Source organism: Leptodactylus fuscus, chromosome 4 (assembly GCF_031893055.1).
Source record: "Leptodactylus fuscus isolate aLepFus1 chromosome 4, aLepFus1.hap2, whole genome shotgun sequence".
Lineage (NCBI taxonomy): Eukaryota > Metazoa > Chordata > Amphibia > Anura > Leptodactylidae > Leptodactylus > Leptodactylus fuscus.
In genome coordinates, this window is record NC_134268.1 from 151,097,926 (window position 1) to 151,242,104 (window position 144,179).

General features: G+C 44.4%; 2 protein-coding genes across 2 annotated transcripts; one reads left to right on the top strand and one right to left on the bottom strand.

Moving 5' to 3' along the window:
* Positions 1–4,227: 4,227 nt before the first annotated feature.
* Positions 4,228–70,680, bottom strand: COA1 (cytochrome c oxidase assembly factor 1). Its single transcript, XM_075271231.1, has 6 exons — positions 70,540–70,680; positions 70,195–70,309; positions 8,719–8,817; positions 7,634–7,785; positions 6,999–7,075; positions 4,228–4,353 (listed from the first exon to the last, which is right to left on the bottom strand). Exons 3-6 carry the CDS (start codon positions 8,810–8,812, stop codon positions 4,266–4,268), a joined length of 411 nt encoding a protein of 136 aa, XP_075127332.1. The 5' UTR covers positions 8,813–8,817; positions 70,195–70,309; positions 70,540–70,680; the 3' UTR covers positions 4,228–4,265.
* A 7,767-nt stretch (positions 70,681–78,447) lies between these two features.
* Positions 78,448–98,778, top strand: BLVRA (biliverdin reductase A). Its single transcript, XM_075271227.1, has 7 exons — positions 78,448–78,527; positions 89,778–89,904; positions 90,249–90,368; positions 90,831–90,928; positions 91,802–91,909; positions 94,103–94,274; positions 96,556–98,778. Exons 2-7 carry the CDS (start codon positions 89,786–89,788, stop codon positions 96,809–96,811), a joined length of 873 nt encoding a protein of 290 aa, XP_075127328.1. The 5' UTR covers positions 78,448–78,527; positions 89,778–89,785; the 3' UTR covers positions 96,812–98,778.
* The last annotated feature ends 45,401 nt before the right edge of the window (positions 98,779–144,179 follow it).

Genomic DNA, 144,179 nt, shown 5'->3' on the forward strand with positions numbered 1-144,179 from the left:
ACAGCCTTGCCGGAGGATTCTTTGGAGGGTTACAGTGGCGATTTGGGGTGAGTGACCCACATTTAAAGTAGCCTATTACCTTTTCCTGGGCAATGTGTGTGTGAAATTTCCCCCAAAATCCATTCAGCCGTTTGTGTGTTTGTTCCTCAATCACAGCCAAACTTTCACCTTTATGTATACTGGTAATCCTATTAATATTATAGTGTGACAGGTATTGTATATAAAGGGACTGGGTGATGTGTTGCAGGATATACATGCTCTTCAACACTTTGGCCTGTACACAGGTACAGCCAGGTAGTTGCCTGCTTTGTGGCATTATGTCCCTCTCCAAGTTGCCTGATATTTGGGTGTTACTGGGATGCTGTAGTTCTTCAGAAACTGTCAACCTTTGCATCCATAATGCTATCCATAATATATCCACTTGTCCCTATATACTGTCAGTTTAAACCTAGAAGTATTACTTCACAGCAGGGGTACAGTACTACATTACTAAAGTATTAAAATCCAATATGAGATCAATAAAACACATCTGTTCACTCCCCCCCCCCCCCGTTTAACCCTTTCATCGCCAGGCATGTATGCTATACGTGCTCCCAAGGTGGCACTTCAGTAGCGGAGGACGTAGTTACTACATCCTCCCTACTAATGCCGATATCTCTGGACTGCATCAACATATCTTGATGCTTTAAAATGCATTTTAAAGAAGAGACTCTCACCTTTAAAATGATACCAGGAACTTGATGATTTTACTTACAGTTTTGTAGTGATTCACTGTTGAAAACACTATTTGGCATTGAGATCCAACTACAGATCTCAATTCCCGACAGCGTTTCAACAGTGAATCGCTCCAAAACTGTACATCCAATAATCGAGTTCTTGATTGCATTTTAAAGATGGGATTCTACTCTTTAAAATGCAATTGAAAGCATCAAGATATAGAGCTCCAAAGTGTCCCCCCCCCCTCCTGTCTAAGCAAGCAATTTGCGATCTCTAACAAAAAAGGGAGAGGGACACGAGCAGTTCAGCAGAGAGAGAGAGAGAGAGACAGAGAAACAATTAGACTCTCTGCATAACTTGTATGTGACAGCAGGAGGGGGGTGGCAGGGAGTCTATTGTCCCTATTAACCCTTCTCCTGCCAATCAGAGCGTATACTATACATTTGTCTCTGATTATAACTGTATGTGACAATGTAATTCCCCCCTGAGCTTTACTAGTGGGGTATTCTTATGTTATACCTCCTGAACATAACCAGGAAGTTTGTTGGCACTGTGACCCAGACGTTTACCATTGTCCAGGTCGCAGCGGCAAAAAAAAAAGTCGCACCAAACACTTACACAACATATACATAAAGTCGCAAATAAAGTTTACATTTCACCCAATCCCTGTCCTGTCTATACCTGAGCTTTCTACAGTAAAATACGTCTATTTAATTTGCATGCACAAAATGGGATGGCGCATTTCTGCGATTTTGGCGATTCTTTAACACCCGCCCCTGTAAATATATACATGTGTGGTATGTATGAACTCCTCACATATTGCAGTTTTATGTACAGTACATTATGTTTGCAGAAAGGGATTTCTTGAGCCGCATTTTAGTGGCAAATTTGAATTTTTGCGCAATTTTTGCTAGCAATCTCTGTTTGCCGCAAAGTTGAATGAAGGTGCTTGTATATATAAACTATTAAATTGTGTTTTTATATATGGTATGCTGTGTACTCTGAAAAAAGTTAGATTTTGGTATCACAGTCACAGTTTGGTAGGTGCAGTATAGCTTTTTAACATATTAGTCAACAACAGCAAAATCCTGCTTGTCTTCTGTATTCGTGTTTTAGGGAGTCTGAGCTCTTGTTGTAGTTGATGTTTGCGGTACATATAGTATATTTACACATTGTATACACCTTAAGCTATTATTTTAAAAGTATTTTGTATATGAATGTGAGATTGAACATGAGTTTTAGGTGCAAATATGTGTTTTAGCGTATTTTTTCAAAAAATTATTTGTGTTGGTTGCAAAGTTGCATGAAGGTGGATGTGGCTATCGATGACCCATTAAGACATTTGTAATCTTCAGGTTGTCTACTTTCAAAAAATATATAGGGTTTAGGGGTTCACTTACTTTTCATGGTGTGTAATCCCTACATTTTATAGGATGATACTTTTTTTTTAACATTTCCAGCTTCAAAGCAGAATTTTGTTCCTTCCAGTTCTAGCGATTTTCTGAAGACACGTACGTGGGTTCAGGCCATAGTGATATGTATGAACTCTGCACGTTGAACTCTTATTTTTAGGAGGTTTGGTGCATTTAATTTTTTGTTTGGTTTCCGCTTTTAACAACTAATATACATTTATTTGCATTTTTTCATAAAACATTCACTTTAAATCAAAATTGCATGAAGGTGCCTGTTCGTATACAGTACCAAGTGGCATTCTGACAATGCTGCAGGTGTCTACTTTAAGAAAATATATAGGTATGGGGGGGTTGGTGCTTTTTTAATGTTGCAATTTAGGTTTGATTTGTCCATCTCAAAACTGTGAAAATTGCTCTGGCTACTGGAGGTGCAAAATTTCCAGAGACCCTTGGCAGCGAAAAGGTTAACAGAGATTAGTAAACCCGCTGTCATGAAAACTCAGATTAGGATTGTATGTATTAGAACCCTTTATCCCTCTGAGCAAAAGCAAAATTACCACCCATAAATTCAGTGCGCCAGAGAGGTATGTCCTATATTGGTCATGACAACGTCCAACTTCTACCTGGTACTTCAGGGATAGAGCTGGCCTCCCATATACCACTGTATTGGCAGGGACTTTAACTTTGTGAAAATCTAGCAGTATAGCCCACCATCGGTTTGGTTCTAGTAAACCACTTAAAAATGACTTTTCCCAATGATAGAGCCCCTTTAACTAAGCACATCCTTGCATAGCCTTTAGAAAGGCTATTCCACACCCACCTTTTGTATGTAATTTGCCTCAGTGGCTTTTGAATGAGCCCGTTTTTATTCATATGCTAATTTGCTTCCAGCCAGCACAGGAAGTTCCCAGCAGCACTCATCTCTCATTATCTCCTATCTGTGTGTGCAAACAGGAAGCTGAGTCATCATCAGCAGCAGCCTGTGCTGTACACACCCATAGGAAACAATAGATAGAGGGTGCACGAGAGGCTAGTTAGCATATGGATAAAAATGGGCTCATTGAAAAACCACAGAGGCGATTTACATACAAAAGGTGGGTGTGGAATAGCCTTTCTAAAGGCTATGCAAGGATGTGCTTAGTTAAAAATGACTTTTCCCAATGATACAGCCCCTTTTATAGAAGTGATCTGACTTCATTTGAACCCTAGAAGGACTGGGGTCTCATGTCTGCATAAATGGGCCCTGAGAACATTTTCTTTTAGGAATTTTACCTATAAACAACTTGCCTACACTCACAAATGTCCATCGCCAATCTGTCTGTAATGTTATAGCCATTAAAAGGAAAATGAAGACGTCTCTGTATAGTATACAGATGGTATTCTGTGAATTCTGAGTCAGGATGTTCTGATCATACAACAGACGCTTTATAGTCAAAGGAAACAATAAAGTGGTAATTGCTGGATGGCACAGCACCCGGGCACACGCAGTACCTCTAGCATTAAACCTGAGGAAAGGAAGGAAGCAGAGTGGTAATTATTGGTTTGGTGGATGGCACGGCACCAGGGAGACATAAATCTAGAATTAAACCTGAGTATAGAATGGAGAAGTGACGCCACTTGTTACATAAAAGACTGGGGTCTGTAGAAGTCTCTCCATCTGTCTTAGAAGAAAGCCCACTGTCTAAAACCTTTGTCTGTGGCTTATTTTTGTTTCTAATATACAGATATAGTGGGGATATAGAAAATACACAATGGAGAATCCCATCTCAATGCAGATGACGCCTACATAGAACCCCTGGCCAGAGACCTGTAGTACAGGCAATGACCACCACTAGGGCACAGTCATCAAAACTATTTGTCCATAGCAACCAAGCAAGGTAAGACTTTAATTTCTCATAGGCCTCTTGAAACATAAAAGAAAGATGTGTGGTTGGCTATTATGGGCAAAAGACTTATTTTGGCCCATTTTTGCAATTCTGTCCCAATTGCATTTACTTTATTGGGGAAAGAGTGAGCATGAACGTTTTCTCCAAAATGTTGGTTTTGCCCTCTTCTCAAAACTATACAAGTCCTTTGAAGAGATCTAAAACACATTAGATGGTATTTGGGATTTTAATAAAAACATTTGATACTCGACTAGTTTTCTTCCACCTGATTATTAGAGTGGTAAATAGGGACACTTTCGCCATTATTCAGTTTTAAAATGACATCTTGAAGGTTCCACCTAAGGAGAAAAAAAAGTATAGTAAATATCTTGATTAGACACTGAGGAGAAGGTTCTAATTGTTCAGGTTAAAGAAGCACTCCTAGAAGAATGTTATGCTGTGGGCTCTTAGAATGGTACACAATGTAAATTGTAATGGAGGTAATATTCTCATCAGTGACTATTAGTGTATCATCCACTTCATTCTAGTCCTCAGCTGTGTCACATGACCAATAATAAGAATCTGTAACTGATGCAGAAGTTTATTTTTTTTTTTCTTAAATGTAGATTAAATGTAGAGGAAATAACAGAACCCCTTGCTATAATCTTCGGTAAGTCATGGGAAACAGGAGTGGTCCCTTTAGATTGGAAAAGGGCAAATGTTGTCCCCATCTACAAAAAGGGGAAAAGGGACGATCCAGGAAATTACAGGCCGGTAAGTCTGACCTCGATAGCAGGAAAAATCTTTGAGCAAATTGTCAAGGAACATTTACTTCGGTACCTGGATGGGAAGGCATTAATTAACCAGAGCCAGCACGGCTTTATGACCAATAAATCTTGTCAGACTAACCTGATTTCCTTCTACAACAAAATCACTGAATGGTTGGACCAAGGGAATGCCGTGGACATAGTATATCTTGACTTCAGTAAGGCATTTGATAAAGTATCACATAACCTTCTTATTGAAAAAATGATTAAGTATGGCTTTGACAAAAAATCAGTTAGGTGGATTCACAACTGGCTTAATGATCGGGCACAACGAGTAATACGAAATGGCTACACATCGAACTGGAAGAAAGTCAAAAGCGGGGTGCCGCAGGGCTCTGTTCTGGGCCCAGTACTTTTTAATATCTTTATAAATGATCTGGATGATGGAATTATTGGGGAACTCATAAAATTTGCAGATGATACGAAGATAGGAGGAATAGCCAACACTAGAGAGGAGAGAGTGTATTCAAAAGGACTTAGGCACACTGGAACAATGGGCTGAGGCCAACAAAATGGTATTTAACAGGGACAAATGCAAAGTTCTACATCTGGGTAACAGAAATGTAAAAAACATATATAGTATGGGAGGAATAGAACTAAGTGATAGCATAGGGGAAAAGGACTTGGGCATAATAGTAGATCACAAATTCAACATGAGCCAACAGTGCGGTGCTGCTGCAAAAAAGGCGAATAAAATTCTGGGATGTATTAAGACAAGCATTGAATCTAGATCGAGAGGTCATTATTCCGCTGTACTCTTCCCTGGTCAGACCACACCTGGAATACTGTGTACAGTTCTGGGCGCCTCAATTCAAGAAAGACATCGATATATTGGAGCAAGTCCAGAGAAGAGCAACCAAAATGGTGGAAGGTCTGCAAACCATGTCCTATGAGGAGCGGCTAAAAGAACTGGGATTGTTTAGTTTGCAGAAGAGAAGGCTGAGGGGAGATTTAATAGCAGTCTACAAATATCTGAAAGGTAGTCACAGTGCAGAGGGATCTACCCTATTCTCATTAGCACAAGGAAGTACAAGAAGCAATGGGATGAAACTAAAGGGAAAGAGATACAGATTAGACATTAGGAAAAACTTTCTGACAGTGAGGGTAGTGAGAGAGTGGAATAGGCTGCCACGGGAGGTGGTGGGCGCTCCATCAATGGAAATCTTCAAGAGGAATCTGGATAAACATATAGCTGGGATGATTTAGGAAAACCTGCACTCGCAGGGGGTTGGACCTGATGGCCCTTGAGGTCCCTTCCAACTCTACCAAAAAAGTAAAAAAGTAAAAGCAAAAGATTGTAAGCCCCACATAGAGCTCACAATGTACATTTTTCCCTATCAGTATGTCTTTGGAATATGGGATGGAAATCCATGCAAACACGGGGAGAACATACAAACTCCTTGTAGATGGTTTTATGCCCTTGGCGGGATTTGAACACCAGGACTCCAGTGCTGCAAGGCTGCAGTGCTAACCACTGAGCCACCGTGTGGCCCCTGACGCAGAAGTTTAGGCGTGGACAAGAAATCAGTTTCTCTATTCACCCCTATGAGATTGACATTAAGGTTCTCCTAGAAGTGAATAAAGTGAGTCTGTCAAACTAATAACAGTGTCCTGTAGAGCAGCTTCTACATTTTCCAAAGATACCTTTCTTATTCTGCATTATAGCTCCATTTTTATAAAAATCTGAATTTTATTCTTATGAAAATGAACTGAAAAGGGCTTTCTAGGTATTTCTTATCCTGCCAGGGCTTCGCTCTCCACTCCAGATAACTGACTGCACACAAAATGTGGAAGATGTCACTCAAGTAATGGGGTAGGTGGAGCTGGGCAGCAGTTAGGGGCAATTATCTAGAGCAGACAGTGAAGGGGCAGAAGAAGAATTGTCCCTAATGCCCTTCTCATCTAATTTGCATAATACAAAAATCCTGGTTTTCATGAGAATGGAGACTTTTTTTTAGCTTGATACTGATTTTCCTACTGACAGACTCCTTTAAAGATATGTGAGAACAGTAAGTCAGTCCACAAAAGACACTATGTTAGAAGGAAGTGGATAACTCACACATTCAGCCATCATGTATCTTTCTGACAGGCCAGAGAATAGTATTTTGTCTTGGAGCCTCCTTCACACTAGTAAACACAAGATGTAAGTAATCATAGTCTTTGCTGTCCATACACACCTTCGGCTGAACTGGTCTTTGACAGCTGAGCTGTAGAGATACCCGGCCATTAAGGTTCCTGACACTGGTATCTTGATCTGGAAGTGCATGAAACACATTAGTACAAAACAAGTGTTATATATAAAGGTTCCTTAAATTCCCAATATATGACATCACCTAATAATGTCATAGCTGCCTGTAAGGAAGTGAGGAGAGTTTCATATGTATATGTACTTAAGGTGAGTCACCACACTACATGAGAACACTGAAGTAATATCCTAATGTATAGAACTTAGAAGAAAGCTCCCATTAAAATGTGATGTCCCTGTCATTTCCACACCATAGGGGAAAAGCTGCAGATTGAATTGGGCATGCTGGAACACCCCTCCCCCCCCCCCAATCTGTGGGGGGGGAGGGAAATTATATCTACAGTCACTTCCCCATTCGGGTGTATAGCTTATCTGGCTACACAGGGGATGTGCTCCCAATACTCTGTATCTATTATCCTCCATAAAACATGTGATCATCCAACCAGCTAACGGAAGGCCTAACTGTAGGGCCGGGGGCCCCATATATGTTGCCGTGACCCAGATCATCATAATATGTATGGCATTTTGCCATCGCCATAGTCATTATGGATTCTGTATGAAACCCACCTGGGCCGTTGTCTTGTCAACACGGTTGTATCTGTCAGTCAGTCGAAGATTGTGGACCTTAAGTGGTGGAGCTCCTAACCTCTCTAAGACATTAGACTGAGACTCAAGCTTCTGCAACGCATCCAAGTAATATTCTTTCTGGGCAAAGGACTCTAAAATGTTGAGAAACATAATACATATTATTACATAAACAGAATGGGTCTGAAATAGAAGTTTTCACACGGACTAACATCTGATGTTTTTTCAGAAACCAAAGCCAAAACCACAAGAATAGATAGTGTAGGCATGCTTTTATACAAGTTTTAAATACTAAGTATAGGTGAGTATGCTCACAATAGTTGCTCCAAGTCCTGGATAACCCATATAACAAGCATATAGTAGGTTCACACTAGGATCGCCTCTCCATTGTACGGGTCCATCCTTGGTATCCCACCTAGACAGGTCAGAGTGAAGCGTGTGTAGGATCGGGAGTAATGGTGGTTGTGTATCACTGTAATGTGATCTGTAACTTGACGGTGATGGTGGAATATGCTTGGAGAGGTGGTAGACTCTCTTTAGCAGAAATGTAAAGGACTGAGATCAAATTATTGCAATGGTACAAGTGCAAATATTGCTTGGAATGGAGGCACAACCACTTAATCATCAATACAACCCCTGTACATATGTCCTAAAAATATACCCTGTGACATTACATAAAGATTGCCAAATAGGTCCTGTCTTAAAGGAACCATTACTTTTGCACACGTTTGTTGGATAACAGTCTTACGTTACCTAAATAAATCAAGTATCCTTCAGAGTGTAGTTTATGTTTTCCATTGTCTCAATCATGTAATATTAGGAAGCAGCAGGAAGAGAGGGGTGTAAATATTTTTTCACATGGCTATAAGCTATGCCGCAGCCTAACAGCCTTCTGTACCATTGTGTTTTATCATGTACTAAGCAGTAACATAGCAGCTTCCCGGGAGGAAATACACATTTATCCTATGAATTGTTCATTGCGTCTTTACATACGCAGACAATGTAAGAATCTGGAGTATGTGAGAAAGGAAGAGAACCATAGAATCTAAGTTACCCTCTCCACTTACTCTGAATTAAATAATACATCATGGCACATCCTCCTCCTGACACTACCCCCACATATAGGGCCAACTGCTGAAGGTTCTTCAAAGGCACGGGCATCCTTCCTGTAGAAACAAACACAGATATTCAGCTGTCTACCATAATGTCTGGGGAGGAAATACGAGCCACTTAAGAATTTTGCTTTGTTATTTTTGTATTTTTTACAGTCACCCGGCTGGCCCAGAGAAATGACATGTTAAAGGATCATTATTCCACCTGCAATACACCATACAAAGACACCTGTGTGTAGGTAGAACAGAGTTTGTTTAGTCCTCTGTTTTCTTCTATATTTATAGCTTCACCAACCTTTTACATTGTTTGCATCTCGAACTTCTGATTCTAAGATGCCAAACAATAAAAAAGATCCTGCGGCACCTACCACAAGGGATAGGTGCTAGTGCCTTACACGCTACGAGAAGTCATAGGTCTACTAGGATTTCTTCATCTTTCATTTCATTGCGTTCTTTCTATATAGTACAGTATATATGTATTATACAGCTATGTACACCCTCTTTTACAGTTACCAGCAATGCCCCATTGACATAGACGAGCATCTTTGTAGGATTTTCTCTCCAGCACAAGTTGGTTTCCAGAGTCTTTAAGCCACTTGATAGGATTAGAAAAATCTTCACTAATTTACACGTCTTCAAGAGTAATTGCACTAAAAGATAAAGCGCTGACCTTTCTAGAGCCCGTAGCTTTGTAGTCTCAGTATAGAACACATATAGATTTTGTTTACGTTCCTTACTGTCCAAGATTAACCTGTTACGTCCCATATCACAAGACAAAATTCTATTTAATTACATTTTTTGACTTTATTTTTCCCCAGATTGCTTAAATATCTATTGCATCATATGATGGACAATTGACGTTTTGTAAAATCTTCATAACAGGCCTCAGCAATGACGAAAATATCTCTTTGCTTAAGCAAGGCTACTGTATCTTAAAGAGTTTATTGTGTATAGTATCAAAGATCACAAGAGATAAAGGGAACCTGACCTGAGGTCCTAAGCGGTCCCTCCTTAAATACCTTCATGCACAATTCTTCTACAGCTAAGATCTAGATTTGACAACAATCCACCACTTTCTATGAAACTTTTTTTTCCATTTTTAACACTGTGACGTAGCGAAACCATGAGATTTCTAATGTGATAAAGTCAACAGAGAGCGCCTGAAGTATACATGGTACAATAAGGTGAAACTGGGAAATGTAAGATATAATACAGTCAGGGAGAACGATCAGATAACAGCAAAGACCCACCCAAGACTGCATTTATTTAGGGGAGTAAGAAAAAAAAAAGGAATTTAAAGTTGTCATTTACTTAGAAGTTCTGGAGATGTTGGTACTATTAGGTCAATGGGGCAAATAACCCTTTCATATCAGTCAATATTACCATATAATGTTTTCATTCATTTTCATTAAAGAGTGGCGTTCTGCTGTCAGCTTTGTCAAAACGGCCTCCCTCCTCCAATAATGCAAGCATGCTACCAATATCGCGTCTTGATGAACCTTGGGAAAAGGGGTGAAAACCCCAGGCCGGGGCAATGTTTCTCAACATGTGACCCAGGCCAGAACCCCAGGTCCATCACTATTATCTGCTGGATCAGGTAAGTAAATTTAATCTCCCTGAACAAGCCCTTGAATTACCTTGACACTCACTCATCCTCTCTTTTCTACCATTTTTGTTATATCTTCAATTTATCGCCACACCAACCCGCCAAAAAAACTGAGGTAAGCTTTAAGAATCGCAGAATGTCTCTAGAAGAAAAGTTACTCTAAAGATAACTTCTTTAGGCTGCGGTCACACTCGAATTGATTGACCATCTAGAGACTTCATCCTCCCCTCTGCTTAAACTATGCAAGCAGGACTATTCTCTTTGCCGATTTTGGGTGGAAATCCGGCAGTTCCTATTATAGTCTAGTTTCCGTGCGTAAGCGATTTTTAAGCAAATAGGCCATAAAGAACACAAATCAACATAAAATGGGAACCCTATGACCTCTGGTTTGTTCCCTAGAAGTCATTGTGGTTTCTCCTATGGTAGGTTTCATTCCATATACTTGAAGCACAGATCTTCCAGTATAATTGGCGTATAAGATATACATTCAGGAGACTGTTACAGATCACTACAAGAAACTAATTATCATTCATCATATTTAATTAACCCAAGAAAGTCAGCATGCAAGTGGGTGGGGTGTACACAATACAAGTTTCTCCACATGAAGGACACAGTTTCAGCCTCATGTTGATGCCATCTCTATATTAAAATCTGTTCTTATTTTACCCAGTGGGTGAGAAGGTTACAATAACATTATAATGCACAGTCATCAGGGTGTGCAGCTCTATCGATGACTAATTATAGGAAACCAAGCCAGTTTAACTCCTGCAATCCCCAAACTTCCCTGCATACATTATTATTGGATGGAAGCCATTTTATCATCCTCCAGTATAATCAGGGCTACAAAGTAATATAGCCCTGACTGTATAAACACAGAAGAACTACATATGTTGGACATTTCTGTACTAGCATAATGGCAACCAGGACAAAAACAGAAGTAGGGCTAGAATAGCCTTTCTAAAGCCTATTCCTATGTGTGTTTAGTGAAAAATCAATATCCCCATAGAGACTTCCTTTAAACTGCAGTCTAAAGATGCACCAGTGCACCAGATTTATCCACATGGCTGATGTTGGATGATAAATCTGCCACATCTGCTTTAGCCTAAAAAAAATTGCCAAAATTGTGATTTATTTATTTTTTTAACACCCAATATCGCATCTTAAAGGGGTATTCCCATAACTCTTGTTCTGCAGCCTGCAGGGATCTGTGCTCTCTTCACTTCCTGGATTTCTCGGCACATTGGTGGGCGGGGTTTCACTTGCTCTGTTATCTGCTATGTTTGCAGTCAGTAATGAGGGATTGGTTGTAAATGCATTACCACAGTATGAAGCTGATGTGGAAACTGATGTAGCAGAGCTGGATTTGAGTCAGGTTGCATTACATACAGAGGTACTGGACTCCTTATCTCAGCACTTATCAGCCAAATTCAGTTAAATCGGCTGATAAGTGGAAAAGCTGAAGATAGAATTCACAGTAATCCCGGAGCTCCGTTGCTTGTCAGACACCCTCAGCTCAGAGCTGCTGCCAGCACTCAGCCCCTCCCTCCCCTCTGAGAGCAGGGAGCTACATCACTTGGGAACTGAGCAGATAAGCCCAGTTGCCATAGAAACACAGTGTCAACAATGAAGTGAATACATTAAGATAGCGGCCAAACAAAGCAGTTTTGATAAAGCAATGCATTTAGGAAAAGTCTTAAATCCACATAAACTAGCAGTATAGATAGGATGGGACAACCCCTTTAAGCCTTGCCCCGTTCCCAATAAACTAGTCACCTTGTGTCTAAAACAAATAATAAATTTGGTTGAAAGCATGAATAGTCTTCTGGCCTAAATATATCGTACTGCTGAGTATTTAGGACATTGCCGCAATTAATTTATCTATCTACATTATCTACGTATTGCACATGAATCTAGATATATGAATCCAACTCTGTACAAGCATATTTATGAACATATAAATATATATTTCATGTGTTTGGCTCCATCAAATAATCATGAACATATAATTGTAGCTGTTATTTCTAAAAGCTGGATGATTTTGTTAAAGAGGTTCTCCCATGTCAGTGTATCAACCAGGCTGTATGCAGTGTCTGCTTCTCACTTCCTGTATTTCTCCTCCCTTCACATCTCTTCTGAATGGGACACAGAACACTTAAGCAGAGCAGATAATCTGCAGATTCTTGTACAGAATGGACTCCGTGTTATCTGTGTGTTTACATAGAGAGATAACAGGCTTGGCTTTATCAGCAAAGTGCAATTAATTGAATGGATTGTCCTGTCGGCACGCACGGAGTAAGTGATGTCACTTGTCCTATCTCCAAGGTCCGTTATAGCAACACCTTGTAAACAATGGGAGGAATAAGGTCACATTGCAGGCAAAGAAAGCAGAATTTCTAAAGCAATATATTTAGGAAAAGGCTTCAATTTACATAAACTACCAGTATAGATAGGATCTTTGAGATGGGACAACCCATTTAAAGGGTTTTTCCAGACAAAAATATTGAGGTCCTGTCCTAAGCATATTCAATATCAGTGACACCAGACAACCCTACTGACCAGCTGTGCTAAGCAGCTCATACACAGAGAACTAAGCTGACTGCTTCCTGCTCCATTCTCTGAGTAGTGACCAAATCAGGATACTGCAATTTAGCTCTGATTAATGTAACTGGGAGCTGATCTGCAGTAACCTGGTCTGGTCACGGACTGTGATTAAGCTTCTTGACAATAGCTGACTGCCGTCTATCCTTGGTGTTGCACCCTCACCTTGGAAATGTAATCAATATTTTAGAACAGAAAACCCCTTTAAGAAACCATTAAAAATTTAATAAGCATGCAGAATTTGAAAGAAACAGACTTTTCTATATTTCACGTGCCAAATATCTGTGAAAAACAAAAAAAGTCAGTTGTTTTTAATGACTTTCTAAATAGATTGTTAGCTGAGTAACGTCCATTAAAATAGGATCCATTGACTTCTATTGAGTCCGTGTAGCTATCAAAATGGACAAATATAGGACATGTAAGTTCTTTGATGGACAGTTTTTATAGTTGGCTAAAAAAAACTGACTTATGCTTGGTTCACATCTGCGTCTGGTAATCTGCTTGGGTAGTCCGCATTGGGACCCCCCAGAATGGAATACCGAACGCATTGGCAAGCGGTGTGCAGTGAAAGCACATGGACCCGGGGTGCTTTCCGTGCGCTGCCCACACGAGTCATGCAGACATGAAAGTAGATCACAAAGTACTTTTCTGTCCGCATGTTCCGTGCGGGCAGCATGCAGAAAGCATACGGACTCCATTATAGTGTGTGGCAGGGGTAGGGAACGTACAGCTCTCCAGCTGTTGTAAAACTACAACTCCTAGCATGCATACTTGCTCTGCTGTTCTTGGGACTCCCATATAAGTGAATGGAGCATGTTGGGAGTTGTAGTTTTACAGCAGCTGGAGAGCCGAAGGTTCCCTACTAGAGATGAGCGAGTACTGTTCGGATCAGCCGATCTGAATAGCACGCACGCATTGAAATGAATGGACGTAGCTGGCACGCGGGGGGTTAAGTGGCCGGCCAGCGTCAAAGCGGAAGTACCAGGTGCTTCCATTCATTTCAATGCGTGCGTGCTGTTCAGATCGGCTGATTCGAACAGTACTCGCTCATCTCTATTCCCTACCCCTGGTCTATGGGGTCTGTGTGCTCTCATAAGCTCTCCACTTGGTTTGGTATTGAACGGATTACCAAATGCAACAAGTATTAGACTTTCACAGTTTATAAAACGGCTGTGTGAAAGACCTTTAAAAAAACCCCAAAAGGACGATACAGCCATTTTTCACTTTTACGTGAATAGGGTCTAAGTTGCATATAATGCTATCTCATTGCTGTTAGTGATGCTAAACATCTATAATGTTAAAGAGAACATACCAGATAATGAAACCTGCAAACCTGCATCTATTAATAAAACAACAACCATGCACCAACACACAGTACACCATACAAAAGTCTACTAAAGCCAACTAAGTATCAATGAATAAATCAAAGCCCAAACCCCACAACATAGGGAACCATGTAAAAAGTCATTCTTAATGAGAAAATGAAGCAAATGACATGATTTGAGCCCTTGCCGCTTACATGAATGAGTTCAGCAGTAATGTTACACTACACTTAGACCATGAAGAAGTTAATCTGTTACAGACATTTTCGTTTTTTTCCAACTTGGAAAGAACTGCACACCGCATGCCCCATTACTAAATTACAGCATTTCTTACACAGAGGCTTCCTGTGTAGAGATACATTCAAGAACAAACATTATCTATTCCAGCCTCTGATCATGTGCACAACCATTCGTTACGCTTCATGCCCACAGGCCCTAAGTGACTGTAGCCGGTTGTTATAAGTGGGTACAGGAGGCAACGCAATAAGCAGGCACATGGAATTCTGAATTATGGCACAGGCACTGCCATGTGAATAACTTCTATAACTGGCTCCACTTAAAGGGCTTTTCCGGTTTTATGTAAACAAAGCTTAATCCTTGTATAATGAAAAGTTCTGCTACTAATATACTTTGTGTTTCATTTCCACAACTATTTCAGGAATTGTACCTTGCTGTCATTGTATGGGCACGTTGTTTACTTATAAAGGCTACAAACCTCTACAGACCTAATACTTGTCACAGCTGAGGATTTGCTACAGTTATATCCAGTCTAGATTAGACACAGACTAGACTCCAGACTGATACATTTTACATTTACTCACACATTGAGGCAGATTTTTGCTCTGTGATAGCAAACTCATACAGGGAGGGCTGTAAATCAGTGAGTGAGCTGCTCACTGACCTAAACCCATAATAAATAGGGATTAAATGGGCACTTGAATTTTCATCAAAAGTTGAAATCTCTGCATGGTCTTGCTGGGCAGTAAGCCTCCAGTGTGGTGCTCTATCAGTTTTTCTACTACCAATAGCCCCATCATTTTGCATTTCTGACTGAGAAAGGGGGAATGCACAATACAGTCTCCCCCCTCCCCCTCGATTACTACTACTACTGGATTCTTTACATGAAATTCTGCCAGAAGTAAGTGTAAAGAGAGAAAAGGGAGGATACTACAGGACATCCAGGAACACTAGAGTCCAAATCCAGATTATGATGCTGCAAAAAAAATCCCTGACACAGAAAGAGTGAACCAAGTACAGGAATGCTGCTTGCAAATAACATAAGCACCTAGTTAAAGGGGCTCTATCAGCATAATTATGCTGTATGAGCCCCACATATGCGTGAACAGCCTTTAAAAAGGCTATTCAAGCACCGCTAATCTTATTTTAAACCCCCCGTCCGTTTTCAAATAAAACTATAAAAACAATAAAAACATATATGTAAATCATACCTTTGCATGCACGCTGGGCGGTCGTGCACAATCCGATGTCATCTTCGGTCCCTCCTTCCTCTTCTTTCTTCTTCCAGCTACATCCTCCTGTCCTGGCTCTTCTCCACCTTCATCTTCTGTTCTTCCGGCAGGTTGTCTTCAAATCCTGTGCGGGCGCAGTAGCGCTCCCTCTGGAGCGCTACTGCGCACGCGCTGACGATATTTTTGTTGTAGTTCTATGTATCCCTTAGAACTACGCGAGCATGCGCGGTACTCTCGCAAACTTCTTCACTCCGGAAGAAAAGAAGATGAAGGAGGAGAAGAGCCAGGACAGGAAGACGTCGCTGGAAGAAGAAAGAAGAGGAAGGCGGGACCAAAGATGACGTAGGATCGACCGCTCAGCGTGCATGCAAAGGTATGATTTACATATATGATTTTATAGTTTTATTTTAAAACGGGCGGGGGGTGTAAAATAGCTTTGTGATAGAGCCCCTTTAAAAGTAGAAAAACTCTACTTACATGTACTTTGAGCTGTGGCCCCAATGAGAGATGAAGGAACCGATTTGTTATGAGCCATCTTTGACCTGTATATTCCAAATTGTTAGCTTTTTTATGAAACCAAACAACTGACTATTTGTATCGGAAGAAGTAAAATGACGGCAGCAAGAATTGTTCAGGAAAAACACAGAAGAGACACATGTCTTAAGTCACTGTGACAACTTCTTAGCCAATAGACAGACACTTTACGGTGCTCATCTCATATACACTGTATAAAAGGTGATGTAAGCATGAAGACAAGGCTTTACTGTAATGGTGGATATATGGAAGGATCTGTGATTCATCTCACTGAATCACACAGAGCATTCAGTTCTGAAAAGCTCACAGTTGCAAGAAATAAAGCTAGAGCAACTTAGGAAAAGGAGAATGTAGTCAGATTTAATGAAATACAGGCAGATTAGTGATAGAATCATAGATGTTAGGAGTGAGGGATAATATCTGTGCTGAGTGAGTCTGATAGCAGCATTCCTGCACTAATACAGAGAACTGTTATCCCTTTCATTGCCAATGATCAAGTCTGTTGGGCAACAGAGCAGTTTCATTTGTACACAGAGAGTTTAAAGAGGACCTTTCATCAGATCGGGCACATGCAGTTTTATTTACTGCTGGAAAGCTGACAGTGCGCTGAATTCAGCACACTGTTGGCTTTCCCGATCTGTGCCCGGTGTAAAGCGCTATCGTTCCTGGGACCGTATCGCTTTAGTGTCAGAAGGGCGTTTCTGACAGTTAGCCAGGGACGCCCTTCTGCCCAGCAGCGCCTATCGCGCTGTACAGTGTGAGCTCACACAGCTCGTCCATAGACGAGTATTATCAGAAGGGGAGGGGGCGTTCCTCCCCGCTCCACAGTACAGCGAGATAGGCGCTGCTGGGCAGAAGGGCGTCCCTGGCTAAGTATCAGAAACGCCCTTCTGACTGTAAAGCGCTACGGTACCGGGACCGATAGCGCTTTACACCGGGCACAGATCAGGAAAGCCGACAGTGCGCTGAATCCAGCGCACTGTCAGCTTTCCAGCAATATATAGAACTGCCTGTGTCCAATCTGATGAAAGGTCCTCTTTAAACATTTTTACTGACACCTATTCCTTTTTCTTAAAAAACTTTTGTTTTAAAGGTCAAGAGTTTCATTACATAGAAACAGCAAAAGTTCTAACAGCAAAACACTGACTCAGCCTGCGATAGCCTGAAGAAAATCTATTATTTACCGTTTTTTTGTTGTTCACCCAATACAGTCTCACATTCTACACTAATCTGCAGGAACGTTTCTGATCTGCTCACCTAATACAGTGTGCTAATCTGAAAAAATATTCCTTAAATATTTCTTTTGCTCATTTTTTTTTTTTTTGCTCCCATATACAGTCTTATATAGAGCCTGCGCTAAAGTGAAAAAAAAAATCTTTTTTTACTTAAGGATTGTTAGTACTTGCAGAAGTTTTTCCTCCTTCCCCTCCTTTTGCCTGTCCCTTAATTATAATACTGATTGGTAACAATTCTGACACTGTGTGTGTATGTTTGCCATTTTTATTTGTTTTTACAAAAAATATTTAAAGCACTGAAGGGTTACTTGGTCAGTAACTATTAGGGCTCGTTCACACGGGGACAGAGGGGACGGATTTTGGCGCAGAATCCACGTCATAATCCGCCCCCTCACAATGGTGGTCTATGGTGACCGCTAGTGATCTTTTTTCTGTGAGCGGAAAAAAGAAGCGAGCTGCCCTTTCTTTAGGCAGAACGGTTCATTGACCATTCATTTTGGGCCTACTCCGGAGCGGAAAGCGGCTTCCCTCATCAAAATCAGGACCAAAATACACTATTCCGTGCCCGTGTGAACTAGGCCTTTGACTAGAATTGTGTCAGTAAGCTTGCATTTTTTTTTGCCTTCAAAATGGCGACTGTGTTTATATTGGTTACCAAAAAACAAACAAACCAGAACAAGCAGAATTTTCTTTTCAAATGAGCAAGCTGCGTCACACTGTTTATTGGCCGAGCAAAAAAAAAACAATATTCATGAATAATGATGATGCGACAATAGTGACAATGAATAATTTCTTCCTTATTTTAAAGACCTGCAATTACTTTTTCTAGATAAATTGACAGGGATAACAAAATCCTAGACAAGTATTTGCAAAGTCTTGGGAGTGTCATCTATGACTTTGTCTTCTTTGTCTATTTTGTATTGTGTAAAGGATTAGTGTATTAATCACTTCTTATTTTTTTGTATATGGATAAAATGGCGAATGGGTGTAAAACACACTAGCTAGTTGCTGTGTAAGGATAATTCCAGTGAGAGTAACTGGGCCTACCACTTCATATGGGCCAAAGGGGCTAACTAATAGCAGAATGTAATTTGTCCAACTTTTTGCTGCGATTATTGAAATTGTCAGACTGTAAGTTGTCTTTCCTTGTCTGTCTTGCCCCTGTAAACAAACCCTGAGACTTGTTATCCTGAAGCCTGGTCGGGGGCCCAGCTCTTAGGGCTAGTTCACACGTGAGTTTTTTGGACCGGAATTTGTCGCGGAGGCCGCCTCAGACTCTGGTCCAAAAAACGGCTAGCCACGACTGGATGCTGGTGCAGTGCATCGGCATCTAGTCGCAGCATTCCACTCCGGATTAGGCCCAAATGAATGGGCCTAGTCGTGAGGGAGGTGTTGTGAGGCAGATGTACGCATCTGAATGAACTGCAGAATCCGCTTGAAGAAAGGAAATGACCAGCTCCCATTGATTTCAATGGGAGGCGTTTTTTTGAGCCGGATTCTGACGCGGATTCCGCGTCAAAATTCGGTCCAAATAACCCCGTGTGAACTAGCCCTTACATCCCTACAGGTTTCACTACAAAATGTTCTCTGATTTGGACAATCCCTTCTTATTGCTACTGACAGCTTTATGCCGATTTAGGACTGTAACTGTATCATAAGTGACTATGATGCAGGGAGTTCTATGTACACTGCTGTAGTCGGCCCAGGAAATACAGCCCATATGGACCACTAAGGCAGTGGTGTAACTAGCAAAGACTGGGCCTCCCAGCAAACACTCCATTTACACAAACTATAATGTCCCAAAGTGGCCTCCAGACAGTATAATGGTCCATAGCGGCCCCTCCAAACAGTAAAATGTCCCACCGTGTCCCCTGCACACACAGTATTATGCCCCATAGTGGCCCACCCACAATTACCATTGGAGACCCAGGGACGTGACATCACCAAATAGGCCCGAAGACTCCTGGAATGCAGGAGGGGTAGTGTTTTTAGGTTTCCTCACCTCCTCTGGCCTTTCAATCTTTATACTCCGGGGTCTGAAAAGCAGTCTGAAAAGACCCTGGAGTATAATGATAGCAGTGTTTGTTGGTGTGCGTGGGCCCGCGACCTTACTTACAATCCCTGCTCCTGCTTACAGCACCGGGGATTGGTAAGTAAATAAGGCCCATTATCTGGGGGGTTACTCCAGCAGGTAATGGCCTATTAAAAAAAAAAATAAGAAAAAACTCCCGAGCCCCGTGGCAGCCACTACTGCGGCCACCCCGGTATTTATGCCACTGCACTAAGGGTGCGTTGACATGGAGGAACTTGACGCAGATTTAGAGGCCATTTGTTTTTAACATTAAAAGTTTTATTGAAAGTTTTACAAATTTTTACAAAGCCAGGGGAGGGGGAGGGGGGGGGGGGGGGGTTGGGGGGGGAATAACGAACAAAGGAGTCAAATAAAGGCAAAACTTGGGGGAGAAAGGAGGGGGGGCGAGGAAAAGGGGGGGTTACAAGGTGGAAAATGAACAAAAAACGGGCAAACGCTCTGGCGCAGCAGAGCTGAGAAACAAAGCATATGCAAAAACCTCAGAACAAATGGAAATCAATTATCAGAGGAAATAGGGACATGTTGAGCAGACAAAACACACAGGGGGACACTACACGGGGGACACAGAAGGGAAGAGGGAATGGAAGTCGGCAGAATAGTAAAAATGGTTCCAAAGGAGCCAAGTCTGTCGATGCTTGGTATCATCTTGGCGGAGCTCAGCAACCAGGGTCTCCATCATTCGAAGAGCTAGAATTCAACCAGCAAATGAGCGAGGGAGGGGTTGTGGACTTCCATAACCTGGGAATGACAGAGCGAGCTGCCACCAACAAAAATCCAAGAAGTCTATGGGTAGGTTTAGAAAACGTCCGGGAGAACAGGGAAAGAAGAAGCAGGGCCGGGTCGTCCTCTAAGTCAATCCCCGTCACCTGCCGAATAACCTGCCTGACCCCAGTCCAAAAGGGGCGTAGGAGAGGACACCCCCACCAAACGTGGGCCATCGTGCCGCGGTCAGATAGACATCTCCAGCACCTATCAGAGGTGGAGGGGTAAATATCATGCAGGTGGGCTGGAACCCGATACCATCTGGAAAGTATCTTGAAATTGGTCTCCTGCGCCCTGCATGATATGGAGAAAGTATGACACGCACGAAATGCCGAAGACCACACATCAGGAGGGAATGAGACCCCCAATTCCCTCTCCCACCCGCCAGTAAATGACGGAAGCGAATCCTCAGCCCCGTCCATCATAAGGCCATACAGAAGGGAGACAGTGTGGGAGGGAGGGGAGGAAGAGATACAGAGACGTTCGAACAGCGACAAGGATCTATGAAGGTCCCGAGAGGGCCGTAAAAAGGAGTAGAAATGAGAAAGCTGGGAGTATTGCCAAGAGGAGAGAAGTGTATCTGAACCAGAGGATTGGATCAAAATCTCAGAGTGGGAAAGAAGTGAGGAGGTTGAAGTGACCTGCTTAAAGCGAAGGGTGGGAGAAGTGACGTGATAAGATAAGAAGGAAGAGCCCAACGCTGCAGGAAAGTCCGGGTTACCCGATATGGGAGTCATGGGGCCATCGTTCGTGTAGAGGAGACGCATGGCACTATATCTGCGGCACACTCCCATAGTCTGGCGCGCTATATAGGGAAGCGAATACCGTTTATCATCGGTCCAATATTTCTCATGGAGCCAGGGAAGTGCAGTGAGGGGGACAGGGCTCAACGAGTCCTCGAGGGAAACCCAGAGCTTAGTCTTAGCCGAGTGATGCCAGTCAAGAATGCGCGTAGCAACCGCCGCTAAATAGTATTTCACACAGTCTGGAGCCGCCAGGCCTCCTCTTCGTTTGGAACGAGCTAGCGTACTGCGAGCAATACGGGGGGGTTTTGAGGCCCAGACAAATTTGGTACAGGTTTTGTTAATCACCGAGAAAAAACACGAAGGCAGGATCACCGGGACAGTCTGAAAGAGATACAGCAACCGAGGGAGGACATTCATTTTCAATAAATTGATGCGTCCCAGCCACGAGAGGCCCTTGGTGTCCCAGCGCTCAAGATCAGACCGCAAATTGCGGAGTATGGGAAGAAAACTCAGCGTGTAGGTATCTCCCAAATTACGGGGCAGCTGCACTCCCAGATACTTAATGGATCTGGGGGACCACGAAAATGGAAAGGAAGAACGCAAGGCACCAAGGGTCGACGGAAGCAGTGAGACATCTAAGGCTGTGCTTTTTGTCAAATTGATCTTATAATTACTAAAAAAGCTATAAGTGCTAATCTCTTTAATAATGGACGGGAGTGAAGTAAGCGGGCTGGTGATGAACAGGAGAACGTCATCTGCAAAAGCAGACACCTTAAGATGACAGTTACGAATCTGCAGGCCTCGGATATCAGGGTTGTTCCTAATAGCGACTAAGAGATGCTCCAGTACTAGTGCATATAAGAGAGGGGAGAGCAGGCAGCCCTGCCTAGTACCATTATAAATAGCAAAGGGGGAGGAAAGTGAGCCATTAACCCGAACCCGGGCCATAGGAGAGCTGTAGAGAGCCTGAATGCGCGCAAGCATGGCTGGACCAAGACCTATTTGAGTCAAGGTAGCCTCTAAGAACCTCCAGTCCACTCTGTCAAAAGCCTTCTCCGCATCAAGAGATAACAGCATCACGGGGGCTCGAGAGCGCTGTGCATGATGAATCGCAGAGAAGGCCCGCAGGGTGTTGTCCCGGGCCTCCCTACAAGGGATAAACCCCACCTGATCAGGATGTACAAGCTCTCCCATGAACGGGCTCAGGCGATTGGCAATCAATTTGGCATAAAGCTTAGCGTCAGTATTCAGGAGCGAGATTGGCCTATAATTAGCACAGAGCAAATGGTCCCTGCCTTCTTTAGGTATTACAGTAATATGAGCTTGGAGGAAAGCAGGGGGGGTGGAAGAGCCCCGGAGGTGGAAGAGTTAAACGCGCGGAAGAGCGGCTGCGCCAAATCAGCCTTAAGCACCTTAAAAAACCGTGCCGTATAACCATCAGGGCCCGGACTCTTGCCCCCGGGGAGGGAGGCAATACCCAATTCTAGCTCACTTGCAGAAAAGGGAGTTTCCAGTACAGCCACATCCTCTGGGCGCAGAGACGGAAGGGCAGTACTAGCGACATATTGAGGGAGAGAGGTTCCAGCGGCAGGAGCCGGATGAACCAGACCTGGCGGGGGTAAATGATAGAGGGAACTGTAATAGTCCTGAAAGGCCGAGGCAATGGCAGATGTGGTATGAGTGATCGAGCCCGAGGGCGTTTTGAGAGCCATGACATGTTGGGCTGCATGGCGCTCCCGAACTGCCCGTGCTAGCAGGCGGCCCGCTTTGTTACCCCATTCATAGACGAAGCCGCTGATGTTTCCGTTCAAGAAGAGACCTAATCTCTTGACGAGTAGCAGTCAGAGATGCCAGAGATGCCTGCTGGAGCGTACGCTTGTGCTGAGCTTCTAAAATCGCCAGATCGCTCAAGAGGGAGCGAAGTTTCAGACCTGCCTCTCTCTTTAGACGCGCACCGTGTTTCATCAGCACTCCGCGGAGAACGCACTTCAGAGCCTCCCACTGCATTGATGGAGTGGTGACGTCACTAGAGTGATCCTGCACAAAGAGAGAGACAGAGAGTTTCAGCTCCTCCAAACACTGCGGATCAAGAAGGAGCGATTCATTCAATCTCCAAGTATTAGACCGCATGCTGGCAACAGGCGAACGAAAAACACAGGAGACTGGAGAATGATCAGAGAGGAAGGCAACACCAATTGAGGCCGCCGAAACAGAGGGAAGAAGATTATGAGAAAAGAAAATATAATCAATCCTACTGTACGAACCATGGGGATGGGAGAAAAAGGAATAGTCCTTGTCGGTCGGGTGGAGGATTCGCCAAACATCACATAACAGCAAGGCGTTTAACGCCTTCCGGACCTTATTTAGAGCGCCATAAGAAATCTGGGATCTACCCGTGGAGGTATCCAGCAGAGGGTTAAGTGGGAGATTAAGATCACCGCAAACAATCATGTGACCCCTAGCAAAGGACTGGAGCGCAGAGAGGGCAGACAGCAGAAAAGGAACCTGATCAACATTGGGAGCATATATATTAGCAATTGTATAAACAACACCTGAAATTTCACAGATAAGAAATAAGTACCTCGCCTCGCTATCCACTAAAGAATCTAGGATTTTCACTGGGAGATTTTTATGGAAAAAGACGGCCACCCCTTTAACCTTACCCATTGCGCTACTACTATGGAACCACTGCGTATAGTACCTATTCTTAATCGTGGGTGTACAGGCAGCCAGGAAGTGAGTTTCTTGCAAACATAAAATTTGCACTCTACGTTTATGGGCATCATACAGTACTTGCGAACGCTTTTCAGGGACATTGAGCCCCTTAACATTGAAAGAGGAGACGGATATATCCGACATTAGTAGGGAACAAAGAACAAATAAGACACAAAAGGGAAGAACAGAAGGGAGGGGAGGAAGACCACACTACACAAGCAACACACGAGAACTGAAGACTAGAGACTAGAGACCTCAAGAGAACCAGAGGCCTCACACAAAACACTAAACAAAAACACAAAAAGAGGGCTTACGGGGTACCCTCAGGGGAAAGCTAAGCAACAGGAGCACAAGTCTCCAGATGACCCCGCACTGCAGGGACACAGCTATGTGGGGACAAAGAAGGCAAGCCACGCGGCCAAATACAGAGCACCAGAAGAGAAACACACAAAGAAGAGTGGAAGGAACAATCAGGAGAGAAAGCAGCTCCGACTCCGACACACGGGCATCTTAACAGACCAGTAACATAAAGAAAATAGAAAGCGGCTAGAGGACTAGGGCAAGTAAAATATAAATGTGGGCAAAAAAATATATAAAGGGCAAAGCTAGAAAAAGTCATCACGATTAGACAGGGCATGGAACAAACTCACAAAGTCCGGTCACAGACATCCAAAGTGCAACGGAAACAGTCACTTCTGGGACCCCCGGACAGAGGAGGGTCTACGCTGACGTTGAGGCCTTTGAGGACGCAGGGGGCCTGAGTCACCTAAGTCGTCTGCAGCATCCCATTGCAGGAGAAAAGGGCCGGACCGATTAGGATCAGCAAGCAGAGAAGACCAGTCAGGAAGTTGCAAAGGTGGCAAACCCAGGGATCGCAGAAAGTTTGGAAGATCATCTGGATGGGCAAGAGAGCGCAGTCGGTCACCCCAGCGGACTTGCAATGAAAATGGAAAACCCCAGCGGTAAGGAATTTTGCCTTCCCGGAGGAGGGAAAGGAGAGGCTTCAGGACTGCTCGTTGCCGAAGAGTGTATCTGGATAGATCCGGGTAAATCGATAGGGAGGTTCCCTCAAAGTCCACTGTGCCAACATCTCTAATCTTGTGCATGATAGCTTCCTTGGTTGCATAGAAATGAATCCGGCAAATGACATCTCTTGGTTTACTGGGGTCCTCACTGCGGGGGCGGAGAGCCCGGTGAGCATGGTCCATCTCAATGTGTGAGTCAGGAGGGCGCCCCAACAGCGAATTAAAGATGCCAGACAGAACCGGAACCAGGTCCGCAGTTTGAACTGATTCTGGGAGACCCCGAATACGGATATTGTTGCGGCGGTTGCGATTCTCGATATCATCCATGTGAGAGACCAAATTACAAATTTGCGCGGAGTGAACCGCCATTTGCTGCTGGATGGAGTCGAGAGAGGAGGATGTGGCAGATCGTGATTCCTCCAGGACCTGTACTCGTTGTTGTAAATCAGAAATGTCCGTTTGGACCACACGCAGGTCCTGGCGCCAGGCGCTCTTTAAATCAGAAGCAAGACTGTCCATGTCCCTCCAACTTAGGGCTAGTAAGGCCTGCAGTTCTGGAAACTTCTGCAGGGTAAGAGCAGCCTCCTCAGGTGGAGGAAGATGAGATACAAAAGCAGGGGCCTCCGCACGGAGGGTCACAGCGGGAGTTGTAGATCCAGGTGCCCTTTCACCAGTGGCCGAGGGGAGCGAACCCGCCACAGAGGAAAAGTCAGGGCCAGGAGCAGGGGATACCAGGTCCTGGCCGGCAGGTGGAGAGAGGTGATGTCCAGGCGGGGGGCTGGCACCCCATTCAGATGCTACCTCCAGGGACCCCTGAGGCCATGTGGAGCGGTGGAGATGTGGGGGTGATGACTGGAGGGTCCTAGGAGTGGACCTGGGGTCAAATGGCGGGGAAGCAGGAGCAGAGAGCAGTGGTGCTGCTGACGCCGCTGCTCCCTGTGGAGCATCATGCATATGGAGCACGGGGGAATCGGAGGAGGAGCAGGCCAGATCCAGAGCAGGAGGATCAGCATTCGATACCTGAGATCCTGCTGCAGGCAGCGTGGAAGGCCCCGGAACGGTCGAGTCCCGGCAGCGGAGATCCGGCATAGAGGAGGAGAGGGCGCCAGACAGCTCGCGCAGGCGCCCACGCGCTGATGAAGAAGATGGCGCCGGCGGCGGACAGTAGGCCGCATCCTGTATGGGCTCCTGACGCCCCGACCGCGGGGTGAAGAAGGCCGGAATCTTCCTAGCAGGTGGAGGAAGGGCAGAAGGGTCCCCCTTGGTGCGCTGCGACCGGGATTTGCCCATTTCGCCGCCGAAAGCAGCCCGAGTCCCGGAGCCTAGAGCGGAGCTCTTAAGGTAAGCTGCCGCCCGCGTGCATGCCAAGCCACGCCCCCAGAGGCCATTTGTTTTCAATGGGAGGCAGAGATCGCAACAGGACTCTGAGAAAATAAATATCTTGCTCAACCCTGCTGTGAATTCCGTGGCTTGAGACTCCCTGTGATTAGGCCCATTTGTCTTTTATTAACTGGGGAGAACACTATTATTGTAATAGTGCCCCCCTCACACACACAGTTAATATTGCCTTTGGGGGGCACTACGGCACTCTTACAATTGTGACCAATCCCCCCCTCCAAGTTATTAATATTGTATGTGTGTGGTGTGTATTACGGTTATAGTGCCACCATGGTTGATAACAATCTCCCCCCACACAGGTAATTTGATTAACTGTGGGGGAGGGGCACTATTACTGTAATAGTGTCCTAGTAGTGCCAGCCAAAGGTAATAGCCTCCCCCACACACAGATAATATTGCCAGTGGGGGAGGGACACTATAACAGTAATACAGTCTCCCTGCCCTACCCATACTTTTATTGGTGTTACAGACAGCTCCCTATATAATGTTATATATGATATGGAGAGAGATCTCCCTTCATAAAGTACAGGTAAATGTATAAGTGTTCATTTTGTTTCCTTATGAGCCATCCAATTTCCCCAACCCTTTAGCTCAAAAAACCGCAACAAATTCTGCAACAAAAAAAAGCTGCGTTTCCGCAATGTGGGGCCTTAGCCTTAGAATTACAGAGACGCTCTTTGTAGCGGCTGTGGCTAGGAGATCAGGATCCCGAGCAAGGGACCTACTTAAAATTCCCAAATGTATATAAAAATGCATTTTTAAAACTCGACAATCACTTTAACCCCTTCCTGATACTCACTACACATGTATGTCAGGTTTGTAAAGATGGTCCCACTCAGTATTTAGCCATATATTCATAAAACACAACATGACAGTCCCTATTTCATTACTAGGTTGTTTCGCTGCTATGTGACAACAAAAAACAGTGACAGGTGTAAACTCTATTATATAAGCAGTAGAATAGACGTCACCATGCATGGCATCTAAGTGTGAGAGAAACAGACTGAGGATTAAAGCTAAGGATTAGGAATTACCCACACCCCAGACATAACACCGCCAGCGACTTAAAAAACACACACCATGCACAGGTGTCATTGTGCAGCAGCCAGTGAGTGGGACAGGCCCGTGAAATCCGTCCGCAATACAAAGGATGATCACAGTTATCCGGTCTACATCGCACCAGCCTAATAATTTGGTTAATTCTTTTTGTCTTTTGTGAAGACAGAGCTGTAGCAGTGGTGAAGGAAGGCATAAAACATAATCCTGAATAATAACCCAGCATGCCAGAAGTATATTATTTATATGGAATTTTATATGTATTATTAGCATCTAGTAAAATGAGTCTCTATCATTTATAAATGTGTCATATAAAATATATTTTATATACGCCCCTGGTCAGAAATTGAAATTAAATTTCTAAAATTTGGTATCTGATAACTTGGAAAGTCTCATAATCCAATTTATTGTTTGTTTGTTTGTTTTATTTTAGTAATATACTGTAGAATTTAATGGATAAGCATACAGATAAAATGTAAAAACAGCACCATTTAAAGGGATTGTTTGGCCCCATATCTTTTTTTTCACCTGGTAATCACTATGGAAGACCCTCAGAGGTCACATACTGATAACCTGTACTGTAGCCCATCAGTATGAAAAATCTATTTGGGTCGAACAACTTCTTTAAATATAAGCATGTAAAAGACAGCATGCATAAAAAAAAGTCAAGATACGCATCTTCTACAATTGATATAGCACCCCCCAAGACATGAATATTAGTAATACTACTATATGCTTAAGGCCCGGGCTCCACAGGGCGTAAACACCGCTATTTACCCACAGCATTTTACAGTCAGGGCAAAGTGGATGGGATTCTAGCAAATACCATGCCCACTTTGCGGTAATAACCACAGTGTGGACACATGGCAATTTCCAAAATTGGCGCGGTTTTTGAAATAGCAACATGTCAATTATACCTACAGAAATGCCAGCGGTTTCCCTATAGGCATAAATGAAACAAAGTCCGCAGAAGAAACTTCTGCAAACTTACTGTCTAAAGCGCCGCAGTAAGAACCGCGAAGTGTTGCCGCCCCATGGGGCCTCACACAGTCATGGATCATGGAGTGCACACAGTCATGAATGGGGAATCCTGAAATCTATACCAATTTATAGCTGGCATAGATTTGTTGCATCATATACGCCAAAAAACTTAGTAAATGATCAAAAATGTGAGGGGGCCAGTAACCCCACCCACACCATTCCTTTCGCAACCACTCCTTTCACAAAAGAACTTTGTAAAATAAAAACAATAGTGACTTTTTCATGCCAGAAAACTGGAATACCAAGCATGGTAAACTTCATCCGGTGGAGAATCTCCATTCAGATCACACTACATGTCGGGTTTTGCTGTCCGCGTGAAAAGTCGGACATCTTTGGGAACGGACAGTTAAGGACAGACACGGACAGTAAAAGAATGCACCCGATGTCCATTTAAATCAATGCAAAATGTCACGGACACAGCTAGTGTCCGATGCTAATGTCCGCACAAGATTTTGCACGGACATTAGCAGCGGACACTAGCTGTCGGACACCGATGGTAGTGTGAACGCTCCCTTACCATTTAGTTACATGATTCACGTGTGGGCAGAATGGAAGTAAAGACTGGGGACTCAAACTGATCCCTGACCGAACACAAAGGCAAATATATATTATTTTAAGGCTCTGCAGTGGTTAAAATATGAACTACACCACCATTTTAATACTACTATATATTATGTCATCTTTCTTCACATTTTCATTCCTATATTATTGCAGCACAGACCAGTCTCAGATTGTCTGTCATGATGTTGCAATGGATTTTTATAGGAGTTTCACAACAAGGTCTCCATAGTGAATATATAATACCAGCACGTAGCTTTGTCTCTGTTTATGATGCTTATGCTGATCATGCAGCTTAGATAGTGGTGAGGTATCTTAGACAGTACAATTAGGCCTTATTCACACAGCAGTGACGTTTTTCCGGACTTCTCAGTGAAAAAGGAGGTGTCAGTCCGTTAAACCCATGAATGAGTATGGGACATGGTTCTATCTAAGTCTATCAAAATGGACAAAAATTTTTTTTTTTTTTGACAGCTGTGAATAGACTCAGACTTAAATGGTTTTAAGGATTTAGAGGATGACACATACACTTTAGGGTTTTTTTTTTTATTGAAAAATCATGTTTACTTTCTTTTTAAATAAAGTAAGGGCGACATTAAACCTTAACACAAACCTTCGGATCAGTTCACATGGGGTATTTTGGTCAGGATTTTGAGGCGGAATCCGCCTCAAAATCCTGACCAAATAAAGTTTTTTTTTCCGGGGAGTGGTTTGTTCCGTCTTCCAGAAAGAAGAAGCGACATGCTCATTCTTCCAAGCGAATTTGCCTCGCGACATCCACCTGAAGACACCTCCCTCCCGACTAGGCCTATTGATTTGGGCCTAATCCGGAGTGGAGTATCGCGACTGGATGCCGCTGCACGGCACCAGCATCCAGCCGCAGCTACTCGTATTTTGGACAGGAATCTGAGGTGGCTTCCGCATCAAATTCCAGTTCAAAATACCCCGTGTGAACCCGGCCTAAGTAAGAGCATATATAGTATCCATTAGAGATGAGCGAGTAGTATTCAATCGAATACCTCGCTCCCATAGGAATGCGTGTAAGCGGCTGAACACCAAGGGGTTAAGCGCAGTGAATATTTGATGCGCTTAACCCCTTGGTGTTCGGCCGCTTACACGCATTCCTATGGGAGCGAGGTATTCGATTGAATACTACTCGCTCATCTCTTGTATCCATACTTCCTTAATATACATCACCACCCTTTTGGCCAGACTCTATAGTAACCAATAAGAGCCTCAGTAGTAAGCTTTGTTAAAATGTTGCTATAGTTTATCTGAATTTGTCATTTGTGTACATAATAAATGACACTAGATTTGGCCACTGTATGGCTTGTATTATCCAGTTTTTGTCTCCACACGCTCTAATTGTCAGTTTTCCCTTACCGTAGTTAGGGCAGACACAGACAGAAATGAATGTATCCATATATTTTCTGAAATTACAGACCAGTAATTGCAATTAGTATACAGCAACAAAGTACAGTAGTGTGCATGGGGCCTATTGAATTTTAGCATTTAATTCATACAATGATCAGAGCATGAGGAGGAAAGAGAGTATTTTCTGTAAAGCTCTGCTATACTAAATTTCCTTACCTTTGCTAGTACTACTGATTTACAGAAGGTTCTTTATATTTACATTTAGAATATCTTTAGGTTTTTGATTTCCCATCCCAAGGTGATAAAGAAGTTAGATACATATATGACGTAAAATGCTAGAAATAATGATATTGTGGCTCACATGAATTAATAAGCCATATGAACACTAATGTATCTAGCAGGATTTTCCCTCATTTCAGCAAAGTCTGGAAGAAAGTTTCCACCGTGTTCTGTATTTTGATATCTTTTACAAATGCCCTTCATTTATATATACAGTATATGTGTTCCAAAAAAGTACAGTAGTCTCTCTGTACAGCACTATCAAAGCCAAAAATAACCATGGACGGGTATATACAGCTGCACTGCAACTTATCAGCAAGGATCAGTCTGGATATAATGGAGCAGTGAACACTATGAAAATCATTACACTGTTATCAGTTATTCTAACAGATAGTTAAAGGGGTCACATTACTAAAGAATGGGCTGCCTTGTGTGTTCAGCACCTGGACAAGATACAGTATGTTCGAGTTCCCCCAAATCCATGACAAATGTTCTACTGTTAATAACTATTAATGTAGCAAATCAGATATCATCAGACGTCAGAAAGTCGCTCTCAAAGCCTAAAGACTGAAAAATGCCCAGTGATAAAGGTAGTAAAAAAGGTTGGATCGAGGTTACAAATTCTTTGAATTAAAAAAAAACACATCACTTAAATGTTAAGGTTTATGTCAATATGTTCCATGTGTTTTTAGACGTGACTAACTGGTTAGTGTTATGCCACAAAGAGTCGGAAAACCAGTCAGTAGAAACATTAAGATCAGGGGCATAACTACCGGGGTAGCAGGGGTACCGGCTGCCACAGGGCCCGGGACATTAAGCCACTGCCATTCCGTCAAATTTTTTTTTTTTTAATAGGCCGTTACAGACTGGAGTAACGGGCCCTACTTACTTATCAATCCTGGTAGGGGCCGGGATGGGTAAGTGAAGCCACAGGCCCCACAAACACTATTATTATACTCAGGGGTCTTTTGAGACCCCCGAGTATAATGATCGGAGGCCCGGGAGAGGTAAGGGAACATAAAAAACAATGTCACTTACCTCTCCGGGCAGGCTTCGGGCCCAAGTCATGTGACGTCCCGCACGTCATTGAAGATGGCCGACACCATCGAGGAGTGCAGCGGAGCTGGGGATAGGTAAGTGACTGGTTTTTTATGTTGGTAACTTTCTTAGACAACGCAAAGAAGCGAAGAGAGGCGCAGGGAGGGTAGGAATAGATGGTACAAACAGGATCAAAAGCCTTGCATAATATAGTAGGCATCCCAGTACTGCCATAATAGAGTTAAAGGCCTCCAGTGTGTGATTCAGTGTGGCAGTGAAAAATTTCAGGCTGCGAATATCCTTCATGTGAGCTATCACTTCTGACCTCGTGGGGGGGAACACATCTCTCCAGTGGCAGGCAATGAGAGTCTTCGTTGCAGTATATAAATACAAAAACAAGAGAGACGTCTTTTTGCCCAAGTACCTGGGGTGCAGGTTAAGCAGGTAAATCATGGGGTCCAGCGGAACCATCTGCACAAAAAGACCCTTCATGAGGAGTTGTACCTCCTCCCAAAGGGAACGGATGAGAGAGCAATCCCAGAAGAGATGGTACACCGTGCCCAATGAGGACTGACAATGCCAGCACAAGGAAGAAATGGTGGGATTGAGAAAATGAAGCAGTGCTGGCATAAGATACCAGTACATGAGGATTTTGTACTGAGTCTCATGAAATGTAATGCAAGACGAGGACTTAGCAGCACAAGACCATATGACCTGTCATTGATTGGGTGAGATCCATCCCCCCCCACCCGAGCCTCCTCCTACCTAGACATATATTTATGAGTTGGAGGGGAGCGAACCCCCAGGGAAGACAGATGCCTATAAATATTGGTAATAAGGCCCCTGGTGGAGGTGCCAGCCCCACACAGTCTTTCAAACACTGTGGGAGGCAAAACCACTGTAGATCCCAATTGTGTTCTAGCAAAGTAAGATATCTGTTGATAATGCAACCACTCAGTGGCCGGTATACCCAAGGCTGAAGTAAAGTACTCAAATGGCCTGAGCCCCAAGGACAAGGGTTCCAAATCAACAATATGAAACAGGCCAAGCCTGTCCCAAGGGTGCACCATAGCGGAGGAGAGTCTCCCCGGGAGGAGCGGGTTGTAAAGAAACGAGATCATGGAGGACGAGCGAGAGGCTACAGCAAACTGTTTAGAGCACGTGGTCCAGATCTCCCTTGTGAATTTGATGGGTCCCAGGAGTGGAGTGGCAAGTGAAGGGGGTAAGTGTGACCACAAAGTTTTTCTATCTCAACCCACTTGGTGAGAAATCGCGAATTTAATGTTCGATAATGTGACAAATGTTAGTTTGGCAACAGGTATATCTGTATCTCAAACTACTGTATATAGTCAGTTTAGAAGGCAGTGTAGCAGAAGAGTCAGGTAAGTAAGAATAGAGGCATTTTTTCTCTGATAATATATACTACAAAGCTTCTGATATTCATTTTTACTAAAGACTTTTTGCACTACCTGTTGCCAAAAAGGTTGATGGAAATTTGTAACCTGGAATGTGCCATTCACTAGTCAGCTCTGGTTATGTAGTAGAGGACGCTATGAGCAAATTATTCTTTAATATGTATCGCATATAACTGGAAAATAAATAAGAGAAAATGCTATAACGCTAGAAAATATAATGGCAAAAACAAATTTTGCAATATATGGAAGCAAATATTATTGGGATCCATTCAGAGATATCAACCAATATAGACAGAATACTAACTGAATCATAGAGAAAAAATAAAGATCTTAGGCAGCCGGATGAAATCTTTGCTCCGGTCTCTCTTTGCAGACATATTTTATGACAATTTGATTTGGCAGACGTAGTAAACAAGTAAAATCTTATCACATAAATCACATTGAGAAGTTTTACTTCCGCTTCATTATGGATTCACACAAAAGCTTATTTGATAGTAAAATATCAATGTTTTTCATTGTCTGATACATGATATAATGCACATTCATTTACAAACCACTGCATCATGTTATGTAGCATTCAATTATGTATTGTTATTAGGTTATGTAAAGCACTTTGTTATGTAAAGCATTTCCTGCCACAGAAACTTATGGTAGACAATCTGACTTACTCCAGACGCATTTCAGAGGCTACGTCAATGAGCTGGATTCGTCTTTCAATTACACACCAGAAACATGCGGTTACCTATATGATCAGTGACACAAAGTCTACTAACAAGTTAGCCTGTCAAACTCTTCCACTCATATTAGCACCGATTTATCACTATTGTACAGCACAATATATCGTATATACTCGAGTATAAGCCTAGTTTTTCAGCACGGTTTTTGTGCTGAAAAAGCCCCCTTCAGCTTATACTCGAGTCAAGCAAAAAAAAAAAGAATCTCCCATAAAATAGTGAAAAATAAGAAGCTTAAAAAATATATAAAAAATAAAATAAGTAAAAGTTCTAAATCCCTCCTTTCCCTAGAATACATCTAAAAGTACAAAATGACTGTGAAACACATACACCTTAGGTATCCCTGTGTCTGAAAGTGCCCCGTCTACTGAATATAGGGTATCTGCAGTGCTCCTGTTCCGTCAGGAAGGGGTTAATAGGAGCACTGTAGATACCCTATATTCAGCCAGGCTGAATTCCAAGTGGGGGGAAAGAAAACCCAGTCCTCAAGCTCAGGGAAGGGGCAGACAGACAACCAAAACACCCCCTTCCCTTCCCCAGCACCTACTGCACCCAAAAACTCCAACCATTTTAACTTTTGAAATTTTCCAGTACCTGCTGCATTGACATTGGCTTTCGGGAGGACATAGGAGGGCATGCGGTGTATATTCAGTACTACACTTACCAAACCTCTTGAAAAGGTCTTTGAACACGCTTTTGAAAAGGGCTTTAGGGGTGTTTATTCTACAGCACATACAGAAGAAGCTCACACTGCAAAGTAAACACCCCTAAAGCCCTTTTTAAGTCAATAGAATAATAGCAGTCCAATATAACACAGATATATTTGGAAACCGTGTCAGAAGCCTTAGAAGGTGAGCAGATTAATGATGATTTTCTTGCTGACACAGACTCTCTATAAGAATCTTTTATGGTAAGAATACTTATGGCAACAATATAATTGCATACAAACACGAGAATATTTCCATGGTCGGGGACAAGGAAATGAAACAACACAGTAGAATGGAATGTCCTGAGTGACTTTACCCTTGTGCTGGTACATTTTCTACTTTACGATAGTCATTTTTAAAAGTCACCAAAACAAAAAAGTTGAAAGGCCAGACAAAGTAATTTAATAAAATATTCTAGCTATCACAATAATAGCAATAATAATCATTATAATAGCAATAACTTTTTTATTATGAAAACTTCCATTAGCTCCCAGAGAATGGACCTCCTCCATTTAGTGTCTCACTGCAACTCACTTATGTATCCATGCCACTGCCATACAAGTAGCCCTTCCTTGTCCAAATAGGCCCATGACTCATGACACATGACTCATTTCAAATGGCAGAACTGTCAGCAGATGCGTCTGGTCCTTATAATAGGTTTCTTGTGCTGTGACAGTTATGGTTCTTCTTCAGAGACACCCCAGAGTTTAGGAACCTGTCAGTGGGCATTGAGGGCTCATTCCCTTCTTCCTTCCCCATTCTCTTTTTTAATCCTTTTTCCCACTTTCTCCTCCTAGCTTGCAGCCTAATATATCCCACTTCTTGACAGATGCTATTGTAGCCTCAGTGGTACTGAAGAAGAATCCCCCAGTATATAGATACTATACTGAGTTATTTTATAGTAACGCCTTTGGTGGAACTACTATTGTAGCAGCTATACTATATGGGCTCCATGCATAATAACTAATAACTGCTCTGTACGTAAAAATTTGTGATTATGAAACAATTACAGTACATCTGATGATTCATTTCATAAGGCTATAGTCTATCTGCTGTAATAAGACTGTACTAAGATATGTAAGAAAATCCAAGTTCAAACAATGTCTTGGTGTTCCACCAGCGTCTGGCAGTGACCACTGTATATCACATCTCTGGCTCTCCCTGATACATTAGTAAAACAAATTATGACCACTTAAATATAATATGTGACTTACTGTGACTATTACATATAAACAATATCAAAAAGTCTTGGGTTTCTTATTCTCAGTCAATGACATTAAGGTATAAAGTGAATCCCTGATATGATTAACTGCATTGGATCTGCTTCCTCAAGTCTGTGAATGGCTTCTTTGTCCATAAATCTGTATTTCATAAGGTTCAGAACAACAGCTAAATGAATGAATATAATAACAATGATGTGGTTTGAGACTGACAAAAATTTGCATGTGTATGTTCAACCTTCTAAACCTATATTGTTCCCATATGGAAAATAGTCAGAAGTTCTGGAAGATGCCTCTAAATATGACTTGACAAGCGTTTCTACAGCTCATTGCATCTCTTGTTTTCCAACCATAAGTATGGAACTCTATGAATACCGATATTCTATGGAGCAAAAGGTGAAACATACACTAGTTCTCACACAGGTCCCATATTAATATCTATCCTATATGGTAACACTAATACATTTCTGGTAGACCTCATCTACCCTTTTGTCTTGATATATTGATATCTGAGTTATATTCACTAAAAATAGATCAAAGGCTTGGTTTTAACAGTTGATTAAAAACTGATGCAAAACGGATGACACTTGGCTATCAAAAATTAAACTAATCCAAAACAGGTATCAAAAAAGAACATTCACAGTTGTTTTTATCTGATGTTGGATTCATCAAAATTTACACAACAGTGCTGTTTTTGATAGATCCAACATCAGATAAAAACCTGTTTTGGATTCATTTAATTTTTGATGGGCGAGTGTCATCCATTTTGCATCAGTTTTTAATGGACTCTTAAAACCAACCCACTGATCTGTTTTTAGTCAATATACCGCATATACTCGAGTATAAGCCAAATTTTTCAGCACAGTTTTTGTGCTGAAAAAGCCCCCCTCGGCTTATACTCGAGTCAGCAAAAAAGAAAAAAAATATTTTTTTTTTCTTTTGGGGAAGGGGGGGGGGAGCCGCAATATCAATGTATAGAATTTCCCATAAAATAGAGAAAAAAAAAGAAGCTTTAATAAAAATAAAATAAAAGTTCTAAATCCCTCCTTTCCCTAGAATACATACAAAAGAAAATGACTGTGAAACACATACACATTAGGTATCCCTGTGTCTGAAAGTGCCCGGTCTACTGAATATAGGGTATCTGCAGTGCTCCTGTTCCATTGGGAAGGGATTAATAGGAGCACTGCAGATACCCTATATTCAGCCAGACTGAATTCCAAGTGGGGGGGAAAAAACCCAGTCCTCAAGCTCAGGGAAGGGGCAGACAGACAACCAAAACACCCCCTCCCCTTCCCCAGCAACTACTGCACCCAAAAACTCCGACTATTTTAATTTTTGAAATTTTCCAGCAGCTGATGCATTCCCCCCCCCCCCCCCCCCCCCCCCCCCCTCAGCTTATACTCCAGTCAATAAGTTTTCCCATTTTTTTGTGGTAAAATTAGGGGCCTCTGCTTATATTCGGGTCGGCTTACACTCGAGTATATACGGTAACTCAGATGTCAATCTGTTTGACAGCTGTTTAAAAAAAAAAGGAAAAAAAAAGGATCCCTTCATTTTAGTGTATTCACTCTCATCATTTTTAAAATAGCCATGTGACGGCCAATAAAAAAAATGGACTTTGCAAGGCCATTTTTTACTGTTGTGTGATTCACACGGGGACATGGACGCTGATTTTGACAGCTGATTTCGCGGCCAAATCAGCTTCCATAAAATGTAGCCCTATGTGAATTGCTAGCTTTTTTTTTCTGCTAGCTTTTTTTATTGCTAGCTTTTTTTGCTAGCAGAAAAAGAAGCGACATGACCTTTCTTCAGGCGTTTAACGCCTGAAAAAATGAATTGGAGTCTATGGGGCACTGAAAAAACCGCTAGCGGTTTTTGGTCCCTTATTTTTGCAGCTGTTTTGGCAAAAACAGCGACTGAAACCGCTAGCGTTTTTTTATCATGTACTTTTTTGTAGTGCAAAAAAAAAAAAAGCTTAAAAAAAACAGCGACTGAAAAAGCGTCAAAAACAGTGTCAAAAACAGCGTCCAATGCAAAAAACAGTGTCCAAAAAAAGCGACGCTGAAAAATCAGTGACAAAATCAGCTAGGCTTTTTTCACGTGTGAACTAAGGGCTAGTTCACACGGGGACATGGACGCTGATTTTGACAGCAGATTTTGCGGCCAAATCAGCGTCCATACAATGTCCACACTATGTGAACTGCTCCCGCCGCGACCATCGTGGTCGCGGCTTTCACCTCCGCTGTCGGCTCAAATGAATGAGCCGACATGGAGGGCGCTGCGGTTGGACGGAAGCCGCGGCTCATCGCGAGCGGCTTCCGCCCGAAAGATAGGTCATGTCGCTTCTTTTTCTGCTAGCGAGCTAGCAGAAAAAAAAAAGCGAGCAGTTCACATAGGGATACATTGTATGGACGCTGATTTGGCCGCGAAATCCGCTGTCAAAATCAGCGTCCATGTCCCCGTGTGAACTAGCCCTAACAGTTTTCCCCCTGTATGTACTTTGACTTCTAATTGTGAATTCTCTTTCTGCTTCTTTGTTTTTTTATCTTGCTTGTCCCGATGTGAAATGTGTATGACACCATGAATTTAGCACCAGCCAAATATACAACATGGCTTATTTAATGCTGACATTATTTCTGTCAACTATTCCCCAGTGTTTTGATGTTATTTACATGAAAAGAGATTTTCTGCATTGGGTATTAGTTTGGATGGTCTGAATGTTTCTTATACCAGCTCTAAAAATTCTTCACAATTTTCTGTTCATACTGAGAAAACAAATGGGGCTCTCCATCACCAGAGTACTGTATATTGTAGATGATATTTTTTCTTGGCTTAGGGTGTGGGTAATAGTGGTGGAAGGGGTTTTTGAGATCTTGTTTTAAACTGCAGTTTTGGGGGAAATGTGAAGGTGAGAGTGCTGAGGGGAAAACCACATTTGTGACTGACAGGGAAGGATTATAGCAATGGTGCCAAAGAGTCGCTGCTAAAGGGGCTGCACCACCACACACAACCATCTCACAAACACCATATAAATACATCACACAGACAGCACACATACACCAACCCACAAGCACAACACCACACAAATACCACAACACACCACACAAACACCAAACCACTCTAGACACACACACAACACAAATACTACCCCATAAATACCACAACACTACCCTATAAATACCACATGCACACCACACACAAGGACCACACATACACGCAAACACACTCAGATGGATGCACCTTATGCACATGGACAAACAGAGCACATAACGCACTCACACACAACTACTGAACGCATGGACACTTGCACTGCGCACGCACAAACACATGGATCACTTGTGCACATACATGCATACATATACACGGACCACACACGTGCATGCACAGGTGCATACATACACATGGATCACACGCGTGCACATATATATACATACACACACACATACACACACATATGCACTGACAAAACACGTCTGGTATCCTTACTGGCTGCTTGCACACTACAGTGTTTTTCACGGGCCTCCGGGACAAGGATTTGGCGGTTCCATAGACTTCTATGTGCACAAAGCTGTGAATTTTGCAGGCTCCATAGAAGTCTAGTTTAACCCCTTCCCGACATGCGCCGTAATAGTACGGCGCATGTCGGGTCTGTAACTATGGCGACCGCCCGGGAGCCGGGCGGCGGCCATAGCCGCCGGGTGTCTACTGCTTTAAGCAGTAGACAACCGGCTCTAATGCCTCCGATCGGTCCCCGGACCGATCGGAGGCATTAACCCCTCCGGCGCCGCGGTCAAAGGCGCCGGAGGCGCCATTTTCCCGGCGGCGCATGGGCGCCGCCATTTTGGCAGGGATCGCCGGCTCCTGGAGCATGCTCCAGGGCTGACGTCCCGTTGCCATGACAGCCGGGAGCCTTGTACAGGCTCCCAGGCTTGTCTGCAAAGCCTCTCTTTTGCAGGCTGGTCTATGCAGCCTGCAAAAGAAAGGATGCTTTTTTGCAATGCATTGCAATGCATTAGCATTGTAATGCATTGCATTAGTGATCAGACCCCCTGGGGTTCAACACCCCTAGGGGGTCTAATAAATGCAAAAAAAAAAAAAAAGTTAAAAAAAATATAAAAAAATATAAAAAGAATTAAAAGTTCAAATCACCCCCCTATCCCTAGAACACAAATAAAAGTAGTTAAAAACTGTGAAACACATACATGTTAGGTATCCCTGCGTCCGAAATCGCCCGCTCTACAAATCTATAAAAATATTTTTCCTGTTCGGTAAACGCCGTAGCGGTAAAAATAGTCGAAAGTGCCAAACCGCCGTTTTTTCACTGTTTTGATTCTGATAAAAATTTGAATAAAAAGTGATCAAAGCAGTAACATTTCCTGAAAATGGTAGAACTAAAAAGTACACCCGACCCCGCAAAAAATGCATCCCCGTACACTTACGTATAAAAAAGTTACGGCCGTCGGAATATGGCAACTTTTAGCAAAAAATTTTTTTAACACAGTTTTGGAATTTTTTTTAGGGGTCAAAATTTAAATAAAACCATATAAATTTGGTATCCCTGGAACCGTAACGAAACACAGAATACAGGGGACATGTCATTTTGGCTGCACAGTGAACGCCGTAAAACCAAAGCCCATAAGAAAGTCGCAGAAATGCATTTTTTCTTCAAATCCACCCCATTCTGAATTTTTTTCCTGCTTCCCAGTACATTATATAGAATAATTAATGGTAGCATCATGAAGAAAAATTTGTCCCGCAAAAATTAAGACCTCATATGGCTCTGGGAGCGGAGAAATAAAAAAGTTATGGGGTTTAGAAGGAGGGGAGTCAAAAACGAAAAATGAAAATCAAAAAATGCCATCGGCGGGAAGGGGTTAATATATATTTGAAAATAAAAAGCTTGATATGAAGGAGTACAGGTTATTCTGCTTAGTTACAAGAAACATGAGGCCGTGGCAGACTTCCTGTTGTGTGTTCTCTACTTGTATTTCAACCTGTAAGCTAAGGAGATCACAAGTAATACAGTCTGGAATGTGGAGTAAAATAAACACATTAATAAAACTAATGAATGTCACTCCTACACATGCACTATGAAAGTGGCTGCAATAAACAAGGAATATGCTTGTAATGAGCCAGGATCAAAGCACTCCTATAAAGCCATGTAACCTAATTTTAGTCTTCTAAGGGAGAACAATATAATGAATAATATTACAAATTTGCTTTATGACAGGGTTGGTCGGCATAGTTCATACTTAGACATATGATCATGACAATAACAATAAAATTGTGGCATCATGAAAGTGTGTGCACTATATATGGGCAGCTGTATAACCTTGACGCTAATTAACAAATGCTAAATATTTTGCTTCTAGACATTAGGCCAGATTGACATCTGCGCATGGGTTTGCATTCCCCCAAATGGAAACCTAATATGCATAAAAAAGCAACCGCGAACCCCATAGATTATAATGGGGTCCGTGTGGTTTCTGCACGATAAATGCAGCGAGAAAAGTGCTGTTTGCAAAATTTGTGAATTTTTTTATTTATTTTTTTCCACCTCCCTCAGCCTTATTAAAAAAATAAAGATTTTAACCCGGACAACCCTTTTAAGTTGCTTCAGAATGGTAAGGAACTTGTGGACGATATAGCCCTATCATATCAAGAGGTACTTCTGATACAACCAAATATCCTAGCCCAGATGAGCACCGTACTATCCAGGAAATATTACTTGGACGATGCAGATCCTGCATTTAGTTCCTCTAGGGCTGGTTATAAATAATATAAGAGGTTTCCTGATTCTCTTTAAATATTGCAGAATTCCAATTACTAAAGTGCAGCTAAAAGAAGCATTAAAGGTACATCTGAATAATGTTTCTAGATAACACAATATTGAGACAATGCAATGCAAGACCGGTGGCAATCTACATCTGTACAGAACATTAAGACACACAAAGTCTATATTACTTGCAGGTTTCACTTAGATGTATTACAGTGAATTAAATGTATTCACTGTATTCCAAGGAATACGCTAGAATGGATGGTAGAGTATGTTCAATATAAGCTAGGGGGGATTTTCAGTAGATTTAGAAGATTCACTTGTCAGCTGTTATATCTGCCAATAAGCCTCTTAGATGCTGCTCACAAATGCAGATAACAGGCAAATGTCCCAGTTTTTTACACGCGAGGATAAGAAATGCATTATGATATGCCTGGAAATAAAGTCTGAGATATGAAGATAGTTTTGTAAAATACTGGGATTTAACCCACCTGTGGTTAGATGCAAAGCCAGAGTTTCCAATACATTTCCAAAGTTGTTTGCCATGTCTTATAAAAACATTAAACCAAATGAAATCTAGTAAAGACCTCCTGACTAAAGCCTTTAGCGGAGACCTAATGTACATGACCCTATAGTGTACAGAAAAGTGAAAACAATTATAATAACTTGCTTCAGTTCAGGCTACGTTCACATCTGCGCTGGATTCTTCAACTCAATCACAATATCCGCCTGAAGTCAATTTTGATAAAAGGGTGTAGCGGTGGGTTTAAATGGTACAGTGGTGCACATGGCTCCCGACATGCTATTACCTGTAGCTGCACTTTCTCGGTACAGCTAATCTACATGGGTCCTGGATATGGCGGCGGTCCCCTAGAAAGTATTGCACTGGTGGGCCCTAGACATCCCAGTCCAACACGGCCCATGTACCATTACTTATTTCACAGAACATTTCATATTAATCATTTTCACCTTTAAAGTGATTCTACCATTAAAAAACTTTTTTTTCTAGGTAACACGTCGGAATAGCCTTTAGAAAGACTATTCGTCTCCTACCTTTAGAAGTGCTCTCCGCCGCGCCGTTCGTTCGAAATACCGGTTTGTACCGGTATGCTAATTAGTTCTCTCGCAGCGATGGGGACGTCCCCCAGCGCAGGAAATGCAATGGGGGCGTCCCCATTGCTGCTCGAAAACCGACTCCAGCGCCGCCTCTGTCTTCTTCTGCATCCGCAGACGCCTGCGCAGTACGCTCTGTTCGGCGAACTTCGCCGAATGTACTGCGCATGCCCGCGGCCATAGTGCCAACACCGCAAGTTCGCTGAACAGAGTGTACTGCGCAGGCGTCAGACGTCCAGCCAAAGAAGGAAGGGGAGGATGCAGAAGAAGACAGAGGCGGCGCTGGAGTCTGTTTTCGAGCAGCAATGGGGACGCCCCCATCGCATCTCCTGCGCTAGGGGACGCCCCCATCGCTGCGAAAGAACTAATTAGCATACCGGTACAAACCGGTATTTCGAAAGAACGGCGCGGCGGAGATCACTTCCAAAGGTAGGAGACGAATAGCCTTTCTAAAGGCTATTCCGACGTGTTACCTAGAAAAAAAAGTTTTTTAATGGTAGAATCCCTTTAAATACAGTTTGGTGCTCAGAACTAAGTGCTTAAAAACAATGATGGACTATTTTTTTACCAACTTCTCATTAAACTTAAAGAAACATTGCACAATGGATGGCACTGAACCTCCATAAAACTTGTAGGAAGGCGGCATGTGAGGAGCCTTGTAAGCAATAAACCATTGCTGGCAACGAGGACATCAGATCAGCTCTTTTAATGAGGATAAGAAGTGCAAATGATGCTTGTTCTAGTGTCTCTGGGAAAGAGAAGAAACTTGCTCTTACAAATAAGAAAAGTAGGCTTATGTAAGAGAAAAGAACATTGGTAAATAACCTTAGCAAGCTCCGAAGAAGGAATCTGGCTGCTCAAGTGCTGAACAAGGTTTATGTCAAGTAAACTGACATTGTCTGTTTCATTACCATGTTGGTAACAGAATGTACCAAAAATTAGGTTCTGCATTTGTAATCTCATGACTCTTTCAGATGCTTTGAAATCAATGTCTATTCTTTCTGTCTTCTCATTAGCTTGCCCTGGTTTCTGCTTTCATCCTGCGCTTAGTTCACTAGCGAGCGGAAATAACCTTTAAAAACACAGTCATGTGAAAAAGTAAAAAGACACTCTTCCATTAAGAGGTACCTTAAAGGGGTATTCCTATATTCTAATCTTTTGGCATATTATGATATTCCATAATCATACAAGGTAACATTCTCAGAACTCCACAATCTATAACGTGAATGGGGAGATATCCTTCAGTGAAGGACTCCTCTCTAAAATGGCCCTACACCCTAATAATGAACTTGATCAGGTGTTGTCTTCATGAGACAATCCCTTCATATATCACTGTACCTGTTCATTCTAAGGATCATACGGTCAGGGCAGTTATACACCCATCAACTAGGTTGCAATGGTATATCCTGGTATATATAATTTCTACAGTGGAAGAGCGACACCATGGTGTACTATGTGCTTACTATACTTCATATAGGCAGTGAAGACAAAAAAAAAAAAAATGCACCCAGACAGACATTTGGGATTGCTGCAGAATGACTACAGGTGTGGTTTGAATAGACACTAGGTCTTACCATAAGAGGGTGTAAGAATGCTTCCCTCACTGTAAAATGGCTTCCAGAGGCTACTTTGGGGTAGCGTACCTCTTGATAAGAGATGACTGCTAAACATGCTGCTGTGATGATCTTTAAGACATTTTGCCCAGTTGACAACACCTTGCAAAGGGGGCACATCATTGGCCTGAGAGGAGCAGGATGGTCATTTTGACCATCATTAGGTGCCGTTCTGATCTAGTTGTTAGGAGGTATTGGGAGAAGTGGTTATGTTAGGAAAAGTGCTCACAGCAAACAGGCACCAGACGGCCTAGGCAGACCACCAGTAGATAGGATTGCTTAATCCTCCAAGCACGAGCATCTCCCACAGTTTCTTTCTCCAACATCCATACACAGATAGCACTCTCATTACACCCCCTGTCTCTGTCTGGGCCATTTCCAGATGCTAAGCAGCAGGAAATCTGGAGTCACTGCACCATTGCATGTCCTTCCAATGACAGCCACCCATCATCACTTTTGTTTGCAGTGGTGTTGTGAAGGAGAAACCTGGATTGCTATGGACAGAAACTGGACCATTTTTAGCACCAAATCCAGGCTCTGTTTGGGATCCTGTAATGGTCACGTCCAAGTATGGAGGCCTCATGGTGGCCATTTCAATCCTGCTTTGCTATAGAAAAACATACTGCTCTAAATGCTGTTGTGAAGATCTGGGTAGCCATCGCATACGCCAATCATATACCCCTAGTAGTGGCATGAGGGACACCAACAGCTCATCAATATGTGCAGGACATCTGGTATTTGTTGTCTCTCATGGTAGGCTTTCTAACTGGCAATTTTTCAGCAGGATAATGCTCACCCACACAACAAGGTTTTCCCAGGAAGGTCTCTGCCAGTTTGCAAAACTTCCTTGGCTTATCTTGTTGCCAAATGTATTGCCAATCGAGTATTTATGGGCTCACCTGCTTCAGCCACCTGTGAGTGTGCAGGATCTACAAGTCCAGCTGCTACATCTGTGGGCAAATGTGTTACAGGATTCAATATTGAACGTGTATGCTTCCATGTCCAACCATATCTCATCTATTCAGGCTAAAGGTGGAGCAACAGAATACTAGAACCTCCTTTTAGTTGTACAGTTTTCCCCAATAAAGATATCCATTCACTCTAATACTGTAAGCACTTACATATAGCATTACATTCACACATATGGTTTCACCCCATTCCAACGACTCCTTATTGATGTGTTATTTTGTTTGCAATGAATGTACTGCATGTTCTGTATTATATAGTTCTGTGTGTACATGACAGTATGTGCTTTCTCAGTCTTTTCGGAGCACTTCATCTGAGTCTGCATGGTGTCACTTCCTGTAAGAACAGTTTTAAGGAACTTGTGGTTATAGTGCTTGCATGCATTTCCTGTTTATGTGCAGTCATCTATACCGGGGTCTATTAGTAATGCAAACTTCAGATATTACAAAATGGTATAAACAAAATATAATGATGGAATCATATAGATATTTACAGTCTTGTACAAAGAAGCAATTGAGATTTTCACGAAAGGCTTGCAAAAGCACTTGATATCTCGCACAGTGCATGGCCAGCTTTACTTTGCAATATTGTACATATGACACTTCCCCTATATGTCAATAATGCATTATCTTAACAGGAGCTTCTACAAATACAAATCGACAAAACATTGTCTGGCCATGTATTACATCATGTAGTGACCTCTGCAGGGAAAACTTAGTGTTACACCGCTAGGCCCCTCATGCATATTAGATGTAAGGCAGACCATAAATTGTGAATACTGTCACCTAAGCTCCGGTACCCTGTGTATGGCCAGCCTCAGTCTGGTAAGGCTGTTACCATAAGGCTAGGATGCAATTAATGAATAGCTTCAATGGCTAATTAATGAATAATTTGTTTATGCCCCAAATTAGCTAGATGAGTTACCCAATTTCCGAAAATTAAATAAATCCACAGCAGTGCAAAATACTAATACCCTTGTGCAGCCTTTGCTTGGCTTTATTTTATTTGCTGCTCCTTGTATCACTGTCATTTACATGCAGTAAATCTGTAGACAAACTACATTCTCCATGACTCTTCTAACTTCTCTCACTCTCAGTGTTTGCTGCTCACAAAGAGGGGGATGGGGAAGTGAGCTTGAAAAGGAAACATCACAGCAGCATCATGTGACCTCATATGTGGGAGTGGTTTATTACCTGTGATTTCAATAGCAGGGAAGAGTGGAGAAGGGAGGAGTACACAGAGAGTGAGAACAGGGAGATGAAGCATTAGAAATGTAGTCTGTCTACAGATTTACTGCATGTAAATAACAGGTATAATAAGGAGCAGCAAACAAAATAAAGCCAAGCAAAGGGTGCACAAGAGAATAGAGAGTATTTAGCACTACTGTGGATGTATTTGCAGATAATTTTTGGAAGCTGGATACCCCTTTAATGCGGTTCCTTAGCAACTAAACGAACTGCCAAAGACAGATATGCTGATCTGCATGATCTTGAGACACCAGAGGTTACCTTACTATTCTAAAATGCATGTGCTACCAGTATTTCTACTCTCTGCACTTTTCAGTGGACGATAGTGCAGGGCTAGAGCATTAGTTAGATAGTGTAAGTGTGCCGTGTGCAAGAGGACAGAGGGAGACTGGCGGCAGAAATTGCCACTGCCAAAAGTGAAATAAAATTATATCACCCTGCAAAACTCTAAATATATTTTAACACTTACACCATCGCTGTTAGGAAATGCACGATGACAGTTTAGGCTAATGGCTAAATTAATGTTTCTAGGTGGAAACACTGAACAGCTTTTTGTTCTTAGCTGCGGTCTACGGGTTTTCAGCTATTCTCAATATGATTGCTGTGTCAAACAGAACTTAAACCACAGCATAGTTTCACATTCCAAGCACAAGTTAACAAGTACTTATGCAAAAATATAGATGCCCAAATATACAGATTTATGTGATATTTGGCATAAAGTATGTGAGTCATGAAAAGCAGTGGTGAGTCACAAGAGACCACTTCCTTTGCTTGGCTGAAGTATATGGTTCCACTACAATATGGCTCAGGATACATAGCTGATTTATCTCTCGATAATACAGCATATCAGTTACCCTGACAGTCTGTCTTACTTCCTTCTAAAAATAGTCAGAATTAGATCTATGCACGCAAAAGTAAATTAAAGCCTGTAGGCACATAAAGCTAAAGATACAACATCAAATACTATCACATTTAAGCTGTAATATTGTCGTTTAACTACAATGATATATATAATTCACCAGTCGTTTAACTACAATGATATATATATATATATATATATATATATATATATATATATATATATATATATATATCGTATTTTTCGGACTATAAGACGCACTTTTTTCCCCCCAAATTTGTGGCCTTGCAGCTGTTGCAAAACTACAACTCCCATATATTAAATATTTTACCAGTTTTTGCTTCAAAATTTTTTTTCCCTATTTTCCTCCTCTAAAACCTGGGTGCGTCTTATAGTCCAGTGCGTCTTATAGTCCGAAAATTATTATGTCATTATTCATTATGACAAAAAATATAAAATGTGTAAATACTGTATAACCTTATGTATAAGTGCATGCTGCAAGATGGATCATACAGCATATCTGTGTACAAAATCTAGGAGTTGTTAAGGAGGAGTTTGTAAGGGTTCCATCAATATAGTATTTAAAGGGGTTTTCGGGGCAAAAAAAAATCATTTTACAAAAATCACCTGTTAGTGCTATTAATGGGTTAATAAATGCCACCAAATACCCTTAGCAGTGTTCTCAGTGATTTCTGGGGTTCTCAGTGAGCACATTGCATCCTCTGCATTTGTTTACATCCATAACTTCCTCTTCTGTGTTTCCTACAAGTTCCAGGATGCCTCACTTCTCCTCCCTCTCTCACTAACTGACCCCCTCCCTTTCTCACACACTCCCCCCTCCCCGTTCCCTTAGCTAGCCCATCCACTACACCCTCAGCAACCATCATTAGAATATTAGATCTCCAACACGACACCTTTCTCTCACACTCACTGTCCCCCTCCCCATTTCCCTAGCTAGCCGGCCTACTTCACCACCAGCAGCCATCTTTGTGACGGCGCCAGGTGGCTCACGCATGCGCAATAGTTCACTGCGTGCATCACTAATGAAACAACCTGTCAGGAGACGGCAGGAAGGAAAGGTAAGTATGCCGGCTGGAGTGTAGTGAGGGGAAAGGATCGGAAGTGAAGGGCCAGGAGGGGAGGGCTGGGGAGAGAGGAGGGATATAGTATGTGACCCCCATCTCCGGAAGCGGCGAGACGGAGAGTCACAGGATACTATAAATATGTGCCAGAGGTGGTCATGTGCCCCAGCGATCACAGTAAATATTCACTTTTGATAATAAAAGTGACTTATCAAGTAGATGGGTGGGGGGTTTAGTTTAATGTAAAAATGTCTTTATCCCAGACAACCCCTTTAATCTGGTTTACACTATAGTAGGAAATCAAGCAAACCAATCCCTTAAAGTATGCACCATTAACTACCCACCTGGTGAAATGAGCGTATGCTACAATAATAGCTCCTCTTTATTTTTTGAGCATATACCCCCTATTACAAATATAATAGATATATAATACAGCTCAATACAATCTGCTCATTTTACATCATGACACTGTGAGGGTCTGAACCTAGAGGGCGCTGTAGAGCGACCAAAAACAGGGTTGAAAAGGATCTTGACCACACCCATACCAGAGAAAGGGGCCCAATTTCAGAAGGAGTGCACACTGCAGGAGAGTGCTGCTGGTGACCCGCAGGAGCAGGTGGTCTGTGGACCACTTGGAGACACGACACAGTCTGTCCCAAGAAGACTGGATTCCAAGTTTAAGCTCAGTATGACAGACTATCAGGAGGGGTGTTCCCAGTTACACTGTCAGGAAGGCCCTTCTGACAGTGAAGAGCTCTCGGTAAATTCACCGAAAGCAAACAGCACACTGTCGGCTTACTAGCGGTATATAAAACTGCATGTGCCCTGAGGACATGAAAGGTCCTCTTTAAATTCTTCAGAATCTCTGCAACTAAGGACTCTTGCATATGACCATGGGCTAGGTCAGTGTGCTATTCAAGTTTTTCCAGGATAGTACACCAACCCATTCATTTCTGTCGGCACACGCCCATGACTGTATATTACACAGATCAGTGTGCGGGCCAGCAGTCCGGCCCAGAAAACTCAGGACAGGTCCTATTCCTGTTCAGTTTTGTGGCTGTGCTTCACCACCCCCTTTCAATGAAAGGATGGGGCCTCCGAAACAGGGTCGTCACAGGGGGACATCCATGTCAATCGATTACGGCCAGCGGCCTGCATACGGACATGTGCAATGGGCCTTAATACTACAAAATACAATCATAAAGCCCCATAATAATACCGTATTACACTGCCTAGTTATTATTTATTTCACATACTTGTATAGTGCCAACATATTTGGCAGCGCTTTACATGCACATTGTCAGTCACTGTCCCTTACAGGGCTCACAATATAAATTCTCTATCAGTAAGCCTTTGAATGGATGCCCAGGTAGGCAGGTGCTATGGGTGTCATGATCCAAAGAAAGCAGGTCAAGAGACTGCCGTAGATTTAGATTTCAGTACAATGGTAACCCAGGCAATAGACATAAACTACATTTCGCAGTTTGTAAAGTGTGTTAATGAGTCCGGCAGTCTGGGTTGAAATCCACTAAGCAGGAGCATGCACAGAACAGAATTTTACTAACCAGACATGGGATCAGCAGCTGTAATGAGGATTAGGAAGTATAATATATTTCTGTACTTTGCTCAATTGACTTTGTATTTTCTGTTCCCAGAACAAAGCCTTGTAATTCTGTCTGGTTGGATAAGGGAAATCTCCAAGCATGATTTCCCAAGCAAAAAAGTGAATGTGTCCACATAACTGTATGGAAGAGCCCTGAGAAAGTGATGCACACTTAATTTAGTGAAAAAAATATCCAAATCAGGTATTATTTTTAACAAAAAGGCCAAGGTGCGTGGCTGTATAGGTGTTAGGAGTATTTAGGTTCTTTACTTTCTATTTTTCTTACCTAGGGAGTTTTTGGCTGCGCAGTGTCTGGGGTGGCATCCTGGCGCTGCGGGGTTGTCCTGTCGTGGGTATTGGTGCACACCTTCTGACTTGCACGCGCGCACTGTTGGTAGGCAGCTTTATTTCCTAGTTGATTAGTCTGTCCTCCCATTTGCACCTGGGAGGAGTGGTCTCTACTCTGTATTTAAACCCATGCCTCCCATGGTTCTGTGCTGAGTGTCGCTTTTACAGAGCTAGGCCTTAGCAGGAGGAGTAGGTGGTTATCTTGGATAGAGGAAGTTCCGTGGTTGGTTTTTGGGAGGTTTGGGTGAACGAGTTGGTTTGTGTGTTTTCCCTTCTGTGTTCACCAATCCTCCCTCTGTGTATAACTGACTGTGTGAGTGAATTGCCTTATCCTTTGATTTCTACTCAGTTTCCCTGTGTTTGTTTCCTAGTGTAAGGTTCCTTCCCATATTGGTTTGGGGGGAATCCTTTCCCACATTTTTCCTGTGTGCTGCTTGTGTTGTTAGTCAGCGCACACCCTTGTCAGTCCCTGTCAGTAGCAGCTTCACTTGTTCGTTAGGGGTGACCCCCTTTAGTCTCCAGTCCCTAGAGGTCTTATAGGGCATTCCTTCTCCCACTTCCCTCTAGGCCTACGGAATCAGTGAGAGAGGAGCTGTCGGGGTCAGGCTTAGCCTGAGTACAGCCGACCCACACCCGTGAGGCAGGGACCGGGATAGCTAGTGGGAGTAGTGCAGGGCGAGATTCCCTACTGCTACTCCTTAGCCCCGTTGCAGCTACCTGGACTGACATAACAGTACACTCAGCCGGTAAAAAAAAAAAAAAAAAGGTTTGTTTGCATTATGACGGACCTGAAACAGTTGTACCAGGCGGTGCAGCAGATTTCCACTGAGATGGAGGGGATCAAGCTACGAATGGATGCCATCCAAGCTTCTGGCGTATCTCAAGTACAGCAGTTGGCTCAACACACAGCCTCTCAGGTGGAGGGCATACAGAGGCAGGTGAGTAGCGCCCCTGTGGGTCGGCCTCTGGAGCCAAAAGTCAGCTTACCTGAACCCTTCCGAGGTAAGAGGTCAGATTTTTTCCGATTTCAAAAGGACTGTCTTTTGTATTTCCGGCTACGGCCGTTTTCCTCCGGTTCTGAGGTACAAAGAGTTGGGATTATTATTACTTTATTGAGAGATGATCCCCTCATCTGGGCACATTCGTTACCAGCCGACTCAGCTTGCTTACTAACTGTAGAGGCGTTTTTCTCCACAATGGGGTTACTGTATGACGACCCAGACAGGGTACGCACGGCTGAGTATAACCTACGACGTGTGGTGCAAGGGGATCACGCTATAGAGAAATATTGCACAGAGTTTCGTAGGTGGGCAGCAGAAGTACACTGGAATGACCCCGCTCTACTTAGTCAGTTTGAGACAGGGCTCTCGGACCAGGTTAAAGACCATCTAGTTTCTCACCCTGTTCCGGGAGATCTAGATGAGGCCATGCAGCTGGCAATTAGAGTTGGACGGCGCCTCCGGGAGCGTGGAGACAAGAGTCCTGGGGGGCTTAGCCCTCCTCAATTCTCTGTTTTTAGAGAGGACCCGGGGGACCAACCCATGCAGATTGGGGCCACTGTGCGAAGTGCAAGACCCAAGAGTGAAGGGTCCCGCACAGTACGCTGTTTTGTGTGTGGAGGGATGGGACATGTAGCAAGGGTATGCCCCTCCAGAGAATGGTTCGCCAAGGAGAGTAATAACCCCAGGTCTATTGAGGGTAAAGGGAGAAAACCTACTAAGGAGGGAGGTGTGCATATTTCCTGTACTCAGACTGCCGGGTTGACCCTTGAAGGATGGGTAAATGGGCAGAAGTGCCGGATTTTGGTTGATTGTGGTTCGGCAGTCAACCTTATTGACTCAGAGTTTTGTGAGCAATTAAGGGTGAGTCCTTTGGTCTTGGAGTCTCAGATACCGGTGTGGGCTATTGATAAGACCCCTCTACAGCAAGCTGTCATCTCCAAACAGGTGGAGGGTTTGGAGTTTATTGTGGGTGGCCACAGGGAAGAGATTGACTTGTTCTTGTTGTCAAAGTTACCAGCACAAGTAGTTTTGGGGTGGCCCTGGCTGAAGCAGCATAACCCTATTATCAACTGGGAGACCGAGTCAGTAGTTTCTTGGGGGCAGGGGTGTAATGGTCGATGTCTGCCCATATCCGTTATGTCTTTGTCTATAGACAATTTGCCTCAAGAAATATGTGAGTTCAGGGAGGTCTTTGAGGAAAGGGCAGCCAAGACATTACCACCACATCGCACCTATGATTGCGCAATTAAATTTATACCAAATGCAGTGTTACCCAAGACAAGGTTGTACAATCTCACTATTCCGGAGAGGGAGGCGCTCAAGGAGTATATTGAGGGGAGTCTAGAGGTGGGGCATATTCGCCCATCTAAGTCCCCAGTAGCAGTGGGGTTTTTCTTTGTAAAGAAGAAAGATGGAGGGTTGCGCCCTTGTTTGGATTTTAGGGAGATTAACAAAATCACGGTGCGGAATCCCTATCCCATTCCGTTGATCTCGGATCTATTCAGCCAGATTACGGGAGCCCGCTGGTTTAGTAAAATAGATTTACGTGGGGCGTATAACTTGCTGAGAATCAAGAAGGGGGATGAGTGGAAAACAGCGTTTAACACACCCCTAGGACACTTTGAGAATCTTGTGATGCCTTTCGGTCTAACCAATGCGCCTGCGTTTTTTCAGAATTTTATTAATGATGTACTAAGTGCCGTCATAGGGAGGGGGGTTGTGGTCTATCTGGACGATATACTCATTTACACCCCGGATTTGGAGACTCATTGGGAGAGAGTGAGAGAGGTTTTAGATCTCCTGAGGGTTAACCAATTAAGTGCTAAGCTGGAGAAATGTGTGTTCGCGGTCAATAAATTATGTTTCCTTGGCTATATCCTATCGGACAAGGGGTTTGAGATGGACCCTGAGAAGGTCAGGGCAGTCTTGGAGTGGCCGCGACCCGAGAACCTAAAGGCGGTCCAACGGTTCTTGGGGTTCTCCAACTATTATCGCCAGTTTATCAAGGGATTTTCTGAGGTTGTGAAACCTATCTCGGACTTGACTAAGAAGGGGGCTGACTGTGCTAAGTGGTCGCCAGAGGCGCTAGCTGCGTTTGAAGAACTGAAGAAGCGATTCTCGTCCGCTCCCATTTTGAGACAGCCGGATGAGAGGTTGGCCTTCCGAGTGGAGGTGGATGCCTCCTCGGTGGGGGTGGGAGCAGTACTTTCTCAGGAGTTCGAGGAGGGTACGCATCCCTGTGCCTTCTTTTCTAAGAAATTCTCTGCCTCTGAACGGAATTATGACATCGGAGATAGGGAACTACTAGCAATAAAACTAGCGTTCGAACATTGGCGTCATTTCCTGGAGGGGGCCAGAAGGCCAGTCCAGGTATTTACTGACCACAAGAATTTGGTTTATCTTGGGTCGGCGAAGAGATTAAATGCACGGCAGGCCAGATGGGCTCTATTTTTTGCGCGGTTCCATTTTACCGTGACTTATGTGCCGGGTTCAAAGAATGTTAAGGCTGATGCTTTATCCCGGTATATGTCGACTGAGGAGGAACGAGAGGCGCCTGCCACTATTCTTGGGGATGGAGTGGTGGTAGCAGTATTGGGCGCGAAATTGGAGAAGGCCTTGATCGAAGCGCAACACGCTGCACCTTCCAAGATACCTAGAAACAAGCTTTTTGTCCCAAATACTCTCCGACAAAGTCTCCTGAGGGAGTGTCACGAGTCGGTTCTTGCTGGTCACCCGGGGGTTTCAGAGACCATAAGATTGGTGTCTAGGAATTTTTGGTGGCCAGGGTGGAGTAAGGAGGTCTTGCAGTTTGTTCAAAATTGTTCGGTCTGTGCAAGAGCCAAGGCGTCGCATACCCGTCCCCACGGTCTTCTACATCCATTGGAACCTCCTAAGGCACCTTGGACTCATCTGTCTATGGATTTCATCACGGGCCTTCCGGTGTCTAAGGGTTTCACGGTCATTTGGGTAGTCGTTGACCGCTTCACGAAAATGTGCCATTTGATCCCGTTTTCCAGGCTGCCATGTGCCAAGACACTATCAGAGGCGTTTATTAAATTGTAAGGTTGCATGGTCTTCCTGAGGAGATCGTTTCGGACAGGGGACCGCAATTTGTGGCTAAATTCTGGCGGGCTTTTTGCAGCAGGTTGGGAGTTACACTGTCGTTTTGCTCCGGGTTTCACCCAGAGTCTAACGGACAAACAGAGAGGAAGAATCAGGATGTGGAACAGTTTTTGAGGTGTTTTGTTCGAGAGAACCAGGATAATTGGGCTGCCTTTCTCCCCCTGGCAGAATTTTCCCTAAACAACCATGATTCCAATGCCACAGGTACCACACCTTTTTTTTTGCTCCGGTGGTAGACATCCTGTTTTCGGAGTATTTTCTTCCATTTCTTCCCCAGTTCCGGAGGAGGAGCTATTTTCTAAAAAGCTGCAAGGGGTATGGTCCCGTATCCGAGAGAATCTGGTGCGGGCGTCGCACCAGGCTAAGGTCCAGGCGGATCGGAAGAGAGGAGAGTTGCAGTTCTTCCCTGGTGAGATGGTTTGGTTGTCCACCAAGAATATCAGGTTGAAGGTTCCTAGCAAGAAGCTGGGTCCCAGGTTTGTGGGTCCTTTTAAGATCATCAAGATGGTAAATGAAGTGGCGGCGCAGCTGCAACTACCTAAAAGGTGGAAGATAAACCGGGTCTTCCATGTCTCCTTGTTAAAGAAGGCCAAGAAGGGAACGTCTCCAGTTAAGGTTCCACCAGTTTCTGAGTCCGGGGAGTATGAGATATCCCGAGTTCTGGATAGCAAATATGTTCGGGGGAAGCTACGGTATCTGGTGGCATGGAAGGGATACGGTCCTGAGGATAATTCTTGGGTCCTGGAGTCGGATATGTCAGCCCCCAGACTCGTGGAGAAATTCCACAAGGAGTTCCCGAAGAAGGATGCTCCTAGAGAATCCGGAGTCTTCTCCTTGAGGGGAGGATCCTGTTAGGAGTATTTAGGTTCTTTACTTTCTATTTTTCTTACCTGGGGAGTTTTTGGCTGCGCAGTGTCTGGGGTGGCATCCTGGCGCTCCGGGGTTGTCCTGTCGTGAGTATTGGTGCACACCTTCTGACTTGCACGTGCGCACTGATGGTAGGCAGCTTTATCTCCTGGTTGATTAGTCTGTCCTCCCATTTGCACCTGGGAGGAGTGGTCTCTACTCTGTATTTAAACCCATGCCTCCCATGGTTCTGTGCTGAGTGTCGCTTTTACAGAGCTAGGGCTTAGCAGGAGGAGTAGGTGGTTATCTTGGATAGAGGAAGTTCCGTGGTTGGTTTTTGGGAGGTTTGGGTGAACAAGTTGGTTTGTGTGTTTTCCCTTCTGTGTTCACCAATCCTCCCTCTGTGTATAATTGACTGTGTGAGTGAATTGCCTTATCCTTTGATTTCTACTCAGTTTCCCTGTGTTTGTTTCCTAGTGTAAGGTTCCTTCCCATATTGGTTTGGGGGAATCCTTTCCCACATTTTTCCTGTGTGCTGCTTGTGTTGTTAGTCAGCGCACACCCTTGTCAGTCCCTGTCAGTAGCAGCTTCACTTGTTCGTTAGGGGTGACCCCCTTTAGTCTCCAGTCCCTAGAGGTCTTATAGGGCATTCCTTCTCCCACTTCCCGCTAGGCCTACGGAATCAGTGAGAGAGGAGCTGTCGGGGTCAGGCTCAGCCTGAGTACAGCCGACCCACACCCGTGAGGCAGGGACCGGGATAGCTAGTGGGAGTAGTGCAGGGCGAGATTCCCTACTGCTACTCCTTAGCCCCGTTGCAGCTACCTGGACTGACATAACAATAGGCTATGACAAGCCTTGGGTTTTCCCTGGACACAATGCTGCTTGGAATTCCTTCCCTGCCTATTGACATTTAATGGAGTGTGATTCTGCGGCTATGTATCTCCCTATGATGTACAAAGCATTGCCTAGAAGTACCTAGTGCTTGTTATTCTTTCCTCTTTTCAGCAGAAACAGATGATGAATTGCATAAAAAAAAAAATCATGAAAGCAAACATGCTATTTATTTGCTTTTACGCATGAAAGCACCACTTTAGGTGGCAGCCGCCTTTGTAATAGTCATGTTAAAGGACCAAATGTCAAGAGACTAAATGTAAGTCACTGCTTACACTCATCATATTTGGAATGAATGGAGTAAGGTATTTGGTAATGAATGTATGGAATAAAGAAAAGAATGGGCAGGTGCCCCTCTAGACTGGGTCCATGGTTTCAATGTAGATGTGGCCATGCAATGTGACCTACAAGTGGTCCATTAGAAGGTTTGCATATCTTCCATACATTTTTAACGGTAGACTAATGGCAACTTGTAAAGAAAAAAAATAAATCGTGCACCCAGAGAGAAATGTTGAATTGCTGCAAACCCCTTTATCCAAATACCGTACATACTCGAGTATAAGTCGACCCGAATATAAGCCGACCCCCCTAATTTTACCACAAAAAATGGGGAAAACTTATTGACTCTAGTATAAGCTGAGGGGGGAAAATGCATGACATTCTGTTTGTGCTCATGTTAATCCTAGCTAGCTTCAGGCCTATTTGGTAATATCCCAGACGTCACGTGGTCTGGGATATTACCATATAGGCCCAAAGCCTATGGTAGTAGTAATAGCCTGTTACTGCTAGCACAGGCTTTGGGCCTGTATGGCGACAGGCTGCTACTGCTATCATAAGGCTTTGGGCCTGTATGATAATGCCCCAGACGTCTGATGAAGCCGTTAGGCGAAATGCGCGTTGGGGCGCGGTACGGGTGGTAGGTGCTTTACATTATAAATATGGTTTTAGGGTTGGTTCTTTACCTTCTATGTATACAATTTTCACATATGTCTCTCTGTTGTGCATTCTTACCTATGGGATATTTTTATCTGCTTTGGAACTGCCACACTTGCAACAACATGTGAACCCTTATTATTTGACTGTGATATACATACTTTTTTCACCCTAGACCTATATACTATTTATTACCACACACACCACACACCTTTTTGTGAAGCATTTACCCCCTGTTGTTTGTGTAATTTATGTTTTCATATTTATTATCACTTAATAAAAATTTCATTTTATTTATTGTGTTGCTTCTGTCCCTTCTTGGACATAGTCATACTTAGTTTATTTTTGAAGCAGTCGCCTTTTTGTGTGCCTTGTGTTGCAAAATTTTTGTGTGTTACAGTTTAAAGAGAGTCTATCACCTTTCCCAACCTTATTAAACTGCCACCATAGTGTTACAGATGCCGTAACAGTGATAAATACTGCACACTGGTCAACACTGCCCATAAGGTGGTTTGAGATGCCTACATTTAGATCACTACAGAACCCTGTTTGGTAGATCTGTCAAGGGGTCTGGGTGTCAGGGAGGTTTTACCATCTTTGACAGATGGAAAACGCACCTCCGCAGAACAGGGTTCTCTGACCTACATCTCATCTGGTGAGGTGGGAGCTGAAAGCATGCCATGTGAAAATGCCAAAAATATCTAAAATAGGAATAATTCGGAGTCCCACTGCAGCAGGAAAAACATCCATTGCAGTGGGGATCCATCATGGCTGTGTACATCTGGATAAGTGCAACTCAACAGCTTTCCGTTCCAGGTGCTTCCAAGCATTACTTTCTGAGGGTGGCTATCTCTAGTGTGCACCAATAATACATTTTGGGCTATGACTGGCTGCTATGGGTAACAAAGACAGTTCATTTTTATTGTGTTTGTAAATCTCGTCAGGTAAGGTCTAATACAAATGGGCTTGGATATGTCTACCATCACCATGTTGCATCACAGTACACATTAGGCTAGGTTCATATCTGCGACAGCTCTCCATCTTTCGGATTCCCTAGCAGAGCCAGACTGCTAAACAACGGTTACCTGCGGACACTGGTGGACCCCATAGACTATAATGGAGTCCACTGAAACCTCCACGCAGAAACCGCCAGAAATTGGCAGAGACAAGAGTCTCCAATGGAGATTCCAGTGCATATATGAACTAAGCCTTACTATTATTTTCACATCATTTTATAGTCTGTGTCTTCTACAGCAAGGTGTACTCATGCAAAGAAGAAAGTCACTTCTAAAGTCCAGTATTTGCTGTTATACAATAGAACAGAATACAGATTTAATGTGATCTTTCAACACGTAAGTTGTAATACTAATGTCTTAAGACGCTCATGAGATCATTGTGTCTCTGGTTATAATCCTTACAGTAAAATTTGCCTAAACAGGTTAAACCAGTGTCTTCCACTTTGTGCTCCTTTCTGTAATTGCCCTATAATATGGCTCCTTCAGCAGAAAGGAGGTGAAATCGAAGATGCCTGTGACACAGTACTTACTCATATGCTTATACAGCACATGAATTGTGCAAGTTGTCTGGCAATATAGTACTGTGTATTTTCTACTTTAACATTCCTGGACTTTTTATTGGATGTCCTAAAGATGGAAGGAAATTGTTATTGTTACATCGCCATTATTCTCAGCTATTTCCAGAAACAGCACCGCTCTGCTCCCTAGGAAGAGTCTGGTACTGCACCTCTATCCCAATCATTTTTAACAGGGGTGAATAATACCAGAAACATTTCTTTCTCTATTTCTGGAACTAAATTTGCCGTTCATAATCTCAGTCATTTATAAATCCCTAATAAGTAATTCAGTTACAAGTAGATGGGACAGAAATTTTCCTTTTTTTTTTTTAATGTAGATTGGGAGCCCCATATAGGGATCACAATGTACATTTTTTCCCCTATCAATATGTCTTTGTAGAATGGGAGGAAATCCATGCAAACACGGGGAGAACATACAAACTCCTTGCAGATGTTGTTCCTGGCGGGATTTGAACCCAGGACTCCAGTGCTGCAAGGCTGCAGTGCTAACCACTGAGCCACCGTGTTATCCCTGGACCGAAATTTTCTGTGCCAGATCTTGCCACAAACCACAAGTATTGCCAGCAGTTTTTTGCTGTACACTTGTTTAAAGATTCACCACTGACTTTATCCCTGTTACAAAGGTGGTGGTGAAATACTGCAACATGAATTGACGTCTCAATTACTGCGTGTTGCAATTACTAAACAGTGATGAGGAAATTTGGGAGGTTGCCTAGCAACAAACACCATGGCCTGAGGGTGACTACATTGGAATCCCATACTACTATAGGGACCAAGGGAGACACCCAATATACTGCAGATCTGCTGCTGGCGTGTATTATTGATATCCGCAGTGATTCTCGATCCTGCATCGCCCATGCTAAGGTAATTATGTTCTTATTTTTATGCCATTTTGTGGGGCTGGGGGTAAAAGTTAGGAAGACTCCTATGTTGACTCAATGTAGGTTTTCTGCTAACTTCAAGAATGGACAAAGCCAGGCCATCCCATGTATTACTTAAGGTGAAATAAGACAAGTTCATCAAGTTTAGTCTTTGTCATTTATTAAATACCAGCATATATAAGACCCACTCATATGGGCCAAACAATTGGGGTCACCAACTGACCATGCAGAATTTTCATTGAGTAATACTCAGGATGCGACTATTGTAGTGTCACTGTTCAGGCGCATACCGTTCTATTATAGTTGGTAGATTACACTTGGTGATGTGCTACCAACCACTTAACATAGACGATGCAATCAGCAAAAAACGTATCGGACACAGTCTTCCATGCTTTTGTGATCCATCTATAAAAAAACAAAACAATTTTTCCATTTTGTTCTAACATTAAACCCTGTGTATAATATTTGGCATGATTTTGGGGGACTATGTACTTTAGCTCCTGCTGGATAATCCCTATAGGTGCTGCCACATGGTGCAGTAATATCAAGTTGTGCTTAAACTTGTCATTGCTTCAAATCAGAAAGTACAGGTGTGTATCTGCAAATTTGGGTAAAGGTAAGCACCCTCACAATGCTCAAAGTGAATGCAGAATCCTACAATAGAGTGCACCACAGCTGGGGATGCCTCATTACAGTGTTATCAGGAAATCTCTGAGCCATTGTCTTGCAGCATTATATGCCAATTAGGCTTTAATGGAGTTACGCCATGAAAAGTGTTTTGAATAGAGGATAAATACCTGAACAGTGGGGGACCAGTGGGATCCCTTCCAATCCCAAGAATAAGGGAGTATGTGACCACAACCAGGTTGAATATAGGTGTGTTGCTTGGTATATAGCTCACATTTTTACTTCGAAGGGCGTGCAGGAGTACAGCACTCAGCTACAGTATTGGTGGCAATCATAGTGAGGTGAATTGGAGAGCAGGTTCATTCATCCACCAAACGTCCACCTGTCGTCAGAGAATTCCTAATGGGAAGAGGGAGTGGGGGCGGAATACAGTCTGCTCTCAGGTTCGGGGTCTCAGCAGTTAGAATCCAACTAAGCAGGTATTTATCCTGTATTCTATGGATAGAGGACTCCTTTGAGGAAGCAGCATTTTTTATGTTTTTTTTGTAATTTTGGTTTTTAATCCAGAAGGCACCTGACTGCCTTAGCAACTTGAACAGCTCCCATGATCTTGCCACGTGGGAGCAGTTAAGTTAGTGAAAGTGTTATAAACCCCTCACACACCATGTTCTTATTTGACCACAACATCTGAGGGGTTAAGCACCCAGCATCCAAGAGGTCTTAGGCTACAGACACTCCTGCTGTAAAACAGCAGAGACCCTGCAGCTATGGTGCCCTCAGTTTCTGAGTAGGCATCCTCTTTAAAGAGCTACTCTACACCGCACATGTACAGCACAGAGCAGGAAGCAGTTAAAGGGCTTATCACATTTGATACCCTCACCGGTTGTCCATCTGTAGCAGAAATCCTGCAAATTTTCATCCAGAATTAGCAAATCAGAAGTGTTTCACAATAGCAGCAAAGTGGATAAGATTTTATCAAACCCAATCCACATGCTGCAATAAAAATCCACATGTAAATAAAATTGTGTTGTGGATTTAAAATGTCTTTCCATGAATTTACACCTTTCCCTGCCATCCCTGAGTAGGGTGAAAATCTTCTGGTGGCGCATGCACACTTGAGCAGTTGTGATGGAGATGGGCCTCTTAGTGCACAGTAGTGGTTGTTACTCTGCAGCACATGCACAATGGACGATTGAGGACCCAAAACAGCTACAAGAATTTAGCCATGATGGCATTCCATTATGTACATTCACGATTTATCTTGGTGTATGATCTAACATCCAGACTAGCTAATAATCCAAGTACTTATTTAAGTAGTTTTTCAGTTTTCTCTTGTTTTATTTTGCTTTAAAAGAAAGTTTCACAGGGCAGCCCTCCCACAAAGAGAGGTCTCCCTCATAAACATGTGTATAATGCTAGGTTCACATTTGTGTTAGAGTCTCCTGCACAAGGACTTTTCTCTCCGCTGGTAAAACTGGCGGAAGCCCAACAGACACCCTGCGGACCCTGTTACAGTCTATAGAGTCCATGGGTAATTGTATTTTCTGCAGATGAGCTCTCAGTATTTCAGATCCCCATGCGGATCCGAATGACAGAGAGACCAATGCTAGTTTGAACCTAGTTGTGGTCTGTACAGTTGCTTGTATATCATTAAATGTACTTGGCAAACAGGTGTATTTTCCTGAAATGCATTGTGCGTATGGATATGAATAAAGATCACGTCCTTGGACATCAATGGTGGCGCAGGTTCCTTTTTTCTACTCTCTGGATGGTTACTTTTCTCCTGAGAAATTGCTGCATAATAACTCATCTGGGCTTCACGCTGAACGATACGACCCTGCTGCAGACACCTAATAGCCTAATAATGATTATAATAACACAACCACACCAGTTGCGAGTCCATCAGGGCAGTACAATCTTGTTTCTGATCCACCTTCTTATGGTCCTTTTCCTTTTATGTGTTTGCTGATCAAAAAGAATTCTGCTTTGTGCCGCTCGGGATTTGTTTTTTAGTTTTCATTCAGCCTGATTCATGTGGCATACAGCTGTGAATATTCTGTGTGCGGCATGTGGGAGCAGAAACAAGAAGGTGACTACTGCCATCTAGTGGACAGTACACTAAAGTTACCAAAAATCACCAACCACAGTTTGTAATTGAGTAGCAGTAATAGACTGCTGCAAATACTGCCCTAATCTATTTATGATGGAGTAATGGAGTAAATTTATTAAAAGGCACAAGTAAATGGGCACATGCTGAGACCTTTGACTCACAGAAAATCTTTTTACACGTTCTATGAATATATATACATACATTAAATTAATAATACAGGGTTATATATCCAGAATTAAAAACATAAAAAGACTGTAAACTGATAAACCCCATAAAGTTTGGTAATCTTTATTTCAGGTTAACCCCTATAAGGAGTATGGGGCAATTTGCTGACTGGTGGGGAAGCCACTGCCAAGATTCCTACCGATCAGGAGAACAGAAGATCCTTGTATCTGGAAAGGCCAAAAACTGCTCCCAACCTTCAGACCCACAACAACATGAAAACTAAAAATAACTAGAATACCCCTTTAAGTAATATATCAAAAATACAGATTAAAAATAAAAACAACAACAACCCCCCCAAGTTATTTACTGCACATGATCTATCATGGCCAGACTCCCATGGCATATATATCAATAACAATGTTAAACGGGATCTCCAGGATTCTGAGGATATATCCACAGGATAAGTCATCAAATCAGTTAGGGTTTGTCATCCAGACCTCTTGCTCTGATCATCCATTTTGGCCATTTGAAGCCATGTACCAGGTAAAGGGGTGCTGCCCAGCTTCTATTTAAGTGAATGGGAGAAGGGCAGGAGCAGGGCTGCTTACGGCCATATAACTACTATATGTCTTCCAGTGGCTGAAATAGATCAGGACAGGGTCATCGGGATAGGTCATCAGCATCAATTACCTTCAGATTTATCTTGTACAGAGTTTACCAAAAAAATTCTTGTGCCACGCTACCCAAGGACAGGAACGCCAGGTTCCCACTAAACATTGACTACAAAGGACAACAGCTGAAGAAAACACCAAAATGATCCAGGTCAGTTTTCAATGGGCACAGCAATAGTTAAAGGGATTCTATCATTAAAATCACATTTTTTGTCGATCACACGTAGGAATAGCCTTAAGAAAGGTTATTCTTCTCCTACCTTTAGATGTCTTCTCCGCGCCGCCGTTCAGTAGAAATCACGGTTTTCGTCGGTATGGAAATGAGTTCTCTCATAGCACTGGGGGCGGGCCCCAGGAGCTCAAACAGCACTGGGGGCATCCCCAATGCTGCAAGAGAAATCTCCAGTACCGGCTCCATCTTCTTCAGCAACGGCCTCTCTGCGCATCTTCTTCCGGGAGCCGGGTTCAAACTTCTAGGCCTCGGGCCTCAGACAGAGCCAACTGCGCATGCCCACAGGCCACAAGAAAAATGGCCACTTACAACACAGTAAGGCCTAGAAATTTGAACTCGGTTCCCGGAAAAAGACACGCAGAGAGGCCATTCCTAAAGAAGATGGAGGCGGCGCTGGAGATTTCTCTCGCAGCATTAGGGAGGCCCCAGTGCTGTTTGAGCGCTGGGGACCACCCCTAGTGCTGTGAGAGAACTCATTTGCATACAGACGAAAACCGGGATTTCTACGGAACGGCGGCGCAGAGAAGACATCTAAAGATAGGAGAAGAATTGCCTTTCTTAAAAAAAAAAAAAAAAAAAAAAAAGATAATGATAATTTAATGATAGAATCCCTTTAACAAGGGTACAAAATCTTAGCCCATACACAAGGCTACATCTTCATAACAGCTGCCCTGCTTGCCCACAGGATGTGTTACACCCACTTCTGTAATGGCCACTCAAAGTACAACATGCTCTGATATCTTAGTAACTTTCATTAACTGTGAATATTTTAGTAAAGGAGCAACTTTCGATGTGTGGCCTGTCTGAAGAAAGTCTCCGTCTCTCTCACACAGAATTCCGCTCTTATCTGTCAGGAATAAACTGGGCCTTGGTCCCACCAGATGTGGAGACCCCTAGCCTGACATGCCTCATATCTCAGCAATTCCTCTGCTGAACTACTCCCATTGCATCCTAAAGCCTGATTTAAAGGGATCCTATCATTCAAACTCTTTTTTTCTGACTACCACGTCGGAATAGCCTTAAGAAAGGCTATTCTCCGTCTCTCCCTGCGAGCATGCGCAGTACGCTCTGTATTCCGTTGAACTACAGGAGTGTACTGCGCATGCTCGCCACAAAATAAAGGCTGCCGGCATCTGCAGTCGGCTCTGCCTGAGGTCCGATGGCAGAGCCAACTGCGCAGGCGTGTGACCCCAGCCAGAAGAAGACGTGAAGAGGCGGTTGCTGAAGAAGATGGAGGCGTCGCTGGAGAGAGTTCTCTCACAGCATTGGGAATGCCCCCAGTGCTGCAAACGAACTCATTTGCATACCGACAAAAAACAAGATTTATAGCGAACGGCGGCGCAGAGAAGAAAACGAAAGGTAGGACACAAATAGCCTTTCTTAAGGCTATTCCAACATGGTAGTCAGAAAAAAGTGTTTGAATGATAGGATCCGTTTAATATATCAAGCAAAACAGTGACACCTGGTGTCAACCCTGAATACTGCATGCTCTAGTACACTGGAGCATTGCCTAGCAAGAGCATATACAAACATGAACCACTTTACTTAATAAAGTATCCATCAGAGTAGTGGAGGGTGGAATGGTTTATTATGCTGCTTTCTTCTAGAACACGCCGGGGGATGAAACTCGCAGTGACTAAGCAACAACAGTTAAGGAGTTTTGGTCACACTTATCAATAAGTTTCAGATCAAATAGTACATACTAAGGTCCCACATTGCAGTTTTTGCTGCAGTTGTTTAAAGGGGTTGTCCGGGATATTTTGAAATCTGTACACTAATCTGAACACCCTCCTCCTCATACTTTCTAAATAACATTATTAATAAAAAAACCCGTATATTTACCCATATGTGACCGCCTCAGGGACATTTTCTGATTATCCGGTGACGATCCGTATTCCCATTTCCGGAAACAGATCGTCACTACTACTCCCCCCCATCTACTCCATTCATACTTACCCGTCCATGTCTTCTTTCGGCGAAACAGATCTTCCTCCTGTACTGGCAAGGTGCGCGTTCTTCTCCAAGCAGTGTGCGCTCACTTTTGCTGGTGAATCACCTCTACTGTGTGTCTACGCATGCACAGTAGAGGTGACTCATCACTGAAGAAGGAGCGCGCACACAGTACAGGAGGAGGAGGGGCCATCTCACAGGAAGAAGAGTAAGTATGTAATATGGGTCGGGGGTTGGGCTGAGTAGGTAGGGAAGGATATATAGGATAGGAAGGATAGCTAGAGAGACAGGGAGGGGGTGTATGCGAGGGGGAAGTGAGGAAGAAGGGGGGAGAGAGAGGTGAGAGAAATTAGGAAGTTACATAGCAGAAAGCAGAAGGAAGTAAACAAAAGTAGGAGACACCAGGAGCCCCCAGAGACACCGAGAAATCGCTCAAAACAAACTAAAAAAGCATATAGGTACATTTATTAACCCATTAATAACACCAATAGACATTTGACTGACTGACTGAAACTGAAGCAAAATCTGCAACAAAAAATGCTGCTTTTCTACAATGTGAAGCCTCAGCCTAAAGCCTTATTAAAAATGGCCGTGAATATCTGTACAATGCAAAAATGTAGCATTTTGACTGCACCGCAGACACAATGGCAAACAAACGCTGCATTTTACAATGCCTGCAAAGTGACTGAGATTTTGGCTAATCCCATACACACATTGCACAAAAAAATCCGCAGTGGAAAAGCTGTGTCTTCAAAAACGCTCATGTGCATATGCAACACTGCCCCTATTCAAGTAATAGGTGAAGCACAGCAGCCCCATGCACTGCCTAGTGGTGGTTCTGAGGAACTGCAGCAATGCTACATATGCTCACATCCACTAGCAGCTAACAGCACCCAGAGGTTGCTTCACCAGCTGATCCATTGAGAGTCAGACCCCAACAGAACACACATCCTATAAAAAAAAATAAAAATCAAACTGGTGCTAAAAATCCCTTTAAATAGCAATGGAATAATGAGTGCTGTAGGGTTTACCTTTAATTACTTTGGATCACTGCCATGCATACATCAATAGGACATTGTGAAAACCAGTTTCAGTACATTTACATGTAACCGCATCTACTGCTTAGACTAGTCCAACATGGAGATTAAACTTCTTAGATCTTACTGAAACGATGTCTAAATCAGCTCTACAGAGCCACCTAGTCCATGACTCACATTGCTGAAAAACTTCAATTTCAGCAGTGTCGCTTTTCTGCGGGTAAGCAACTCTCCAAAATCCTGATCAAATAGATTCTCAATAATCAAACATATTGCACCAACCTAAGTGCTAACAATATTCAATCAAAGTGCACCAAACATGTCCAGTCCTACCCAGTAGAAAAGTATCATGGGGCAAACTGCTGGTGTGGGGTGCAAACATTCCTAACAGAGATGGTATTAGAGCCAAGGTTAAAGGGATTCTATTATTAAAACTTTTTTTTTTTTTCGATAAGACGTCGGAATAGCCTTCAGAAAGGCTATTCGTCTCTTACCTTTAGACGTGGTCTCCACCGCGCCGATCCTCAGAAATACCGGTTTTTACCGGTATGCAAATGAGTTCTCTCGCAGCGATGGGGGCGGGCGCCAGCACTCAAACAGCGATGGGGACGTCCCCACCGCTGCCAGAGAATTGTCTCCAGCGCCGCCGCCTTATCTTCAATGTCTTCTTCAAGCGCAGGCTCGTAACCTAGCAGAGCAGAGCAGACTGCACAGGCTACGGGAAAATGGCCGCTAACAATACGGTGCAAGCGGCCATTTTCCCATGACCTGTGCACCTGCGCAGTCTGCTCTGCTCGAAGTTACGAGCCTGCGCCGGAAGACATTGAAGATGACGCGGCAGACGAAGAAGGAGGCGGCGCTTGGAGACCCTTCTCTGGCAGCGGTGGGGACGCCCTCATCGCTGTTTGAGCGCTGAGGCCCGCCCCCATCACTGCGGGAGAACTCATTTGCATACCGGTAAAAAACAATATTTCTAAGGAACGGCGCAGCGGAGACCACGTCTAAAGGTAAGAGACGAATAGCCTTTCTAAAGGCTATTCCGACGTCTTACCCCCAAAAAATGTTTTAATGATAGAATCCCTTTAAGGTGCTGGCAATGTCTGCAGGCCTCAGGTATTCATTGACAAAAAAAAATAACACACAATATTGTTGCATTATACTGTAAGGGGGATTTCAGAGACCCCCAAGTAGTAAAGACCTGAAAGAAACCCCTAATAATGGACAAAGTGACATTGTTTCTGCTATCCTGGATGTGAGACTTGGAGAAAAATGCAGCTTGTTACGAAATCCTAAAAGTCACAAATACAAAATTTGTGAACTTTCAACCATATATTGCCTTAATTGAAAATATATCTCTATACAGTGTTGGCCAAAAGTATTGGCACCCCTGCAATTCTGTCAGATAATACTCATTTTCTTCCAGAAAATGATTGCAATCACAAATTCTTTGGTATTATTATCTTCATTTAATTTGTCTTCAATGGAAAACCACAAAAAGAATTGTCAAAAAGCCAAATTGGATATAATTCCACAGCAAACATAAAAAAGGGGGTGGACAAAGCTACTGGCACTGTTTGAAAAATCATGTGATGCGTCTCTAATTTGTGTAATTAACAGCACCTGTTACTTACCAGAGGCACCTAACAGGTGGTGGCAATAACTAAATCACACTTCGTCACCGTCGGCGTCTGAATGAAAAGGGACTGTATGGTAGGATACTCAGGAAGACCCCACTTCTTACCCAGAGACATAAAAAAGCCAGGCTGGAGTTTGCCAAAACTTACCTGAGGCATCAACACAGAGTTTACAGGAAAAAAAAAAGAGGCCTTCAAAGAAAAGAACACGGTCCCTACAGTCAAACATGGCGGGGGTTCCCTGATGTTTTGGGGTTGCTTTGCTGCCTCTGGCACTGGACTGCTTGACCGTGTGCATGGCATTATGAAGTCTGAAGACTACCAACAAATTTTGCAGCATAATGTAGGGCCCAGTGTGAGAAAGCTGGGTCTCCCTCAGAGGTCATGGGTCTTCCAGCAGGACAATGACCCAAAACACACTTCAAAAAGCACTAGAAAATGGTTTGAGAGAAAGCACTGGAGACTTCTAAAGTGGCCAGCAATGAGTCCAAACCTGAATCCTATAGAACACCTGTGGAGAGATCTCTTGTTGGCAGTTTGGAGAAGGCCCCCTTCAAATCTCAGGGCCCCGGAGCAGTTTGCCAAAGAAGAATGGTCTAAAATTCCAGCAGAGTATTGTAAGAAACTCATGGTTACCGGAAGCGATTATTCGCAGTTATTTTGTCTAAAGGTTGCGCTACCAAGTATTAGGCTGAGGGGGCCAATACTTTTGTCCAGCCAATTTTTGGAGTTTTGTGTAAAATGATCAATGATTTGACTTTTTTTTCATTCTCTTTTGTGTTTTTTCATTGCAAGCAAAATAAATGAAGATATTAATACCAAAGAGTTTATGCTTGCAATCATTTTTTGGAAGAAAATGAGTATTATCTGACAGAATTGCAGGGGTGCCAATACTTTTGGCCAACACTGAATGTGCACAGTATTGTAAGCAGCCATTTTCTCGTGGCCAGCGGGCATGCGCAGTCGGCTTTGCCCTGGGCCTGAGGCCTAGAAGTTAGAAGACACCACCAGAAGAAGACACGGTGAAGACCTCGTTGCAGAAGAAGATGGAGGCAGTGCTGGAGAGTTCTCTGGCAGCATTGGGGATGCCCCCAGTGCTGTTTGACCGCTGGGGCCCGCCCCCAGTGCTGTTTGACCGCTGGGGCCCGCCCCCAGTGCTGTTTGACCGCTGGGGCCCGCCCCCAGTGCTGTTTGACCGCTGGGGCCCGCCCCCAGTGCTGTTTGACCGCTGGGGCCCACCCCCAGTGCTGCTTGACCGCTGGGGCCCGCCCCCAGTGCTGCGAGAGAGCTCATTCACATACGGAGAAAAACCAGGAATGCAGGAGAATGGCGGCGCGGAGAAGACAACAAAAGGTAGGAGAAGAATAGCCTTTCTTAAGGCTATTCCAACATGTCAGGGATAAAAAAAAAAAGGTGTTTAAAAGGTAGGATCCCTCCATAGCGGGATCGTTAAGTTAGGCCACAGGCCCAACAAACCCTATTATTATGCTTTGGGATCTTTTCAGACCCCCCCCCCCTCCGAGTATAATGATCAGGGGCCCAGAGGAGGTGAGAGAACATAAAAAACAGTGTTATTTACCTCCCCTGGCTCCAGACAGGCCTCAGGCCTACTTGTGTGATGTCCCTGACGTCACATGGGCCAGGGCTTGCATCCTTAAGCGTCGTGACGCAAGCCCTGGCTCAAGTGACGTCCCATACGTCATTGAAGATGGCCAACATCAGTGGGAACTGCATCAGAGCCAGGGAGAGGTAAGTAACAGTGATTTTTATGTTTCTATCCTCCCCTGGGTCTTCGATTATTTTACTCTGGTGACTGGAAAGACCCCAGAGTATAATAATTGTTCATGGTTGTCCACAATGGGGAATAATACTATGTGCATGGGGCACTATGGGGCATAATACCATGTGTAGGGGCCACTATGCAGAATAATACCATGTGCAGGGGACACTATGGGGCATAATAATATGGGCAGAAATGCGGAGGTAGTGGGGGAGGTCTTTCGGGGTCTTTGGCGGGGGTCATGTCAAAAGGTCCTGCCATTCCTAATTACGCCACTGTCTATGACAGGCTGATAGCAGAATATAATCTCTAAAAGCGTTGTCCTTCCCAAAACAAAAGTGGTGGAGATAGATTGTGCAGTTTGACATGTTCCCAGTATCCAATCAGTGTTCTACTGCTTTGTCTTAGCCAGTGTCGCTTACCTGGGGGTTGACTTGAGTGCTGGCTGAGGACATGCAATGTGGTGAAAAGCTTTGGCTTGTGATGTGTGGTCCTGTCAGGAGGCGAGCGGTGCGTTGATCCTGTAGTACCCTGGATCTAAGACAAACACGTGTGAGTAAACAACAACCAGCACGCCCCAGGCACCGGTACTAACAAACCTAGGAGCTGTAAACATTAAATATCAAAAACCACAAACCAAAGAAAAGTAAAGTTTTATATGCAAACTAAATCCTGTACACACTGCAATACAAAAACCGCTCAGGGGCATCATTGTAACAAACCAAGTTACATATGTGGATGACTATCTGCACACAGCACTGACTCACCAGACCTGGCTGGATAAATAAACACTGCACATGTAGGTGGACTGAGGCAAAACCCACTAAAGGGAAGAGAAGTAGATAATGCAGGACAAGGGCAGGCAGTCTATGGAGCAGACACAGAGTGGAGCTCCTCCACCCAGAAGTCTCACATGGAGCTAGTGCAAAGTGTCACCTCCCAGACAGCAGTACAGGGTGCCAGTGAGGACAAGAAACCTCCAAGGCGTTTCACAGCTAAGCAGCTTCATCAAGGAGTTAGGAATGCCTGTCATGCTTGAGACTAGCTTCTCTTTAACCCCTTCAGAAATGTTGTGTCTTCTAGTATTGAAGTGAACATGCTGATCTACATAAAAAAGACAAACTAATATCCTATTATTAATTATAGATAATAATTAGAAGATTCTCAAAAAAATAAAAAAAAACACATAAAATGTGTGTATATATGAAACATATGTATCATAAAAACCTATGTACTAATTTGTAAAAGAGGCTTGTATGTACTGTATACACAGGGTACAGTGGCGTAACTAGAAATGGTAGGGCCCCGTGGCGAACTTTTGACATGCTCCCCCCCCGAAGATCTCGACCGAGCCCCTCCTACGCATTCCTGCGCGCTCTTTTATGCCCCATAGTGGCCCCTGCACACACTATTATCCCCCATAGTGGCCCCTGCACACAGTATTATCCCCCATAGTGGCCCCTGCACACAGTATTATCCCCCATAGTGGCCCCTGCACACAGTATTATCCCCCATAGTGGCCCCTGCACACAGTATTATCCCCAATAGTGGCCCCTGCACACACTATTCTCCCCCATAGTGGCCCCTGCACACAGTATTATACCCCATAGTGGCCCCTGCACACAGTATTATACCCCATAGTGGCTCCTGCACACAGTATTATGTCCCTCAGTGGCCCCTACAGGACTAAATACTGTCACGTCACCCGCTGACCGCTATACCAGGACAATTGTGGATAGAAAGTCTGGTCATGTGCATTACAATTTAGTAACTCCATGTGCCTCATATTAATAGCAGTTAACCCCATCATGTCCCTCACATTAACCCTTGTGTACCTCACATAAGAGTTACTGATATGTGAGAGACATGGAGGTAATAATAAAGTATCTTCATTATTATTACCCCCATATGTCTCACATATTAGTAACTGTTATGGTGAGGCACACAGGGGTTAATGTGAGGGACATGATGGGGTTAAATGCTATTAATATGAGGCACATGGAGTTACTAAAACAAAATTAAACACCCCAAATGCCTGATATTAATAAGCATAGTAACCCCAGTATGTCCTGTGTACCTGTGTTTTCTTTTTTTAGTTTCACTTTCCTGGAGCTTCTTCTGCTCCTTCTCTTGTGTGCAGGACGGCAGGAGTTCGGCAGGGGTCCATTATCTGTATAGGGATAAGCCCCGCCTCCTGGGCTCTCCTCAGCCCTCTCATTGGTGGGCAGAGGACAGCCAGAGAAAGGGGGGGGGAGCGTCCTGAGAGCGCTGAGTGGAGCCAGACCTGCAGCTCCTGTGTATCAGCTGTTGCTGCGGCATCTGACATATACTTTCCCTATATTGATAGGGAAAGTATTCCACCAACAGGGGGCTCCTGCAAGTGCTGGGCCCTGCGCAATAGCCAAGTTTGCCCCCCCCCCCCCAATGCTGGCCCTGCTTACCTCTGCCGGGCCGCCGATCATTATACTCGGGGGTGCATTACAATTTATTCCCTGTGCTTGTTATAAAAATCTGTTACTGGCTACGACAAATATTTTTCTTAATTTCTTTTAGTGTTTCTTAAACCAGAAAGTTGCTGTATGAAATGCCTTTAGTTTTTTTTTCATGGCAGTGATCTGCTTTTTTTCTGCACAATTAAACAACTGAAGGAACATCCTCAGGGACTGGTGATTCCATAATTTTTGCCAGGCATTGTATTACAAAAATGTTCAGATATTCATTGAAAAAGAGGGGGTATAATACAGCCTACATAGATTTTTGTACATAGACAGGTCATCTTTTTCTCCAAATTAATTTTGATGTCCATCATTTGTTCTTTATGCCAAGATTTGGGACATAGATAAATCGAGCCAAAGTTTTAACAAAAGCAAGTACAGCCTGGACTTTTGTGTAAGCAATTCTACCTTGGACGCCACCCCTGCTACCTCTTGTGTCATTCCCTCTACCTCATAGACTGTAAGCTCTTGTGAGCAGGGCCCTCAGTGCCATTGTGTGAAGTGACTATTACTCTGTGATGTCTTTTTGTCTGTACTTGAGCCCTATACTTTGTAAAGTGCTTCGCTATATAAATAAAATCTATTGGTTTTATTATTATAGCCACATCAAGGACCCTAATCCTTATCACATCACATCAGCCATATTGGCCAATTGAAGCTAGTTGTGACTAAATACTATACTCGGTAAGAATCTGGTCCTTATTAGTTATTAGTAACGAGCCGTCCCAGTGTAAGCTGTCCATTTCCCATTACTGGTAAGGAGGATCTTTTTGTCCCCTAGTGGTCAGGTGCTGAACTGAAGTAGTATTTAGTAAGCTCACAATGAAATTGGCAAAATCAGCTATTATATAAGGACCAGGTCCTTACCAGTGACAGTATATAGCAAACTCTCTATGTAGGCTGTTTATATCCCATCATTTGTAGGGAACATTTTTGCCCCTATTGGTCAGATCCTAAACTCTTATAGTATTTAGCTACTTCACAGTGACTTGGCTAAATCCCACTCTCTGTGAGGAACTTCATAACTTGGTTTCAGCTTCAGTTATGTTTGTAAATCTCACACTAAAGTGAGGACATTAGGTAATAAGATGTATTTTATCTTTATTATTTCCAAATCAATAATAAAACATGAAAAATTTTCTCATCATACCGTGTGACTATTCCTTTACATGTGCATTACAGTAGTTATGGCCTAGCTAACAAATAAGGTGAGAGTTCATATTTAGACGAAAGATCCACTTTGTAGCAGGAGACTCTCCCAGTTACCTCCTCTTTTGGGGTATGGTACAGCATCTATACCCATGAGTTTTAATATTCCAGCCTCCTGTGGGTGAAAAATCCTCACATGATGGGCAATTGGTGTATCCCATTAATGGGTGATATCACCTATGCTCTTCTACCATCTTCCTCAATTTCCTCCTGGCCTTACCAATATACTCAAGGGCACAACAGCATATGGCCTTATATATCACACCTTGTGATCTAGAATTTATGAAATGTCTGATTTAAATTTTTTTTATTCAAAACATTAGACTTGAAGCTCTTTGCTGTTTCCAGGGTGGAACAGACTATGCAACCATTGCATCTATAGCAGTCTGTACATCCAACCACGTAGTTTTTTTTAAGGTGGTTTGAAATGGGTTCTTACTAGTCCTTCGCATAGCAATATTCCTCTTTTAAAGGTGACTGATGGGTTCGCACTCACTGTCTCCTTAACATCAGGATCCATAAGGAGTATGTCCCAGTGTCTTTTTCAAGACTTCTTTTGACTCATTGGAACCATTGTGATAGGTGACTATAAATTGAATCTGCTGTGAATCACCCTTTCCCCTTGGTTTTGGTTCCAAAAGAGTCTTGCTCTGTGCCAAAGCAAATTTATGGACCTACTGAAGAACTTGATCAGGATAGCCCCTATTATGGAATAATTCCCTAAAATCACAAGCCTGTTCCATGTACTTCTCTCTTGCATGGCAAAAAATGATTCAACTGATTTACACTATTGGTGAAGTGTGGTGATCTTGGTGGAATTCCTCTTGGTCCTTTTGGCATATCAACGACACCTTTGGTGGTACAGATCCTGCTGCTGCAACATCACTCAGGGAGGAACCCCCTTTTAAGTGATTCCAACGCCATATAAGTAGTTTTGAATTTCTCACAACTTATGAAGGTGAGAGTCTCTCTAGCTTCCTAACACTATCTGTACTTGACGGTACTTCACTATGTGCAGCTTGGTGCTGTTGTTTGTTTTCTCTTGACATCAAAGAATGGGAGAGTTTTTTCGTTGGATTCACAGGTAAATATTAACCTGATGATGTTATTGTTGAGACCTTGTACATAACTCAGAAAAGACTCCTCATCTCCACGCCAGACTTTAAATATGTTGTCATTATACCATAGCCCATATTCTGTTACCAATCTGAGAACCTAATAGATTGTAAGCTCTTGCGGGCAGGGCCCTCTATCCCACAATGCCAGTTGGTCGCTGTTAGTATTATATGTTTTGTGTACTGTATGTAAACCCTCAAATGTACAGTACCATGGAATTAATGGTGCTATATAAATAAACAATAATAATAACCTTCACCAAACACTATAATCTCCTCCCACCAGCCCAGGAGCAGACTGGCATATATCGGAGACATGGATTACCCATGGCCCTGCTCCTGATCTAGTGTTAGACCCTCCCGTTAAACAGGAAGAAATTGGGTATCACGGTGACTCAGTGGTTAGCACTGCAGTCTTGCAGTGCTGGAGTCCTGGGTTCTAATCCTGCCATGGACAGCATTTGCAAGGAGTTTGTATGTCATGGATCCAAGATATACTGATAGAGGGGAAAAAAAACAGGAAGAAAGTGTTAGTGACAACTGTAATGGTTCCAGAATGAATTGACTGTGGGTGCAGTATTGGCATTCCCTGGAGGACAGGAAATATTCCACTTTTTGTAATCCTTTATCATGAGGGATTAAGGAGTATTACGCTACCATGTTGTTGGGGACATCAAATGGTCCTCATAAGAGTATGTTGCAGAGCTCCAAATTAAATAATTAATTAACAGGCCTAGATGGACTGCAGCCATCTTCTTTAGGCCTGGAGAACTGATTAAGACACAGATGGTGGTGTATCAAAAGAGTTCTGATTTATTGTTACAGAGAGGTAGTTTAAATACAATACAGACAAAAGCAGGCTGGACTATTCTAATGACATAAGCTGTGGCACATGACTATTGGATACAGCTTAATTTAATCTGCATCTCATTATTACTTTCCAAGCTGGGATGACCTTTCTCATGACATCACAGCAAGAGAGATAATGATCACATGCTGTCTGACCAGTCCGGTCTGTGGCTAAGGATCAACAGGTTACAGAACTTGTTTTCTACACACACCCTCAAAGATGACCCTTACCACAAACAGATAAGGAGTTATAACCCAACCATTAACATTCCACATGCCTTATCCCCTAAAGGGGTCTCTTAGACTCTAAACAGACATTTTCATAAAGTTTATATAAGAAAAAGGTTACAAGATGGCTGACAGAATACAAGATGGAAGATGTGATCCTAACACATGTAAATACTCCCAAAATGCATTCATGATCCAAGACAATACCCTCCATCTTATGGAGGAAATATCTTGTATTCCTTATGAACGATGATAGAGATGCCAGAAAAGGTCAAAGTGTTCGATTTAAATACACTCAGGTATTTTTATTTATGCTATCCACACCCGATACTATATGGTAGGTCTCCCTTTGATAGGATCTAGGCCCTTGTAGACCTTAGGAAATTCACAGAAACGTGCAATCTGGGAAAATTTGGGTAGCATAAAATCAAACTCAGATTCACTTTTAACATTACTTTTCCTGGCCTCCACCAGAATCATTTTCAACTCCAGGTACTATTCATCTGAGGAACTCTACCTGAGGATATCATATATATCCCTATCTCTAAGGAGATTCTCAGACATTCTCTGATAATGTATTGTGTTCATATCCACAGTGTTCCCACCTTTATCCAATGACTTTATTGTTATGTTGCCATCCTATTCCAAATCTAAGATGGCTACCATCTCTTCTCTAGTACAGTTATATCATGTTTGGTTACAAAGATCATTGGTTAATTTATCCATGAATACATTAATTACTGACAGATCCCCTATCAGTGGCATACCCACATTTTTCATTTTAAGGGAAGTAGGGGACCCATCCCTTGTGAACCCTCTCCACCTTGGTTAAGATCAGCAAAGAGCTTGACCACAGGTAACATTACAAGGGGAATACCCAGCTCCAAACTCAACCTCTTGCTAGTATTTTTAGATTATTTATACGTATTTTACATGCAAATACATGTAGGTTTTTCACCCACTCAAAGAGGTTGAAGCTGGACCTTGGTACAAAAGTGAGTCCTTTTTCCAATGTTTTTATTTCTTCCTCAGAGTCCTAACAGATAAATTAATTATTTGGGTGTCACTAATGAAATCTGAGGTTGAGTCGGGCATAGAAGGAGATTCTGGCTTCTCAGAGGGTAAGTTTGGTCCACAAAATGACCCTCATACATAAACTGAGCTCTAGCTCCTTTTTTCCTTGTTTTTCCTCTGGCTCTACCCCGTCCTCTCTGGTGGGTTCTGAGCCCTTTTCTCTGATCCTCACTCTCAGAATATTCCGCCTCTGTAGAGGAAATACCTGTTTCTGTATCCTTATGAGAATTCTGTAAATAAAGATAAGCTTTATTTTCTTTAAAGTCTTGTAGATCCCTACAAAACTGTCTATCTTTCCTCTCCTTGAGGTGAAACTGAAATCTTTCCAAAACATTTTGGAGTTGTGTTTCCTTGGGATTGAAATCAGGTTCACTAATACATTTCTTAGTTATCTCATCTATCTCTCAGTTATCTTATTTTTCTCTTGTTACAACAAAATTTGCACTAATTTGCTGTTATTTCTCACAGCAGGAATAAATGCAATTCCTAAACCCCCCTGTAACAATGTAATTCTGGACAGCTTTCTCCAGCTTTGCACACCCCACCAAGGGGGGAGTAGATTTCTTCTGTACAAAAGTTCCATCAGAAAAAATCTCCTTTTCTTCGTTGAGCCATTGATTTCTAAGTCAACATTCAAAAACCCAGCCATGTTAGGGGAAAAAAATTAGATTCTACAGCAACAACTACAGATCCGCTGCACCTCCAGACACACCAAATGTACATTCAGTACACGGAGCACTCACAAGTACCCCACAGCTCTCCACATGCCCCTCACAGTGTCACAATTTACCATATCTCCCACAGTAATGCATATTGCAAAAGATATCAAACCCACTATCCCCTATAGCTCAGCCCACAGGGTTGCAGCATGCCAAATTCACCAACGTAGGTTGCCATGCCCTTTAGGCTGGATTCCCACCAGCGCTCGGTTTCCATTCAGGAATTCCGTCCCCCATTGGGATTCTGTCCCCAAGCGGACCCGAAGAATGGAAACCCGAGCGCAGGTGTGAACCCAGAGTTAGCCCAGAGTAACCATAAATGTCACATCTTCCCCCAACAGTAAACCCTGCACCCCACATCTCTCCCCCCCCCAACCCACAGTACACCCTGCACCCCACATCTCTCCCCACCCCAACACACAGTACACCCTGCACCCCACATCTCTCCCCACCCCAACACACAGTACACCCTGCACCCCACATCTCTCCCCACCCCAACACACAGTACACCCTGCACCCCACATCTCTCCCCACCCCAACACACAGTACACCCTGCACCCCACATCTCTCCCCACCCCAACACACAGTACACCCTGCACCCCACATCTCTCCCCACCCCAACACACAGTACACCCTGCACCCCACATCTCTCCCCACCCCAACACACAGTACACCCTGCACCCCACATCTCTCCCCACCCCAACACACAGTACACCCTGCACCCCACATATCTCCCCCCCCCCCCAATACACCATGCATCCCACATTTCCCCCCAACAGTACACCATGCATCCCACATTTCCCCCCACACCCCACCACTACACGGGATACAACTTGTCTCCATGTGTAAGGCTCGTATTACAAGCAAAGACACGCCTACCCTGTCACCTGACTAGAGAGTGTCATGTGACCTTGTGACATCAGCAGGTCCTTCCCTAGTACAGTGTATCCTTACCCATGTGTGCTGCGGAGGGAGTGTCTTCAGCCCGGGCGTGCACATCAGGCTGCCAGCACTCCCTTCCTTATCACTTCACCTTCACGTCCATGATCTGTGTTTGCTGAGTGCGGTGAGTGACCTGCAGTGTGCACACTCATCCTCGTATTGTCACATTGATGCTGATGAGTGTCTTTTATTAGTGCAGTGTGTTGTGTTTACAGGGTTCTAGTTTACATGTTCATTTTCTTTATTTCATGTGCAACACTTTTCTTTCGTTTCTAGTACAAACATGTCAGATCACCCAGCTTTCCACAGTCTCTCCCTTTCACCTGTACTGTGACATCATTCACACAAAATACAATGGTGTATCACATGTGACATTGCTCGTGTCAGAAACTGAGATGGTGATTTTTTTATCACCTTTGCGCCTACTGTCCATATTATCGCATGTACTAGTTATTATGCAACAAACCTCACCATGTGGCACTATTATTATGCTTACTTATATAGCACCATCATATTCATTGTCATTCACAATCTATGCAAACACAGGGAGAACAGGGGAGCTGTCCTTGGTTGGATTCAAACCCAGGACGCCAGGGCTGTAAGATTGCAGTGCTAACCACTGAGCCACCGTGCTGCCCACCTTATTCTATTTTACCATTAGGTGTTATGTCGGTATTCTCAAATTGAGGTATTTCCCTTACCAAAATGTAGTAGTATTTCTTTCTTTCCCTGCCTAAATCTCTCTCTAAACCTTTCAGGTTATATTTGCACAGTTTTTTGATGGCTGATTTTGATTTTCCATCACAAAATCTGCCTTAAAAAACATATCACATTCATTTCAGTGGGAGTCAGTAGCAGTTATTTTTGTCTAGCTAATTCTTTTTCAGCTAGAGAAAAAAAAGCAACATGACCCATCTTCAGGCGGATTCTGCCTTGAAAAACCCATTGAAAGCAATGGGAAGCAGAAAAAATGCAATGCAGTTTTTTTTTTTTTTTAAACCAAAAAACTTCAAGCTTTTTCTTTAAAGGGGTTGTCCCATCACAAGGCTCCTATCTATACTGTTTGTTAATGTGGATGTAAGACTTTTCCTAAATACACTGCTTCAGCAAAACTGCTTTGTTTGTCCACTATCTTACTTTATTCCTTTTTTTTTTTTTTTTTTTGACACATCCCTTGACTTATCTGGTCATAAGTCAAGTGATGTATCCGCTGCTCTGAGGGGGGAGGGAGGAGGGGCTATGTGCACGGGAGCGAGCCTGGAGGGGGGGGGGGGGTAGTTTACCCTTTGGGGGGAAGGGGCCGCCAATACAAACCCGGCATCCGCTGTAATAGAGAGGCGGATGCCGGGGAGGGTTAGACGCCAGCACAGATGCCTGCAACATCGCTATGCTTCTTCCCTGCATGAAGCCAGCAGCGGCAGGAGCCGAATAACAGCATCGCTTCTGCCGCTGCTGGCTTCATGCAGGGCAGAAGCATAGCGATGTTGCTGGCATCTGTGCCGGCGTCTGTGCATCTGTGCCGGTGTTTAACCCTCCCCGGCATCCGCCTCTCTATTACAGCGGATGCCGGGTTTGTATTCACATATGCAAAGCCAAGCGGCGAGATGCCGCTGGCCCTGCGTACACACTCATAGACCAGTCTAGCCTTCACAATGCGAATACAGTCCCGGCACCCGCTGTAATAGAGAGAGGCGGATGTCGGGTCTGTATTCGCATTGAGAAGGCTAGACTGGTCTATGAGCGCGCACGCAGGGCTAGCGGCATCTCGGCGCTTGGCTTTGCATATGTGACCCCGCCCACCAATGACACAACAAAGCCGGAAGACAGAAGATTTTATAGCAACGAAGACTGGTGAGTATGCGACGTGGGAATACCCCTTTAAAGTGAAGTTTCCAGGTCTATACAGCGTTGCTGGAGCAACAAATAGTGGAGAAAACTGCCACAAAAACTGCATCATGAAAAAAAGTGTCAAAAAATTGTTCACTATTTCCTGAAGCAGATTTTTTTCAGCCTGCAATACCCTAATACATACCCTAAGAATTACACAATAAAATTAACACTATTTAATGTCATCACTAAATAGTGTAAATAAAAATGGTGTTATTATATTATATTATATCATATATTATATTATTATTATTTACTTTTATTTAACCAGTAACAATGTTTGGTTGAATATTATTACATGCTTCTGTATGTAAGGGCACTTCCAGGTTGACTTCTTTCCTAATGCTGCCTGTAATTCATAGTTCAGGGAGATTATACCTGGTTGTATTGTAGCTGAATGTTTACTGGTGCCATAATATAACTTTCCCATATACTTTGAGCTTCAGTTCTTATTGTTATGAATAATTCTGCTTGCTGTCAATGAACGAAACTTAATGGGGTTGTCTGGGATAAAGTCATATTTTTACCCTATGGTGAACACCCTACCACCACCTAATTTACGTACTTTACCAAAAATGCATATTTACCCAGATCATGTCGAATGTTATGGACCGCCCCAGGCACATTTTTTGATTTTCCTGTGGCGTTCAGTTCCCCCCTTTCCAGAAATGGAACCTCACCAATATTACCTCCCCCTAGCCCATCATACTTATCTGTCCGAATCTTCTGACCCTGTAACGTCACTTCCTTGAGGGGGCTGACTCCTTCTCTTCTTGACGTTTGCCGGCCTCCCATACCTGCGCAATAGAGCCGGAGTGCTGGTTGCCGGCAGACATCAAGAGAAGAAGGAGCCAACAGTGACCTCCCATGCCCAGAAGATCTAGAGAGGAAGACAGGTAAGTATGATGCTGAGGGCTGAGTTAGTTAGTTAGTTAGGAAGTGCTAGCAGTGGGTGAGCTAGCTAGTGAAACTGGGAGGGGGTGTGAGAGAGGGAGGGGGAGAGAGTGAGAATGAAATGTAGTGTGTCAGCTCTGAGTGAAGAGCAATGCATCATAGTAGTTGTAGGATGAAAGAACAGGAAGTTACAACAAGTAAACAAATGCAGAGGGTTCCAGGAGCTCCCAGAGAAAGACAGAAATCACTCAAAACACTGTTAAAGATATTTGGGTCCCTTATTAACCCATTAATAGCACTAACAGAGCTTTTTTTTAAAAAAAAAAAAAAAAAAAAAAAAAAGAAGCATTTTTGGCCGGAAAACCCCTTTGAGTAATTAGATGAGATTTTACCATATACAATTTACTACATACATGGTACAGCCAAAAACTTTAGACCTATTTTGTAGCATACCTATCGCGGTTACAGTATTGGTCCTGTTGTGTAACATACATATTACAGATTAGCTTTAAAAGGATTCTATCAATAAAACTGCATTTTTTCTCATTAACACGTAGGAATCGCCTTAAGAAAGGCTATTCTTCGCCTACCTCTAGATGTCTTCTCCGTGCTGCTGTTCCGTAGATATCAGTTTTCGTCGGTATGCAAATGAGTTCTCTCGCAGCACTGGGGGCGGTCCCCAGCGCTCAAACAGCACTGGGGGTGTCCCCAGTGCTGCGAGAGAACTCTCCAGCGACGGCCTCTTCTTCCTCTGGAACGTCCTCTCTGCGATGTGTTCTTTGGATGGCTTCTTCTGGCTTTAAATGAGACGCATGCGCAGTCGGCTCGTGTAAGCGGCCACAAGAAAATGGCCGCAGGCATGGCAAAGCTGACTGCGCATTCATCCCATTTAAAGCCAGAAGAAGTCATCCAAAGAACACTAGTTTGCATAATGATGAAAACCGGGATTATCTATGGAACTGCGGCACGGAGAAGACATCTAAAGGTAGGAGACGAATAGCCTTTCTTAAAAAAAAATAATGCAGTTTTAATGATAGAATGCCTTTAACCCTGTTTTGTAACATTTTATGGTTTACATTTTTAGACCCATTCTGTAACTTTTTAAACCACATTTGCTCAGTTTACCAGAATAATCCAACCGTGAGACACAGCCTGAACTATATCACAGAAGGCCACATCAATCACGCTGTAATTTGTTGCTGTACATTTTCTTTTACTAACATTAAAGGGGTATTCCCAACTTGCCTGTTCACCAACCTGCAGACTGTAAGCTCTGTTCACTTCCTAGTTTTCTCGGTAAATTGGTAGGCGGGGTTTCACTTGCTGTCTCCCAGACAAAGCCAGCTCTGCTACATCTCTTCATAGCAGTACATGTTTGCAGTCAGTAATAAGGGATGGTTGTAAATAAATTTGCACAGTATGGCTGGGTTCACACGGAGTATTGTGGCTTGTCATTTGGTACGTACACGCCGCGGGATCTTTTGCGGGCCGCTGGCACAGAGGAAGGATCGCTAAAGCAGTCGTTTTTCTGGCACGTTTTTTCACTGATTGCCAGCAGCACAGCCCATATGACAAAGGACAATGTGCTGCCGGCGAACAATGATATTTGTTTGTCCTGGAGAAAGCATCCAGTCACCTGACCAAACGCTCATTCTTCGGGTCATTGGTTGCACTTTTAGGCTAAGGCCCCACGTTGTGGAAAAGCATCTTTTTTGTTGCAGATTTTGTTGCGTTTTTTGAGCCAAAGCCAGGAGAGGATTGAGCAAAGGGTTGAAGTATAAGGGCTGTCTGTATATTTTCAATTCCTTTTATAGCCACTCCTGGCTATGGCTCAAAAAACCGCAATAAAATCTGCAACAAAAACAGCTGCGTTTCCGCAACGTGGGGCCTCAGTCTTAGACAAGATTTTGCAGGCCATTATAAGGAATGAACACTCATTTAGATGACTGCTCATTCTCGATAATCAGACTGTCTATAAGAACCCTAGCCATGAAATAAAACAGAGAAAAAATAAGAAAAGAAGAAGAGAAAAGAGGGGAGCAGGGTAAAGTCACCATGCCAATTTTGATAAGGTGACTGTTGTAAAAGACAGAAAGTGCCAGCAATAATGCCAGCATGAAGTGTCAGCATGGAAAAAAATGTAAAAAAAATATAAATTTAAACTTATTAAATATGTCACATTCTGATGACACATTCCCTTTAAGACAATCTATTTCAGGGTGTGACTTTTTTTCTGTTATCTATAGCAACGATGCTGTTTTTTTGTGATAGTCCAGCTTGCTGAGTAATGCAAGGACTAGAAAAGTCAGTCTGCAGTTTAGCTTCCCCTAATATATACTGTGCCTGGCAAATCATTATCATATTAACCTACTAGCCATACATAATTTGCTTTCATCATGGGTTCACAGCAGCAGGTAACATCTCCTCATTCTAAGAACTAGGAAAAAAAAAGAGGACAGCCACTTTGGACAACTAAGGGTAGATTTTGCAGCAGAGCCTGCCATGCAATACCCGTCATAGAAATGTACCTGCTGGGGCAGAAATATTTCCTGCACCCATTCACTTCAGATTTGGGGTGGAATCCACCAAAAGATTAGGCAAGATGCTTAGGGCTCGTTCACATCTGTGCCCAGGACTCCGTTCTGCAGGTTTCCGTTTCCCGCACAAAACAGGGCAGGAGACTGAAACCTGCCGGCATCTTTCAAACCCATTAATTTGGGATTGAAAAGTGTCCGGCCGTGAGCGTTTTATGCTCTCTGCGGCGAAACTTTAAAAAAAAAAAAACTGACACAGAATCGGACATGCAGTACTCTGTGTCCGGTTTTAAAAAGAAAAAACAGTTTCCCCGCGGAGAGCATAAAACGCTCACGGCCGGACTCGGCATGACAGGTTTCCATCTTTTGCATGCAGAAGACGGAAACCTGATAATGGAATCCAGATGCTGGTGTGAACCCAGCGTTAGTGGTACTAAGGCCTTGTTCACATCAGCGTTTGTATTCCGTCCAGTGGAGTCCGCATGAGGACCGCCCGAACGGAATACCAAACGCAACTGAAAGTGGTGTGCCAGTGAAAGCACACGGACCCCATAGACTATAATTGGGTCCGTGTGCCGCGCACTGCCCGCACGAATCATGCGGACAGGAAAGTAGATTGTGAACTACTTTCCTTGTCTGCACGATCCCTGCGGAGTTCCGGCAGCAAGCACACGGACCCCATTATAGTCTATGGGGATACGTGTGCATTCACTGGTACACGCTTGTAGTTGCGTTCAGTATTCCGTTCGGGGGGTCCTCATGTGGACTCCTCTGGATGGAATACAAACGCAGATGTGAACGAGGCCTAAGGCCCCAGTTGCAGAAATGCAGCTTTTTTTGTTGCAGATTTTGCTGCGTTTTTTTGAGCCAAAGCCAGCAGTGCATTGAGCAGAAGAGAGAAGTATAAGAACTTCCTACATATTTCCAATTCCTGTTGTAGCCATTCTTGGCTTTGGCTCCAAAAACCGCAAATCGCAAAATCTGAAAAAAAAAGCTGCGTTTCCACAACATGGGGCCTTAGCCTAAAGTACATGTGCCACTTCGTAAACTTTTACATTTTACTTATATATAGAATAAAGTTGCATAAAAAGTTGTATGTTAATACAAGATACATTAAAGCAAGGTATTTGGAGTTAAATGATTCATCACAATTTTGCCAGCTTCAGAGCTGAAATCTTCCTGTGCTTTTACTCATTCAATATTATATATAATATGATATGACTATATGACTGTGCTGCTGTTCCACCACTGCTGAGCTGGAAATGCAGAGCTTAATCAGCACTGCGGACCCTTCATTCTCAGGATAGGTGGGGGGGTCACAGAGATGGGACATCCACAAATATAATGAAATGGCATATCCTAGTATTATGTCATCACTTTACAAGATGGTAAAACACCTTTATTTTCAGCTAGGTTTGGGCAGTTAATTGAATTAATTTACTAGTTCACATGGGGACAATTATGGTTTTATCCAGATTTGTGGAATCAATATAACCCCTAGGAATAGAAGAGCAAGAAGACCCAATGAATAGTAGAGGCATATACTTAACTGAATGGCAAAATCTAGAGGACCTGCAGTGAGTGCATGGTGTATTCCAAACATAACACAGCAGAGTGGGCCACAAGGATCCTCAGTGCTAGCAGAAAGCCTTGGCTATGTTGTGTAGGACTTCCACGAATAAATCTAGGAGACATGGCAATAAACCGTATGGAGCATTAGGATGTCCAAATGGTTCTTGTATGTAAAAGCACAAACAAGCTCCATGTGTATTTACCGCCCAATAATCCAAGGTAGTATCTGAGTGCATGCATGTGGGTAGTGCCCCCTAAGGGAGCCTTCACACGGAGTAAACGCGCGTGTCTTTTTGCAAAATACACGTGTAAAAATAAGACTCCCATTAACTTCAATGATATTTTTTACACGTGTAAAAATACGCCTGTAAAATGTCATTGAAGTCAATGGGAGTCTTATTTTTACACGTGTATTTTGCAAAAATACACACGCGTTTACTCCGTGTGAAGGCTCCCTTAAAAAGCATGAAGCAGTGTCACAACACCAGGCATGTCCACATATCATACGTGATGTGTGAATAAGGCCTTAAATGTGGTGGTCGATAGCTATGAAGCCATCTTTGTCATTTAAACAACATATTAAACACTGTTACAAAGTAAAAAAAAATTCCTAACAGCTATGTCGTCACCAGGGAGGGCGAAACCTACAGAGATAAGCGGGTGGAGCGTCTCGTCCCCTTCAGTACTTTTTATAGTAGACTAGACACATGACTAGTTAGAGGAAACAAAAACGCATTCACTGATATACCCAGTGAAGAGGCAGAGTAAAAAACTTCACATTACAGAAAATCTAATTACCGGTAAGTAATTATCACTTTTTGTGTCTCCAGCTTCAATAAGCACAAGCCCCCATACAGTAGTGGATCTATGAGGACTTCACTTACTGCAACAAACCAGCAGTACAGCAAGATTATAGCACCGATAATACGGAGGCACAGTGTCCCCATTTTGGATCACTACGATTTCTGTTGGGCACACATGTAGCAAGTCTTGAAAGGGTTTGTGTGTTCTCATGTTTCTGTGGGTTTCCTCTCACACTGCAAAGACTGACAGGGAATTTATATTGTGAGCCGTATATGAGACAGTACTGCAGAATATCATGGCGTTATATAAGTAAGCAAAATAAATAAAATTGTAAAGCACCCATAAGGTTAAATGTATTCAAGATATCAGCCGGCTCTATGATCAATTTATGGGCCTCCATTTTTACTTGACTTTCTTCTGTTCGTAGTATTGACTGTAGGATTGTCATTAAACATTTCACATGCTTAAAGTAGATGTTTGATGTTATCTCTTAAAAATTTACAGGAGAAAGTAGGGGAAAGGGGCGGTTTCCACATTATGTTATTATGGTCTAAAAACCTATCCTTTAAAGGGGCTCTATCAGCAAAATTTTGCTATATGAGCCCCACATATGCGTGAATAGCCTTTAAAAAGGCTATTCAGGCACCGCTAATCTTATTTTAAACCCCCCTCCCGTTTTAAAATAAAACTATAAAAACATATATGTAAATCATACTTGAACGTGCACCCTGGGCGGTGATGCACGATACGATGTCATCTTCTGGCACGCCTACCTCTTCTTTCTTCTTCTTTCGGCGACGCCCTCCGGTCCTGGCTCTTCCCTGGCTTCATCTTCATCCGGTGGTTCAAATCCGATTGGTTGAAATCTGGCATGTGCGCAGTAACGCTTCCTCCGGAGGGAGCGCTACTGCACACGTGCCAGATTTCAACCAATCGGATTTGAACCACGGAAGAAGATGAAGATGAAGCTGGGGAAGAGCCAGGACTGGTAGGCGTGCCAGAGGATGACATTGGATTGTGCATCACCGCCCAGGGTGCACATTCAGGTATGATTTACCTACCATATTTTTCGGACTATAAGACGCACTTTTTTCCCCCCAAATTTGGGGGGAAAAGAAGGGTGCGTCTTATAGGCCGAATGTGGCGCCTGGCATCCGCTGTAATAGAGAGGCGGAAGCCGGCAAGTGATAGACGCCATTACAGGTGCCGGGGCCTGAGACATCGCTGCGCTCCTCTGCCCTGAATGAAGCCAGCAGCGGCAGGGGCTCCTCCGTCCCCCCGCCGCTGGCTTCATGCAGGGCAGGGCAGCGATGTCTCAGGCCCCGGCGTCTATCCCTCCCCGGCATCCGCCTCTCTAGTACAGCGGATGCCGGGTCTGCAGTCTGTATCAGCGGCCTCTTCTCCCCCGGGGCCGGTCCCCACCGGCCCCATACCTGTAGAGTTGCAGGCCGGCTCCTGCGCGGCGATATCGCAGGAGCCGACCTGTTCGGGTGACAGCCGGGAGCCTAATGAGGCTCCCCGGCCTGTCACGGCTATATTAGTATTGCGGCTGGTCTCTATGACCAGCCGTAATACTAATAGACAGAATGTCCCATAGACGGCAATACAGTTGTATTGCCGTCTATGGGACTTGCGATCAAGTGACCGCAGGTTCAAGCCCCGGGGGGGGGAATAAAATAGTTTAAAAAAAAAAAAAAGCTTTAAAAATATAAAATAAAAATATGAAATAAATAAAAGTTCTAAATCACCTCCTGTCCCTAGAATATATATATAAAAGTAGAAAATCATATATAATAAACCACCGGGTTTTTTTTTCAATAAAAGGTGATCTAAGCAATAGACATTCCCCAAAATGGTATAACTAAAAAGTACTTCTGGACACGCAAAAAAAAAACACTCTATGCGTCCCCGTACAGCTGCAGGGTCACCTGTCAATGTGGCCTTGCAGCTGTTGCAAAACTACAACTCCCATATATTAAATATTTTACCAGTTTTTGCTTCAAAATTTTTTTCCCCTATTTTCCTCCTCTAAAACCTGGGTGCGTCTTATAGTCCGAAAAATACAGTATATGTTTTTATAGTTTTATTTAAAAACGGGACGGGGGTTTATTTTAAAACGGGATGGGGGTTTAAAATAAGATTAGCGGTGCCTGAATAGCCTTTTTAAAGGCTAGTCACGCATATGTGGGACTCATACAGCAACATTTTGCTGATAGAGCCCCTTTAACACTGGGATAGTCGTATAACTGCAATGCATTGCAAGAGCAAGAGTGCCATCTAGAGGATGAAACTGTTACAGTCCTGTAAAGTCCGTATGAATAGATCTGTATCTGTAGATTGAAAGTTGACATATACACTCAGCGGCCACTTTATTAGGTACACCATGCTTGTAACGGGTTGGACCCCCTTTTGCCTTCAGAACTGCCTCAATTCTTCGTGGCATAGATTCAACAAGGTGCTGGAAGCATTCCTCAGAGATTTTGGTCCATATTGACATGATGGCATCACACAGTTGCCGCAGATTTGTCGGCTGCACATCCATGATGCGAATCTCCCGTTCCACCACATCCCAAAGATGCTCTATTGGATTGAGATCTGGTGACTGTGGAGGCCATTGGAGTACAGTGAACTCATTGTCATGTTCAAGAAACCAGTCTGAGATGATTCCAGCTTTATGACATGGCGCATTATCCTGCTGAAAGTAGCCATCAGATGTTGGGTACATTGTGGTCATAAAGGGATGGACATGGTCAGCAACAATACTCAGGTAGGCTTTGGCGTTGCAACGATGCTCAATTGGTACCAAGGGGCCCAAAGAGTGCCAAGAAAATATTCCCCACACCATGACACCACCACCACCAGCCTGAACCGTTGATACAAGGCAGGATGGATCCATGCTTTCATGTTGTTGACGCCAAATTCTGACCCTACCATCCGAATGTCGCAGCAGAAATCGAGACTCATCAGACCAGGCAACGTTTTTCCAATCTTCAATTGTCCAATTTCGATGAGCTTGTGCAAATTGTAGCCTCAGTTTCCTGTTCTTAGCTGAAAGGAGTGGCACCCGGTGTGGTCTTCTGCTGCTGTAGCCCATCTGCCTCAAAGTTCGACGTACTGTGCGTTCAGAGATGCTCTTCTGGCTACCTTGGTTGTAACGGGTGGCTATTTGAGTCACTGTTGCCTTTCTATCAGCTCGAACCAGTCTGGCCATTCTCCTCTGACCTCTGGCATCAACAACGCATTTCCGCCCACAGAACTGCCGCTCACTGGATGTTTTTTCTTTTTCGGACCATTCTCTGTAAACCCTAGAAATGGTTGTGCGTGAAAATCGCAGTAGATCAGCAGTTTCTGAAATACTCAGACCAGCCCTTCTGGCACCAACAACCATGCCACGTTCAAAGGCACTCAAATCACCTTTCTTCCCCATACTGATGCTCGGTTTGAACTGCAGGAGATTGTCTTGACCATGTCTACATGCCTAAATGCACTGAGTTGCCGCCATGTGATTGGCTGATTAGAAATTAAGTGTTAACGAGCAGTTGGACAGGTGTACCAAATAAAGTGGCCGGTGAGTGTAATGTCCAAGTGATTTAGCTAAGAAGTCAATAGTTCATTGTAAAAATGAATATACTTAGATAAAAATTTCTTTCTAACAACTATAACATAATTTTCTGTTATGTAAGGTGACAATATGTTCGGTGCAGTAGTTGTTGGAATTGGCATTGCTGGGTCCGTGAGGATCAGAGACCTTCTCAACCCTCTGCAGTCGAGCCCATCAGAATGTCTGAAACTTCGCGGCTTTGTGTCTCGGTTAGTATTGTCAGTATCCAGGTAAATGACCGGTATATCTGGTTTGTTCCTTGACTGTGGCTGCCCCTTGTCTAGCCATATGCAGATATAGCAGAGGTAACCAGACTTCTGCAATTGATTAAACTGCTGCAGAATGATATCTCAGCATAGGAGACCACAGGAAACAATGAAAAAGTCATTTTGGAGAATGTTTTTCCAATGAATTTTCTTTGTTTTTTTTGTTGTCTTCTGTGATAAGATATCATGCTGCAGCCATTTAACCAATTTTATAAGTGTTCGTTACCTCTGCTACATCTGTATTAGCATATACTATGCAGTAATAATTATTTTCTTGTCCAACTCAGGAGGGATCTTGGGCAGTTCAATGACGTGAAGCAAATCAGCCTGGAGGAGGCGCTACAGAGCAATGAGGTTGATGCTGCTTTCATTTGCACAGACAATCAGAACCATGAGCAAAGCATCAGGTAATGACATATAGTATTCTATATAGTTCTCTCCACACTAACCTACAATGCATTTTATACTGGTCAATGCTTGCCAACCATGATGACTGTTTTATACATAGGGAATAAGGGGGCATTCACACTGAGTAACGCCAGCGTGTATCACAGCCGTACACGCCGGCGTTACAGCAGGGCTGCCGAACACTTCCCATTCATTTCTATGGGAGCCGGCATGCGAGCGCTCCCCATAGAAATGAATGGGCTGCTTCTTTCACTGCGAGCACTCCCATTGAAGTGAATGGGAAGTGCCGGCGTGTACGGCACGGCATGAGCAGAGCTTGCCGTATAGAAATGAATGGGAAGTGTTTGGCAGCCCTGCTGTAACGCCAGCATGTACGGCTGTGATACACGCTGGCGTTACGTAGTGTGAATGCCCCCTAATGAGATTGTTTTCTTTAACCCTTTGAAAAACATTTTTTGAAGGAGATTCCTGGGGGCAGGAAAGCATGTCCTTGTCGAGTATCCAGTGGCACTGTCTGCAGAAGCGGCGCTCGAGTTGTTCAAGATGGCTGAGCAGAAAGGTAAGGCTGTTTATATGAGGCTGAACACGGATACAATATACCTTCCGAAGAGCGTCAGGCAGCTTTATTTTAGTGATTAGTGGATGTTGTAGCATCCAGATCCCCTCCCTTGATCTAAACTTCATATGTATTTTTTTTTTTTTTCCATAATTTATTTATTTTTTTAAATTATTGATAGGTACACTTTAATGACCATAGAATGCTATGTAAAGATTTGGGAAGAAACAAAAACTTTATCTAAGTTTATCTTGGTTTACCCCACCAGAAAAGGTTACCTATGTCGCATCTTTATTGTAAGGGTCCATTCACACGGAGTAACGTGCCGCGTGATCTGGCATGTTTATCAGTGGGAGCTTTTACGGCGCGCAAAGTCTCACACGCCGTATACGTGCCAGATCACGCGGCACATTACTCTGTGTAGTGTGAATGCACCCTTAGGCTGCGTTCACACAGAGTTTTTGGTCAGGAAACTGACTCCAATTCCTCCTCCTAAAAATCCCTCACCAATGTGCGTATCACATTGAAAGCAGTAGGAAAAAAAGCAGCCGGCTCCCATAGAAAGCAATGGGATCTGTTTTAACGTCGCTGATTCGGAATGTGTTACACGTTCAGAATCAGGGAGCGTATACTCCGTGTGAAGGGGCCCTAACACTCCACTTGAGCACAGCATCACTACTCAGCAGTATTCTTCTCTTTCCGTACATAGAACAAATCAACACTCTGCTGAGCCAACCACACATGCGAGGAGTGGAAAGATATAGCTGTCAGTCAAATGAGCATTCAGCTGTTGGAGTATGGCCAGTTTAACAGATCTGTCTCATATTCAGCGTTGAAACTGTGCATAACTTACTTTCCATTTATTTTGTGTTGCAGGTAAAGTTTTACATGTGGAACATATCGAGCTTCTTACTGAAGAATTCAAGCAGCTGAAAAAGGAGGTAGATGGCAAGGAACTGGTGGAAGGAGTCCTGCATTTCACTGGTAATTCTTAAGAGTTACAAATGGCATCACTCACGCTGTCCTTCACGCACTCTTTCACTCCTGCACCCTCCGTTTCTGCATCCTCTTATTTACTGCTCTGTCATTCTAACATCAATATGTAGTTTAGCGTCTGTTAGACTTAGGCTGCGTTCACACAAGTGCTGGAACTCCATTCAGGGATTCCGTTCCTCTTTCTTCTTGAAAAATGCGGAGAGAAAAGCAAAAAGCCAGCGTCACCCTGTTCAGTGATTGTGAGCCAAAATTAGAAGTAGAGACTACAAAGAGATCAAGTAAAATAGAAATATTTGTACCTGTTCTGTGTTTTTAACCCACTCCTAGTTTTGGCAGACAATCACTGATGAAAATCACTGACCAAACACTGACCGTGTGGAAGCAGCCTTAGAGAAAGGCTGAATAAAGTCCTAAAGGCAATGTCGTCTTTGTAATTTTTTTTCTTGCTCTAGTGTGCTTAATAGGACCTTTCATATCCTTGGGACATGCGGTTTTATATACCGCTAGAAGGCCAATAGTGCTTTCTGTATTGTGCTCTGGGGCAAGAGATATTGGTGCAGTTGTGAAGTTTATAATCATGTAATGTTTGAAAAACATTGTTATCCTTAAAAACTGAATGCTAGATATAGTTTCGTATGCTTGAAACTGGTATAATGTTATATGAGAAGATGGCGCCTGCATCCAAAATGGTTGTAAGAAAAACAAGACAGCTCCCCAAGGTGACCACGCAGGACCAGGAGTAGCTGGCTATATATGGAACTGCTTAAACTTTTTCTGTTTGATTGAGATGTATTACATAGTTACATAGTAGATGAGGTTGGATAAAGACATGAGTCCATCAAGTCCAACCTATAACCCTACAATCCCTACAGTGTTGATCTAGGGGAAGGCAAAAAACCCCATGAGGCTCATGCCAATTGCCCTATTTCAGGGGAAAAAATTCCTTCCCGACTCCAAATCTGGCAGTCAGTATAAAACCCTGGATCAACGTGTCCTTAAAATCTAGAGACCATAACCCATTATATAATTATTATACCAATCAGGAATGAATATGAAAACGTATGTTGTTTTTTATCTGTCTTACTTTCTCTGCTGCTATTTAACCCCCGTGTTCGTAATAAAATGTGCGTCAGCACACATTCCTCTGCTAAGAGAGGAGTTAATTCAAACCTTTGTGTCTGGTATCAATACCTTGTTGCTAGCCCTTAGCTCATATCAATTAGGACGACGACAGTTACCTGGTATTATTGGTCAGTTAGTCATAAACACGACTTTGACCTTATCACAGTCCCTGATCTCTTCCCACTGTGAGAAGGGCATTTCTGATAGTCTAGCTGGGCTGTGAGGAACACCCCTCCTGACAGTACTGTCTGTAGCTCTGGGCTGTCAGAGGAGGCATTCTTTACCACTTCCCCCTTGACACTACTTGTTAATAGACTAGAACTGGGGGGGCGTTCTGCGTTCCTCACCGGTCAGCGTCATGGCTGGGTGGTAAGGAGCACCCCCTCTGACAGTACAGCGCTATGGACAGTACGGTCAGGAGGGGAGTATTCCTCACAGCCTGGCTTGGCTGCCAGAAACGCCCTTCTGATAGTGAATTGCACCGATATCTCTTGCCCTGGGGCACATAACGGGAAAGCCGACAGTGTGCTGAGTTCAGCGCGCTGTCAGCTTTATAGCGGTTTATAAAATTGTGTGTGCCTGAGGACATGAAAGTTCCTCTTAAGCTGAAATAGCGTTACAAATAGTCTATGCAAACAAAGCATCCCTGTGTTGTCTGAGTCATATATAAGTTATATTGGTAGGACCTGTGGGTCTTGTTATTCCAGCCCAGGAATGCCTACTTGATAGGAGGGTGCATAAGTGAAATATTGGGTGCAGAAACTAGCCCCCACCATTCCACTGAGTGCTATTAGAGAAAAAAAATCCAACCGCACTGGAGTGAGTGGATTGGCACCTACTAAAGGGTGAAAAGCTTGAGGTGGGGAGAGGTCCTCTTTACAGTGACTTATCGCTTCTCCCAACTGGTCTTTTTTAGTATATAATTTAGTTGCATGTGAATTGGCAATCCCGGATAACCTTTATATAGAACTGCATTTCTCAGGTATTCCTTATTGAATGTTGTGAACAAAGAGATTTTTCTTTCCATCTTAATACATTTTAACAATTACTCTGTTTTAGGTGGCCCCGTAGATGAGCAGAAATTTGGGTTCCCCTCTTTTAGTGGTATTGCCAGGATAACATGGCTGGTTGACCTTTTTGGAAATCTAAGGGTAACCTCAGCCAGCTTAGAAGACAATAAGGATGAGAAGCACTCCAAACTGACCGCACATTTCACTACTGCGGACAACAGGTCAGTTTCTGTGTTTGTTTTAGAAGACTTCATTTTTTGGCATCTGGAACTAGTCATTGATGCTGATGTTGGGGCAGTGAATCGGTAAAGTTTCTGATGCTGTGGTAACTGTAGTGATACACTTCAGTGACCAGTACCATATATTTTCTGTTGTGTGTGTGGTTTTTTTTTTTCAATTGACCTACATATACAAACTATTGTCAGGATTGGTATTCACAAGCTACAAGTCGCATGGTACACTGATTTTATATCTTCACAGAAATGGCACATGTACTGTACTAACATTAAATAACTTGGCTTTTCTTTATGCCACAGTTCATAAAATTTGTGGTGTAACATAGCACATGTATGTAATGAACATAGTGCATTTTACCACTCCTCATTTATACTAGTAAAGTAATTTCTGGCACTCCAAATTGCGTTGAATGAAAATAACGTTCATTGCATCCAAACAGTCGTCATATATAGACGTTTCGGTCAAAGCGACCTTCCTCAGTACGACTTTAGATGTACAAAAAAAGAAGAAACAAAAAAAAACATGTGATATAACGTACTAAATGTGTAAGAAAAAATAGAGCAAAAATCATATACATAATAGATACAAATATATACACAAAATTCCATAAACAGGAGTTCGCTATGGACTAGTTACAACAAGGTATTTTTCATTACAGCCAAGTAGAGTACCAGGTATGGGAAAGTACCTGTGCCGATACCGGAAGTGCTCCATTTCTATGCTGCATGGTCTCTATTGCCTCCCAGCATGCGTTCCACAGTAGAACGCATGCGTCACTTCCTTTAATCGGACTCTCCGATGCCAGAGGTGATGTTCTTCGATATCCGTAGTACTTTTTCAATCACTGAACCACCAATAATCACTTCTCCACACTGCTGAACCACCAATTAATCTTGGATTTTATCCTAAATGTCCATTGGCCTGGGCCCTTTGAACTGGAGGTGGCACCGCCCCTTGCGACGCCACTTCCGGTCTGACGGTATCCTGGCGCCAATTCCTCTATTTAAATACCCCTATTATTCCAAACTGGTCTTCCCTTGACTCTGAAACCCTCACCTCTTTTCACCACGTATCTGGTAAGATTGTTTAGGTTTTCTTATTAGGTTTACCCTAGGTTCTACTGCAGTTGTATTAGAAAGCTGGGCACCAACCTCTAGCCTAAAAATTTGTTTGGCTGTGCACTTCATGTACCTATGGATATTATCTGATACCATATTTTGTGTATTACTCCCCTTTTTCCATAGCCGTATATGTATACTTTCCCGTGCCTGGTACTCTACTTGGCTGTAATGACAAATACCTTGTTGTAACTAGTCCATAGCGAACTCCTGTTTATGGAATTTTGTGTATAAATTTGTATATATTATGTATATTATTTTCGCTCTATTTTTTCTTACTCATTTTGTACCTTATATATCACGTTTTCTTTTGTTTCTTCTTTTTTTGTACATCTAAAGTCGTACTGAGGAAGGTTGCCATGACCGAAACGTCTATATATGATGACTGGATGCAATAAACATTATTTTTATTGAACGCAATTTGGAGTGCCAGAAATTACTTTACTAGTTTATACAGTATGGCAGGGAGAAGCCTTTTCTGAGCACCAGTCTGGACAACCGAGTGACGGTACATTGCGATCAAGATACACTCCTCATTTATAGTTACATAGTTTATATGGTTAAAAAAGACGCAGGTCCAACCGAAAATCCTATTGTGTCCATCCACAATGTGGATACCAGTTGTCTCATATTCAGGTGAGGGATTCCTTTCCAGCTCCAAATATAGCAGTCGGAATAAATGCCTGGATCAATACCACATTTCATATAACCTAGTACTCTTAAAGATGGACATCGAAAGTACCTTCTCAACTTGTATAATGAATCAACCATCACAATGTGCTAGAGTTTCATTATCTCACTGCTCTTACAGTAAAGAAGGCGATTTATATGTGTGTACACTGTAATTTAGATCACCCTTAGGTCCTTTTATTTACAGACTGAATACTTGTAAGTAAGTAGCTGTTTCGCAGCTTATTCAGTAGCTGATTCACAACTTATTCAGTAGCTGATTCATAATTTATTGAAGCTAGGTTCACACTACCGTTATTCAATGTCCGTTGCTCCTATCCATCAAAGGATGAAAGCACCAGACATTAAATGACACATGCCAAAAATTACTTTTCAAGGGGAATGAAGGGGAGATGTTGGAGAAAGGTAATTTTGTAAATTGAAAAAAAAAAAAATAGTTCTCTTTTTATTTCTCCAGACCACTCACTTGGATTGAAGAAAGGGCCCCAAACTTGAAGCGTGAGAAAAAAGTCAAATTTACATTTAAGTCTGGGGCACTAGAAACCTTACCTCCATCAACTAGAGGTGCTGTGGGGCCCTTTATGCAGGATCAGAACCTATTTGCACGAAAACTCTTGGGACAGGTAACCCAGGAGGAACTAGCAGCAGAGAAGAAGCGTATCCTACACTGCATTGATTTGGCTGAAAAGATAAAACAATATTGTCAGCACTAAACCTGCAACAGCAATAACTAAAACTGATATGGGTCAAATGTGACTGACGAACGAGATTGTACTTTTAGGGGTATTTCTTTACACCTCAAAATTAAGCATTATGTTTCTCAATAAAAATAGGACTTCTTAAAGGGGTTATACAGTTTAAAAAAAACAATATGGCCAAATAATAGGATACATCAATGCAAAATACTTGCTATTATATAACCTTTTTCAGGTCTTTGACCTCTGCTGTGACGTTTCCTTTGCAAACTCACTTTCCCTTTCCTGTGAGCAGTGCAGTGGGCAAACTGAATGTCACAGCAGCATATGACCTTATATGTGAGAGCAATTTATTACCTGTGATTTCATTGCAGAGAAGAGTAGAGAAGAGAGGGGTACACAGAGAGTGAGAGCAGATGAATTCTGGGAAATGTAGTTTGTTCACAGATTCACTACATGTAAATAACAGTGATACAAGGAGCAGCAATAAAGGGTGCACAAGGGAACACTGAGTATTAAGCACTGATGTGGATGTATTTGCAGATAATTTTTGGAAGCTGGATAACCCCTTTAAGACCATTATATTTCTTAAAATAATATACGTGAAATTGTGCCTAGCATGGAGGATCATTTACTTATCTCCTTCATGGACATTCTCGGGAGTTTGTTGTTATACCTTTATGTTACCATTATTTTCTGGACAATGACTGTTGCTAACCATAAAGGATATTTTAAAAGGATTCTGTCAGGTCCGCAATCCTTTTCAAACCCGTAATAGTGCAATGTAGGGGCCTTTATTAGGATCAGAAACCTATCTTTGTGACTATAAAGTGATGACGCAATGCAGTTACTCATCTTCTCACAGATGTCTAAGTGATTTGCCTATAGACAGCTGCAAGGCTTATTCCACAAAGTGAAAAGGAGAGGACCCTTCTCCCCCTGCACGCTCAGCCTAACCACAGGCTGAATGTGGGAGCGTAACTGGTGGTGAACACTGCTCCAATCCAGATAGCCGTCAGTCCCTGGCGCTCCCATTGTATGGAATGGGTGCACTGTCCACTACCAGTCACATCCATATTCAGCTTGCCATGTCAGCTTGTCAAGCTGAATGTGCAGCAGGAGAAAGGTCTTCCGGTTATCACTTCATGGCACTTATCATGTTGGTGCCATGCCAGACTCTTCATTACTGCACTGGAAAGAAATTATCAGTATTCAGATAGATGATTTTCTGTGATGCAGTATGAGTCTGACAATTAGACAGTGACTGCATATGTCTCATTGTACGGAATGCGGCCATACACGCTTTAGTGTTTTTGAACTTGGATACGGCATTAAGATGTCTATGTAAAATACAATCTTGTATACCTCTAGAGTGAAAGACGGCCATCTATAACAGATGAAACACTTGGGGAAGGGGGGGAACAAGACAAAAGACCAAGAGGAAGAGGAACAGGGAAAAGGTATCCCAGGGTTTCCAAACCTTATTAAACCTCTCATCATTCAGAAGGGCAAAATTCTCAAGAGTTCTAGTCTTTCGATTCTAGCTAACAGCTTCTCTAACGAAGGAGGGGGAGATCTCTTCCAATGTTTAGCAGTGAAACATCTAACAGATGTGAAGATATAAATGAGGAGTTGTAGTGAATGTTCCTCTGTTTTATCCACGACCTGAGGCTGCCACCGTAAGACCCGGTGGGAAAAAAGGCTCTCATAGAGGAGGACCAGTGGCGTAACTACCGGGGTAGCAGCTGCCACAAACACTATTATTATACTCGAGGGTCTTTTCAGACCCCCGAGTATAATGATCGGAGGCTCGTGAGAGGTAAGAAAGCACAAAAAACTGTGTTACTTACCTCTCTGTGCTTCATACAGGCACAGGTCTGAAAAGACCCCAGAGTATAATAATTGTTCATGAGTGTTCATTATGGGGCATAATACTGTGTGCAGAGGCCACAGTGGGGCATAATAGTATGTGCAGGGGCCACTATGGGGCATAATAGAGCACGCAGGAATGCGGGGGGGGGGGGGATGTCAGTCGGTCGAGGTCTTCAGGGGAGGGGGGGGGGGCATGTCAAAAGTTCGCCACGGGGCCCCGCCATTCCTAGTTACGCCACTGAGGAGGACAAATGGAAGCAAGCAGCACATGTGCACCAAGCTTCCCTTGTGAGTCCCATAAGAGCTAAGAGTGTGCCTGCGGTGGGATTATATATAGATTTGTCCATTGTCCAGAGGAGGGGAGTTAGGGTGATAGGGAGCTAAACATAACCTATCAATCTCCATCCAATTGGAATAGGCCAGAGGTGTGGACCAAGCAGGGACCCTTTGCAATTGAGCAACCCAGTAAAAAAGGATTAGATTAGGGAGAGCCAACTCCTGATTACGTTTCATGGTCATCATGCCTAAACAAACAGAAGTATAGATCCCTGCAAAGACTGAAGATCCATCAGAGGAACCGGAATTGGGAGGGCTTTTTCTTCTGAAACTTTTATATCCATTTATTACTGATTGCACCAAACCAGACTTCGAGGTTGTCCAGGATAGTTTTAAAAAAACAAAACAAAAAAAAAAACATACTCCCTGGTGCTCTAGTGCCTCCCAGCAAGGGCTGGTACTGCTGCTTCTTGGGTCCCTTTTCTTAGGCTGCTGATTTATTTTTATTTTTCCCTGCACAGAGCTAGTTTAGAAAACTCTGCCATAGACCTCAATAGGCCACATTTATTAAATGAGTTTTCAGGGCAAACAATGTTTGTTTGTTTGTTTATTTTTTTAAAATGTCTGTTAGTTCTATTCATGGGTTAAAAAAAGAAACCAAATACCTTTAGCCATGGTTTGAGTGATTTGTGGGTGTCTCTGGGAGCTCCTGGTATCTCCTGCACTTGTTTACTAGGTTCAGCTTCCTGCTATGTAACCCACAGTAACCCCTCTCACCTTATCCCCCCAATCCTTTCTCTCTCCCAGGGAAATGGGTAACTATAAATTTTTGATAAATTATGTTATTAAGAAAGTAGTTTTTTTTTTTTTTTTTTTGCAATGTGTGGATGGGATTAGCCAGAATCCTATCCACTTTGCAGGTATTGTAAAGCACCGCAGTTTTTGCCTCTGCATTTCTGCCACAGCCAAATCCTGGCCTTTTTACTAAGACTTACTTAAGACTAGTTTTAGGGTAAGTTCACACAGAGTTTTTTTGGTCAGGGTTTTGAGGCCGTATCTGGCCTCAAAATCCTGACCAAAAAGATGGCTCCCATTGAAATTAATGGGAGCCGGTCAGTTCTTTTTTTCCGGGAGCAAACCAAGAAGTGAGATTTTCATTCTTCAGGCGGAGTCGCCTCGCGATTCAGCCTGAAGACACTCCCGACTAGGCCCATTCATTGGGCCTCCGCCTCAGGTTCTGGACCAAAAAACACCATAAGAACTTACCCTTACACATGCATGGCATGGAATAATGGCAGGTGCAAGTCTGAGCCTGATCTCCACTACTTACCCAAGCTAACAGCATTACAGGGACATGCAGTTGGACTGGGCTATAAAAGCCATAATATATATATTTTTAGATTACATATATACATAGATTTGGCATGTGTTTGACAAAAATAACAAAAATCTTAATGCTAAAAAAACCCAAATGTACGCTTAAAAGGGACACTTTTGCTTTATATTTGGCCTATACACAACTATTATGTTTCCATGTCTTTCCATGTCCTGGACTGGCTTAGGTCAGCAAAAATGCCGCCCTCCCGAGGCCCTGGCATAGCGCCGCCTGAAGCGCTCGCTTCAGGTCGCCTCATGGGAGGTGCGGTGCTGTCGCTATGATCTCAGCTCAGTAATCAGAGCTCTCTTGTAATGAGCTGTACACCCGTATATTCATCATATGACCATGTACTGATTTTAATAAATATATGTGTACATATATATATATATATATATATATATATATAATTTTTTTTTTTTTAACTCCACTGAAGGTAAGCAGCAAGTAGAGATCCAGAAAACTGTGAGGGATTGATTCAGAGACTATATTGGTAACGTGTAATTTATACACGCAATAAGCAATAACATGTATTTGCTGAAACTGGACATCTCCTTTAATTAATGAACGTGTGTTTGCTGGTGTTGTATGTTACATGTTTGTGTGATGCTAAATGTACAGCAATACAACAATCATCTGCTAATAGACTGGTTCTCATATAGTTTATGTGGCGAAGCAGAGCCACAATTTTATTACATAAATAATTTGTTTTATTCTTCTGCCTACCACTTGCCTTGCATAACTAATATTTCTATGGAAAATGAAATTGTGATGTGTGCTAATAAATGTTCTATTGTATTTCTACACTTGCATAGTTTTCACTATCTCTACTTCCCCTTTTCCATTTGATCCATGTACTTGAATGGTGGTGCATACACGCAATGTCATTTGGGGTTTATGTTCTGAGGTGAAATAAATTTGAGCTATATAACATCATTTTTGAAGTGTTTCTATACCTACTCATTCTCTGCAATTCAGTAACTAAAAACTGACTTTCCGCATACCAATCGGCAAACCTAAAATTCTGTTTTGACACTTCAAGCACCGCTGCCTCCAATTTTCTGTCAGTAGTGAAGTGGCCTGGGGTTTTGTACAAAGTCGAGAGAGCTGCCATGATACAGGTCTGTGTGTCCTTTGGCGCTACCTTGTAGAGCATTTCTAGCTGTTAGTGTCCTTTAATATTTCAACTATAGTAAAGGATTTATAAAGTGCTGGGAGGAAATGTTACATGCACATCACTGTAATGGCCTAATGGAGCTCGCTGGCCCAGCACGCCTTCTGAGGAGCGTTTGAGTCTCATTGAATAAGTGCCTAGCTTGTTGTCAATTAATAAGGTAAGAGAATTAAAATGAACTGAAGACAGAAAATGGAGCTCCTCATATAGGGGAAGGGCAGGGGTGAACCATGGGTTTCTGCCGCCTGAGGCAGACGTCAGAAAGCCGCCCCCCCCGGGGCCGCGCGGAGGGCACGGGGCCGAGCGGAGCGAGCGTCTTTAGCAGACAGAGAGCAGGCAGGGAGAGGACCTGCTCTCTGCCTGAGCGTGAGGGGGCGGCCGCTGGAGCAGCGCTGCTCCGGCGGCCTCAATCCACCGCTCAGTGACGGTGACCCTAAGCCAGTCCAGGACAGCTTAAATGCCGCCCGTCCCGGGGCCCTGACATAGCGCCGCCTGAAGCGGTCGCTTCAGGTTGCCTCATGAGAGGTGCGGCGCTGGGGAAGGGGAGGTGAGAGCTCCAGGATTACTGTGCTGTCTATCTTCAGCTTTTCCACTTATCAGCCAGTTTAATTAAATTTGGCTGATAAGGGCTGAGATAAGGAGTCAGTTACCTCTGTATGCAATGCAAGCTGACTCAAATCCAGCTCTGCTACATCAGTTTCCACATCAGCTTCATACTGTGGATCATAGCAGATAGCAAAGCAAGTGAAACCCCGCCCACCAATGTGCAAGAAATTCAGGAAGTGAAAGAGTACAGAGCCTTCAGGCTGCAGAACAAGAGTTATGGGAATATCCCTTTAAATATATTTGGCGGATGTTGGTAAAGGGCAGTGGCGTAACTAGGAATGGCGGGGCCCCGTGGCGAACTTTTGACATGGGGCCCCCCCCCCATCCCAACTGACGCCGAAGACCTCGACCGACCCCCTCCTCCGCACTCTATTATGTCCCTTACTTGCCCCTGCACACACTATTAACCCCAATAGTGTCCCCTGCACACACTATTAACCCAAACAGTGTCCCCTGCACACACTATTAACCCCAACAGTGTCCCCTGCACACACTATTAACCCCAACAGTGTCCCCTGCACACACTATTAACCCCAACAGTGTCGCCTGCACACACTATTAACCCCAACAGTGTCCCCTGCACACACTATTAACCCCAACAGTGTCCCCTGCACACACTATTAACCCCAACAGTGTCCCCTGCACACACTATTAACCCCAACAGTGTCCCCTGCACACACTATTAACCCCAACAGTGTCCCCTGCACACACTATTAACCCCAACAGTGTCCCCTGCACACACTATTAACCCCAACAGTGTCCCCTGCACACACTATTAACCCCAACAGTGTCCCCTGCACACACTATTAACCCCAACAGTGTCCCCTGCACACACTATTAACCCCAACAGTGTCCCCTGCACACACTATTAACCCCAACAGTGTCCCCTGCACACACTATTAACCCCAACAGTGTCCCCTGCACACACTATTAACCCCAACAGTGTCCCCTGCACACACTATTAACCCCAACAGTGTCCCCTGCACACACTATTAACCCCAACAGTGTCCCCTGCACACACTATTAACCCCAACAGTGTCCCCTGCACACACTATTAACCCCAACAGTGTCCCCTGCACACACTATTAACCCCAACAGTGTCCCCTGCACACACTATTAACCCCAACAGTGTCCCCTGCACACACTATTAACCCCAACAGTGTCCCCTGCACACACTATTAACCCCAACAGTGTCCCCTGCACACACTATTAACCCCAACAGTGTCCCCTGCACACACTATTAACCCCAACAGTGTCCCCTGCACACACTATTAACCCCAACAGTGTCCCCTGCACACACTATTAACCCCAACAGTGTCCCCTGCACACACTATTAACCCCAACAGTGTCCCCTGCACACACTATTAACCTCAACAGTGTCCCCTGCACACAGTATTAACCCCAACAGTGGCCCTTGCACACAGTATTAACCCCAACAGTGGCCCTTGCACACAGTATTAACCCCAACAGTGGCCCTTGCACACAGTATTAACCCCAACAGTGGCCCTTGCACACAATATTAACCCCAACAGTGTCCCTTGCACACAGTATTAACACCAACAGTGGCCCTTGCACACAGTATTAACCCCAACAGTGGCCCTTGCACACAGTATTAACCTCAACAGTGGCCCCTGCACACACTATTAACCCCAATAGTGGCCCCTGCACACAGTATTATGTCCCTCTGTGGACACCCATAAACAATTATTATACTCTGGGGTCTTTTCAGACCCCAGAGTATAATAATCGGAGACCCGGGGAATAAAAACATAAAAAAAAAAAACCACTGTTGCTTCTTACCTGTTCCCCGGTTCCTGTGCTGTGCTGTCTTCCTGTGCTCGCGTCCTTCGTTAATGACGTCGAACGTCACATGACCCGGGAAGCATGCCGGGTTCATGTGACATCAGAGACATCAGACAAGTAGGACGGAGGCCTGGCAGGATCGCGGAGAGGTAAGTAACAGTGTTTGTTATGTTCCCTTACCTCTCCCGATCCGCCGGTCATTATACTCGGGGGTCTGCAAAGACCCCCGAGTATAATGATAGCCCCTGTGGGGCCCGCGGTGTCACTTGCCGATCCCGGCCCAGCCAGGATCGGCAAGTGAATAGGGCCCGTAACTGCCTATTGAAAAAAACTGCAGCGGTAGCGGCTGTCACCGGGCCCCCTAATGGCCCGGGCCCTGTGGCAGCTGCTACTGCTGCTACCACGGTAGTTACGCCACTGGTAAAGGGTTAAAGACCTTATCTGGTTTCTAAGATTGATGGCCTATCCTTCCTACAGAGCAGAGAGGAGAGGTATAAGTGCTTCCTAATATCTTCCATTCCTTTTGTAGTCACTCCTTGCAGCGAAATCTGCAACATGCTTTCCTGCAATATGGGTCTTTAATCTTTAGGTGACATTAGAGGGTGTATTCAATCACTAATGCAATGATCAAGCTGGTATTTCATCAGAATTTCACTGAAAGGGGTTGTCTGGGATAAACTATGAACCCCTCAACTAAATCCTCTCCCCTGTTTAACTTCTAGTTTATTTCCATAAAAAAAATTGTATAATTGCCCACATGACCACCCCAGGAACACTTTCTGATCCAGTGACATTCGTTTTCACCACTTCCGAAATGAAACGTCCCCAGCACTATCACCCTTCCCTCAACTCCATCAATACTTACGTGTCTGCCGGTGTCCAGGAATGGCTTCTTCTCTCTTGAAACGCTTGCGCAGCCTGGAGGTGACTGCAAGATGTGCAGTAAAGATGCGCTGACCTCACAGGTACTTCCGGTCTGTGCACAGCGTCTCCAGCCTGTGCACAGTGAAGAAGAAAGGAGGAGCCGTCTCCTAGATCGGAAGCTAGGCAAGTATGGTGCAGTGGGGCGAGGTGGGCTTATTTAGTTACTTGAGAAGGGCTAGCAGTGGGCAGGATAGCTTAGCTAGGGAGACAGGGAGGGGGGTATAACAGAGTGAAAGATGATGGGGAGCAGTGACAGGGAGGTAGTGTGGACCATATACAGGAAGTTACATAGCAGGAAGCTACAGCTGCTACATACACATACCTCCCAACTTTTGAACAACAGAAAGAGGGACAAAATGTGCGGCACATCGCAGCAAATTTAGCCCCACCCACTTTTATGTTGACTCCACCCACTTTCATTTTTCATGTCCCCCAACACAGTATAATCCTCCTACAGTCACCTGTACATTATATGTCTCCACATTGTAATGTCCCCCTTCCATCTGCCCCACAGTATTAAGTCCCTCTCCTAGTGCCCCAGTTTAAACATGACACTGGATCAGCTGGGGGTTGTTGGAGGGGGCAATAAATAAATGGCAGATGAAGTGGGACATTAAACTGGGGCAAATAGAGGCAGACAGGTCCCCCTCCAGCTACTCCCACGGTTTAATGCCCTCTCCAGTTGTCCCCTAGTTTAAGTTCCCCCTTTATCTGCTCCATTTCATGTCCCCTCCGCCATCTCTGCCCCCAGTATAATGACAAACATAGACAGACACATACACACACAGACACTCTCTCTCTCTCCAGCCTGCATCTCAGATCCCCCTTCCCCCTCCCTTCTCAGTACCTTACACGGATCTCTTCTCTATTCACTGCCCACCTAGTCACGTGACCGTGTGATGTCACACAAGGTCCTTGATCCATAGTAAAGCGTTCCTCCGATCCCATTAATAGCACTAACAGACCTTTAATAAAAAAAAAAAAAAAATTCTGCCCGGAAAACCCTTATAAGATCTCAGATGTAGCAGAGCTGAGTATACGGTAAAACAGGGACGAAGCAGAAGAGTGGCAGGCTGCGGTAAATCCATAGGAATGAATGGACGCAGCCGGCACGCAGGGGATTAAGCGGCCGGACGCTGGCAAAGTCTGCATGTCGGCCGCTTCCATTCATTCCTATGGGTGTGTTCTATTCGAAACAGGAGTTTCGAATGGTACTCGCTCATCTGATACTATAGCTTTTCCCACAATGTTTGGCCAGTAGCCAAGCATTGTGGGAAATACCCTTCGACCTCGATCCCGCCGGAAAAGATCGGGATCGGAATTCCGATTGTGAAATTTACTCAATCGCCAATCGAAATCTGAACATTTCCAATCCTGATCGTTCAACCCTACTGGGTAGTCTAACAAGAGTGTTTCATGTTTTCATGATTGTCCTTTCACCACTAGGGGAAGTACAGCATTGGGATGTATAATAATGTATGATAATATTTTGTGCTGTGTTACACTGGAGTATATAGGGCCACCAGTAGAAATGAATGTGAGTGCCAATCCTATAACTAAATATAAGCATTACAGAACTGTATTGTGCACTGAACTGAACAGCTCCCTGCTTAATCATTCTTGTAATCATGTATGGTACACTATAGAGAACCTGTCAGACAGTGTGTACTGGTATACCTTTGATATATATATATATATATATATATATATATATATATATATATATATATATATATATATATATACACTCACCGGCCACTTTATTAGGTACACCATGCTAGTAACGGGTTGGACCCCCTTTTGCCTTCAGAACTGCCTCAATTCTTCGTGGCATAGATTCAACAAGGTGCTGGAAGCATTCCTCAGAGATTTTGGTCCATATTGACATGATGGCATCACACAGTTGCCGCAGATTTGTCGGCTGCACATCCATGATGCCAATCTCCCGTTCCACCACATCCCAAAGATGCTCTATTGGATTGAGATCTGGTGACTGTGGAGGCCATTGGAGTACAGTGAACTCATTGTCATGTTCAAGAAACCAGTCTGAGATGATTCCAGCTTTATGACATGGCGCATTATCCTGCTGAAAGTAGCCATCAGATGTTGGGTACATTGTGGTCATAAAGGGATGGACATGGTCAGCAACAATACTCAGGTAGGCTTTGGCGTTGCAACGATGCTCAATTGGTACCAAGGGGCCCAAAGAGTGCCAAGAAAATATTCCCCACACCATGACACCACCACCACCAGCCTGAACCGTTGATACAAGGCAGGATGGATCCATGCTTTCATGTTGTTGATGCCAAATTCTGACCCTACCATCCGAATGTCGCAGCAGAAATCGAGACTCATCAGACCAGGCAACGTTTTTCCAATCTTCAATTGTCCAATTTCGATGAGCTTGTGCAAATTGTAGCCTCAGTTTCCTGTTCTTAGCTGAAAGGAGTGGCACCCGGTGTGGTCTTCTGCTGCTGTAGCCCATCTGCCTCAAAGTTCGACGTACTGTGCTTTCAGAGATGCTCTTCTGGCTACCTTGGTTGTAACGGGTGGCTATTTGAGTCACTGTTGCCTTTCTATCAGCTCGAACCAGTCTGGCCATTCTCCTCTGACCTCTGGCATCAACAACGCATTTCCGCCCACAGAACTGCCGCTCACTGGATGTTTTTTCTTTTTCGGACCATTCTCTGTAAACCCTAGAGATGGTTGTGCGTGAAAATCCCAGTAGATCAGCAGTTTCTGAAATACTCAGACCAGCCCTTCTGGCACCAACAACCATGCCACGTTCAAAGGCACTCAAATCACCTTTTTTCCCCATACTGATGCTCGGTTTGAACTGCAGGAGATTGTCTTGACCATGTCTACATGCCTAAATGCACTGAGTTGCCGCCATGTGATTGGCTGATTAGAAATTAAGTATTAACGAGCAGTTGGACAGGTGTACCTAATAAAGTGGCCGGTGAGTGTATATATATATATATATATATATATATATATATATTTATTTATTTATTTATTTTTTTGTTTAACTGTATTTTTATTGAAAATTTTTAACATAACATGCAAGGAAACAATTGCAAAGGAGAAAACAGAAGTAAGGGAGAGGCCACATCGCCAATTCCGCAGCAGGTAACAACATAAAGTACCGTATTAAAGAGGTGCAATGAAAAACAAGAATATTGGGGGAAACAGATACATAGAGACAGAGGGGGAGGGGAAGGAGGGGGGATGAGAGGGAATACTAAGTCATAGGCCTCGCAGGGCGCAATGGGAATCCCAAGGGGACCAAATGGGGTTAAAGGCTTACAAAGTGTTATTGAGGCTGGCCGTCAAAAAATCAAGGCTTCCTACATCCTTAATGTGGGCCAAGAGTTCTGTACCAGTAGGGGGGTTAGGGCTCTTCCAATGCTTAGCAATAAGGGTTTTAGCGGCAGTACAAAGGTAAAGAAACAATCTGGAGGTCTTACGGCCGAGGTGCCTGGGTGGGAAGTTCAAAATATAAGTGAGGGGGTCTAAGGGGACTCCTTGAAGGAAAAGAGAGTCCTTCAAGGTTCTAACTTCTTGCCAAAAGCCCAGTATAAAGGGGCAGGTCCAAAAAAATGTGATACAGGGTGCCACAGCAGTACTGCAGCGTCAACACCGCATGGGAAGAGCAGGGTTCAGCGAATGGAGGAGAGCTGGCATGAGGTACCAATGCATCAAAAGTTTAAATTGCGTTTCCCTGAAGGTAACACACTGGGAGGATTTCTGAGATCGCGACCAAACAATCTGCCACTGTCCCGGAGATATAGTTACACCCAAAGCTTCCTCCCATTTAGACATATAATGATGTCGGATGGGGGAGCCAAGCACCTGACAAGAGAGGAGCCGGTAAACAGAGGAGATAAATCCCTTAGTAGAGGTGCCTGCACGGCAAAGTCTCTTGAAGACTGTGGGAAGAGAGACCCTGGGGGATCCATGTAGAGATCGGACGAAGTGAGCGACCTGAAAATAATGGAACCATTTGGCCTTGGGGAGATCTCCTTTAGCCACAAAATAATCAAAGGGCCTGAGCTCCAACGACGACAGATCTATCATATCAGCAATGCGGAATATACCCGCCTTAGACCACACCTTGACCATATCGGAGGACAAGCTAGGGGGTAGAAGGGGGTTGTAGAGAATGAAGACCATCGACGATTGCGGAGACAATAGAGAAAATCGGAAAAAATCATATTAAAGTCACCGCCAATCAGCCAAGCCACTGACGAGAGGGACCGTAAACGAGAGAGGACCCAATGCAGGAAGGTGAGTTAGGCAGAGTTGGGGGCGTAAAGGTTACATAGGACTATAGGGGCTCCATTAAGGAGACCTTCCAAAATAATATAGCGGCCCCCAGGGTCGAGGTGGGAGGCCGTAATCTAGACCGGGCACGTACGGGAGAGGAGGATGGCAACGTTCGCCCTATGATGGTCGTGATAAGCAGATAAGGCAGTGGGGAAGTGGTTTTTAGCGAAGTTGAAAGTGGTCGGTCAAAGTGGGTCTCCTGAAGAAAAACAACATCAGCGTGGAGAGAACGGAGCTCTCTACGAACTAAGTGCCGCTTGGCGTCCGAGCCCAGGCCCTTAACATTAATCATCATTAGAGATGAGCGAACACTAAAATGTTCGAGGTTCGAAATTCGATTCGAACAGCCGCTCAATGTTCGTGTGTTCGAACGGGTTTCGAACCCCATTATAGTCTATGGGGAACAGATACTCGTTAAGGGGGAAACCCAAATCCGTGTCTGGAGGGTCACCGAGTCCACTATGACAACCCAGGAAATGATGCCAACACCTCTGGAATGACACTGGGACAGCAGGGGAAGCATGTCTGGGGGCATCTAACACACCAAAGACCCTCTATTACCCCAACATCACAGCCTAACAACTACACACTTTACACACTCAATACCACCTCTCTGACAGTAGGAAAACACCTTGAAACATGTGTATTTGGCACTTGCAGTGAGGAGAGCTTGTCACCAGCAGTGAATTTGGCCCTTGTAGTAAGTTGAGGTTGGCACCAACATTTGTTTTGAAAATCAGGGTGGATTGAGCCTCTAACCAGCAGAGTTTGGGCAAATTCATGGTGGAGGGAGCCTCTAAAAACCCCAGTTTGGACCAATTCATGGTGGAGGGAGCCTCTAAAAACCCCAGTTTGGACCAATTCATGCTGGAGGGAGCCTCTAAAAACCCCAGTTTGGACCAATTCATGGTGGAGGGAGCCTCTAAACAGCCCAGTTTGGACCAATTCATGGTGGAGGGAGCCTCTAAACAGCCCAGTTTGGGCAAATTCATGGTGGAGGGAGCCTCTAACCAGCCCAGTTTGGGCAAATTCATGGTGGAGGGAGCCTCTAAAAACCCCCCGTTTGGACCAATTCATGGTGGAGGGAGCCTCTAAACAGCCCAGTTTGGGCAAATTCATGGTGGAGGGAGCCTCTAACCAGCCCAGTTTGGACCAATTCATGGTGGAGGGAGCCTCTAAAAACCCCAGTTTGGACCAATTCATGGTGGAGGGAGCCTCTAAAAACCCCAGTTTGGACCAATTCATGGTGGAGGGAGCCTCTAAAAACCCCAGTTTGGACCAATTCATGCTGGAGGGAGCCTCTAAACAGCCCAGTTTGGGCAAATTCATGGTGGAGGGAGCCTCTAAAAACCCCAGTTTGGACCAATTCATGGTGGAGGGAGCCTCTAAAAACCCCAATTTGGACCAATTCATGGTGGAGGGAGCCTCTAAACAGCCCAGTTTGGGCAAATTCATGGTGGAGGGAGCCTCTAAAAACCCCAGTTTGGACCAATTCATGGTGGAGGGAGCCTCTAAAAACCCCAGTTTGGACCAATTCATGGTGGAGGGAGCCTCTAAAAAACCCAGTTTGGACCAATTCATGGTGGAGGGAGCCTCTAAACAGCCCAGTTTGGGCAAATTCATGGTGGAGGGAGCCTCTAAAAACCCCAGTTTGGACCAATTCATGGTGGAGGGAGCCTCTAAAAACCCCAGTTTGGACCAATTCATGGTGGAGGGAGCCTCTAAAAACCCCAGTTTGGACCAATTCATGGTGGAGGGAGCCTCTAAAAACCCCAGTTTGGACCAATTCATGGTGGAGGGAGCCTCTAAAAAACCCAGTTTGGACCAATTCATGGTGGAGGGAGCCTCTAAAAACCCCAGTTTGGACCAATTCATGGTGGAGGGAGCCTCTAAACAGCCCAGTTTGGACCAATTCATGGTGGAGGGAGCCTCTAAACAGCCCAGTTTGGACCAATTCATGGTGGAGGGAGCCTCTAAACAGCCCAGTTTGGGCAAATTCATGGTGGAGGGAGCCTCTAACCAGCCCAGTTTGGGCAAATTCATGGTGGAGGGAGCCTCTAAAAACCCCCGTTTGGACCAATTCATGGTGGAGGGAGCCTCTAAACAGCCCAGTTTGGGCAAATTCATGGTGGAGGGAGCCTCTAACCAGCCCAGTTTGGACCAATTCATGGTGGAGGGAGCCTCTAAAAACCCCAGTTTGGACCAATTCATGGTGGAGGGAGCCTCTAAAAACCCCAGTTTGGACCAATTCATGGTGGAGGGAGCCTCTAAAAACCCCAGTTTGGACCAATTCATGCTGGAGGGAGCCTCTAAACAGCCCAGTTTGGGCAAATTCATGGTGGAGGTAGCCTCTAAAAACCCCAGTTTGGACCAATTCATGGTGGAGGGAGCCTCTAAAAACCCCAATTTGGACCAATTCATGGTGGAGGGAGCCTCTAAACAGCCCAGTTTGGGCAAATTCATGGTGGAGGGAGCCTCTAAAACCCCCAGTTTGGACCAATTCATGGTGGAGGGAGCCTCTAAAAACCCCAGTTTGGACCAATTCATGGTGGAGGGAGCCTCTAACCAGCCCAGTTTGGGCAAATTCATGGTGGAGGGAGCCTCTAACCAGCAGAGTTGTGGGAAAGCAGGGTGGAGGGAGCCTCTAACCAGCAGAGTTGGTGGAAATCAGGGTGGAGGGAGCCTCTAATCAGCAGAGTTGGGGGAAATCATGTTGGAGGGAGCCTAGTATTAGCAGAATTGTGCAACGCTTATGGTGGATGAGTATGAGGATGCGGAGGAATTGGAGAGGTTGAGTACAGACATGGAGTTTCATGTTGGGGTGCTTTACACAGGTGGGCACAAAAATGAAGGCTCTATCCAGTGGTGGTTCATTTTTATCAAAGTGAGCCGGTCGGCACTCTCAGCTGACAGACGGGTGCGCTTGTCAGTGATGATGCCACCGGCTGCACTGAACACCCTCTCAGATAGGACGCTGGCGGCAGGACAGGACAGCACCTCCAAGGCATATAGGGCAAGTTCAAGCCACAGGTCCAACTTCGACACCCAATACGTGTAGGGCGCAGAGGGGTCGGAGAGGACAGGACTGTGGTCGGAAAGGTATTCCCGCAACATGCGCCTATACTTCTCACGCCTGGTGACACTAGGACCCTCCGTGGCGGCACTTTGGCGAGGGGGTGCCATCAAGGTGTCCCAGACCTTAGACAGTGTGCCCCTCGTTTGTGTGGACCGGTGAGAACTTGGTTGCCTACTGGAGGAACTGCCCTCCCTGCCGCCAACGTCACATGCTGGAAACATCTCCATCATATTCTGCACCAATTGCCTGTGGCAAGCATTGATGCGATTGGCCCTCCCCTCTACCGGAATAAAAGACGAGATGTTGTTTTTATACCGGGGGTCAAGGATAGCAAAGATCCAGTACTGGTTGTCCTCCATGATTTTGACAATACGCTTGTCGGTTGTAAAGCACCCCAACATGAACTCAGCCATGTCTGCCACAGTGTTAGTTGGCATGACTCCTCTGGCCCCACCGGAAAGTTCAATCTCCATTTCCTCCTCATCCTCCATGTCTACCCATCCGCGCTGCAACAATGGGACGATTCGAAGTTGCCCGGAAGCCTCCTGTATCACCATCACATCATCGGACAACTCTTCTTCCTCCTCCTCCTCCTCCTCCTCCATTAAACGCAGTGAAGCGGACAGATGTGTGGACCTACTCTCCAGCTGTGACGGATCGGATGCTATCCCTAACTCCTCTGTGTGATCTGAGTTATCCCTGATGTCAATCAGGGATTCTCTCAGAACACACAAGAGCGGGATTGTAAGGCTCACCATCGCATCCTCAGAGCTCACCCTCCTTGTGGACTCCTCAAAGACCCATAGGATGTCACAAAGGTCTCTCATCCATGGCCACTCATGGATGTGAAACTGAGGCAGCTGACTTTGTGGCACCCTAGGGTTTTGTAGCTGGTATTCCATCAAAGGTCTCTGCTGCTCAACCACTCTATTCAACATCTGAAACGTTGAGTTCCAGCGTGTGGGGACGTCGCACAAAAGCCGGTGTTGTGGCACATGCAGGCGTTGCTGGAGAGATTTTAAGCTAGCAGCGGCTACTGTCGACTTGCGAAAGTGGGCGCACATGCGCCGCACTTTCACCAGTAGCTCTGGAACATTGGGGTAGCTCTTTAGGAAACGTTGCACCACTAGGTTGAAGACGTGGGCCAGGCATGGAACATGTTGGAGTCCGGCAAGCTCCAGAGCTGCTACCAGGTTCCGGCCATTATCACAAACGACCATGCCTGGGCCCAGGTGCAGCGGCTCAAACCATATTGCCGTCTCATCGAGGAGGGCATCCCTCACCTCGGAGGCAGTGTGCTGTCTGTCCCCCAAGCTGATCAGCTTCAGCACAGCCTGCTGACGTCTACCAACGCCAGTGCTGCAACGTTTCCAACTCGTAGCTGGGGTCAATCTAACAGCGGAGGAGGAGGCGGTGGCGGAGGAGGAGGCGGTGGCGGAGGAGGAGGCGGTGGCGGAGGAGGAGGCGGTAGAGGAGGAGGAGGCGGTAGAGGAGGAGGAGGAGGGGGGTGTTCTTCTCGTGTCCCTGCCAGGAATGTTAGGCGGGGAGACGAGGTACACCGGGCCAGTTTGGGAAGCAGTCCCAGCCTCAACTACATTCACCCAGTGTGCCGTCAGTGAAATGTAGCGTCCCTGTCCGCATGCACTTGTCCACGCGTCGGTGGTCAAGTGGACCTTTGTGCAAAGCGCGGAACTAAGGGCCCGCCTGATGTTGAGTGACACGTGCTGGTGCAAGGCGGGGACGGCACACCGGGAGAAGTAGTGACGGCTAGGGACGGCATAGCGAGGTGCCGCAGTTGCCATCAGGTCCAGGAAGGCGGGAGTTTCAACAAGCCGGAACGCCAACATCTCCTGGGCCAGCAGTTTAGCGATGTTGGCGTTCAAGGCTTGCGCGTGTGGGTGGTTAGCAGTGTATTTCTGCCGCCGCTCCAATGTCTGAGAGATGGTGGGTTGTTGTAAAGAAGCGCCTGATGGTGCCTTTGATGGTGCAGGAGAAGGAGATAAGACAGGAACAGGGGAGGATGAGGGAGAAGTCAACAAAGTGGCGGAGGCAGATGAAGTGGTGTCCTGGCTCGTCCTCTGGAGTGCATCGCCAGCACAGTCAGCAGTGGCAGTGGCAGAGGCAGTGGCAGTGGCGTGAACGGCAGGCGGCCTTTGTCCTGCCGTTGCTGCCTGCCACTGATTCCAGTGCTTGGATTCCAAATGACGGCGCATTGAAGTGGTGGACAGGTTGCTCTTCTCAGAGCCCCTAATCAATTTCGAGAGGCAAATTGTGCAGACAACACTATATCTGTCCTCGGCGCATTCCTTGAAAAAACTCCACACCTTCGAGAAACGTGCCCTCGAGGTGGGAGTTTTTCGGGGCTGGGTACGAACTGGAACATCTTGGGAGATTCCGGGTGTGGCCTGGCTTCGCCTAAGCTGCTGACCTCTGCCTCTGCCTCTAGCTACCCTTTTTGGTGCTGCACTTGCCTCAACATCCACACTACTTTCCCCGCTTGACATCCCCCCTGTCCAGGTCGGGTCAGTGTCCTCATCATCCACCACTTCCTCTTCCAACTCCTGTCTCATCTCCTCCTCCCGCACAATGCGCCGGTCAACTGGATGCCCTGACGGCAACTGCGTCACATCATCGTCGATGAGGGTGGGTTGCTGGTCATCCACCACCAAATCGAACGGAGATGGAGGAGACTCTAGTGTTTGAGCATCTGGACACAGATGCTCCTCTGTTAGGTTCGTGGAATCGTGACGTGGAGAGGCAGGTTGAGGGACAATGAAAGGAGCGGAGAACAGCTCTGGGGAGCAGGGACAGTTGGGGTTATTGTTCTGTGAAGCTTGGGAATTTTGGGAGGAAGGAGGACAAGACTGTTGGGTAATAGGAGGAGAGGAGGCAGAGTCTGACTGGCTGCTGGACAATGTGCTGTAAGCGTTCTCTGACAGCCATTGCAAGACCTGTTCCTGGTTCTCGGGCCTACTAAGGTTTGTACCCTGCAGTTTAGTTAATGTGGCAAGCAACCCTGGCACTGTGGAGTGGCGCAATGCTTGCTGCCCCACAGGAGTAGGCACGGGACGCCCTGTGGCTTCACTGCTACCTTGCTCCCCAGAACCATTCCCCCGACCTCGCCCACGGCCTCGTCCACGTCCCTTTCCGGGAGCCTTGCGCATTTTGAATTCCCAGTTAGAAATTGGCACTATATACCAGTAGCAAAAATTGTGGGTGCACGTAACCCCAATATATTCTTTGAATTCCCAGTCAGACAATGGCACTATATACCAGTAGCAAGAAATGAGGGTATTTATAACCCCAATATATTCTTTGAATTACCAGTCAGAAACTGGCACTATATGGCAGTAGCAAGAAATGAGGGTATTTATAACCCCAATATATTCTTTGAATTCCCAGTCAGACAATGGCACTGTATACCAGTAGTAAAAATTGTGGGTGCACGTAACCCCAATATATTCTTTGAATTACCAGTCAGAAACTGGCACTATATGGCAGTAGCAAGAAATGAGGGTATTTGTAACCCCAATATATTCTTTGAATTCCCAGTCAGAAACTGGCACTGTATACCAGTAGTAAAAATTGTGGGTGCACGTAACCCCAATATATTCTTTGAATTACCAGTCAGAAACTGGCACTATATGGCAGTAGCAAGAAATGAGGGTATTTGTAACCCCAATATATTCTTTGAATTCCCAGTCAGAAACTGGCACTGTATACCAGTAGTAAAAATTGTGGGTGCACGTAACCCCAATATATTCTTTGAATTACCAGTCAGAAACTGGCACTATATGGCAGTAGCAAGAAATGAGGGTATTTGTAACCCCAATATATTCTTTGAATTCCCAGTCAGAAACTGGCACTGTATACCAGTAGTAAAAATTGTGGGTGCACGTAACCCCAATATATTCTTTGAATTCCCAGTCAGACAATGGCACTATATACCAGTAGCAAGAAATGAGGGTATTTATAACCCCAATATATTCTTTGAATTCCCAGTCAGACAATGGCACTGTATACCAGTAGTAAAAATTGTGGGTGCACGTAACCCCAATATATTCTTTGAATTCCCAGTCAGAAACTGGCACTATATGGCAGTAGCAAGAAATGAGGGTATTTATAACCCCAATATATTCTTTGAATTCCCAGTCAGACAATGGCACTGTATACCAGTAGTAAAAATTGTGGGTGCACGTAACCCCAATATATTCTTTGAATTACCAGTCAGAAACTGGCACTATATGGCAGTAGCAAGAAATGAGGGTATTTGTAACCCCAATATATTCTTTGAATTCCCAGTCAGAAACTGGCACTGTATACCAGTAGTAAAAATTGTGGGTGCACGTAACCCCAATATATTCTTTGAATTCCCAGTCAGACAATGGCACTATATGGCAGTAGCAAAAATAGTGGGTGTATATAGCCCCAATTCTATTGCTAGGGGACTTGCAGGGTATTTCTGGGGTGAAGGTGGGGGGGCACACCGTTGGAACGGGCACGGGGGTATATATCGGGTATACGGGAATACACTGACAGTGTATTCCATTCAGGATCCTGGGAAAGCTGGGTTGCGGCGATTGAGCCCGTCAGTGCCACGTTACACTGACAAGCTTCTCCCTGGAATTTAGCTCTTACAAGAGCTGTTGTGGTTGTCTTCTCCTTTCTATCCTAGCCTGTCCCTGCCTACCCAGAATCTAAGCCCTAGCTAGCTGGACGGAAACCTCCGTCCTCGGTGAATTGCAAGCTCAGAATGACGCGAACCTGGGTGGCGCTGTTCTTTTAAATTAGAGGTCACATGTTTTCGGCAGCCAATGGGTTTTGCCTACTTTTCTCAACGTCACCGGTGTCGTAGTTCCTGTCCCACCTACCCTGCGCTGTTATTGGAGCAAAAAAGGCGCCAGGGAAGGTGAATCGAGTAATGGCGCACTTTACCACGCGGTGTTCGATTCGATTCGAACATGCCGAACAGCCTAATATCCGATCGAACATGAGTTCGATAGAACACTGTTCGCTCATCTCTAATCATCATACATCTAACCATTGGGGTCCAAGGAGAAGGGACAGCAGCAGATTGAAGGTACACTCACCCACCAAACCCGAGGCAGGCACACGGAGGGTGCTGATGCCCAGCAGAGAAAGAGATGCACTGGCTGAAGCAAAGCTCCAAAGGGATACCTCGAGCAGTAATCATAGGACCTGAGACCTTAAGAAATCAAACAGAAGGAGGAGAGGGAGAAAGGGGAACACACAAGGGAGGAACAGACAACAAGATAAATAAATGCAATTAATCAACTGACTGACAAAATACAAGAGAAAACCATAGAAATTGGTCAGAGCTAATTCCCCTGACCAGGGGCAGAAAACCAACGTCCATGTGAGCGTTGACAACAACACCACATGGGTCCACGACAAGGGTCCACAGCTGGACTCAGCCCACCCTAGGTGAGGGTGTGGGGAGAGACACGAGGGAGCCACCAGTAGGAGGTCCAGTAATATAAGAAAAAAGAGATGTACACGGGGAGGTACGAGCCTGCCCCACCTGCAATGAGAAAAACAACAGTCGAAGAAGTTACGGGACCTGTAGAAACATCAGAAAAATCAAGAACAGCAGTCTAACTTCAATGGGGCAAGAAAAAAGAATCAGCCAAGTAGTCCAAGTAGGAAGGGGAAGGTTCCGTTCTCGGTCGCCTGGAAGGAGCAGTGGGGGAAGGTAACTGGCGCCTCTTAGGCTTTTGGACAGTCCAGACCAGAGGAGGAGGTGGCGGTGGAGCTGGGAGTTCCCAGGAAGGCAAATCCAGAAAAGGAATGTCCAGAGTAGAGCAGAAGGGTTCAAGATCCGCGTAGACTCTGAGAGTGGCAGAGCAACCTCCACGACTGGCTGTTAGGGCAAAGGGGAAACCCCAGCGATATGGAATCTGTAGTTGTAGCAGAGGTCTTAGGTGTCTCCGTTTCTGGAGAGTAATCAGCGATAGGTCCTGATAGAGCTGGATCTTGGCCCCATCAAAGTCTATGTCTTTAAGTCTCCGGGCCTTAGATAAGATGGCGTCTTTCAATGCAAAGTCATGTACACAGCAGATAACATCATGAGGTGTGGAGCCAGAACCTTTTGGACGGAGGGCCCTGTGAGCCCTGTCCAGTTTAATCTTGTGGGACAGGGGCTCCTGTAGAACCGAATTAAAAATAGCCTCAATGATGAAAAAAACCTCCAGCGCCAAAAAATTATAAATAAAACTTGACTTTTACTTCATTTGATTAAAATTGTAAATACAATGGATCCATATGAAATACAAAAAAGAAGAATAGCTTACGCGTTTCGGGGCTACGAAACATGCCCCTTACTCATAGCCTGCTACTCAATAAATGAATGCATCTTAAATAGTTAGATAGCTCCACCCACATGTGGGCTGAATTCCAACCTACACATACAATGCGAATACAAAGACCCAAGAGATGCCATACAGCAAATAATAAGAAACATCTGAGACAAAGAATTGATTAATAATGTACAAACCATGATTCACATGATAAAAAGAAAATATTGACTTTTCTAATGAATTTAATTTATCATTCACTCATAATTCCCATCCTAACAAAATTTGCTTTCTTGATTTGGAGTTTTTTGGTAATGCCGCCACCGCCAAAATTCAAACATCGTTGTATCGTAAGCCTACCTCCGGTAACACCACACTATTGGCTTCTAGTTGCCACCCACCGCACACTATTAAATCTGTGCCGGTAGGGGAATTGACTCGTACCAAACGAGCCTGTTCGGACGATGTGATTTTTAAAGAACAGTCGCAAGTCACATTGAATAGGCTGAAGGATCGCCAATACCCTACATGGACCCTTAGAAGGGCTGAACAAATTGTTTCTACCAAGGATCGTAATTTTCTCTTAGAGAATAGATCTTCTTCAATGAGAAATAAGGATAATAAATCTCTTTTACATTTTTCAACGCCATATAGCCCCCAATATAACCAAGTGATTCAAATCATAAAAAGGAATTTACCTATTTTAGAAACCGATCCTATTGTTAAAAATATTTTGCAGGCAGGTGTCAGATTTGTCCCAAGTAGGGGTATGTCATTAGCGGACCATCTATCGCCGAGTATGTATGTCTCCCAGGATAAACAGGAGTCCACGTGGTTGGGAACCGTAGGTTTCTATAAATGTGCATCTACTAGATGTGCGGCGTGTAAATTTTGTAAAAAGACAACGACATTTGGACCTTCGGTTAATAAAACCTTATTTAATATCAGGACTTTTTTGAACTGTAACAGTACTTACGTGATTTATGTGATTGAATGCACTATTTGTGACCTCATTTATGTAGGGTGCACAATCCGCCAGGTTAAAACTAGAATATCTGAACATCTGGCGGATTGTTCAAAATCACAATCAGATAATATGTCAAATGTATCACGTCATTTCATCTCTCACCATAAAGGGGATACCTCATCTTTTGTCTTTTATGCAATTCAACATATTCCAGTACCTAAGAGAGGTGGTGATCGCAGAAGGCTTCTGCTTAAACAGGAAGCCTTCTGGATCTGGAAGTTGAATACTAGGGTACCGGTAGGTTTAAATATTAAACAGGATTTGGCTTTGATCTATTAATATGTGTCGCATTACATTGGGCATAGTTTAAATACACTTTTTATATAAAAGTTCGTGCCGGCACATATCATATGACCTGTCATGTGATTTGTTATCATGTGATTTTCAGCACGTAACTACATGACGCAGCCACGTTGTTACACTGGCACGCAGGCACGTTGTTATACTGAATACACGTCGCCACACCGAATGCTAGGTTCCATCATAGCATTGCGATGGACACATGTCTCGCAAGGGTCGGGTGAGTCAATATTTTCTTTTTATCATGTGAATCATGGTTTGTACATTATTAATCAATTCTTTGTCTCAGATGTTTCTTATTATTTGTTGTATGGCATCTCTTGGGTCTTTGTATTCGCATTGTATGTGTAGGTTGGAATTCAGCCCACATGTGGGTGGAGCTATCTAACTATTTAAGATGCATTCATTTATTGAGTAGCAGGCTATGAGTAAGGGGCATGTTTCGTAGCCCCGAAACGCGTAAGCTATTCTTCTTTTTTGTATTTCATATGGATCCATTGTATTTACAATTTTAATCAAATGAAGTAAAAGTCAAGTTTTATTTATAATTTTTTGGCGCTGGAGGTTTTTTTCATCATTGTTATATATCTCATCCTCTTCAGTCGGGGATCTATCCGGAGCAGCCGATTTAAGTGATTTTTCCATTCCTTCTCTATACATTTTTTTGGGGGTTTGAGCGGTTTTTTGTTAATATATTTAAAAATAGCCTCCAGGGTGATGTGGAGGTCCTCCTCCTGCGTGGCCTCGGGGAGACCCTTAACCCTTATATTGTTGCGCCTGCCACAATTATCCAGGTCCTCCAGATGGCGTTTGCATGTCGCCAACCACCTGAGATTGAGATAGTGTCCTGAAGCTGAGAAATATAAGAACGGGTCTGGTCGTGGTCATCCTCCAGGGTATCAACCCTCTGTGCAATATATACCTTTGATATCTGATGTGAACAGGACCCTTATATATGATGTATGTGTGTGCCAGGGCTCATGTTTAGTTCCAGTCTGGTTTTAATAGTAGACCTCATTGCAGAGGAAATTTTCAGGTGCAGGTGCCCCGAGGAAGAATACTTACAATACTACATACCAGGAGGCATAGAGCTCTTAGTTACATTCCCCCCAGCTACTGTATTTAGGAATGAAATGTCTATTATAACTATTGGGACATAGACTATGACCAGAATGTAATATACCACAGATTAGGAACCATCAAGGAGGATGATAATCATGAGCCATCTGAGCTTGTAGCAGACTCAATTATTGGTGATCTCAACTAACTTATGGCTTTATCCATGGTGAACTGTAACCGCTGTAAGGGATATAATTAAAGATTAGTGAATAGTAAAATATTCGATATTTGTTATTCGTTTCGATGAGCCAATCAATATTCGACTATTCGATTGAATATCAAACCCTATTATCAGGGGTGAACCTAGCCTCTCTGCTGCCTGAGGCGGACTATAGAAAGGCACCCCCCCCCCCAAAAAAAACCCCCAAAAAACAAAAAACTATTAAATAAATAACATTTTTAGTTTACATCCTAGTAGCTTCACATGCTCCTCTCATCCCACAATAGATGTTGTAGATCTCATGCCAGAAATTGAGAGTAGGTCAGTGCTATGGAGGGAACGTTGTACTACATACAGGCTCATTTTCAGACAAAAAAATAAGACCGTACATGGACCCATTATGGGAAAAAGGTCCTGTCACACGATCACTTCTTCTTCTTCCAAGGATGGAGAGACACCGAGAAAAAAAACTGTCTGTCATTTCCAATGAGTTCCCAGTAGCTCCTGCTTACACCTGCCACCCCACTCCTATCTAAGGGTCCATTCACACGGAGTAACGTGCCGCGTGACCTGGTACATATATGGCGTGTAAGATTTTGAGAGCCCATTGATTTCAATGGGAGCCTGGATCGTATACGCAGCGTTATTTTGCGGCCATGATTTTGCGGTCTCACTGGCAGAGCCAACTGCACAGGCGTCGGAGGTAACGCAGAAGGAAGACGACAGAGAAGGGGAGGATCCAGCCGGAGTTAGAGGCGTTGCAGGATCGTGTTCTCGAGCTGCAGTGGGGACGCCCCCATCACATTTTCAGTGCTGGGGCCCACCCCCATCGCTGCCAGAGAACTAATTTGCATACTTGTAAAAACCGGTATTTCTAAGGAACGGCGCAGCGGAGATCACATCTAAAGGTAAGAGACGAATAGCTTTTCTAAAGGCTATTCCGACATCTTATCCACAAAAAAAGAGGTTTTAATGTTAGAATCCCTTTAAGGGTATGTTCACATGGAGAAATCTGACGCTGAATTTGTCAGGAAGATCATTTCTGCTGCAGGAATTTGAAGCAGTGCTGTTGGTGCTGTTTCTGAAATTCTGCCTCAAAACACAGTTCCACAATCTGTCTTCCATTAAGAATCTACCTGACATACAAGCGGGATGCTTCCTTTTTCTGCCAGCAGAACATTTCTGCTTCTTTCTTCCATTGAAATGAACACGAGGTAGGTTTCAGATAGAATATGGAGCTGATTTTTAGGCAGAATACGTTCCAAATGTCTCCATATGAACATACCCGAGTTCAGACGGAGTTTTTTTTTTATCATTAACAACAACATACATTTTTTGTGAATAAAGGGTTGTCCGACTCTATTACAAGGATGCCACTTTTCTGTAAACAGTCTGTGTGTGTGTGTGTGTGGGGGGGGGGGGGGGTTGGGGGGTTGGGTCACATTCCCTTGGTCCTCTGGGTTCAGTGGCCACTGCTTGTTCCTTTCCATTACCCATCCCTCCAGATGTTAGCACATGTTCATTCTGTTTGTGTCAGGAGACCGCAGTAGCCAATTACTGACCATAGAGGTCGCCACCACTATATTGCTAAGGCCAGTCATTGGCTGCAGTCATCTCCTGACACAAACAGAATAGTCATGTGGTAACTAGAGATGAGCGAGTACTGTTCGGATCAGCCGATCCGAACAGCACGCTCGCATAGAAATGAATGGACGTAGCCGGCACGCGGGGGGTTAAGCGGCCAGCCGACGTCAAAGCGGAAGTACCAGGTGCATCCATTCATTTCTATGGAGCGTGCTGTTCGGATCGGCTGATCCAAACAGTACTCGCTCATCTCTAGTGGTAACATCTGGAGGGATGGGGAATAGAAAGGAACAAGCAAATATTCCCTATTACTATTTGCAGCAAAGGGACATCTCTTTACATAAGTTAGAGGGCCCCTGAGGCCCCACGTTGTGGAAATGCAGCTTTTTTTGTTGTAGATTTTGTTGCGTTGGTATGGTAATACCTGATAGATGGGGGTCTGATCGCTGAGACCCCCACCAATTCTAAGGACTGGTTAGGGCAGGGGTCCTCAAACTGCGGCCCGCGGTCCACATGCGGCCCGCCAAGCACTTCTGTCTGGCCCCGCCGACAACGCCGGCAGGCGTGCATTTATAATGAAGCTCATGGGGAGCTCGGGCCAGGCCATGGAGCGCACTTCACTTTACCTATTGGAGGGCACCGCTCCTGATGTCTGTACGACCTGCTCTGCCTCCGGCCCACTGTTTGAAAAGTTTGAGGACCCCTGGGTTAGAGGTTATGGTAATACCTGATAGATGGGGGTCTGACCGTTGAGACCCCCACCAATTCTAAGGACTGGTTAGGGGTTTTGGTAATACCTGATAGATGGGGGTCTGACCGTTGAGACCCCCACCAATTCTAAGGACTGGTTAGGGGTTATGGTAATACCTGATAGATGGGGGTCTGACCACTGAGACCCCCACCAATTCTAAGGACTGGTTAGGGGTTATGGCAATCATTATCCCCATTATGGATTCAGCATGACTGCAGCCAGCCTGAATATAGATTTATCGAACTTTCAATAAAATGAGAATTAAAAAAAAAAAAAAAAGATTTATCACTTGGTGGATATGCAAAGCCATGTTACTCAGTTATCTGTGGCGCTCTCATTGAAGAGAATAGGAACATGGGTGACACTCCTATATTCAGGCTGGCTGTAGTCAGGCTGAGCTCCTAGCAGAAGGAAAAAGACCCCTGTCCTCAGGATCAGTGAGGGTCTAACCTGTCAGACCCCGACCAATCAGGTATTATCCTCTCTCCTAAAAATAGAGGATAAATACATCTCATCATACCATTGCTTGCATTCATAGTTACATAGTATTGATGCTTATTTGAGTAAGCTGGTGAACCAGTGGGCACAGGAAGGGCTTCAGGCCTTGACCAGATGACCAGTAGTTGGGGTGAGAGGAGGGAGACTTCAGGACCAGTCTGGGCAGACAGGAGGAGTTTTGCCCACTGCAACTTATATCAGGTCTCTCCATTGCTGAGATGACCTGGCTAATGGAGGCAACTAAGTGAAGCACAGAGTGGGCGGAGCCACGAGAGCAGGGATGTCACTGGAGGAGGAGGAGCTAATGGTTGTCCTAGTGTGAGCTGCAGATAGTGAGTGTGCAGCGCCCGTGCTGCAGGAGGATCCCTTCATGTCAGTCTCCTCCCCGGTGTCTGTACTACTGCACCAGCCCAGGACTGCTCCCGCTCAGCAAGTTTTTAAAGCGGCCCGTCTTGGGCTGGTTTAGGTTAAGGAAATAGTGTACCAAAATGCTGCCCCCTAGGTTTCCTTGAGTTCTTGCCGCCTGGTGTATATCATGTGCCAGACAAGTATTATTAGGCAATCTGTACTCACTGTAATGGAAATGAGGTCTACCCTCGGCTTACATATCATTATAAGTGAGCAGACAGTGTAAGACTGAGGTATCTTGTGCCCGCCAGCTAAAATGGCCTACCTTCCAACAACCCCTAGGAAATAAACTATTGTACACTTCAAATTTCAGAATATAATTCTTCCTTAAACATAGTCAACCTATAGGTACAATGTAGAATAGAAAATCATTCAGCATCAGCCTGGGATATGTCATCAATATAAAATCAGTGGGGATCCAACACCCGGGACCCATGCTGATCATCTGCTTGAAGTGACTGTGGCACTTGCAACGCTGAGGATAGGGCACAAATACAAATCTACTGGAATACCCCTTTAAAGCAGTGATCCACTTTTTAAAAAATTGATGGCCTAACATTAACATTTGAGATCAGTGGAGATAAAACTATTAGGACCCCCGAAAATCACAATGTTTACATGCTGGGCACTGGCTACTCACTCCCTATTCTTGATAATACTGGTTGTGGGTATTATACCTGTATTCCTTTCCAGTCTATTAAACACCACTGCAGCCCCCATAACTGTTGCTATCAAGAATATGTCTTAGGGATGGGGTAGGGGGCCACAGTCACAGATTGCACTGGGGCCCACAACACCTTAGCTACGCCACTGGACTGAAACATTTTACAGCTAAAACCACTCCTATAAATTCTAGATGACCCTTCCTAACATCTCACACCTAACAGGTATAGTTTATGTTTTATTCCTTCACCTGGATCATTGAATTTCTACACAACTCTACTTATTCTACAATAACAGCTGAGATCTTGGTGAACTATGGACACCACTACAGACCTAGCCATAGAGTCACATCTCCTGCCCATCTACAGATGATAGAGCAATAGAAGAACCAGCCATGACATCCTCCATTCCTCTGGACATTAGACTATCAGTCATGATGCCCACATCACATATGGCAGAGCTGGTACATGTAGTACTGGCAGGCAGGTGACACCTGAGGATTCTGTGACCTCTGACATCATGTCACCTTCACACGACCAACTATCATTTAATATTCACTGAAGATGGCGGCGACCAGACTGTACCACTGGATCTCAGCGATACTGCGGCAAGTGCCTTTCATTGGACAAAGAGGAAGAAGCGATAGGAAGAGAGAGGAGGAGAAGAAGGAAAATGAGAAGAGGAAAAGAGAAGAGAATGGAGAGATGAAGAAGAGGATGAAGAAGATGAGAGGAGGAGGAGATGAGAAGAGGATGGAAAGAGCAGATATATGAAGATGAAGAAGATTAGAGGAGATGAGGAGATGAAAAGAGGAAGAGAGAAGATGATGGAGATAGCGGATGTATGAAGAAGAAGAGAGGAGGGGAGGCCAGTATATTGAAGGATGACAGCTCAAGACCAGGCAGCAGCCAGGACCCCGGAACATCCAACCCCTACCCTGACTTTTACATCAACCGCTTCCTCATCCATCAGGAGTTGGGTAGGGGCAGCTTTGGCCAAGTAAGTTTTAAAACTTTTTAATTCTTTCTTATTTCCCCTTGGAAAACTATTGTTCCCTGTTATCAGCCATTTAGGCAAACTGCATTTTCCTTTAATGAAGTAAATGACAGGACGTCCAGAAAGTTCCCATCCTCCATGATAACTCCTTTATATCTCTAGTGCTGAGGACCTCCAATAACTTTCTATATATATGTGTGACTCCTTCTATAGAGCTGCAGTGTAATAAGCCGCCACATAGTCTATTCTCATAGAAAGGGATATCCCGTGTGATGGGGTGCTGAACTCAGGGACTGAAGAGATTGGGAAATGTGCATTGTTATTTACCTGCCCTGGTCTGTGTGGGCTGCAGTAATAACACAATGTATATATCGACGTCTGTACACATATTACAACCAATGTCCATCTAGATCTGTAAATATACGTGACCATTATTTCACTGTTCCTATCTACAGTTTCTTCTAGTTATGCCTATATATATGGTACATTATATTCTTCTGATCCGTAGGGTCTGGATCCAGCTGACTGACCGACCACTCGGTCCACCCCTCTGTCACAGGCGGCAGAATAGCCAGAGACCCCTGTAGATAAAATCCCCCATGTAATAAATATGTAAGAATTTCCTCTGTGACCACTTTCAATGACTTTTCCATCTTTTTCTTCAGGTGGTCCTGGCATCCGTCCCCGGCCAAAATATCTTCATGGCTGTCAAGATTGTCAACAAGAAAAGGGACAACGCAGCAATTATAATGAGAGAGCGACGGATACTCCTCAAGGTCCGAGACTGCCCATTCCTCTGCCATCTATATGCCACACATCAGTCTCAGGACAGAGCCTACTACATCATGGAGTATCTGTCCGGCGGCAGCCTTGAGGATTTACTGAGACGGTGCGGCAGTCTGAACATCGAAACTACAAGGTACGTGAATGACGTGGGACAAGATTGACAGTGGACTGAAGGGTGGAAAATATATGGTGACATGTCAAGTCAGATCTAGAAGAGACTGGAGGGAATACAGACGACCATACACAGCGCCTCCTGCTGCTGGTGACGCTTTGATAGTAGCAAGATATTAGGGGATTACTAGAGAATGATTTCATGTCATTGATACTACACTCTGTCCTCTCTCTCAGATTCTACACGGCAGAGATGGTATGCGGCCTCCAGTTCCTCCATGGACAGAACATCATCCACAGGTAAGCAGATGTCATATGTAATGGTGGAATAATGTACCCAGCTTTTCCAGAGTCCTGAATGATGCTTGGTTTTGCTGAGGTATATGCCATGTGTTTTATATCACTACAACCTTGGACAGATTTCCCATTCTCTTTCATTTACACTTCATCTGTCTTCTTTCATTGTAGAGATATGAAGCCAGCCAACATCATGCTGGACGGGAATGGTCACATCCGCATCATAGACCTGGGGCTTGCCCGAGATGATGTCACCTCCTCCAATAAGATCCGTGGAGCGGCGGGCACATTACGTTATCTTGCCCCAGAGATACTTCGAAGAGAGGATTATGACGCAGCAGTGGACTGGTGGAGCCTGGGAATTATTGTGCACAGAATGTCATCAGGATGCTTCCCCGCGGTGACATTATCCATCATCCCAGCCAAAGCAAAAATTCAACATTGCTGGACACCGATGTACAACACCTGCTCTCAGGACTGCTGCAGAGAAATCCTAAGAAGCGGCTGGGTGTGAACGGTAACATCAGAGACCATCCCTTCTTTAACATCATCTGCTGGGAGGAACTGGAGATGAGGAGAGCACAGCTGCCATTTATACCACCCAAGGCAGTTCTGGAGAAACAACACCTTCTGTGGCCGGCGAAACAGACCCTTCACCATGTGTCCCATTTTTCATACAAGTCACCAAGCTGGTCATCAACGCTGGTTCTGCATTGAACCTTAAACTTCGAACAGCTAGTAGTGTTCGATTGAGTACGAGTATCTCGAATACCGTATTATTCGATCGAACACCTACTCGATCGAACACTACTCGCTCATCTCTAGTCAATAACACTTTTATAATAACAGATTTTCCATTTTCATGAAATACAAATTAGGAAACCATTGTAACCATATTAAAGCCGTCATATAAGAGGGGAGAGGAGGGTGGGTTAAGTATAAGAATAGAGAGAGGGAAAATCGAGGTAGGGAGGAAAGGGAGAGGGAAGGAGGAGGGAAAGAGAACCAGGGGGAGAGAAGAAGGGAGTAGAGAAGAAAAGCCTAGAAGTTAAAGGAAGTAGAAGGTCAGGAGGTTTGAGGTGTTGAGCTGTCCAGGCCAGGTCTGAAGTTACGCAGTCTTCTGGTTTACCCAGTCTGGTAGAGTCAGGTATCATCGTCGGTAGGCATTGGGGTGGCATAGGGTACAAGTCTGTTCACACTTTAAGGTACTTTGGGTGAGTTCTTCTAGCCCATGCTAACATTTCTTCAAATCTGGCAACTTGGTTTGCTTTCGCAATCCATCTGTCTACGGGAGGTGGAGCAGTTTGTTTCCAGTAGAGACGGATCAGTGACTTAGCTGCTAACAGAAGATGGTAAATCAGCTTTTGCGCCGCCGCCTTGGTCTCGGAAATTGGGAGAAAGAATATCAGGAGGTCAGGTGTGATCTTGAACCTAGGTAGACCATGTCTTTTGATTTGGTCCTCAATAGCGACCCAACAATAAGAGGTCATTTTGGGGCATGACCACCATAAATGAAGCATCGTGCCTTCATCTGCAAGGCACCTTCAGCATCTGGGGGAATCAATGAGTCCTCGTTCAAAGAGCCACTTGGGAGTGCGATACCATCTGGAGAATAACTTAGAATGCATCTCCTGCAGGTGAACACATGTAGAGAGTCCATGGGATCTTTCAAGGGCTATCTCTAAATCTATTGGGCTAAGTTGCAGGTGTAAATCTCTTTCCAATTTGGTAATGAATTTTGGTTTGGGCAGAGCAGTTGGCGCAATAAATCTGTGAAGGAAATGTGTGATACGTGTAGAAGAAGGCGTATGATTCAGACCAGCTTTTTCGAACTCAGTGTGGGATCTCTGCCAATTCATGGAGGTTTTAAATTTGTCTCTGCACGCTTCAAAATGAGCCTTATGCAAAAAGGTAATGGAATTCTGGGTTGCAGCTCCCAGATGTGTCTGCAAGAAGTCTGCATTTTGTAAAGACCCTTCTGAGATCAATTGATCTAAAGAGATCTGGAGAAGGAGTCTCCAAAAGTCTTCTAGTGGTCTCCTAAAACCTGGTGTGACGTGTGGCATAAGTCTCAAAGGTAAGCAGCGAGAAGGCATAAGGTGGTAAGTCTGCACTGTATTTTTTCCACGTGTCTACTGCCCCTCTTAAAAGGATATTGTTTCTCCAGCAATTAAGATCAGTCGCAGATTGCGAGGGTGTGGTCAACCAGAGGGCCTTAAGAAGATTTGGACCATATAGCGCCAGTAGCAATTTCTTGACAGAGGTGTTGAGAGTTCTGCCCAGAGTTGAAGTTGGATTGCATCCTAGTACTGTTTTACGTTTGGAAGACTTATGTCGTTGAAGCAAGCGATAAGTTAGTGGAGGTCTTTTGTTTTTCCACAAAAACTTCGAGAACAATTTGGTGATGGCAGAAAAGAATCTGAAGTCAAGCTTAATGGGAAGCATTCTCAGAAAATATAGGCTCTTCGGGAGAACATACATCTGGATCAAGTTCCGCCAACCAAACCAAGAAATAAATGGGATATCATATTGGCGTAGAAATCTATCAATTTCCAAAAGCAATTCCTCAAAATTTTGCAAGTAAATATCTCTAATGTGACCTGGAATTTTAACTCCCAAATATTTAATGCTAGAGGGTGCCCACTTAAATGGGAGGGTTTTCATAAAAGCTATAGCTGATGGGTCGGATACAGAAATATTTAAAATTTCACATTTATCCAAGTTGAGTTTGTAGTGGGAAATATGGCCATAATTTTCAATAATTTCTAAAATCTTAGAGAAACTCTTTTCTGGGTTGGTAGAAAGAAAAATCACATTTAGAAATATACTTTGGAGGGCGCAGTACTGTAGCAGTAAATAATCCAAAAATCAAAAACAGTGTGCACAGATAACATGTGAACTTTAAGGTGACTCAATAGGGGTATTTTGGCCATATCCCTAGTATCTATGTGAAGAGCTATAACTGGGGAAAAAAGAACAGAAAATATAAGCATTAGAACCTGTTTTACTGTTACCAGCAAATGTAGAGCATGTAGAGATGAGCCAGATCTTCATTCCTCAGGTATCATCTTGATAGCGGTGTAGTGACCTCTTTGTCTTAGACGATTTGGTTCTCAGTGGTTTCTGCCAGGAGGAGAAATCAGGTAGCGGAGGAAGAGTGGCGATATCTGGAGTTGGGAGCCATGAGGGAATGTCCACTGGGATGATATCGAGCTGATCCCACAAGGCCAGAAGGTCTGCCAGAGTGTGAACATAGATGCGTCTCCCTTTATGATGGACTGCAATCCCAAACGGGTATAGCCATGCGTACAGTATGTTGTGGCCTCTTAAAGTTTCAAGTAATGGACGGAGTGTCCTTCTCTTGGCAAGTGTTGAAGGTGACAAATCTTGATAGAAGGTAAGTTTGTCTTCCCCATAAGCCATCTTTCCCTTAGACCAACCTAGTGAAAGAATATCCTGCCTGTCTACATATGAAAGAAGACTACAAATAGCGTCTCTGGGAGGGTCTCCCTCTTTTGGCTTAGGCCTAAGGGCTGTATGCGTGCTCTCAATAGCTAGGGAGCTAGCTCTATCCGGGCCCAATAATATAGAAAAAACGTCACTTACAGTCTCCTTTAGGACAGTCGGAGCGTAAGACTCTGCTAGGCCTTTTATGCGTACATTCTGGCATCGGCCCCTATTCTCCTGGTCCTCCAGGAGGGTCAGGGCGTTGTCTAGCTGAGCTTTCTGTATCGTAAGCAGGTCCACAATGGCGGATGAGTGAGTCGTTAGCTCTGCGCATGCGTCTTCAACCACTTCTACTCTCCGACGTAAGTATGTGATTTCGGCTTTAAGTTCTGCTAGATCCGACAGAACTGGATGGAGCGCTTGTGAAGGTGCCTGCCTAAAGAATGATTTCGAAATACATGAAGTGATAAGTTCACAGGCACTTTTTTCTCCCTCGCTCTCCATGTCTGCCACTACATGGGGATCGGGCCTACGCTTTGCGCTCTCCAGCGCCCTCTTGGCTGCTCCTTGTTTGTTATGTGGGCTGTGTTTCCTGGCGAATTTCCGCAGGTCCAGCTGCGAACGGCTCGTTTTGGGGGTAGAGGGGGAATCCCCAGGATTCTCCTTGCCGATCTTGACCATTCTTGTCTTGGTACTGCTGCTCTATCGTTCCTTTTAGCCTTAGATACAACGGAGCTACAGGCTCATGCGTCCGCTGTACTCGGCGGTCAAGATCTGCCCCCTCTGAATTACATCATTATCTGTCAGCGGCTATCCTAAACTGAAAAAGCCTGCCCTTGTCAAATCGCAGCTGCCATGCAGCTTAAGGCCTAGCAAGAACCAGCGTGGGAGACTGACTGGGAATCCCAGGTGCTGTTGACTATCTTGTTCCTGGGCATGTAGGCATTCTCCTTTCACCTGTTCTATAAAAAGCATTGAAATGCATTATTTTCTGTCAGTGGTCATCCCAAGCTGAATATGCCTGTCCTTGTTAGAGCGCAACTAGAGATGAGCGAAGTGAAATGTTCGAATTTCGATATTCAATTTGAGTAGCCCCTCAAAACTCGACTGTTCGAACGAATATCCTCGTTTAGGGGGAAACCAATATTCGACTCAGGAGGGCATCTAACACGCCAAAGTCCCTGTATTACCTCTAACCAGCAAACAACAAACCAGCAGTTTGTTAAAATCAAGGTGGATTCAGCCTCTAACCAGCAGAGTTTGGGGGAATCAGGGTGGATTGAGCCTCTAACCAGCAGAGTTTGGGGAAATCAGGGAGGATTCAGCCTCTAACCAGCAGAGTTTGGGGAAATCAGAGAGGCTTGAGCCTCTAACCAGTAGAGTTTGGGGAAATCAGGGTGGATTCAGCCTCTAACCAGCAGAGTTTGGGGGAATCAGGGAGGATTGAGCCTCTAACCAGCAGAGTTGGGGAAAATCACGGTGGATTCAGCCTCTAACCAGCAGAGTTTGGGGGAATCAGGGTGGATTGAGCCTCTAACCAGCAGAGTTTGGGAAAATCAGAGTGGATTGAGCCTCTAACCAGCAGAGTTTCGGGAAATCTCAGTGGATTCAGCCTCTAACCAGCAGAGTTTGGGGAAATCAGGTGGATTAAGCCTCTAACCAGCAGAGTTTGGGGAAATTAGAGTGGATTGAGCCTCTAACCAGCAGAGTTTGGGGAAAACAGGTGGATTCAGCCTCTAACCAGCAGAGTTTGGGGGAATCATGGTGGATTAAGCTTCTAACCAGAAGAGTTTGGGGGAATCAGGGTGGATTGAGCCTCTAACCAGCAGAATTTGGGGAAATCAGGGTGGATTCAGCCTCTAACTAGCAGAGTTTGGGGAAATCAGAGTGGATTGAGCCTCTAACCAGCAGAGTTTGGGGGAATCAGGGTGGATTAAGCCTCTAACCAGCAGAGATTGGAGAAATCAGGGTGGATTGAGCCTCTAACCAGCATAGTTTGGGGAAATCAGGTAGATTCAACCTCTAACCAGCAGAGTTTGGGAAAATCACGGTGGATTCAGCCTCTAACCAGCAGAGTTTGGGGTAATCAGGGTGGATTGAGCCTCTAACCAGCAGAGTTGCGGGAAATCAGAGTGGATTGAGCCTCTAACCAGCAGAGTTTAGGAAAATCACGGTGGATTCATCCTCTCACCAGCAGAGTTTGGGGAAATAAGGGAGAATTCAGCCTCTAACCAGCAGAGTTTGGGGAAATCAGGGTGGATTGAGCCTCTAACCAGCAGATTTTGGGGAAATCAGGTGGATTCAGCTTCTAACCAGCAGAGTTTGGGGAAATCAGAGTGTATTGAGCCTCTAACCAGCAGAGTTTGGGGGAATCAGGGTGAATTGAGCCTCTAACCAGCAGAGTTTGGGGAAATCAGGTGGATTCAGCTTCTAACCAGCAGAGTTTGGGAAAATCACGGTGGATTCAGCCTGTAACCAGCAGAGTTTGGGAAAATCACGGTGGATTAAGCCTCTAACCAGCAGAGTTTGGGGGAATCAGGGTGGATTAAGCCTCTAACCAGCAGAGTTGCGGGAAATCATAGTGGATTGAGCCTCTATCCAGCAGAGATTGGGGAAATCAGAGTGGATTCAGCCTCTAACCAGCAGAGTTTAGGAAAATCACGGTGGATCCATCCTCTAACCAGGAGAATTTGGGGAAATCAGGGTGGATTTAGCCTCTAACCAGCAGAGTTTGGGAAATCAGAGTGGATTGAGCCTCTAACCGGCAGAGTTTGGGGAAATCAGGTAGATTCAGCCTCTAACCAGCAGAGTTTGGGCAAATCAGGTAGATTCAGCCTCTAACCAGCAGAGTTTGGGGAAATCAGGTGGATTCAGCTTCTAACCAGCAGAGTTTGGGAAAATCACGGTGGATTCAGCCTCTAACCAGCAGAGTTTGGGAAATTCAGAGTGGATTCAGCCTCTAACCAGCAGATTTTGGGGAAATCAGAGTGGATTCAGCCTCTAACCAGCAGAGTTTGGGAAAATCAGGGTGGATTCAGCCTCTAACCAGCAGAGTTTCGGGAAGTCACGGTAGATTCAGCCTCTAACCAGCAGAGTTTGGGGAAATCAGGGTGGATTGAGCCTCTAACCAGCAGAGTTTGGGGAAATCAGGTGAATTGAGCCTCTAACCAGCAGAGTTTGGGGAAATAAGGGTGGATTCAGCCTCTAAACAGCAGAGTTTGGGGAAATCAGAGTGGATTGAGCCTTTAACCAGCAGATTTTGGGGAAATCAGGTGGATTCAGCCTCAAACCAGCAGAGTTTGGGGAAATCAGAGTGGATTCATCCTCTAACCAGCAGAATTTGGGGAAATCAGGGTGGATTCAGCCTCTAACCAGCAGTGTTTGGGGGAATCAGAGTGGATTAAGCCTCTAACCAGCAGAGTTTGGGAAAATCAGGGTGGATTAAGCCTCTAACCAGCAGAGTTTGGGAAAATCAGAGTGGATTCAGCCTCTAACCAGCAGAATTTGGAGAAATCAGGGTGGATTCAGCCTCTAACCAGCAGAGTTTGGGGAAATCTGGTGGATTCAGCCTTTAACCAGCAGAGTTTGGGGAAATCTGGTAGATTCAAACCTCTAACCAGCAGAGTTTGGGAAAATCACGGTGGATTCAGCCTGTAACCAGCAGAGTTTTGGGAAATCAGGGTGGATTGAGCCTCTAACCAGCAGAGTTTGGAAAAATCAGGGTGGATTGAGCCTCTAACCAGCAGAGTTTGGGGGAATCAGGGTGGATTCAGCCTCTAACCAGCAGAGATTGGAGAAATCAGGGTGGATTGAGCCTCTAACCAGCAGAGTTTGGGAAATCAGGTGGATTCAGCCTCTAACCAGCAGAGTTTGGGGAAATCAGAGTGGATTGAGCCTCTAACCAGCAGAGTTTGGGGAAATCAGGTAGATTCAACCTCTAACCAGCAGAGTTTGGGAAAATCACGGTGGATTCAGCCTCTAACCAGCAGAGTTGCGGGAAATCAGAGTGGATTGAGCCTCTAACCAGCAGAGTTTAGGAAAATCACGGTGGATTTATCTTCTCACCAGCAGAGTTTAGGGAAATCAAGTAGATTCAACCTCTAACCAGCAGAGTTTGGGAAAAACACGGTGGATTCAGCCTCTAACCAGCAGAGTTTGGGGAAATCATGGTGGATTGAGCCTATAACCAGCAGAGTTTGGAAAAATCAGGGTGGATTGAGCCTCTAACCAGCAGAGTTTGGGGAGATCACGGTGGATTCATCCTCTAACCAGCCGAATTTGGGGAAATAAGGGAGGATTCAGCCTCTAACCAGCAGAGTTTGGGGAAATCAGGGTGGATTGAGCCTCTAACCAGCAGATTTTGGGGAAATCAGGTGGATTCAGCCTCTAACCAGCAGAGTTTGGGGAAATCAGAGTGTATTGAGCCTCTAACCAGCAGAGTTTGGGGAAATCAGGTGGATTCAGCTTCTAACCAGCAGAGTTTGGGAAAATCACGGTGGATTCAGCCTGTAACCAGCAGAGTTTGGGAAAATCACGGAGGATTGAGCCTCTAACCAGCAGAGTTTGGGGGAATCAGGGTGGATTCAGCTTCTAACCAGCAGAGTTTGGGAAAATCACGGTGGATTCAGCCTCTAACCAGCAGAGTTTGGAGGAATCAGGGTGGATTAAGCCTCTAACCAGCAGAGTTGCGGGAAATCATAGTGGATTGAGCCTCTATCCAGCAGAGTTTGGGGAAATCAGAGTGGATTCAGCCTCTAACCAGCAGAGTTAAGGAAAATCACGGTGGATCCATCCTCTAACCAGCAGAATTTGGGGAAATCAGGGTGGATTTAGCCTCTAACCAGCAGAGTTTGGGAAATCAGAGTGGATTGAGCCTCTAACCGGCAGAGTTTGGGGAAATCAGGTAGATTCAGCCTCTAACCAGCAGAGTTTGGGAAAATCAGGTGGATTCAGCATCTAACCAGCAGAGTTTGGGAAAATCACGGTGGATTCAGCCTCTAACCAGCAGAGTTTGGGAAAATCAGAGTGGATTCAGCCTCTAACCAGCAGATTTTGGGGAAATCAGAGTGGATTCAGACTCTAACCAACAGAGTTTGGGAAAATCAGGGTGGATTCAGCCTCTAACCAGCAGAGTTTCGGGAAGTCACGGTAGATTCAGCCTCTAACCAGCAGAGTTTGGGGAAATCAGGGTGGATTGAGCCTCTAACCAGCAGAGTTTGGGGAAATCAGGTGAATTGAGCCTCTAACCAGCAGAGTTTGGGGAAATCAGGGTGGATTCAGCCTCTAAAAAGCAGAGTTTGGGGAAATCAAGGTGGATTGAGCCTTTAACCAGCAGATTTTGGGGAAATCAGGTGGATTCAGCCTCAAACCAGCAGAGTTTGGGGAAATCAGAGTGGATTCATCCTCTAACCAGCATAGTTTCGGGAAATCACGGTAGATTCAGCCTCTAACCAGAAGTGCTTGGGGGAATCAGAGTGGATTAAGCCTCTAACCAGCAGAGTTTTGAAAAATCAGGGTGGATTGAGCCTCTAACCAGCAGAGTTTAGGGAGAACACCGTGGATTCATCCTCTAACCAGCAGAATTTGGGGAAATAAGGGAGGATTGAGCCTCTAACCAGCAGAGTTTGGGAAAATCAGGGTGGATTGAGCCTCTAACCAGCAGAGTTTGGGGAAATCAGGTGGATTCAGGCTCTAACCAGCAGAATTTGGAGAAATCAGGGTGGATTCAGCCTCTAACCAGCAGAGTTTGGGGAAATCTGGTGGATTCAGCCTTTAACCAGCAGAGTTTGGGGGAATCAGAGTGGATTCAGACTCTAACCAGCAGAGTTTCGGGAAATAAGGGTGGATTGAGCCTCTATCCAGCAGAGTTTGGGGAAATCAGGTAGATTCAACCTCTAACCAGCAGAGTTTGGGAAAATTACGGTGGATTCAGCCTCTAACCAGCAGAGTTTGGGGAAATCAGAGTGGATTGAGCCTCTAACCAGCAGAATTTGGAGAAATCAGGGTGGATTCAGCCTCTAACCAGCAGAGTTTGGGGAAATCTGGTGGATTCAGCCTTTAACCAGCAGAGTTTGGGGAAATCAGGTAGATTCAACCTCTAACCAGCAGAGTTTGGGAAAATCACGGTGGATTCAGCCTCTAACCAGCAGAGTTTGGGGAAATCAGGTAGATTCAACCTCTAACCAGCAGAGTTTGGGAAAATCACGGTGGATTCAGTCTGTAACCAGCAGAGTTTGGGGAAATCAGGGTGGATTGAGCCTCTAACCAGCAGAGTTTGGAAAAATCAGGGTGGATTGAGCCTCTAACCAGCAGAGTTTAGGGAGAACACGGTGGATTCATCCTCTAACCAGCAGAATTTGGGGGAATAAGGGAGGATTGAGCCTCTAACCAGCAGAGTTTGGGAAAATCAGGGTGGATTGAGCCTCTAACCAGCAGAGTTTGGGGAGATCAGGTGGATTCAGCCTCTAACCAGCAAAATTTGGAGAAATCAGGGTGGATTCAGCCTCTAACCAGCAGAGTTTGGGGAAATCTGGTGGATTCAACCTCTAACCAGCAGAGTTTGGGAAAATCACGGTGGATTCAGCCTCTAAGCAGCAGAGTTTGGGGGAATCAGAGTGGATTAAGCCTCTAACCAGCAGAGTTTGGGAAAATCATGGTGGATTCATCCTCTAACCAGCAGAATTTGGGGAAATAAAAGAGGATTGAGCCTCTAACCAGCACATTTTGGGGAAATCAGGTGGATTCAGCCTCTAACCAGCAGAGTTTGGGAAAATCATGGTGGATTCATCCTCTAACCAGCAGAATTTGGGGAAATAAGGGAGGATTGAGCCTCTAACCAGCAGAGTTTGGGAAAATCAGGGTGGATTGAGCCTCTAACCAGCAGAGTTTGGGGGAATCAGGGTGGATTCAACCTCTAACCAGCAGAGTTTGGGGAAATCTGGTGGATTCAACCTCTAACCAGCAGAGTTTGGGAAAATCACGGTGGATTCAGCCTCTAACCAGCAGAGTTTGGGGGAATCAGAGTGGATTAAGCCTCTAACCAGCAGAGTTTGGGAAAATCATGGTGGATTCATCCTCTAACCAGCAGAATTTGGGGAAATAAAAGAGGATTGAGCCTCTAACCAGCACATTTTGGGGAAATCAGGTGGATTCAGCCTCTAACCAGCAGTTTGGGAAAATCATGGTGGATTCATCCTCTAACCAGCAGAATTTGGGGAAATAAGGGAGGATTGAGCCTCTAACTAGCAGAGTTTGGGAAAATCAGGGTGGATTGAGCCTCTAACCAGCAGAGTTTGGGGGAATCAGGGTGGATTCAGCCTCTAACCAGCAGAGTTTGGGGAAATCAGGGTGGATTCAGCCTCTAAACAGCAGAGTTTGGGGAAATCAGAGTGGATTGAGCCTCTAACCAGCAGATTTTGGGGAAATCAGGTGGATTCAGCCTCTAACCAGCAGAGTTTGGGAAAATCAGAGTATATTGAGCTTCTAACCAGCAGAGTTTGGGGGAATCAGGGTGAATTGAGCCTCTAACCAGCAGAGTTTGGGGGAATCAGGGTGGATTAAGCCTCTAACCAGCAGAGTTGCGGGAAATCAGAGTGGATTGAGCCTCTAACCAGCAGAGTTTAGGAAAATCATGGTGGATTCATCCTCTCACCAGCAGAGTTTGGGGAAATCAGAGTGGATTAAACCTCTAACCAGCAGAGTTTGGGAAAATCACGGTGGATTCAGCCTCTAACCAGCAGAGTTTGGGGAAATCAGGGTGAATTGAGCCTCTATCCAGCAGAGTTTGGGGGGATCAGAGTGGATTGAGCCTCTAACCAGCAGAGTTTGGGAAAATCATGGTGGATTCAGCCTCTAACCAGCAGAGTATGGGGGAATCAGGGTGGATTGAGCCTCTAACCAGCAGAGTTTGGAAAAATCAGGGTGGATTGAGCCTCTAACCAGCAGAGTTTGGGGAAATCAGGTGGATTCAGCCTCTAACCAGCAGAGTTTGGGAAAATCAGAGTGTATTGAGCCTCTAACCAGCAGAGTTTGGGGGAATCAGGGTGAATTGAGCCTCTAACCAGCAGAGTTTGGGGGAATCAGGGTGGATTAAGCCTCTAACCAGCAGAGTTGCGGGAAATCAGAGTGGATTGAGCCTCTAACCAGCAGAGTTTAGGAAAATCATGGTGGATTCATCCTCTCACCAGCAGAGTTTGGGGAAATCAGAGTGGATTAAACCTCTAACCAGCAGAGTTTGGGAAAATCACGGTGGATTCAGCCTCTAACCAGCAGAGTTTGGGGAAATCAGGGTGAATTGAGCCTCTATCCAGCAGAGTTTGGGGGGATCAGAGTGGATTGAGCCTCTAACCAGCAGAGTTTGGGAAAATCATGGTGGATTCAGCCTCTAACCAGCAGAGTATGGGGGAATCAGGGTGGATTGAGCCTCTAACCAGCAGAGTTTGGAAAAATCAGGGTGGATTGAGCCTCTAACCAGCAGAGTTTGGGGAAATCAGAGTGTATTGAGCCTCTAACCAGCAGAGTTTGGGGGAATCAGGGTGGATTGAGCCTCTAACCAGCAGAGTTTGGGGGAATCAGGGTGAATTGAGCCTCTAACCAGCAGAGTTTGGGAAAATCACGGTGGATTCAGCTTCTAACCAGCAGAGTTTGGGAAAATCACGGTGGATTCAGCCTCTAACCAGCAGAGTTTGGGGGAATCAGGGTGGATTAAGCCTCTAACCTGCAGAGTTGCAGGAAATCAGAGTGGATTGAGCCTCTATCCAGCAGAGTTTGGGGAAATCAGGTGGATTCTGCCTCTAACCAGCAGAGTTTGGGGAAATCAGGTGGATTCAGCTTCTAACCAGCAGAGTTTGGGAAAATCACGGTTGATTCAGCCTCTAACCAGCAGAGTTTGGGAAAATCAGAGTGGATTCAGCCTCTAACCAGCAGATTTTGGGGAAATCAGAGTGGATTCAGCCTCTAACCAGCAGAGTTTGGGAAAATCAGGGTGGATTGAGCCTCTAACCAGCAGAGTTTGGGGGAATCAGGGTGGATTCAGCCTCTAAGCAGCAGAGTTTCGGGAAGTCACGGTGGATTCAGCCTCTAAGCAGCAGAGTTTCGGGAAGTCACGGTAGATTCAGCCTCTAACCAGCAGAGTTTGGGGAAATCAGGTGAATTGAGCCTCTAACTAGCAGATTTTGGGGAAATCAGGTGGATTCAGCCTCTAACTAGCAGAGTTTGGGGAAATCAGAGTGGATTGAGCCTTTAACCAGCAGATTTTGGGAAAATCATTGTGGATTCAGCCTCTAACCAGCAGAATTTGGGGAAATCAGGGTGGATTAAGCCTCTAACCAGTAGAGTTTGGGAAAATCAGGGTGGATTCAACCTCTAACCAGCATAGTTTGGAAAAATCAGGGTGGATTGAGCCTCTAACCAGCAGAGTTTGGGGAAATCAGGTGGATTCAGCCTCTAACCAGCAGAGTTTGGGAAAATCAGAGTGTATTGAGCCTCTAACCAGCAGAGTTTGGGGGAATCAGGGTGGATTGAGCCTCTAACCAGCAGAGTTTGGGGGAATCAGGGTGAATTGAGCCTCTAACCAGCAGAGTTTGGGAAAATCACGGTGGATTCAGCTTCTAACCAGCAGAGTTTGGGAAAATCACGGTGGATTCAGCCTCTAACCAGCAGAGTTTGGGGGAATCAGGGTGGATTAAGCCTCTAACCTGCAGAGTTGCAGGAAATCAGAGTGGATTGAGCCTCTATCCAGCAGAGTTTGGGGAAATCAGGTGGATTCTGCCTCTAACCAGCAGAGTTTGGGGAAATCAGGTGGATTCAGCTTCTAACCAGCAGAGTTTGGGAAAATCACGGTTGATTCAGCCTCTAACCAGCAGAGTTTGGGAAAATCAGAGTGGATTCAGCCTCTAACCAGCAGATTTTTTGGGAAATCAGAGTGGATTCAGCCTCTAACCAGCAGAGTTTGGGAAAATCAGGGTGGATTGAGCCTCTAACCAGCAGAGTTTGGGGGAATCAGGGTGGATTCAGCCTCTAAGCAGCAGACTTTCGGGAAGTCACGGTGGATTCAGCCTCTAAGCAGCAGAGTTTCGCGAAGTCACGGTAGATTCAGCCTCTAACCAGCAGAGTTTGGGGAAATCAGGTGAATTGAGCCTCTAACTAGCAGATTTTGGGGAAATCAGGTGGATTCAGCCTCTAACTAGCAGAGTTTGGGGAAATCAGAGTGGATTGAGCCTTTAACCAGCAGATTTTGGGAAAATCATTGTGGATTCAGCATCTAACCAGCAGAATTTGGGGAAATCAGGGTGGATTAAGCCTCTAACCAGCAGAGTTTGGGAAAATCAGGGTGGATTCAACCTCTAACCAGCATAGTTTGGAAAAATCAGGGTGGATTGAGCCTCTAACCAGCAGAGTTTGGGGAAATCAGGGTGGATTCAGCCTCTAACCAGCAGAGATTGGCAAAATCAGAGTGGATTCATCCTCTAACCAGCAAAATTAGGGGAAATCAGGATGGATTCAGACTCTAACCAGCAGAGTTTCGGGAAATAAGGGTGGATTGAGCCTCTAACCAGCAGAGTTTGGGGGAATCAGGGTGAATTGAGCCTCTAACCAGCAGAGTTTGGGGAAATCAGGTGGATTCAGCTTCTAACTAGCAGAGTTTGGGAAAATCACGGAGGATTGAGCCTCTAACCAGCAGAGTTTGGGGGAATCCGGGTGGATTAAGCCTCTAACCAGCAGAGTTGCAGGAAATCAGAGTGTATTGAGCCTCTATCTAGCAGAGTTTGGGGAAATCAGAGTGGATTCAGCCTCTAACCAGCAGAGTTTAGGAAAATCACGGTGGATTCATCCTCTAACCAGAAGAATTTGGGGATATCAGGGTGGATTTAGCCTCTAACCAGCAGAGTTTGGGGAAATCAGAGTGGATTGAGCCTCCAACCAGTAGATTTTGGGGAAATCAGGTGGATTTAGCCTCTAACCAGCAGAGTTTTGGGAAATCACGGTGGATTCAGTCTCTAACCAGCAGAGTTTGGGGGAATCAGGGTGGATTGAGCCTCTAACCAGAAGAGTTTGGGGAAATCAGAGTGGATTAAGCGTCTAACCAGCAGAGTTTGGGAAAATCACGGTGGATTCAGCCTCTAACCATAAGAATTTGAGGAAATCAGGGAGGATTCAGCCTCTAACCAGCAGAGTTTGGGGATATCAGAGTGGATTGAGCCTCTAACCAGCAGAGTTTGGGGAAATCAGGGTGGATTCAGCCTCTAACCAGCAGAGTTTGGGAAAATCAGAGTGGATTCAGCCTCTAACCAGCAGACTTTGGGGAAATCAGAGTGGATTCAGCCTCTATCCAGCAGAGTTTGGGGAAATCAGGTGGATTCATCCTCTAACCAGCAGAGTTTGGGAAAATCATCGTGTATTAAGCCTCTAACCAGCAGAGTTTGGGGGAATCAGGGTGGATTGAGCCTCTAACCAGCAGAGTTTGGAAAAATCAGGGTGGATTGAGCCTCTAACCAGCAGAGTTTCGGGAAATCAGGTGAATTGAGCCTCTAACCAGCAGATTTTGGGGAAATCAGGTGGATTCAGCCTCTAAACAGCAGAGTTTGGGGAAATCAGAGTGGATTGAGCCTTTAACCAGCAGATTTTGGGAAAATCATTGTGGATTCATCCTCTAACCAGCAGAATTTGGGGAAATCAGGGTGGATTAAGCCTCTAACCAGCAGAGTTTGGGAAAATCAGGGTGGATTCAGCCTCTAACCAGCATAGTTTCGGGAAATCACGGTAGATTCAGCCTCTAACCAGCAGTGTTTTGGGGAATCAGAGTGGATTAAGCCTCTAACCAGCAGAGTTTGGGAAAATCAGGGTGGATTGAGCCTCTAACCAGTAGAGTTTGGGGAAATCAGGGTGGATTCAGCCTCTAACCAGCAGAGTTTGGGAAAATCAGAGTGGATTCAGCCTCTAACCAGCAGAGTTTGGGGAAATCAGGTAGATTCAACCTCTAACCAGCAGAGTTTGGGAAAATCACGGTGGATTAAGCCTCTAACCAGCAGAGTTTGGGGAAATCAGGTGGATTCAGCCTCTAACCAGCAGAGTTTCGGGAAATAAGGGTGGATTGAGCCTCTATTCAGCAGAGTTTGGGGGAATCAGAGTGGATTAAGCCTCTAACCAGCAGAGTTTGGAAAAATCAGGGTGGATTGAGCCTCTAACCAGCAGAGTTTGGGGAAATCAGGGTGGATTCAGCCTCTAACCAGCAGAGTTTGGCAAAATCAGAGTGGATTCATCCTCTAACCAGCAGAATTTGGGGAAATCAGGATGGATTCAGACTCTAACCAGCAGAGTTTCGGGAAATAAGGGTGGATTGAGCCTCTAACCAGCAGAGTTTGGGGGAATCAGGGTGAATTGAGCCTCTAACCAGCAGAGTGTGGGGAAATCAGAGTGGATTAAGCCTCTAACCAGCAGAGTTGCAGGAAATCAGAGTGGATTGAGCCTCTATCCAGCAGAGTTTGGGGAAATCAGAGTGGATTCAGCCTCTAACCAGCAGAGTTTGGGAAAATCACGGTGGATTCAGCCTCTAACCAGCAGAGTTTGGGGGAATCCGGGTGGATTAAGCCTCTAACCAGCAGAGTTGCAGGAAATCAGAGTGGATTGAGCCTCTATCCAGCAGAGTTTGGGGAAATCAGAGTGGATTCAGCCTCTAACCAGCAGAGTTTAGGAAAATCACAGTGGATTCATCCTCTAACCAGAAGAATTTGGGGATATCAGGGTGGATTTAGCCTCTAACCAGCAGAGTTTGGGGAAATCAGAGTGGATTGAGCCTCTAACCAGAAGAGTTTGGGGAAATCAGAGTGGATTAAGCGTCTAACCAGCAGAGTTTGGGAAAATCACGGTGGATTCAGCCTCTAACCAGAAGAATTTGAGGAAATCAGGGAGGATTCAGCCTCTAACCAGCAGAGTTTGGGGAAATCAGAGTGGATTGAGCCTCTAACCAGCAGAGTTTGGGGAAATCAGGGTGGATTCAGCCTCTAACCAGCAGAGTTTGGGAAAATCAGAGTGGATTCAGCCTCTAACCAGCAGATTTTGGGGAAATCAGAGTGGATTCAGCCTCTAACCAGCAGAGTTTGGGGGAATCAGGATGGATTGAGCCTCTAACCAGAAGAGTTTTGGAAAATCATGGTGGATTAAGCCTCTAACCAGCAGAGTTTGGAAAAATCAGGGTGGTTTGAGCCTCTAACCAGCAGAGTCTCGGGAAACCACGGTAGATTCAGCCTCTAACCAGCAGAGTTTGGGAAATCAGGGTGGATTGAGCCTCTAACCAGCAGAGTTTCAGGAAATCACGGTAGATTCAGCCTCTAACCAGCAGAGTTTGGGGAAATCAGGGTGGATTGAGCCTCTAACCAGCAGAGTTTGGGGAAATCAGGTGAATCGAGCCTCTAAACAGCAGAGTTTGGGTAAATCAGAGTGGATTGAGCCTCTAACCAGCAGAGTTTGGGGGAATCAGGGTGAATTGAGCCTCT

Excerpts from the sequence above, each read along its gene's own strand:
- COA1 (XM_075271231.1), bottom strand. The coding sequence starts at position 8,812 with ATGCCCGTGCCTTTGAAGAACCTTCAGCAGTTGGCCCTATATGTGGGG. Across the intron at positions 7,076-7,633 it reads TTGACAAGACAACGGCCCAG|ATCAAGATACCAGTGTCAGG; the intron begins GTGGGTTTCATA and ends ATGCACTTCCAG. Across the intron at positions 4,354-6,998 it reads AAAGACCAGTTCAGCCGAAG|GTGGAACCTTCAAGATGTCA; the intron begins GTGTGTATGGAC and ends TTTTCTCCTTAG.
- BLVRA (XM_075271227.1), top strand. The coding sequence starts at position 89,786 with ATGTTCGGTGCAGTAGTTGTTGGAATTGGCATTGCTGGGTCCGTGAGG. Across the intron at positions 89,905-90,248 it reads CTTCGCGGCTTTGTGTCTCG|GAGGGATCTTGGGCAGTTCA; the intron begins GTTAGTATTGTC and ends TGTCCAACTCAG. Across the intron at positions 91,910-94,102 it reads AGGAGTCCTGCATTTCACTG|GTGGCCCCGTAGATGAGCAG; the intron begins GTAATTCTTAAG and ends ACTCTGTTTTAG.